The sequence below is a fragment of the Colossoma macropomum genome, unplaced genomic scaffold, assembly GCF_904425465.1.
Source record: "Colossoma macropomum unplaced genomic scaffold, Colossoma_macropomum, whole genome shotgun sequence".
NCBI lineage: Eukaryota > Metazoa > Chordata > Actinopteri > Characiformes > Serrasalmidae > Colossoma > Colossoma macropomum.
The window spans coordinates 23,101,615-23,221,137 of NW_023494789.1; the positions used below are offsets into that span (position 1 = coordinate 23,101,615).

The 119,523-nt window shown below is 38.0% G+C and overlaps 4 protein-coding genes across 8 annotated transcripts; all 4 read right to left on the bottom strand.

The window, feature by feature from the left end:
• Window positions 1–10,501: 10,501 nt before the first annotated feature.
• LOC118808131 lies at window positions 10,502–25,769 on the bottom strand. The gene is made up of 6 exons (XM_036570586.1): window positions 25,661–25,769; window positions 21,893–21,962; window positions 21,068–21,391; window positions 16,765–17,070; window positions 13,822–13,938; window positions 10,502–11,685 (listed from the first exon to the last, which is right to left on the bottom strand). Exons 2-6 carry the CDS (start codon window positions 21,957–21,959, stop codon window positions 11,624–11,626), a joined length of 876 nt encoding a protein of 291 aa, XP_036426479.1. The 5' UTR covers window positions 21,960–21,962; window positions 25,661–25,769; the 3' UTR covers window positions 10,502–11,623.
• An 8,321-nt stretch (window positions 25,770–34,090) lies between these two features.
• On the bottom strand, window positions 34,091–92,110 carry LOC118808132. 3 transcript variants are annotated; one of them, XR_005007263.1, is made up of 10 exons: window positions 91,814–92,110; window positions 91,536–91,667; window positions 77,928–77,994; window positions 76,731–77,048; window positions 68,658–68,963; window positions 67,590–67,706; window positions 66,001–66,033; window positions 64,025–64,099; window positions 63,612–63,800; window positions 34,091–34,246 (listed from the first exon to the last, which is right to left on the bottom strand). XR_005007263.1 is itself a non-coding variant. In XM_036570588.1 (9 exons), exons 3-9 carry the CDS (start codon window positions 77,989–77,991, stop codon window positions 63,757–63,759), a joined length of 957 nt encoding a protein of 318 aa, XP_036426481.1. In that variant the 5' UTR covers window positions 77,992–77,994; window positions 91,536–91,667; window positions 91,814–92,110; the 3' UTR covers window positions 63,193–63,756. The 3 variants fall into 3 exon arrangements, 2 of the variants coding, with proteins under 2 accessions (XP_036426481.1, XP_036426482.1); XM_036570588.1 differs by lacking the exon at window positions 34,091–34,246 and having other exon boundaries at window positions 63,193–63,800; XM_036570589.1 differs by lacking the exons at window positions 34,091–34,246; window positions 66,001–66,033 and having other exon boundaries at window positions 63,193–63,800; window positions 91,814–92,098.
• LOC118807457 lies at window positions 37,155–55,791 on the bottom strand. Its single transcript, XM_036569470.1, has 3 exons — window positions 55,524–55,791; window positions 38,790–39,086; window positions 37,155–37,743 (listed from the first exon to the last, which is right to left on the bottom strand). The coding sequence occupies exons 1-3, from the start codon at window positions 55,789–55,791 to the stop codon at window positions 37,550–37,552; spliced, it is 759 nt and encodes a 252-aa protein (XP_036425363.1). The 3' UTR covers window positions 37,155–37,549.
• Window positions 92,111–95,215: 3,105 nt separating the features above from the next.
• Window positions 95,216–116,184, bottom strand: zgc:174863 (uncharacterized protein LOC100136852 homolog). 3 transcript variants are annotated; one of them, XM_036570591.1, is made up of 8 exons: window positions 115,921–116,184; window positions 106,892–106,964; window positions 106,176–106,499; window positions 104,481–104,786; window positions 103,184–103,321; window positions 99,190–99,222; window positions 98,529–98,576; window positions 95,216–97,816 (listed from the first exon to the last, which is right to left on the bottom strand). In XM_036570591.1, exons 2-8 carry the CDS (start codon window positions 106,956–106,958, stop codon window positions 97,764–97,766), a joined length of 969 nt encoding a protein of 322 aa, XP_036426484.1. In that variant the 5' UTR covers window positions 106,959–106,964; window positions 115,921–116,184; the 3' UTR covers window positions 95,216–97,763. The 3 variants fall into 3 exon arrangements, with proteins under 3 accessions (XP_036426484.1, XP_036426483.1, XP_036426485.1); XM_036570590.1 differs by having other exon boundaries at window positions 106,176–106,502; XM_036570592.1 differs by lacking the exon at window positions 99,190–99,222 and having other exon boundaries at window positions 106,176–106,502.
• Window positions 116,185–119,523: the final 3,339 nt, after the last annotated feature.

The following is a 119,523-nucleotide window of genomic DNA, read 5'->3' on the forward strand; positions in this document are numbered from 1 at the left end:
CATCATTGGATGCCAGGTTTCCACCGAGTCATGTTTTCAAGCCCTAGATTGTACAGGTACCTTAGTTACTGTATTTAAGATTAAATGATAACATGATGTGCCCCCTGGATGATTGTTTGCATCCCTTTTACAGCTGAAGATGGCAGTTCTTGGCCAAGCTCTTGAAAAATAATGCAATTAAGAAGCTACATGAGTGATGCTTCAACTCAAGAGCTTTTTTTACCTTTTTTTTAAGGAGCGATTAGCTATTTTTTTTTGTTTAAATCATTTCAAAATTAACTAAAATTACGAAAAGAATGTGAAGTATAACAGTTTTGATGTTATGTCATATTGTAGAGATACCTACTGAAGTTAGCAGGCTAACCTGCTAGCCTCCAGCTGTTCTGTCCTAGGACAGGAGGAAATAGTGAGTCACTGGCATCGAGTCTGTCATCAGTCAGCAAGAAAACACAAAGAAGTGACAAATTGACACAAAACAAGAGTTAGCATTGGCGCTGCTTTTCACCACTGGAGCTCTTATTAAATAAAGGGATGAAGTTGCTGAACTTGCAACATTTCTTCTAGACCGGTAAAAACAGGGAAAGCAGGGAAAGGAGCAAAGAGGGAGGAGAAGTGGAATATGAATCCGACAGGTTGCATCATCTTACAAATTGCTCCTGTAATCACACCAGCGATATAAAACTGCTAACTATGTAAGAGATAAGCAGACATTTCTTAGATATCTCTGACATGTCTGTACAACTAGGACAGTTAAGGCTAAATTTCTATGTATTTGCTTTGTAAGTAAGATAGTATTGTCAATAAACCACCATACACTCACAAAGAGAAACAAGAATGAATGTGATTTTCAACCCTGACCATTCATAAAGATCTTGCTGCATTCTGGTCAGTGGTTGGCACCTCTTCATGTTATCTGACATCGGTTAGAACAGAAAGCTTTGTACAGAGACCAAAAATTTGTGCAAGTGTAAAAATTCACTTGAACTTGTTTATATTGTAGCGACTTGCTACTGGCTGTCACTGGTTCCAAGCGGCTCGGAAAGCGTGGCCATGTGAGCAGCCATGCGTGGGGGCTCATGGTAGGTGTGCACTCTCTTAGAAAGAGAGTGCACTCTCTTTAGTGTGTCTAAATGTCACTGTGGTATTGTAAATATGTGTGATGTGTTATTTGTGTTGTTTTGTGTTCTGTGTTGGGGTTCAGGTTTCATTTGTGTTTTGTGCTGGGTGTTGGTCTTCCGTCAGGGTGAAGCCTGTGGCTGGTGGCGACCTCCTCCACAAGGTCAGTGCTCTGTATGTGTCTTTTTGCCCTCGTGTTTAATGAAGAACACTTCTTGTGGTGGAAATCATGGCCTCTCCTGTGTCTTACTCACCGATGATGCTACAATATGCATTATAGCACCGCTCTGCTATGGACACTATACAGTCTTACAATACTCTGATCCACTACAGCCACTTTTAGACAATACACAGCAGATGTGATAACAACCCCAGAACCAGACCCTGCATTTAATCTGGTCAGCCAATGAGAATCTTCTCATTTGAACACAGAATCACACAGAAATCAAGCCTTTCTTCACAGATGGGGAAATTCTAAGTTTAAACACACTACAAAAGCTGAATTAAACCATTTTTTTGCCCCACTCTTTCAAAGAACACAAATAAGTACATTAAACAGAGAAATAAAAGAGTAAAGTAGGTCTTTAAGGCCAGAACACATCGACCCTATGAACACCAACACATTCTAATATTGGAAGTTGTTGTAGAATGCGCTATTTATGCTTGTAGCACTGCTGTTCTTGCCGTAATTTCATTTTCACTCGAGTGTACTGACCATAGCAAACAGCACAAAGCTGTAACTTAAAACAATAACTTGAATAACTTGACCACTATAAATGGTGACAAACGACACTTCTGTTCCCCAACTGGATATTTCAGCCACAATCTGGAAACACAGTGGTCATGTGAAAACTAAATTGGACAGGGGTCAGAACATTCTAGAACAGTGTGAATGGAAGACAACATTCCTGAACAGTATGAATAGGGAGAAAACATTCCGAAATAGTGTGAAAAGGAGAACATTTTAGAATAGTGTGAATGGAAGGAACATTCTAGAGCAGTCAGAATGATTGAAAGCATCCTAGAAAAACAGGATGCTTTCAGTGGAGAACATTTTAGGACAATGTGGATAGAGGAGAACAGTCTGGAACATTTAGGAGAACATTCTATAAGACAGTTAAAAAGCATGTAGCACTTACTGAGCTGCATGAATATATATTTTTTATCAATTCAACCTTGTTGAGTGAAAATAAGTTAACACACTTAAATATGGCATTTTTCTAAAAATCGTAGTGCACAATTTTGGTTTATTTGCATGTTTTTAAACACATTTTTGATATATTGGAAATATAATTTGTGTCCTGATCCAATTTCCAATTTTAATATGCATTAATGTGTTTTTGTAGAGTATTTGTTATTTAGAAAATCAACAGAAACGGATTTTGACTGGGGTGCTGAAGCTTTTGGACACGACTGCATGTCTGCAAGTTGTTGACGTCAACTGTGCAGACTTGAATTAAGACTCTGGTGCTTAGGGCCAAATTTTGGACACGTTCAGTTTGTTAGAAAGGTTACAATCTCAAAGCTTCATTTATTCTATCGTGCTTTGCAGCAGTGGTGATGGGTTAAAAAACTATCGTAAAACAGTGTCTCACACATCAGGCAGTGTATTCACAAACATTTCCTGTAATAACTTTCTATGAGGGAGCTTTTAGAGGTGGACGTCTGGTTCCTATCACCACCACTGTGACCACTTGATTCAGTAAGTTTCTCTAGAACAGAACCTTTCACACCAAACCACACTGAATAACCCTGTTTACATCTTAACCACTTAATTATGCAAGAACTTTGCAAATTCAGTGAAATTACCCTTGAAGTGATTTACATTTCGGCTGGGTATAAAGCGTATAGTATTTTTGCTTGAAAGAAGACTTTAAAACAAATTAATAAAGAGTGAAAAATGAAGACAAAAATAAACTGAGCTGCTTTAAGATCAGCTCTGCAGCTCTAGTGGAGAGCAGCGCCCTCTGCTGATGAGCTGAAAAACACAAGGTAAGGCACCACAGCAGTTTGATTTATTTCATTTCAAACTGCTACATTTATTTTTTGCACAAACTAAATGTGTAAGTTATGTACAGACAAAAGGCCAGTTGTTTTTAACATTATCCCAAACGGCTTCGCACTCCCTAGTGTGCTAGCTATGAAAGTTTAGAAATTCTAGCCTCTACAGCCAAATAGAGCATCATTTGTTGAATATGGATGTTGCTGAATCCTAAATGACTTTTTTTTTAGCTATATTTGGCACTGTTGAGCTGCAGGATCCAGTATTTAAATTTCTACGTACTGCACTATGTAGGGAGCAGGGAGCCATTTGAGATTCAGCCCCAGCATGAGAAGAGGGGTGCTGCTGGATTGGTGCTAAATAAGAGTCAGTGTGGTAATTTATGACCAAAAAGTGCTTATGAAGGGAAAGTTTTGCATTAAACAGTGCTGTGTTTTCATATGTTCATTGTTATATGACAAAAAGTTAAAAAAGTAATGAAATGACCACAACATACATCAAGGGGTGATCGAACGTCCTTCTCATTCAGAGGTCCATTGTTGCTTGGCAGTGATACAATACTCTAAAGGAACAACATTTCTTGGTGGAATACTTATGTAAAAACTTTATTTTCTGAAAAATCACTAAAATCAATCATATTGGCCACCATTTTATAAAAGCAATAAGCCACTTGAGGCAGTGCGTTACTGTGATTTTTTCATGGGGAAGGTAGTTTTACTCCGCTTCGCGTCGTACCTAAGAACACCCTTCCCCCGTGATAAAACACTGACAAATTTTTGACAAATGGGAGAAGCGCAAATATCAGCACAACAAAACTGAAATATATTTTATGAACAAGACACCTGTAGAATGTTTTTGATGAATCTGTGTACAAAAAGTAAAAAAAGAAAAAAAGAGCTGTGAATGTATAAGGGGGGATATTATATGCAGTTTTGATTGTTTACTTTGGGGGTCTTAGCTGTAACAGCATGTTAAACTGCTTCTAAACACTGTCTTATTAGATATACCAAGCGGAGATTAAAATAATATAAGAGTGAATTCTGTACAGCTCACTAATCACAAACACTTATGATACAGAAAACAACGTTTATGGTACAGAAAGAGTCTTCAGGGTGAATCCGGAGAAATATCTGCCTGACTTGTGTCAAAATTCACAGATGAGGTTGAGATGAGGCCTGTTTAACTACATAAAAAATCAGTGTTACATTTCATCCCATGCTAGTTTTTGCCTCACTCTCCCCTACTTAGCTAAAGAACAGTAAAGTCATTGAATTATAGTAGTGGGTTTATCACCTGCCCATTGACTTCTATTATAAGTGTGTTTACAATCAACATGTTTTCTGTTCTTCAAATGCTAGAGGGCGCTCCCAAACGAGTCTAAAATGTATGGGTTAAGATGGAGCATTTGAGCAAAATCATAGTTTAGAAACATTAAAACATGTTTAATGTAAAAGAATACAATCATTTCCTGAACACAGAATAGCATAAAACATTTTAACACTGCTGTTATATTTTTAAGAGCTTTTAAACTCGAGTTATAGGAGTTTAATATAGCACCCTACATACATTTGAGGTCAGTGAGCACAAACAGTCAATAAGCTGCTCTGCTCGCCAACCAATCAGCACTCAGTAGCAGAAATGTTTGCCCAAAACCTGTTTGCTGTAGAAAAAAGAAAGCATACAGGTGTGTTTTAGTAAAATAAATCTTTTTACAGTCTAAAATTAAAGGAAAGTTCTGGGCAAGGGATTAGAAACTATTTTAATTTTTCATTTTTAGCTTTTGAGCCATTCCCCCCGTGGGCACCATCTGCTGTAGTGCAGCCATGTTTTTGATATAACAGGGAAATAGGAAAAGGCCAGACTGTTCATAAACCAGCTCTTAAATCTGTTAGCTCTAGCATCAGCTCAACTAATGTTAAACTGTTAGCTCCAGCATTAGCTCATCTAATGTGAAACTTTTAGCTCTAATATTAGCTGATTTAACCCACAGTGAAGCAGTCGTGTTTATAAATGTACTGTACATAAATAAATGTACAGCTCTTAATGATACAGCTATTCTAATACTAAAAATTATTCTCAATGTTCACCATTCAGAAAGTAAACAGTAAACACGTCTCCTCCTGAGGTAGCACATTGTGAATTTTGAACACCTGGGATTCTAACTTGATCAAACAGTACCATGATAATGCCAAAAACAGTGGTAATTTGCCACTTATATCCCGATAGGAACTTTTCATATCGTTTCATACCTAATTATCTAGTAACAGTCTGTAAGTGGTGCTGAAGCAGACATACCTGATGTGCAGCTGCTGCAGAGAAACAGCAGGACGAGTGTGTGCTGGAGAGAAAACACCATCTCTACTTCTTCTTGTCTGGTTGTTCAACATAAAGTTATGGTAAATTTAGCTTTATTCAGAATTCTGTCAGATATAACTCTGTAATACAGCAACGTACTCCTGCAAATTTGTTTGCTGATCTGTGAATTCAGATGCCTAAAACAAGTGAGTTTATGATTATACAGAGGCAGGCAAACGTCTGAGCAGTCCTGGTTAAAATCTCTGTTACTGTGTATCGCTAAGCCAGTAAAAGACCCATTCTTCCTTGCGAAAGGCCTCTAGTTCTGTGAGATTTTTGGGCCATCTTGCTTGCGCTTGTTGTGGAAAAAGAAAATACATGCAGCTTTGCCCCAAACTCAACATTAAAATAAAATTCAAAACACCAGGACTGGCAGGAAAAGGAACAATTTCTTTTATTGAAGATTAAGGCTCTCTAGCATACAAGCGTTAATCTTGAGTTAGGCCAATTTTTGCACACCATTTGCACTCCAGTTGTCATGGTCACCTTGACCACCCTTTCCAAACTTTAGATTGAGATGAAAAAACACAATTAGAAACATTATTCACGTCATTACTAACATAATTTTTTCTTATCAAAAATTCTTCCCTTATTACAAGCCAAGAAGTAATGTATTTTTTTTTTTTAATGATTGCAGGCTGAGGCCACACTCAGGCCTTGGCCTTTGAGCTTTATTTCCTTATCTATTATTTTACATTTCTGTGTTTTTCAATTACATTTCTGCAACATGTGTGCTTCTTTTGCTTTTCAATTACATTTTTAATGTTTTATGGTACAAACAGAATCTACACCCCCTGTTCTGTATTCAAGGTCACTCACACATACACACAGCTAAAGCCATGCAGCACAATGAGTAGTGATGATTCACTTCATCTATCACTTAAACAAACTTTGAAAATTTTTGTACATTATCAATAAATTTCCTTAATGTTGCCACAGATTTTCAGTGATGTTTAGGTCGGAGGACCATGGAAAAACTTTGATGTACCTCTCGATGTAGTCCTTTGTTTTTTTTGAGGTGTGATTAGGATCATTATCCTGTTGCTTCCAGAATTTGCTGGTATTTAATTGGATCCGTTCTTCCCTTTACCAGTGAAATGGCTGCAGCATAAGCCTGATCAATTCACACCTGTGCTTCAGAGTTGGGGAGTCTTTTCATGAAAATCTTTTTTTCTCCAAACATACCTTTACTCATGAGGCTAAACTTTAACTTAATTTTTTAACTTAAACAGTTAAAATTTAAATTACTTAAACAGTTAAATTTTAACTTCATCAGTCAACAGGACTTGCTGAGATGAGGCTTGTTGAGATGTTCCTTTGCAAACTTCTGGCTAAATTTTGTGGTGAGGATGCAGGGAAGGTTTTCTTCTGATGACTCTCCAATGAAGATTATATTTGTGCAGGTGTTGCTGCACAGTAGAACAGTGCACCACCACTCCAGAGTCTGCTCAATCTTTCTGAAGGTCTTTTGCAGTCAGGCAGAGGATTTGATTTTCCTTTCTAGCAATCCTACGAGCAGCTCTCTAAAGTTTTCTTGTTTTTCCACACCTCAACTTCGTTCCTGTTAACAACCATTTTTAAATTACATTATGAACTGAGGAAACAGCTACCTGGAACTCTTTGCTATCTTCTTGCTGTCTTCTCCTGCCTTGTTGGCATCAATTACTTTAATTTTCAGAGAGCTGGGCAGCTGCTTAGAAGAGCCCATGGCTGCTGATTGTTGGTTTGAGGTTTGAGGAGTCAGACTGTTTATAAAGCTCTGAAATTTGCATCACCTGATCTTTCCTAATGCTGATTGAGAACGAGCCTCAGCCTTAACAAGCTCATTAAGATCTGAGACCTTGGTAAAAGTTATGAGAGCTCAAATCTCTTGGGCTGCCCAAACTTTTGCATGCTACTGTATATGTAAAATACTGTTCTAAAGCAAATAAAAAACCTACTATTAGTCAGCTACATGGTGCAAAAGCTTTTTTTTTTTATAAGTGACTAACAGACACAAATATAGTTGCGAACATTTTCACAGATCAGGTGAGTTGATTTAAGCCTGCTTTAATTTCTCTACAAGATCAGTTTCTTGTTATATGGAAACAGAGCTGTAAAAGATACAGCTGAACTATGTTTGTGAAAGTTTTCACAAATCCAGTAATGTTTAAAACAATTGAATATATGTGGTTATTGGCAGTGTGCATATCTGAAATAGAGCCAAAACCTCCTAATTTCAGCCTTTTAGTGCAAAATCTTGTCAATAAATGACTGACAGACAAAAACACTGCTGTGGAACATTTCATAAATCATATAAGTTAAAGCTGCATTATATTCATTCATATTATGATATTATATACATCATAATATTTTTGTTAAACCTGAAAGAAGTCTCATTACTGAGTGAGGAGAATAAAAACAGGCTAAAATATGGTGAGTGTGTGCTGCTGCAAGTCATCCTGTAAAGCCTGAAATAATCATTTAAAACTCAGAGACATTGAGTTTTTCACACCATGTCGTACGTCTTTACGTATTAATGTCACACACAGACTTAAAAAGAAAGTCTGGCTCGATGTTTAGGTTTCAAATGATCTCAAAATCAACATTATACTGATGAAGATGTGATGACAATGGTAGATCATTCACTCACATCCTCAGATGGCCTGATGATTCATCCACTTGGGGAAGGGGGCGAAGCATAACTTATGCTGCAGAATGTTCTTCATGTTGCATGCAATTACACAATTCCATCAGAGAGGTCTCAAAATCCTCAAAACTTAGACTTTTTTTTTGAATGATTGACATATAAAAGCAGGGCTGTAAAACATTACACAAATCAGCCTAGTTAATCTAAATCTCTGGGTCAGACTTTCTGTTTCAGGGGGATAGAGCTGTATGGAGCAGTCAGATATACTGAGCTCCTCTTAAACAAATCAGTTTTCATAGATTTTGATGTCATCCCTGCTGAAAACAACAGTATGAATTCCATGCTGGTCTATGCTGGTTTCATCCTGGTCTGGTTTTGGTTTAGCTAATCACCCAGAATGGTCATACTGGCTGACCAGCATCCCAGCATCCAATAAAAATATATGTTGGTTCTTCTAGCAGGGATTTGTATCGATAGTAATCTTCCAAAGCAAAAACAGCGGCTGTATTTCACTTACATTCACTGGGTAAGGAACTTCAGAAGTTATATATTTCAGAAAATAAATCCCTGCTGGAGAATAACCTCATCTGAAGCAGGACTCACAGAATGCACTGTTATTTGCAGCTGTACTTTACTGCATTACAGTTACAGATCTATGAATCCCCAACAATAGATACATTTACTGTGTTTTCTTACCTTTTTCTGCTTCCCTTTCTTTTCTTTTCTTCTTCTTCTTTTTGCAAACCAGTCCTTTACTTACTGGACTGGAAGTCAATCCCCTAAAAGAATCGATTCCTTGAGTACATGCATTGGAGAGTTGACTCAAAGCTTTGAACTCAATTCCACACAGTGATGAGAAAGAGAGAGATTCTGCTGCCGGTGTTGGACTGACAGCTGTCAATCACAGCACTGTGTAAAAGTCAGAGACCCCCTTCATTTATTTAATTTCCAGTCCAAACAGCCATTAAGGACTAAAGGACTAAAAAAACACAGAAAACATAATTAACAGAAGATGACACAGAGTCCTCAACAGCTAAATATAATACCAGATGTTTCATTGTTTAGTGTGTTCACTGATGGAAAAATAGTGGAAAATCTGAAATAATAAGTTTTCTTTGTCTCACAGAACCCTACATGTATCCCTCCACCCAAAATCTTCTTAAAACTGCCATAGAATAATGTCTCAGACATCAGGCAGTGAATTCATAACCATTTCATGTAATAACTTTCTGTGAGGGAGCTTTTAGAGGTGGACGTCTGGTTCCTATCACCACCACTGTGAACAATTCTGACTCGATAAGTTTCTCTAGAACGGAGTGTTTCACACTAAACAACTAAACAAAAATAATAACATGATAAAGTTTGAGATGACCTCTTTCATACTTTACGCCGTTATGGTTATTGTTTTCACACTCGCTTCATAAGCAATTAATATATTCATACATTAACAAAGGTTCCAGCAAAAAAGCTGTTAAAGTCATCAATATATCTGACTATTCAGATTTTTTAAAAAAGGAGCAAATTTCATCCACTTGTTATTAAGGTACAACAGGGGGCAGCAAAGAACACATTTAGACACTAATGACCGTTCTGCCCTTTAAACCTCACCCTGCTGAAAAAAATTCATAGAAATCATTAAAAGGTTCTGCTGGTTCCTAATGATATTTAGTGTTTTCCTCATGGGTTGATATCACAGGATGAAGGATTCTGATGGTTTGACAGGAGTTTTGGACTGATTCCAGATGCCTCTGATGGTTTCTTAATGTGATCTAAAGGCCTCCTACAGGCAGTGTTGGGCTGTAACGGAATATAAGTATTGGGAAAACATATCCAGAATACATAACTTAAGTGTATGTATTCAGTCCAAGTTACATTTGTAAAGGCAGTTTTCAGATCACAGTTACTTTTTACAGTTTTAGGAGAATACTTTTAGAATACTTACTCACTAAATGTAAAAAATGTTCACCATCTTTAAAAGAAACACCATCCATGCTATTTAATAACCATTTTAGAATGAGCAAACAGCACATAGCAAACATGCTTGTTAGACGAACTCTAAAGAGTTAATTTACGTCTACAGAGTCAATGGACGGCTTCTTTACAAACTGAGTAGACTGATAAATCAATGTGCTGATCAGTTATTAATCTCAGTGTTACTGAACTCTGCTAAAGCCTGAGTAGACTGAAAAATCAGTGTGATAATCAGTTATTAATTGCAGAGTTACTGAGGGCTGATCAAACTAATAATCTCCTCAGTGTTGAATGTGTTTGCAGGTAATAAGTTTAATATGGGTGTTGTGTTGTCCTGACTGGGGGTTTCTGGAGCAGCAGTGGACTAAAGCAGACGATGAGATGTTAACAATTTTCAGAACTTCATTTAAATGATGGCAGATTTTTCATGAAACAGAATAATTACATAAAGAAAACTGACAAAGAAATTCTAAATGTATTCAGAATATCTTACTTTTCATGTCTTTAGGACAGTGTAGTCAGTATTCAGCCATCACCGTTAATCCCTTAATCCTAATGATCTTCATTCTTTTCTTTCCTTCATGTGTTTCTGCGTGATAACACAAAATTCTTTGGTGTGTCATCATTTTAATGACCGAATGTCAATATGCTGCGTATTATTCACTGGAACTTTCCTTCAGAGGTTTTAATTTCACTTTGGTTGAGAGCCTTCGCAAACACCACAACCTGAATCAACAGCACAGGAGGTCATAACCTCTCTTCACATCACATCAGATCTCATGTAAGACACACAGAGACTTATAACAGGCAAAACAAAGGGGTACATGTAGGAGTCTAAATAGTCCTAGGATGAGTTAAAGGTGTGAGTAGTGTGCTGTGAGTGGGCAGAGCCTCGGAAAATTCATCCAGCTGAATCCCCCTCCCTCACCCCTGCCCTCAGGAATTGGATTGGGTCTGGGAGCAGAAACTGGAGAGTCAGCTGCAGTAGTAGTTGCCACCCCAGGCAAGGCAACAAGAGGAGCCACCACTGGAGAGCAGCATTGACAAGGTATCTTGGTGAGCCTCCTTTGGCGTGGTAGCTCAGGGTGGCATGATGGGGGCAGGCGTCAACAGGCATGTGTGGTGCGGGGTGAGTGGATGGAGCCAGGGAGAGCCCAAGTGTAGTTTCCCCAGAGGGGGAGACGACATCATAGAAGTTCAGTCTTAGGAACTAGCAGTGTTTCATCCAGTTCCTACATTTCTCTCTCTCTCTTTCTCTTTCTCCTAGATCTGTAGTGTAGTGTTGATTGCCACAAATAATAATTTAAATGCACTTCAATGTACTTAGCAAAATAATGGAAGCTGGTCTATAATACAGACTATCATTTGGTTTATAACAGAAGCCAATGGGAATTTGCTTCAGCACCTGCACTGTGACTTCTATTATAAGTATGTTTAGTATCAACATAGAAATGCATAAATTATTATCCATGGAAATTAAGTGTATCCTACAGACGCAAAAGAGAGAAATTAAGCTGGAAAAATGTTGAAATTCTCCTTTAACGATGTCCTCAAGACTGTGGTGAATTTAACATCTTCGTTTCAGCTTCTCTGTTGTGCTCCAGTGTACTGCCTGCAGAGAAAAACAAACAAAAACACTTTGGTTAACATCAAGAACCCCTCTTAACATCATCATGGAGCAATAAAGAAATCTAAAGAACAGAAAGGTTGAGGATAAAACATACTGATATTAAATGGGACACAGCTTTTGCACGAGTCATAGTTTTTATTAACCAGCTGTTTTTGCCGTACACTGTACAAAAGGACAGTTTTTTGCCCCCAAGGAAAGCTAGCCCTGCCTTCACAATAAGAGTCTCTATCAGAATAACTCCTTGAAAAAAGGCTGAAAAATAATAGTATTTTTCAAACTACCATAAAAAAAACATTTCTCGAACACGCTAAAATATCATCTTGATAGTGAATACAGGAACAGAACCATCAGATGAAGCATGTGAGAATCTGTGCAGGCGAAGGCCTGTTTCAGTGGTACTCTGAACAGCTTAACAGGAGTCTGAAGAATACCTGCTTCATTAGCATCCGCATCAGCCTGAGCATTATCTTCTTAGGCGCATACAGGAAAACACCATAAAGAAAAGAATACTTAGTTTCATTTTCATTTTCAGGAGAATTTTACATGTCTGTGAATCACCATTAAAATGCACTTTGGTGTTAAATGTGAATCAGGTCATTGAAACTTTCCAGTGGAAGCAGACATGTTTTCACTTTCAGTCCCATCTACAAAGCTGGAAAGTCCAGACGGAAAGAGGTTGGACCTTGATCAGCGGAAGGGAAGAGAGTTGACAAAGGACAGACAATGGCAGTGTCATTTGGCATGCCTCCTTCATGTCACACGCACACAGTTGTAAGCAGTTTATGCACCCTGGTCAAATTCCATGTTGTTGCTGATGTTGTAAGTGAAAAGAAGCAGAAGCACAAAGAAGCATAACACATTCTCTACAGAGAACTTAGGCATGGCATTTTTATGCACATTTTAGTGTATTTATTTGCTGAGTTAAATGTATATATATTTAAAAAATTAAAATGTACCATAACATTTGCACAGGGCACTTTGTTTCATTTTTCCAATAATGTTAAATTCAGCAAATAAACAGTAATTGAGCATTAAAATGTGCAGAAGTGTGTTCTCTGTAGAGGATGTGTGGGGCATGCACTTGTCCCCTGGGCCCTGATGATGGCTGTGAGAGCTGGCGGGAAGGCAGGGCCCAAACACTGAGCCCAGATAAAACTCAAAGGTGCACTAGTCCCCAGCGTTGCAGCAGCCATTTTAACTTTACTTTCCACTCCAAACATAACAAAAGCACTGCTGTGTTTGATCCAGTCTCACCAGCACAACACACACTAACACACCACTGCGATGTCAGTGTCACTGCAGTGCTGAGAATGACCCACTACCCAAATAATACCAGCTTTGTGGGGGTCTTGTGTGGGACCTGACCATTGAAGAACAGGGTAACATAGTATGCAGAGAAACAGATGGACTACAGTCTGTAACTGTAGAACTACAAAATGAAACTATATGGTCAGTGGAGCTGATAAAATGAACAATGAGTATTCATACAAGGAGGTGGTTTTAGTGAAGAGGCCAGTTAGTGTGAGAAACATACTTAGAATAGGTTCAGTAGAAGGGCTCCTGACTTCTGTCTTTAAAATAAGTGCACAAAACTGGTGTAAAATTACAGCCCAACTACTAAAATTAAAAATCAGTACGGAAGTCTGACCAATATGGACATTAGCAGCAAGATGATACTGAGACAAAATTCCAATAATCAATAATATTGGCTAAAAATAATTTAATGTAGTCAAATATTAAACAGACTGCAGCAGGTGTAGTTAAACAGTGTTTTTCTTGCTGATAAACTGCTTCAACTTAAAACCCAAACTGAATTCACAGTTTTTTCAAGATATAACAACCAATTATAATGTTTGTGTGCTTTTATGTACCAAAACAGACCATTTTCCAGCATCTCTTTATCCCTTAGATTTAAACAGGCTGTTTTTGTTACTGTGGCTTGAAGACTGATATATGTAAATCAGTGTGTGTGGGCGGGGCTAAACTGCTGTAGGCTGAATAGGTGGATATATAAAGGTGTTGATTTTTAGTGACATCAAAGAAACAATTAATTAATTATAATTATTATAATAAAAGATTGTGTGACAGTCATTCTTTCTGGGTGCTGCTGATACTTACGCTGAACGTGTCTTCTGTGGCACAGGAAGGCTGTTATAAGTCCCAGGATGATGAGGCCAATGACTAACACACTAATAGTAACAGTTCCTAGCTCAGAGCCTGAATGACTTTGAGAAGCTGAAAAAAAATAAAAATAAATAAAAGCCAATTTAATTCTGAGTCAGCATTAAAGAGTGATCTTCTTTAGACACTGTGCAAAAACTTCAATCAATAATGTGTCTTCAGCAACAATTTTAGGTGGAGTGGAATACAAACATGAGTGTTTGGTATTTAAAGCTGCCAAAAAATCAAGTTAACCCAACATTCCCCCTCATCATAAACACAGTCAACAAACCAGAACTTGTTTAGAGGCTGTTAGTAATGTGAGCTTGTAATTAGTATTGCGCAAACAGCATGACCAAATCATGACACACTCACCTCAAACTGTGTCGAATTGTTAAAGCGGCACTCCAGCCAAAATTAAAAATCCTTCATTGGTTACGAATATCAGTGTTATTAGAGTTATAGTAAAACAAAACTATTACTAAAATGAAAACTATCAGAGAAAAATGTGCTCATTCACTGCTATAAAAATAAAAACATCAGTTTTTTAAAACATGAAAACTAAATCAAAACTGTTCACTGAAAAAACGAACTAAAATGAAAGTGCATGTAAACATGTTTATTAGATTACTGACAAAATCCGATTTTCTGCTTTTATCAGATTATTGAGTGTATGTAAACACACTCAATGAGAGAGATGTGTATTATGCACTGTTTTACACGCTGCCTTGCTCTTTTATGCAGCCTTCAGGCAGAAGCCGGATGAAGCATGTATGAAGAGAAATCCCACAACAGGATTAACAGCATAAAGTAATACGTTCACTAAATCATATATATAAACAATATAAAATGATAACAGTAAAACAGTTAAAAGGAATGAAGTCATTCTAAAGATCACGTGAACAACACATAGATTCTAGTAGCTCACAGAGATGGCGGAGCCTAATGACCATGACTAACCTGTTATTTCAGCAGAGAATAATGTATTTGAGAACAGACTGTGATATTGGATGTTGGTTCGCCTTGACGGAACTGTATGGGTGGGAGTGGGCCAAAACTTTTTGGTTGCGGGCGGGAGCGGGACAAATAATTTCAACGGGAGCAGGACTGAAAATAGTTCAGCGCAGACCTCTAGCATAAACAATAAGCAGCCTTTTTTAAGTTTGATTTTGCTAACAGCACCACGTTTGCTAGTTAACTGTAAGAATTTTTGCCTGTACATATCAAAACAATAGCTTGCCAGCACAGCTGGGGTCTGATCAGTGCAGCACTTGGTAAGTTTTTCATCGTTTTGTTATGTTATCTATGTTTAACAAGCAATCACTTTGGCTAATTTTAGCTAGCCAGTTAGCTATCACTAGCTGCTACTGAAGCGCAGCTCAGTGCAGCCTTCAGAAAGTGCAGCAGTGTGAAGCCCCAAGAAAATAAACTCACTCTTTACAGGGTACAAGGAAATTAAGATTCACAACACAGTAAAACACCAACACAACCATAAGACCTCACAAACAGACACGCAAATACAAGGACTATGTATACACAAGACCTGGGGGGTAAGCTAAGCTAACTCAATAAGCCAGGCTTATTTCAATAAGCTCGGCTAATCCCCATCAATTTGGGTTCCACAACAGAAGCTAATTTTAAGCCCTGCTCAGTTATAATGATAACTTATGGTTTTGGACAAACTTCCTCCGTTGAGGCTTAGCGTAGCCTGATCAGATCCACTGGACAAGCCTTGTGACGTCATAGGCTCACCGGGTTAAAACAATATTCTAAAACAACATTACACCTCTATACACTGCTGCACACAGAGTGTACTATATTAGTACTAATATTTTATTATGAACATACTGAGCAGCCTAATAGGAAATTAGGGATATATTAACTTTTTTTAATTAGCTTACAATTAAAAAACAAATACAAATGAGTATATGCTAATAAATGAATATGGAGAAGATATAAAAAGTCTTTAACTGCATAAAGGTGATTTAAATCAGAGGTTTATTCGGTGTAAAGATATTACAGACCCCTGAAATATTAGTTACTATTGACTGCATAAATGTAACTGTAATGCTTGTGTGTGTATTTTCTGGCCTACTGTGAGGAGTTAGCACAGTTTTTTTGTGTACACTCAAAACCTGAACTTGATCACGTAATTAGATTTAACCAAATGCAGCAGATCATATGCATGGTGGAGCTTTGAGGGGCACATATTTTAAAACAATTGCATTTTTATTAACAAGAGGAAAACATAAAGAAAAAACCATTTTTGTTTGTGACTTTGTTCAGCCTGTTATGCAAAAAAGGAGCTTATTAAAATGACTCTGATTTATTCTTTCCCAATTTTTTCTTAATTTCCAGCTCCAACTTTCTCATTTTCAGTAACATTTTAATTTCTCTTAAGCAGAATTTTTTTCATGTGAACATCTGCTTCCTCTTGCTGGTCCTGGATGGATTATCAGAGGATATTTAGAGCTGCTGAACATTACAGGTTCTCTGTGGAATATCTTCACAATCATGCAGTTTTTTGATAATTACATCATTTACGAATGTGAGTGTGTTTCTCCAGGAGGATCAGGAGAGTCAGGACATTCCCACTATTGGAAGATTTTTCCTTTTTACTGGGGAGCATTATCTCTGAAGATGTCTGTATGATGTTTCTGAAACAATGGGGCGCCTCCATTTCCGATCCAGTGCTGCTCCTTTTCTGGAGTCAGACCCACTACAGAAGCCCCCCCATCCTACCAGAGGTGTAACATGTATATGTAATATAGTCCCAATACCTACATTTAAAGCCTGTGGGCAGAGCCTGAAGAGGTAAAAACAAATCAACTCACACCACCATTTCATTTTCAAACCTCACGTAACAATTCCTGCTAGACCTTCCTGAAAGAAATAAGTTACCTGTAAACTTCAGATGGGACGTGGTCTCTCCTTCTTGGATGAATTTGCTGTTGAGAACGACACACCTGAAGGGCGCCCAGCTTGAGTCGATGCTGGTGAAGGTCAGATTGCTGGACAGATGTACCAGTTTGTCCTCTCTCTCTGTGATCTTCAGTGTGGCGCTCTTTGTCCAGTTGGTGTTGGTGCTGTCAAACCAGTGAATGGCTCCTGCTGGATAGCCACCACTAGCGTTGCAGTAAAGGTCAGCAGGGCCGCCCTCTTCAATCTTTTCTGGCCATGTGCTGATGAACGGTGGGTTGTACTTGGCTAAACAGAGGAAATACATGCAGTTTTAAGCGAGTTCTGTTAAAAGACTGTGTAGCCCTTGAATTGGTATTAAATAGTGGTTCTCAGTCACGGTCCTGCATGTGGTTTTGTTCTTCCTGCTCTTATACACCCAGTTCTCCTCAAGAACTGCTTAATTTAATCTTTACTTGCAGGAATGTTGAAGGAAGGGGAGCGTTAGTCTAGGACCAGGATTGAGAACCACTGTCATAGAACTTTTACATTATTACATTTAATGTAGAAATCTGTTCACCCTCATATGTTTTTTAAAATAAGATAATGCTCCTCGTATGATGTTAGCACCAAGCTAACAGGGTTAGCTCAGCGTTGTGTGGGAATTTGATGTCAGTTCTAGTTTAAATAAAGACATTTCAAGCTCGTAACATGTAAGTAATACATTCTTTACTTTGAACATCTTGAGTTTGAAGTTTGTCTTTTATTGTTGGTGTGTTAGCCAGTTAACTTTCTGCTAACTTACTCAGCCTACTGTAGCGATGGCAGAATATGTCCAGTTACAGAAAATATAAAGGGTATGGGCAGGTGGATCGATCCAAATATCGATAGTATCGATACCCACGTTGGTATTGTAATCAGATCGATACCAAATTTTGCAGTATCACACACCACTGATAAAGGGTAAACCAGTTAAAAAGTGTCACAGCGATGTTCAACTAGCAATTCATTTTATGTCCATAAAATCCAACCAGATTTTAAGGATTTTATGGATTTTAACAATAACAGCTTTTCAGGTGGTGATTATGAAGCCAAATTTGCCAAAACATTAAATAACAACACATCCGTTTCCCAACCAGAACTTTCAGGCACTGTGGATATGTTACTTGTAGAGCTGGTCCAAAAATATGAAAAATTGAGTATTCGTTCATTATGTTAGTGTTTATTTCCTTATTTAGAAGTTTAGAAGTATTTGGAAGTTTCCTCAACAGAATTCTCAATCACACTTGTGGATTAATGACAGTTTTCAGAGTTAGCAGTTTATTTATTACTGTTTTAAATAATATATTCTATCATAAAACCTGGAAAAAATGGCAGTAACTTAAAGCAACACTATGTAGGATATGGAGATTTAGAGACCTTATTGGTGGAAATATGTAACTGCACACAACGTGTGGAAGAACTTTTTGTAACGTTGGTTGTGCTTCAGACCCACTCAAGCGGATGAATCTGACTTTTGCGAGTGCTGAAAGAAAATTCGAAGAGAACTCAGTCTAAACTTGGTGAAAGACACATCTTCGGAGGAAGTGAGTGAATTATCTACTATTGTCATCACATCTGCATTAGTATCATTTTGATTTTGACATCTATGATTTGAGACCTAAACATCGAGCCAGACCTTCTTTTTGCGTCTGTGCGCATGACGTTAGTACATAAAAACTCCTGCCTAATCCGTCCTGGGACCTCTGACTTGTAAATGATGATTTCAGGCAACTTGCAGCGGCGCACGCTCAGCATATTTTACTGTGGTCTTTTCTCCATACTCTGTAATACTACATAGTGCTGCTTTAACTGTGGACGTGATTTTAGGCTATAAAAGTCACATCATACCCAGGTAACATTAGCTAAAGTCTGAGCTCAGCCACGCCCCTACGATTTTCCCTTCTTTTCTTCCAAAGAATCAAGTAAGATAAAAATAGTAAAAGATATTAAAAGATTTAAATATATTAAAAAACATTTGTTTGGCTGTAGTTTTGACTGTCCTTGCGAAGAAGCTGAGCATCCTCAGTTACTTGTTTAGCGACTACAGAGTTAGTTAGCAGGCTAACTAATCAGTTTAGCTCGTCCCTATAAGATATGAATAGCTGTAATTCCATATGAATTTAGTAATTCAAATAACTCACTTAATCATCAATTAATATGCTTGACTATTGAAGTTATTTCACTCACAACAGATCTGAACCTCTAGCCCTGTGTTAGCAATAGCATATCACTGTTGTCGGAAGAAAACCTTGTATCTCCAAAATGGTAACTGTACAGGAGAACGAAAAAACATCTTTTACTTTTAATGAAAGTCAATACAAACAGACCATTTGGCCATTTCTTTTAGTCCATTCATCATGAAATTTACACACAATGTAAAGGCAACATTATTTTCGAATTATGTCAAAAACTAAAACAACAACAAAAATGGAGATATAAGGTTTTCTTTAGACAACAGCGATATGTAGTTGTCTCCATTCAGCTTAAGAGGAAAACATGTCACTAAACAGAGAATTTAAAAGATTTACATCTTGAGCTTCTGTATCAGTGCTGCTGTCTAGGTGAGCAGAAATCCAGTACGACTCATTTGTCTGAAGTAACATTACAACATCTGTCTCTCAGCATCTTTAAGGCCTCCAGAGTAAAACGGGACACATAAAAGGTATAAAACTGTTTTTCACAAATCAAAAACTGCAATATTTTGATTAAAAACAAACGTATTAACTTGTTTGAACTCAATAAGAAGTATTCAAAGACTGTAAAATGCTATTCAGGCCAGTCCTAGTTATTTATCATGTAGGACTAATGTAATTTTTGCCATACCAACATTTTTCCCCCGAACGTTGGCAGATTTACAAGGTGTCAAAATGCCCCAAACGAACCAGCAGGCTTTGTCCAGTGTGGTAGTTTAGAGGCGTTTGTGTATCTGGCGTTGGTGTATAACAGTCTTGAAGTTTAATAGCAGACTAAAGCCCCACTGGAGCTGGATTAGTTTATCTGGGGAGATGCTGTAATTTGAGTGAACGCCAACAGAATCTGTGATTCTGTGATTATAATCCAGTATGAATCTGCCATGTCTGTAGGTTTTACAGGCCTGTTAACTAATAATTTGGGAGCAACATTAGCTCTCACAGTAATAGCAGTCCTGTTCAAACTGACATCAGAGTCATGTAATGAAACCAGGTATAAAAATGTAAAACAGTGCTTTCATTTTTTAAAATTTTCTGCAACCTGAAGATGAGGCTAACTGCTGAAGTGAGGCTTTTAAATCCTTCATGACAAGGCTACTGAAATCCACAGCATTTTTGGTGATGGTGCTTCCAACTGGGCTATTTGGGGTAATTTTGGGAAATCACACAGATCTTTCATCCTGTACAATTCAGTCAAATCACGTACAGATTACAACCTCCTCTGGTAAAACTAATGCAGCTCATACATGACTTTCATGCTTCACTTCAAGAAGCATTAGGTCGCTTGTAGCCTGTACGCAGCATTATTTGTATTTTGCCTACTACTACTTGCTAATTTATCTTAAGACATCTGTAATGTTTATGTCCACTTTGCATGAAATAAAAATATAAAAGACAGAGATTGGAGCAGATACTCGATTTACACACTGCCTTCACTAAAGAAAAGACACAAATTTAACACACTGTTAGCTAAGCCCTCCAAAGCGAACAATCAGAGAGCTCCATATCCTCATATACGCTCAAATAAATAAGCTTATTTACAGATTCATCAGAAACACACTCCAGATGTAAATAAAATATATTTCACTTTTATGATATGATGATATTTGCTGTTCTATTTTGTGGCCAAAAATAAATGTGTCAGTGTTTGAGTGTCGTTTGAGCTAAACTTATCTATTTTGATAAACATATTTATATGTATTTTGGTTGGAAAGCTTGTCCAGTTCAGACAATTTAGAGTTAAAATTAAAGTAAATTAATTATGTTTGCATTGATTGACCAGATGCTTGTGGCAAATGTTACAGTTCGTCCCTCTGGCGAGGGTTAACTGTTTGTTTGTCTGCTAATGCAGATGATCAGAAGAAATCAGTAAAAAATAAATTTTATAAGAGTTGTAGAGACTGCTTAAACTGTATAACACATTACGTTATTTGTATAAATGATTCATCTTCCTCAAATATTTTTCAAATGATCTAACAAAAAACAGCAAGATTTATATGATGACGCATTTTTCACTTATTGTATCATCCTGAGCACTCGTTCATAAAAAGATGTTAAACATGACCGACTCTCACCTGTAACGCTGATCCTGAATGTTCCGTCTTCTATTATGCCACGATTGTTTACAACAGTGTAATCATACAGACCTTCATCAGAGACAGCAGTGCTACTGAGCAGTAAAGATGGATCATTTTTAGAAAGAAGTTTAAATCGATTATCTCCGTCTACTGTATTATTCTTAAACCAGAACAGTGGTTCTGTCTCTCCTCTCTTAGTTACAGCCCCTGCAGAAATAATAATTTTCTGATCTGCTCCAAAGTTCCTCTTGAAAGAGCAGGAGATGTTTGTGGTCTGCCCAACAACTCCAACTGCAGGCTGGCATTCCATACTGATCAGCACTGTTTAAACACATTAAACAAAAGCACAAACATGGTTAAATGTGCCATGACAACAAAATCAAGAACAATGAACCTCTCATGAAGAGTTATCATCATAACGAATTATGTTCTGGACATCAGCATGGACACTGAGGGCCAGATGGGCGTTAGGCGCCAGTTTTTTAGGCTCAAATGGATTCATTCAGCCAGTCTGATGTTTCAGACATTGTTTTATGATAGTTTTAAAAAGATTTTGACCTAAAATGTATTTTTAAATCCATTCATGGTGGAGGGATACATGCCCAGCATTTTGAGGCAAAATAATCCCCAAAGATTATTTGAGATTCTCTCACACACTGAATTATACATAGATTTTGAAACGTTCTGAAATTCTATTTAATCTCAGATGCAGTGTGAGTGTATTTTGTGCTGTGCCATCTAATGTTTGTACATCTGACCCTGTAAGAGCTCATTTCAGTGAGCTTTAGCAATCAGAGTAAATACTGGGATCTTCTGACTCACCACTCTGCTGAGTGTTTCCCAGAAAGAAAGACATCAGAATGATCAGCAGAACAGCCTCCACAGCCATGATCTGAAGAGAAGAGACAGAAATAACAATAATAGGCATTTTAATACTTTAGTGTGACCACCGTTCATCAGAAACTACACCACAAACCACAGAAAAGCACCGCAGATCTTGGAGGATCTTCAGTAGAAGGTGATGGGAAGTGATGTGGAGACATAATACAGAGAAATTCACTTAAAAGAAAACAAATTTAGTGTCTCCATCAGATCAAAACATAGGTCCAGCTGTTCTTTACATTCATGATGAACAGAAACAGTCCAGAATTACTTGGTAGTAAATCTCATTATCTTGACTTGTATCACAAATTTAGCTTACTTTCTCCTCCTGCTTTTCCTGAAAAATTACCATAGCTGATATATGAGGTTTGGTTCCAACAGGCAAGCTTTATTTCTAACATGACATAGGACAAGTCACTAATGTTATGTTTCATAATTACTGTACATTTTCATTAACATCATAACTGTAGTTTGGACAAACTGGTTCCTAAAAATTCTCATAATTCCTGAAGGTTAATAAAAATTGCTCTGACTGGACTGTTTTCTGTGCTTAGTCTTATATATATGTTTACAGACATGAAAAACAGTCTGTGATAATACCTGCTCTGACAATTTTAACATCTAAACATATCATTTTCTCTGTGATGATTGCACCAACCTCAGCAGTCAGTCTTGACTCCAAATGGGTCGGTCTTAGCTCCGAATGGTCCAGTCTTTGCTCCAAATAGGTTGTCTCAGCTTTGAATGGGTCTGTCTTAACTGCAAATGGGTCGGTCTTTCCCCTCACGACAATTTGTGTTGAAATTAAACTCTGTGCTTATGTCAATGCTATGAAATGTTTATGCAATGGAAACAATGAAATTTTGGCCCAAATGTGGCCCACAACTGCAGTTCTGTTATGGTTCACATTTGGCCTTGATGTATGCCGTTGACTCAGGGTGAGCCTCAACTCAGCCACAGGTCCACCAAATATGGGCCAAATCCAGGCCAAATAAATTTACCATATGCTCACATTACTGGGCCATGTCTGGGCTAAATCTGGGTAAACTCAGCTTCACCTTAAATGGGCCAGATGTGTGACAGAGCAGGGCCATACCGTACACTTACCCTGCATCGGCCATGTTATGGGCTAGACAAAATTACCATGTTATGGGCTGTATGTCAGGCACCCCAGCCAGCATTTCAATGTTTATTTATGGTTGAGTCAATGTTGTGAATCAAGGTTAAATCACCTTTTAATTTTGGTTCGTTTTTCAAAAGTGAATTAACATAAGTGGACACAGCTGAACAATCAACAGTCTACTGTAGTTTTAAGAACATGATGCACATTATCATGTATTAAGCCAGTATGTACTGTATTACTTTGTAAAACTCACCGATTCTTAAAGCTCACCTGTATGCATACATGAATTTCAATGACAACACAAGAAATCATTTGGAAACAACAACTTTAATTGTCTTACAAAAAAATATAGAACTTACACGGACAAAATGAGTGGAATAGCAAGTATATAGGTAATAGTTACCATATACCAATAAACAGTTAAAGAAAAATACAAAATAAAAGTTGAGTGTGTGGTACACCATTGTGCTTGATTATATGCATACACTCATAGGCCACTTTATGTACAGCTACACTGTATTTAAACTCACTGTCCATTTTATCAGCTCCACTTATCATTCAGGAAAACTTTGTACTTCTACAGTTACAGACTGTAGTCCTTCTGTTTCTCAGCATACTTTCTTACCCTGTTCTTCAATGGTCAGGACCCCCACAGAGCAGGTTTGGATAGTGGTGATGTCAGTGATGGTGACATGGTAATTTGTGTGGTGTTGCACAGAGTAACACCGTAGTGTTACTTGAGTCTTTAAACGCTTAAGTGTTTTTGCTGGACTGAGAATAAATTTCCAGCCAACAGTGTCCTATAGGCACGGATGAAGGACTAGAAAATATCTAAAAAACTGGGCAGCAACAGATGAGCTTACATCTCTAACTTTACCTCTAAAAAGACTAACAAGGTAGGTATGTAATTGGGCACTGCTGTGTCTGATCCAGTTGTACCAATACAACCCTCAATAACATACCACTACCATGTCAATATCACTGCAGTGCTGAGAAGGAAGCCACTTCCAAAATGATACCTATCCTGTGGTCCTGATCACTGTTGAAGGAGTAAACAAATTATGCAGAGAAACAGATAACAGACTACAATCTCTAATACGTTGTCTGCAGACACGTGATTCTGATCACACGTAAAATCCCGAAGGAGGGCAGGAGGTGAAAAGCAGAATGGATAAGATGCAGGCCAGCCCACACTGTGCTAGTTTATACGATATTACAAGAGACCATATGTTAAACATGATCCTTTTGTTATGAAGTGAGCGACTTTTAAACTGAACTGAAAATCTTGCCTTTATCGAGGCAGTAGATAAGCAACTACCTCCTCCAAACATCCTTCTACTTAAGAAAGCAAATGAAAGCATTCAAAACCCTTGAGGCATACAAACTTTTTGTTAGTGGTTGGGTCCACAACTCCAGTACCAAGGTGCTTCAAAATGACTGTCATTTGGTCTTCTTTTATTGTCCTGTGGATTACCCAAGCAACAAACATTCAATGCCGCAGAACTTCGCGACATTAATGTCTGGCCCACACAACACATGCCACAACCCAAGTGTAGCCCTGCTCATGACATTTGGCCCACATTCGGCCCACACAACACTTGCCAGTGCCTAACTGAACCATATGTGCCGAAAGTGGTACAGATTAGACCCAAATGTGCCTGCTATCTGGGATAAAATGTCGGTCCATAACTTCATTAAACTCAGCACAGAACAGCACACAGAAAAGGGAAAGACACCATTCTCAGGCCAGGCTGGCTCTCACTGTCAGCCTGGATCTTCTAAAAATGTAATATATATTAATATAAGCGAATATCGGCCTCTCTGACATTCATTGGTCCAAGAAACAGACAGCTCAGACCTCCATCTATAAATTAACTGATTGTACTTCATTTTTATCTGAAAAAGCAAATCTGCACAGATCAGCTTTGGGTTCAGTCGACATAAAAGAGCAAAGCACTGGTAGAATGAATCATTTCAATATTCACACAAATGCACATCCACTTTCAGACATTTAACATGAAATCTTAATGGGAAAGAATTACATTAGGCTGTGGATCAAACTCGGATCTAAACCATTCACTACTCTACATTTTAGATGATTTAAAAATCAAATGGACATCGTGATCTGTTCCCGCGTTTATGGAGCCCCGGAGAGGACGGAGGTAAAAAAATTATTAATTCGCGCGAACGTTTTGCAGTTCGTACGCACGTTTTCTTTTATTTGTGGTCACGATTTCTTAAATCGTTCCCTCGTTTTCTTTTAAACGTGCGCACGTTTTCTTTACTTCGTGGGTACGTTTTTTTCTTCGTGATCACAATTTTCTCATTCGTTCTCTCGTTTCATTTTTAACTGAACGCACGTTGTTTACTTTTTTAATTCGTGCACAAAATCAGTGTAGTACAGGTCGTGTTCGTGTGCAGAAGTGAATGGGTTGCATCTGGAGGTTTCCCACCCTGCAGTAATACTATAAACTCATAAAGCAGGACTCTCAGAATGCGCCCTTATCCGCAGCTGTACTTTACTGCATTACAGAGTGACAGAACTCTGAGTCCCCATCAGCAGATAACTTTACTGCTTTTCTTACCTTTTTCTGCTTCCTTTTCCTCCTCTTTCTCTTCTTTTCGTGGTTTTTCTTGCGGTTCTTCTGGCGAACCAGTTGCTGGGTCTATTTCCGCTGCTTACTGGACCGTAAGGCTGGGAGTCGATCACAGAAAAGAATCGATTCCTCGATTCCATGCATTCGGGAATACGGTCTTGTCAGCCACCATGGGGAGTCGACTCGAAGCTTTGTGCGTCCGAATCGGAGGGCGGTTGTCTTTTTATTTTTTAAAAAACATACACGCTTCAACAGTTTTTTTTTTTATTATTTTTATTTTAAAGAGGGCTGGATTATTTCAAAATAATGTTGGCCTTTTACCTCAGAATTTACAAAACAGCCATTAAAACCATAAGATATTCCATACATACATACATGGGTATATTTAGCTCTGTGATTTTCCAAAAAAATGTTTCCACAATAAACAATACTTTTCATCAATGTTATGAACAGTAACTGAGACACTGAGGTTACCAGAACATTTTCACATACTGAACATGCCAAAATAAGCGAATAACTGTCAGTATGGGCAGCTGCTACAGAAGCTGTGTCAATGTTATATTTGAACTTTATAGTCATTTTAAGCTGCATAGATTCTATGTAAATCTCAAAGAATCTGCAGACACACCTCTAAAGTTCAGTCTTAGAAGTAACCCAAACACATTCAGTGATGTTGAGATCTGGACTCTGGGGGTGGTCAGTCCATTGTTCAGCTTCTTTGTTTGATGTGTCTCCTTTTCTCAGTGAGGTTCTTCTTGACAGCTACACATCCTTTCATACCCATAGTGCTGAGTTGTCTTCTCACAGTGGAAGGATGGACAGAAACACTGTGGACGTTTTCAGATCTGAAGCAGCTTGATTTTCCCCTCCCTCTCAGAGATGAAAGCTATAAGTGCTGTTAAGACGATGGGGGCAGTTTAGGTGTCTACCAGGTCTTCCAGGTGGTTGTTATGAGTCTCATTTTCTTTGTAGCTTTTAATCAGTTTTTGACCTTCAGTTTTATATCTTTTTTTAACTTTCTTCCTTATGTAGGTCGACTGTCTTATACTGGAAAAAAAAGGTATTTTGTCAAATGAAATGATCTTAAATCTAGTCAATATATATCCTTTTTTCATTTTGAGATTGCTGTCTGTTTATTCTAAGCTTATTTGACTCATTTCAAGACATGTTGTCTTGTAATTTTGTCAAATGAAATTCTCTCACTAGGGCGGCACGGTGGTGCAGTGGGTAGCGCTGTCGCCTCACAGCAAGAATGGCCTGGGTTCAATTCCCGGCCGGGCGACCAGGGTCATTTCTGTGTAGAGTTTGCATGTTCTCCCCATGTCTGCGTGGGTTTCCTCCCACAGTCCAAAGACATGCAGTTAGGCCAATTGGACGTGCTAAAATTGCCCCTAGGTGTGAGTGTGTGTGTGAATGTGTATGTCTGTCTGCCCTGCGATGGACTGGCGACCTGTCCAGGGTGTATCCTGCCTTTCGCCCAATGACAGCTGGTTTAGGCTCCAGCACCCCACTGTGACCCAGAAGGATAAGTGGTTTAGAAGATGTATGTATGAAATTCTCTCACTGTGTTGGTAGATAATGTTTGGTTCAAGCATGTTTCTTACAACAAGCAACATTACTTACAACCTTACAACCTGCCAACGATTAGACTTAAAACAAGTAAAAATGTCTAGAAATAAGTTAAATAATATTTTTTATTTAAAACAATCTCAAAATGAGAAGTATTAGATAAATTGACTAGATTTATAATTACTTTGTTGCCATTTATATCTACTCTTCTTAGAAATATCTTCTGAAAAATGAATAATTTGTATTAAATGTCCATTTTAACTTGAAATTAAATAAACAAAGGGTGATTAGTGTCTTTTGCACAGTGCTGTATACACACACACACACACACACACACACACACACACACACACACACGCACCCAATATAGTCAAATATTTGCATCTCTCATAAAAGGGTTTTCATCAAATCTGTGATTCTTTAGAATTTAGATTCTTCAGCAGTTACACTCCACCGATTTTTCAAAATTCTTTCATAACTTCAGAGTGGTTTGGTGTCAAATGGTTCAGATTTCTTTACAGTGGTGGTGATAGAAACCAGGGGTCGCCATGACTACAACACAAATATAGACATTTTATTTACTGAAATGGCTGTATTTGTTAAAAAAACACAGCACACAAGAAGTTTCATATAAAGTGTATTTATTTCACATTAAACTGTTACAGTAATTTTGTACCATAGATCTGTAAATAAAACACAAAACGTAAGAAACTCCAAGAAAACAATTACAATATTAACAATGATTAGAAACAATGTCTTAGAAAAATAAAATACAGTCAGGTTCTCTTTAAAACACAAGGCAGAACCTTTAAAGTAGTTCATTAAAGGGCCCATACCCTACATTTCCCTGCTTTTTATTTCTTCTCCCTGAGGTCCACCTATTATGATTGTGAGGTTTTATGCACCAAAACAGTCATCATTCTTTTTTCAACTTCTATGAATCCCGTTAGAATTAAACAGGCTCTCTTCCACGATATGGACCCTGTAAAGTGTGGGTGTTTTCTCTCTATACTGGCTAAATAACAGCACTGGTAGGTTTTGGTGTTACAGATTCAGTGTCATTACTGCGTACCAGAAGAGACAGTTTACTATAAATGCAGTGGATAAATCTAGCAAGCACAACAGTTTGGTTTTGATGTAGTACTGACAACCACAAGAGCTTCGTTTGTGTTTCAGTTTAGTGCTTAACTACCATCTTCTGGACTCTGGTGCAAAGAAAGTTAATAAAAGGCCCATTTTCTAGACCCAGATTAAGTCTAGAGAAATTCCAATGGTAAATCTCTTTTGACACTGAAGTTTAGTCCAAGATTAGATTTAATCCTCTAAAAGGAAACCACGACTTAATGTTTAAATTCCACATGTTTAATTTTTTTGCATAATTAAGTGGTTGAGATGTGAACATTGTGAGTCATTCAGAGTGGTTTGTTGTGAGATGCTCCTTTCTAGAGAATAGGAGGTGGTGACAGGAACCACGCTTCCACCTCTAAAAGCTCTCACAGACAGTTATTACATGAAATGGTTATGAATTCACTGCCTGATGTCTGAGACATTGATTTACGTCAATTTTGAGAAGATTTTTTGGCCTAAAATGTATTATTTAAAATCCATTCATGGTGGAGGGATACATGTAGGGTGCTGTGAGGCAAAATAGTCCCCAAAGAAACTTATTATTTCAGATTTTCCACTATTTTCCCATCATCAACATTCCATATAAAACTCAGAAGACATGTGTAGGTTCACTGGTGGTTTTGGATAGTAAATAAAATTTTTATATTTGTGTTGTAGTCATGGTGACCTCTGGTTCCTATCACCACCACTGTAACCATTTCACACCAAACCACTCTACCACTCTGAACTACTCAGAAAATATGTTCGTTTTGTGAAATTGCCTTTTAAGCCTAGGCTAAAAAATGCTTCCTGGAGTGCAGTTAATGTTCTTTGGTTCTTAAAAGCACTTTAAATTTGAAGTGAGCTATAAGGAAAGGTGCTACATAAACGATGCAGGAGTGTATTAGTTGGGTTGGATTATATAGCTTATACACACAGTTTAATTTCTAAAAGAGTAATTTTTCAGATTACACTGTAGTCCACGTAGTGGAAAAAGTCCCCACACTCTAAGCAGAAACAGAAAAAAAATGTTTGAGTTGACCCCTTTTCCCACTTTAAGCGATTATGTTTATTGTTTTCACACTCGCTTCATAAGCTATATATATATATTCACACATTTATAAAGGCTCCAGTGAAAAGCAGCTGACAAGATTAAATTATATATCAATATACTATTCAGATTCACAGAAAGCACCAGATTTGTTTAAACCGTTCCTCCCTTTAAACCTCAGTTATTGACAAAAATATGTGCACTTCTGCAAAGACAGGTAAATTTCTTTACTCCCCTCCATCTGTTTCCATGTGATAACACAAAATTCTTTGATGTGTCATCATTTTAATGACTGAATATCAAATCGCTGCCCAATTATTCAGTGGGACTTTCCATCTCAGGCTTCAGTAAAGTTTTAATTTCACTTTGGTTAAGAGTTTAAAGCACATTAGAGCAGACTTTCGCAAAAACACCACAGCCTGAATCAACAGTGTAGGAGGTCATAATCTCACTTCACATCACATTCCAGCCCTCAGACGCTGACAAGTGTCACGCCTCGGGCGGATTTGGACTACGTTTCCCAGAAGGACCTGGGAAATCACGTGGATGAGCAACTTCTCTTGGACTCGGAGTCCAGAGCGGACTCCATTGCCCATAATCCCTTGGGTGATCACATGACTCATGACAATCGTTCACGCACCTGTCAGCGTTCACAATCACCTGAATATTGACTATGAACACCTGTGTTGTGAATCATATGACTCTCAGAGAATAGTATATCAGCCCGGGCTTTAGTTAGGGTATTTGCGAGGTGTTGCTTCTCCGGAACTTACTGAGCGTTTTCTGATCTGTTTATGAGTGCTTGTTTTTCGACCCACGTTTGTTATATTGACCTTGATTTTTGCCTACTCCTTTTGTACCTCTGCTGATTCTGTATTGGATTTGTGTTTTGACCTTTCTGCCTGCCTTTTTGACAACGATTTCGACTTTCCCCTTGGTTTTTGTCTGCCCTGTGTTATGATCACTTCGGTGATCTTCTGCTGCCTTTTGATCAAGACACACGCTTGTTTTTCTACCACGCTTTTGTCACCTGATAATAAAACACTGTTGGCACTTTTCATCCGCAAGCGTCTGAATTCTGTTGCTGCGTCACAGCAAGACTAATTCTGCTTCTTTAGTTTTAACACTGGAGCTACAAGGCTAATGTCGCTAACAAACACAAAGCTATTTTGTTTGAGAGAAAAATAACCATGTTTAGATAGATGGATTTTTTTTAACTCCTGTTTTCGATACTTCTAATATTTCTCATTTTGAGATTGCTGTACGTTTCGCTTATTTCTAGACATTTTTACTTGTTTTCAGTGATTATATCAAGTGAAATTATCATATCATACCATATTATCATTATCATATCATACCATATTATAAGTATAAACCAATCTTGAAATGAGAAATATCATATAAATTGATTAGATTTAAGATTGTCATTGTCATTTTTTGCTGTCTGTATCTACTCTCCTCGGAAATATCTCCAGAAAAATGAATAATTTGTACATAATGGCCGTTTTGATTGGAAATTAAATAAACAAAAGGTGATCAGTGACTTTTGCACAGTGCTGTATATACACACACAGCACGGTCAAACGTTTGCACCTCTCATAAAAGGGTTTTCATCAAATCTTTGAAACACATATGGAATTATACAGTGAGTAAAACGTGTTAAACAAATCCAAACTTCTGTTTTAGACTCTTCAGTAACCCACAGTTAAACTGTTCTACACTAGATATAAATTCAAACCTTTAGATCTTTGGTACATTTTTGTTTACCATTGGACACGACTGAGGCGATTTTCAAAACCAGCATTCGCTTTGTTCACAGGAAAAACAAGCTTAGACCCAGATCATACAGGCATGACACACCCAAATCTCTACTGTAAACACATCCCAAAAACATCTCTCAACCCGCTCAAACTGCAGCCAGCTCTGCGTTAAGTACACACTTAGAAATGATGGTTCTTCAAGGGTTCTTTAGTAATGAAAATGGTTCTATATAGAACCATGAACTGTTAAAGAACTCTTTGCCTGATTAAAGTGTTCCTTATGGAGGACCAGATTTGCCAAAATGGAAAAATAAATAAAATAAAAAAAAAAGACTTAGTGAATTAATATATGAAGTACAATTGCAAAGAATAATGATAAATCTAAAAATAAATAAATATACATAACAATTAATATATTAATAAATAAAATCTTATATAAATTAATATGTCTGCATTTATTTATGTCTATTTAGTAATTTTCCCTTCTCACTATTTTTTGTATTTATATATTTTTTTGTTATTTATGTTTCTTTATTAACATTTTTTTCAGTTTTTCTATTTATTTATTTCCATAACTATTAATTTCTATATTTATTTATTTCTCTATTTATTTATTTCTGTATTTCCTTGTCCTTATGCTAATAAAGGGGCTGTCAGTCAACGATGTCACAGCGTTTTAATGTTCCTATTGATTGATCGATGTCAGATTCTGTAGATAAGATTGTACATGTCTTGCTCTCTCAGCGGTAACTAAGGACAAGACAGTACAATAATGACTTCTTACAGGCAGCAGACAGCCAGAGATCTGAGACTCCCAGCTGATCTTCCTGTGGAGGCTGTGGGGACAGTTTGCTTAATTTAGCTGCCTCTCCTGATACAGAGGTCGACCTGTAGTGGTCAGAACTTTAGAGGAGGTGGTTCATCATCTTTCTCTGCAAAATTCAGATCACACCCAGACATTTGGATGCCCTTCTCACATACTGCCTGTGGAAGCCATCGAAGGTTATTTATCGTTAAGTTTGTCTGTCCGTGCAGTTCTTTATGGAGGTGGTGAAAGAACAGTTTAATCAGCTTTTCTCCTCCTGGGCTTGATTGCTAAGCCTGAACGTGAAAAACACGCCCCCTCATTATCATATGAACGACGAAATACAGAAATAAATAAATGAATTAATGAAAAAATAAATAAATAAATGAATTAATGAAAAAAAATAAATGAATACATGGGTAAAGAGAACAGTTATTAAAAATATAGATATGGAAAAAATATATAAAAATGGCATAAATAAAACAAAATAAATAATACAGAAATAAATAAATTGAGGAATATATAACGGCAGAAAATGGAAATATGTGTATCATTACAATCACAATAAGCAATATTTACTTTATTTAGTTTTTATTTATTGATTAATTTACTGAGCCGTTTATTTTTACATTTTTATTTATTTTTCATTTTGGCAAATCTGGTCCTCCATAGTTCCTTGCACTAATGCTCAGATTGATGGAGAACGTGCTGCATATGGTTCAACACAGGACCGTTTTAAAGCTTGACATTGAAATAACAAGAACCATTTTTGCTGCTATATAGAACCAACTACAACACATTCTACATCAATCTGAAGAACCCTTTCACAGTGCAAAGAACCTTGAGTGTTCATGTTTCTATACAGAACCATTTTCTTCACTACAGAACCCTTGAAGAATCATCATTTTAGGCGTGTAGATGTAGTTCAGGACACAGAATGACTTACTGGGAATTGAAAAAAACATGAACAAAACACTAAACTAAAGAATCTAAATTTGGACAGCAAACATGTCTTGGCTGAGCGAGTACATCTGACCCCCTTTTGGAGAAAAATGTACATACAATATATTTCCTCATATTAAAAATATATGTGCTGAATAAATTGAAGTGAGCCATTTTTTACATTTATATGCCAATATATGCACATCTGTTTCAATTTATAGAAGTATAAGCTCACATTTGGATGGGATATATGTATTGGTGTCAGTTATTAATATTACATATATGTCAAACATATGCTATATGAACAAAAGTATTAGGACACACCTCAGGCGTTTCACTCGGTCTCATTGCCACAGGTGTATAAAATCAAGCACCTAGCTGTCTGCCCTTACAGACATTTATGAAAGAATGGGTCGTTCTAAAAAGCCCTGGCAGTCTGGCAGTCTGGGTTTGGCGAATGCTAGGAGAATGTTACCTGCCTGACTGCACTGTGCCAACAACAAGTTTGGTAGAGGAGGGATAATGCTATGGGGCTGTTTTTCAGGGGTTGGGCTCGACCCCTTAGTTCCAGTGAAGGGAAATCTTAATGCTTCAGCAGACCAAGACATTTTGGACAATTGTATGCTTCCAACTTTGTGGGAACAGTTTGGGGAAGAACCTTTTCTGTTCCAGCATGACTGTCCCAGTGCACAAAGTAAGGCCCATGAAGGCATGGCTGGGTGAGTTTGGTGTGGAAGAACTTGATTGGCCCTCACAGAGCCCTGACCTCAACCTCATCGAACCCCTTTGGGATGAACTAGAAAGGAGGTTGTGGGCCAGGCCCTTTTGTCCAACATCAGTGTCTGACCTCACAAATGCTCTTCTGGATGAACAGGCAAAAATTCCCACAGACACTCTCCAAAATCTGAGAGTGGAAGCTGTTATAGCTGCAAAGGGGGGACCAACCCCATATTAATGCCTATGGATTTAGAATGAGAGTCATAAAGGCTCCTGTAGGTGTAATGTGTAGGTGTCCCAATACTTTTGTCCATGTAGTGTATTTTTCCTCTGCAGTGGCAGGGGAGATGAGCTGTTCCTTTAAAGAAAGATATGGTTAATGCAGAAGTGAGGAAGTGATTTTAAGAAAGCAGAAGTTCAATCTCGGGAAAAAAGAATGGAACTAGAAGTGTTTTATCAGCAAAAAAAAACAAAAAAAAACCTTTACCACTTGACTGCCCAGTGTTAGAATGTTAGAATACTCTCTCTTCAGTGTAGTTAGCAAAATAACAGAAAGCTGGTTTATAATAGAGAAAACTGTAACTTGGTTTGTAACAGAAGCCAATGAGAATTTTCTTCAGCACCTGAACAGTGACTTCTATTATAAGTATGTTTAGAATCAACACAGAAGTAGATAAAAGTGTATCCTAGGGGGTTTTAGATAGCATGCTTTGTTTTGGGCCTTTGGCAGGCCACCCTCATCCCATACACATGTCGTCATGTGCAAAAGTTTGAAAACCCCTGGCCAAATTCCATGCTGTTGTTGATTTTCTTAGTGAAAATAGGTTAAAACATCCTCTACAGAGAACTTACGAACTCACAAGGACTTGAATGTGGCATTTTCTGCTAATTTTAGTGCACAATGTCTATTCATTTGCTGAGTTTAACATAAAATAACATATTTAAAAATGCTATAGCCTTTTCCCAGAACCCCCCACCCAAAAATGTTGCTGTAGAGGATGTTTTCACTTATTTACACTGAGAAAATCAACAACATGAGAAATAGAAACTAGCACAAATGCACTGTCAGAAAAAAGTGCACTACATTACTTTCCAAAGGAAAAAGTGCATATTCATTCCTTTTTATAACCTTTTCATATAAAAAATAAAATAAAAAAGCTTGGAGTCCAGAGAGAACTTTGAAACACTTTAAAAAACTATTTGTTTCCCTTTTTATGTTCCTTAGCTCCGTAACTCCACGTTTTTGGGCACAAAACCTTTCTGGGTGCCGTTTGTACCCAAATTAGTACATTTTATTACCTTATTTCCAGTGTCATTGAAGTGAAACATCACTACCACTAAAGCTATGTGAGTGCTGACAGTGTCCCTTCTTGGAGAATCACCAGCCTGCTAAACATGAGTGAGCGATCCATTAGGCTCTTTACATCTGAACATATATCTAAAATAAAAGAGCACTTTGAGAGAAAAGCACATATACAGTTGTATGCAAGTTTAGGAGCCCCTGGTCAAATTCCATGTTTCTGGTGATTTTCTAAGTGAAAATATATAAATAAGTTAACACCTCTTTTACAGAGAATACACCACTGCACATTTAGCTAAAGATGAACATTTAACATTTAATTTCATTGAAAAAAAATAGTCTTGGCTACATTTTGGCACTTATATAGCACTTTAGAACTTTTGTTTTTTTTAGCAATAAATAGAAATTGTGCACTAAAATTTACAGAATATTGCCAATTTAAGTTTAACGAGGATGTGTTCACTTAATTTCACTTCAAATCAACAACTTTTACATACAACTGTAAGTGTGTCCTGTCAGGCTCTGTCTCTTACTGTAAAAGAGGATGAGAATGTGCTTTATCATCATGCAAACTGAGAACTAATCACTGCTGATGCATCAAGAAGGCAAATTATTCTTCTTAATGACATAACCGAGTAGCCTCGGCAGCCCCACTTCAGTCTATCATTTCCTCTAGAAAGAGGACAGAGTTGGTTTTGTGCTGGTTTCGGTTCTTTCAGTGGTGCTACAGAGGTAGTTCATGTAATTAGAAGGCCATAATAAAGCCATCTATAATTTAACTTGGAACAAAGCACGACCAACAGGGTAGAAAATGACAGTGTCTGGTACTTTCAGAGTGGTTCTGTATTTACATTCAAAAGCCCACAAACCCACTCACTAAACCACACCAGCTCACAATCACAGCTAAAGAACAGCACTGAGACGGTTTACTCCTGGGAGAAGAACACAGAGCATCAGGAACAACAGAGGAGAAGAAACTGGTTATAAATGAAGATATTAATCAGAAATTCTGAAGAATTTTAGAAACCAGAAAATCCACCGAGCCCAAAAACAGTTACAGAAACCAAAATAAAATAATTATAAGGAACATACTCAGAATAGGTTGAGCGGAAGGTCTTCGGGCTTCTGTTATTAAAATAAAAAATTGGTGTGAAATTACAGCCCAACCACTAAAATTGAAAATCATCACTCAAGCCTGATCGATATGGAAAACATCAGCAATACGATACTGAGATAAAATACCAATAATCGATAATATCAGCTAAAAATAATTGAATGTGGTCAAATATTAAACAAACTGCAGCAGTTATAGTTAAACAGTGCTTTACTGACTGATAAACAGCTTCAACAAAAAATCTAAAAATCTATAATATAAAATCTAACTTTAAAGGTCCCATAACTTGGAAACCCAAACTGAATTCACAGTTTTTTCAAAACAGTACATTGACATATAGTCACTTACTCAGCCTATAGCAGTTTAGCCCCACCCTTTTACACTGAAGTTATTAGAAATGTTTCAGCAGGACTGCTTTATATATGAGGCAGCCATTCAGAACAGAGCTCATTTACATATATCAGTCTTAAAGGCACAGTAACAAAAACAGCCTGGTGAACTGTAATGTTATATGTGGACCTCAGATGAAAAAATATAAAATACAAATTGGATTTAACCTTATTATAGAAAGAAAGAAATCTCCTACAAATAAACATGCTGACAAAAATGTCAAAACAATACATGAAAACAATATTTATGTGTGCTTTTCTGGAAATGCAGACAAATCCATAGATTTCATCAGCCAAACAATGGATCAGTTGGGCTTTAATTAACACAGTAATAAAATACAGAATCAGGCGTAAAGCTGGAAAAACAACCTGAATTAAATTTTCCTTACACACTGGGAGACCAGAGCTCTGAGAACTGCAACTAAAAAAGCTTTTCAGCATCCACCACCAAGCACAAAGCCAACATGTCTGCTTGCTACATTAATATCTTTCAAAGAGCTCATATCTTACATCTTTTAACGCCCCTAAAGTCAACTTAAAATGTTTCTGTGCTTTTATGTACCAAAAAACAGATGATGCCCTAATTGTAATTAAAGCCCAGCAGTGAGGTTGCTGAACTTTTCCCTTCTCTGTTATCACTGAACACAGGCCGGGTCACCTACAGAGCACTGCTAGTAGCCTGTTAATTAAGTAATGTTTTATTTTTTTTTTTGAGGGTTGTCCCATTGCGTAGGGCAAGATTTCAACCACTACCCCTTGGAAGTGAGTTAGGGTGACAGTCGAAAACAAGGGGTAAAAAGAAGAAATGGGATTGGGCCAAAATGTCCATTTTGAAAGTGTTTACATGCTATATCAAAAAACTCCATGGCAACAGCCTTTTAACGCATCATATCCAAAACGTCGGCAAGTGCCTGCATTTGTACAGCCCTGTCTCTGGTTTATATCTGAATCATCTTTGTAACTCCAGATGTTCAATAGCAGCTGAGTGTGACAGAGCGTCCTCTGGGAACGCTTTGAAGGTTTCTTGCTTTTGCAAGAACCGTGGGAAAGTGAGCCAAGCTGTACGATTTCTGTGCTGCAGTATTGCGACACTTCAGCTTGGCTAGTCTGTCTCGCACAGTAACTACTTCCCTATTTGAGGCATTCGTGGAGAACATCGTGTGACAGTCATTCTTTCTGGGTGCTGCTGATACTTAGGCGGTCTTCTGCGGTACAGGAGGGCGAATAGGAGTCCCACGATGATGAGGCCAATGACTAACAGGCCAGCAGTAATGCTGCCCCACTTAGTGCCTGAATGATCTGAATGACCTTTATCGCCTGAAAAAAGAAAAAATGAATAACCAACTTAATTCTGTGCCAGAGTTAGAGAGTGATCTTCTTTAGACACTGTGCAACAACCTTGATCAATAACGTGTCTTCAGCAGCAGGTTTAGATGGAGTGGAATACAAACATGAGTGTTTGGTATTTAAAGCAGCCAAAAATCAAATTTACCCAAAATTCCCCCTCATCATACACACAGTCAACAAACCAGAACTTGTTTAGAGGCTAATGCAGCTGTACGTAATGCCAGCTTGTAATTACTATTGCACAAACAGCATGGCTACATTATCACACACTCGCCTCTAACTGTGTCGAATTGTTAAAGGGGCACTCCAGCCAAAATTAAAAATCTAACCCCTGCTTTATCAGTTTTGAACATCAGCTTTATTAGAGTTAACTAAAATTATTGCAAAAACGATTTAAAAGCTATAATGTCTACTGTAAAACAAACGAAAACAAAAGTTTTAGTTCTTACATTGCGTGGACCATTTCTGTATTCTCAGAAAGCAAAGCTTAAGCATCATCATAAAACAAAAAACTAAATCAAAAACTGAAACTAATCCTAAAAAAACTAAACTAAAACTATCACATTTCAGAAAATAAAAGCGAAACAAAAACTATTAATACAACCATAAGACTTACTGAGACTAAACTGAAATCAAAACCAAAATTATGTAAAAACTGAATGCATTTTTTTATGGTTTGAGGCACCTTGTTTTCAATTGCTTTCAATGGGAGAGGCGAATGTAGATATTGTGGTATAAACTGAGTCCGTTCTACAGTTTCTCATTAGGTTGAATGAATAACTGGTTCTAAATGTAGATATTGTGATATAAACTAAGTCTGTTCTACAGTTTCTCATTAGGTTGAATGAATAACTGGCTCTAAATGTAGATATTGTGGTATAAACTGAGTCCGTTCTACAGTTTCTCATTAGGTTGAATGAATAACTGGCTCTAAATGTAGATATTGTGATATAAACTAAGTCTGTTCTACAGTTTCTCATTAGGTTGAATGAACAACTGGCTCTGAATGTAAGTACCTGTAAACTTGAGGTGGAATGTGCTCTCTTCTTGGATGAATTTGCTGTTGAGAACAACACACTTGAAAGGCGCCCGGCTCAGGCTGATGCTGGTGAAGGTCAGTTTGCTGGACAGATGTACCAGTTTGTCCTCTCTCTGTGATCTCCAGTGTGGCGTTCTTCGTCCAGTTGGTGTCTGTGCTGTCAAACCAGTGAATGGCTCCTGCTGGATAGCCACCACTATGCAGTTAAGTTCAGCAGGGCCGCCCTCTTCAATCTTTTCTGGCCATGAGCTGATGGATGGTGGGTTGTACTTGGCTAAACAGAGAAAATACATGCAGTTTTAAGTGAGTCCTGTCAAAAGCATTTTAATTGGTGTAGTGGTTCTTAGTCATGTTCCTGCATGTTATAGTGTTTTCCCTGCTCTTATACACCCAGTTCTACTCAAGAACTGGTTAATTTAATCTTTACTTGCAGGAACATAGAACGAAAGGTAGTGTTAGTGCAGGACCAGGTTTGAGAACCACTCACATAGAACCTTTACATTATTACATTTCAAAAGGTTGCACATCTCATTTGCTTAAAGGGGCATTCAACTGTAAAACTAGCATATAATCCACTTTATCCCTGTGCCCCATCATGCTTTAAGTGGCTTATGAGCAGAACTTCCTGTGAAGCATAAACGGACTATATACACCATATGGCCAAAAGTTTGTGGACAAAAGCTCGCGCTCCTCCAATGTTTCTTCCACAATCAAGAGTATTAAAAAGGAGTTTGTCCTCCTTTGCTGCAGTGACAGCCTCTACTCTTCTGGGAAGGCTTTATACTAGATGTTGGAACTGAGGATCTGATTGAGCATTAGTGAGGTCAGGTACTGATATATACATGTTGGGACCACACGGGGGCACCAACCACCTCGTGTATGCCTTTATTTATTGTGATGGGGCTCAGCCGGAAGGAGGAGACCAACGGCGGGAAAACAGGGTTTTGGTTGGAACCGGAAGCGCTGGACCCGCGTCTTTCTCTCTCTCTCTCTATCTCTCTCTCTCTCTCTCTTATGCTCTTGTTCCCCTTTGTGGACTCCTATTACATGTATTTTGGATTTTTGTCGGAGCACCAATTCCATTGACTGATAAAACCTGAACGCTATCATGGCTTGAGCTGGTCGACCACGGGCTCAAGGCTTGGGCTGGCTGGCACCAACCCCTTTCCAGGTAACTCAGAGACTCGGCAGCAGGTGAGTTGGCCTTCAGTGGGGGTTTTGAACTAGACTTAGGCATACACTTTTGCTTAGGCTCATGCTTCATGCTAAATCGCAACATGTAGAGACAGTGTGCCTTGGTTACAGTTAGGACTAGAATATGTAAATTAGACCCTAGACAATTTGCCATTTCTTTCGGCATCATGTTTAGCAGTCTGAAGACTCTCCACAAGAGGGTGCTATTAGCACTCAAGTATTTTTGTGGGTATTACTGAAAGCCATTGATGCCATTACCCAGCATGCATAGTTTTTAAACTGGAGGCTACTGTGCCATGGTAGGATGTGATTTAGGCTTGTTTACAAAAAAACGGGTTCTCCTACAGCACCATCTGAAGGAACCCTTTTTTAAACTTTATTCTTAAGTGAGACGTAAAGGATTCCATTCACTCAAACTGGCAGGAATTCAGCATAAACACATAAAGCTGACACTCTAACCCTGCAGATCACAAGACGCTTTACTTGCTGAGTCAAATGAAAACAGAAAGTGACTCTGAGGGTCCATGTGAGAAACAACAGAGGGCACTGTGTACTCTACTAACAGCCTGCATTAAAGCCTCTAAGGATTGCATTGCTGTGAGGATTTGGTTGCATTTGGATGATCAGTGGATCACTCCAACTTATCCAGAAATTATTGGATAGCTCCATCACTCCAATATCACTAGTTATTTGTCATATGAAGTAGTATTCTATTGCTTAGCACTGCAATCTTTATACCATACCTAGCAAGCGTTACACAAATTCGACATACCCTATTGGGCTAATAAATCCAGTCTTTTCCTAGTCAAATTTTCTGTCTATCTATCTATCTATCTATCTATCTATCTATCTATCTATCTATGTTATATAAAAACAAGCAAGTTAAATAATTTATATTCTTAGTTTTTAAATTTCAAGCAGCCTCACTGGACTATAACTCACTAACTCACTCCTCATGTTTAGCAGTCTGAAGTCTCCCCACAAGAGGGTGCTATTAAAATCATGTTTCCAAAAAGTTGGGATGCTATGCAAAATGTAAATAAAAATAGAATGCAATGATAAGCAAATCATTTAAACCCATTATTTAATTGAAAATAGTATACAGACAAAGTTGTGTAATGGTAAAAAAAAACACCTGGTGGTTAATTGGTAACAGGCCAGTAACATGATTGGGTGTAAAAAGAGCATCTCAGAGAGGCTGAGTCTTTCAGAAGTAAAGATGGGGAGAGTTCACCACCCTGTGAAAGACTGTGCAGGCAAAGAGTGCAACAATTCAAGAATAATTTTTCTCAACATAAAACAGCAAAGAACTTGGGGATTTCATCATCTATGGTACATATCATTAAAAAGATTCAGAGAAATCTTTGTATTCAAGGGAAAAAATACAATACTGGCTGGCTGCATTACAAACAAACAGACGTGATGGAAATCACTACATGGGCTCAGGAACCATTGTTTGTGAACACAGTTTGTTGCTGCATCCACAAATGCAAATTGAAGCTCTACTTATTTCTACCACATAGAAACAGAATCAAGAAATGCTGCCACTTTCTCTGGGCCCGAACTTGTTTAAGATGGACTGAGGTGACAAAACAAACTTTGAAACTCTTTTTGGAAATCATGGATGCCGCGTCCACCCAGCTTGTTATCAGTACATAGTTCAAAAGCCAGCATCCATGATGGTTTGAGGGTGTATTAGTACGCATGGCATCGCTGGCTTGCCCATCTGTGAAGAAACCATTAATGCTGAATGATATATACAGGTTTTGGCAACATAAGCTGCCATCCAGACAACGTCTTTTTAAGGAAAGACCTTGATTATTTCAGCAAGACAATACCAAACCTCATTCTGCATGTATTACAAAAGCATGGCTCTATAGTAAGAGTTCGGGTGCTAAAATGGCCTGCCTGCAGTCCAGACCTGTCACCACTGAAAACATTTGGCACAGAAATATGGCAAAGGAGACCCTGAACTGTTGAGCAGCTGAAATCCTATTTCAAGCAATGTGAAAACATTTCACTTTCAAAACTACAGCAGTGTCTTCTCAGTTCTTAAACTGAGTTGTCAAAAGAAGAGGTGATAAACAGGCCCCTGTCCCAACTTTTTTGGAATGTGTAGCAGGCATCAGGTTCAAAATGGGCATATGTTTTCAAAATAAATAAAACTTTTCAGTTTCAACCATTGTTGCCTTTGCACTATTTGCAATTAAATAAAGGGTTTACCTGATTTGCACGTCACTGCATTCTGTTTTATTTACATTTTGCACAATGTCCCAACTTTTTTGGAAATAGGGTCATTTGTGGGTAGTATTGAAAGCTGTCAGCTTGATGGCAATACCCAGCATGCACTGCACATCATTCAACCACTGGGAATACATCCTACTGCTAACATAGCCACTGATGTAGCGGCTAATAAACAAGAGATATATCCAGCTTTTAGGCAGTCTGGCTTCCTTCTTTATCAGCCAGCTAGCAGCCCAAAACAAACAGCTGCCCTTAAGTATCCGCTATCCCTTTTTTTTCTTTAATTCCTCTGACCTTCAAGATCAATCATCAGAAATGGCCTCAGGAGGGGAGGATGCCTAGTTTTTAAACCAGAACATTTTACTCTAGAGACCACTCTAGGATGTGATTAGGCTTGTTTACAACAGATGACATTTTGGCTGTAATGCCCTTTAAGGATCTACCTATTGAAAATTTCCTTAGGAATAAAAGTGGCACTGCCTGAAGGATCCCTTTAACCCTAAACCCTTAAGTGAGATATACAGTATTTCTCTGACTCAAACTAATTCAGCGTGAACACACAAAGCTGACACTCTGACTGTACAAATCACGAGAAGCTTCAACCACTGAGTCAAATGAAAACAGAAAGTAACTATGAGGGTCTGAGTGAGGAACAGAGAACACTGTGTTCTCTAACAGCCTGCACTAAAGCCACTAAAGATCACAAAGTACACAAATGCTTCCCGTCTTTCCAAATCAACTTGTGCATGTGCTTCTGAGCACCAACAGGCCTTCCTGTTCAGATATCTGAAGCCATGTTATTATTCTGTGGTTGACATTATACTCAAATTTGGAACTCCAGGTCGAAGCTAGTTTCCAAAGTCAAAGTCAGCTTTAGTGTCAGTGTAGTTTTTCCAGAACACGGCGCTACATTTCAACACAGAACAGCAGCAGACAGACAATAAGTGCAAAAATACAAAACAAACTACACTCTTAAAAAGAATTTTTTTAAAATTTCTAAAAAAAACAAGGATTCTTTAGTAAAGATGATGGTTTTATATAGAACAAAGAATTGCATAATTAAATTGTTCTTTTCATCATTAAATGGTTCTTCTGATTGATGGAGGATGTGCTGTAGATGGTTCTACATTGAATCTTTTTGGAAAAGGTTCTATATAGCACCAAAAAGGGTTCTGCTATTGTAAAAATGTCAAGCTTGTAGCAATAGAAGGACCCTTTTTGGCACAACAGACCAGCTGTCGATCCACAGCAGGACTGATAATAAAAAAAAAGTTAAAATCCATGAATTTAGTATGAATTTAGCCATTCATATGTAGATACTGATTACGGTTATGTGTTTAATTTCAGTTTGTTTTGATGGTGGCAATATTTGTACTGCTTTGTGATCGACTGACTTTGGAGCTTTGTATTTTAGACCAAAAAATCCCTGAAAAGAGAACAACAAAGATGCACAATCTTTAGCTTCTATGCTGCTAAATGCTGAACATTCTAAGAAGTTCCACTGCAGTACTCAGTACGTAACTTGTGTAATGTTTTTATGCAACTGTCAATACTTTTACTTGAGTACTGATTTAGGCTCCTCTACCCACCTCTAAACCTGATCATGCACAGTGCCAGTGTTTCTTCTGAAGCTGCTTCAGTAGCTGCAGCCTCAGATAGCAGTATTTGTTAGTCAACATCTCTGAAGAACATCAGCCTGTTTTCATACCCAGTTCATTTTCTAAAGACCCACCACAGTTTGATTTAAATGTGAAAGGTTGAAAGGTTGACAGTTACATGTGTGATAAAAACTGCATATTTACATGAAGTTTTAATCAGTAATATAATAGTATAGGAACTATATTTCATTCCTCACTAAACATGTCTGTGGTGAGAAGGAACGACGAAGTTGACTTTGAGCTTGAGTTTCCAATACCGATACTGATTGGGTACTAAGCCTTAAAGCTGAACTATGTAAGTGTTGGGGATTTGGAGGCCTCTCTGGTGGAAATGTGCAACTACACACAAAGTATGGAAGAACATTCTGTAGCATGGGTTGTGTTTCCGCCTCCTTCCCCAAGAGGATGAATCTGACAATTAAAAGAACCCTTAAATGACTCTTTCAGGCTTTTCAGAACAACTCACAGCACCAAGCCAGCAAAAGTTATAAGTAATACAAAAGTTACAAAATACAAACACGGTCACATTTAAGATGGACACGGTGAAGTTCTCTAAGACTCTGTTTGTCTCTAAATGGCCTTTGAAAAGATCTTTGGGGGTGAAACTGCTGTCTTTATACAAGTAGGTCAACGTGTGTTGTGTGTCCAGCCATCTATACATGTACACTCCATCCTGCAGCGTTTTCAGAGGGGTGCAGTGGATAGTAATGTTCTCACCAACATGTGCAGATAAACACTTCTTTGCCTAATAAAGCAGAGAAAGAAGATTTAACATTTAGCCCATATTACACACCATATTATACACAGTGGCATCAGCAAGGAACAGGCATCATGATGAAGCACAGCAGAAAACCTCAGTACTAACATAGTTTAAGACCACTGCAGTCCACTGGCTCGATAAGATCAGCATCTCGCTGACTGTATGCCCCCACACCCTACATGCACCCCTACATGCCCCCAGTTTTTTAGGTTGGAGGTTCTGGATTTTTCAAAAATCTGTATGTGCCTTGAACAATGACGTCAAGCAAAATGATTTGCTTTTTTTCCTAAGTTTTTTTTATACTATACTACAGTGAGGTGACAATATATACATTATATACATACATTTAACTGATACATCAGATTGCTGACACAGATCATCACTCTGCTCTCTCCTTCTGGACGAACTTTATGGAAATGTATTGAGCGGCGACCAATCAGATTGTTGATATGTGGTGCGGTAACTGATTGTGCCACAGCCACACCGGAACATGCACTAAGCAGGACATAATATAGTTGATTAAAATGTCATTACACTGTAAAAAATGATGTAAACTTACAGTATTTATTTTACAGTAAAATACTGGTTTGTTATTTTATAGGATCATACTGTAAAAGGTTACAGTGGTGCATTGATTTACATTAACATTCCAGACAATGCAACTTACAGTAATTACTGTACTTTTACAGTAAAGATTTACTCTGCTATCTGTCATTAAACTGTTAGCACAAGCTTTTGCTCATCTAATGTTAACCTGTTAGCTCTAGCGTTAATTCATCTAAGGTTATGGTGTTAGGTCTGACATTAATTAATCCGTGTTTAAACCTTTAGATCTAGCATTATTTAATCTAATGCTAGGGCATCTTCAGACGTCCACCTCTAAAAGCTCCATTAGGAAGGTTATTACATGACATGGTTATGAATACATTGCCTCATGACTGAGACATTGTTTTAAGATAGTTTTGAGAAGATTTTGGCCTTAAACTCCATTTGTGGTAAAGGGATACATGCTGAGGCAAAATAGTCCTCAAAGAAATTTTATTATCTCAGATTTTCTACTATCTACATTCCATAATATACGCAGAAGACGTGTAGGTTCACTGGTAGTTTTGGATAGTAAATAAAATGGCTATATTTGTGTTGTAGTCATGGCGACCCCTGGTTCCTATCATCACCACTGTAAAGAAATCTGAACCATTTCACACCAAACCACTCTGAATCACTCTGTTTACATTTCATGCACTGAATTTAGCAGGGATTTAGAAAAATTGTGGAATTCCACTTCAAGTGTGGGCTAAAATTACAGAGTAATGTTATTTGTTTATTTAAAACATCTTGAATTTGCAGGATTGTATGATTTGGGATCAAAGGTGCTACATAAATAATGCATTTTTCTGTAATTTGTATCTGTAAAGTAGTGCTTTTTCAGATTACAAGTCAGAAAATAAAGAATAACATGATAAAGTTTGAGGTGACCCTTTTCATACTTTAAGCTGTTATGGTTACTGTTTTCACACTCGCTTCATAGGCAATTAAAATATCTATACATTAACAAAGGTTCCAGCAAAAAAGCTGTTAAAGTCATCAATATATCTGACTATTCAAATTCAGATTAAGTTACAACAGGGGGCAGCAAAGAACACATTTAGACACTAATGACCGTTCTGCCCTTTAAACCTCACCCTGCTGAAAAAATTCATAGAAATAATTAAAAGGTTCTGCTGGTTCCTAATGATATTTAGTGTTTTCCTCATGGGTTGATATCACAGTGTGAAGGATTCTGATGGTTTAACAGGAGTTTTGGACTGATTCCAGATGCCTCTGATGGTTTCTTAATGTGATCTAAAGGCCTCCTACAGGCAGTTTTGGGCTGTAACGGAATATAAGTATTGGGAAAACATATCCAGAATACATAACTTAAGTGTATGTATTCAGTCCAAGTTACATTTGTAAATGTAGTTTTTAGATCACAGTTACTTTTTACAGTTTTAGGAGAAAACTTTTAGAATACTTACTCACTAAATGTAAAAAATATTTGCAATCTTTAAAAGAAACACCATCCATGCTATTTATTAACCATTTTAGAATGAGCAAACAGCACATAGCAAACATGCTTGTTAGACGAACTCTAAAGAGTTAATTTACGTCTAAAAAGTCCATTGGTGGCTTCTTTACAAACTGAGTAGACTGATAAATCAATGTGCTGATCAGTTATTAATCTCAGTGTTACTAAGCTCTGCTAAAGACTGAGTAGACTGATAAATCAATGTGATGATCAGTTATTAATCTCAGTGTTACTGAGGGCTGATCGAACTAATAATCCCCTCAGTGTTGAATGTGTTTGCGGGTAATAAGTTTAATATGGGCGTTGTGCTGTCCTGATTGGGGGATTCTGGAGCAGCAGTGGACTAATGCAGACGGTGAGAGAGAAAAATGTTAACAATTTTCAGAACTTCTTTTAAATGACAGGCAGATTTTTCATGAAACAGAATAAAAACATAAACAAAACAGTAACAGCAAACAGTATAACTAAATAAAAAACGATTTCCAATGTGTCTTTCCAAAATGTATTCTAAATGTATTCAGAATGTCTTACTTTTCATGTATTTAGGACAGTGTAGTCAGTATTCAGCCATCACCATTAATCCTAATGGTCTTTTTTTCAGCAGGGCAGTTACAGAGAAACATATTTGCAATCTTGTAACACATTCTTTTCTTTCCTTCATGTGTTTCTGCGTGATAACACTAAATTTTTTGGTGTGTCGTCATTTTAATGACCGAATGTCAATATGCTGCGTATTATTTACTGGAGCTTTCCTTCTGAGGCCTCAGTTAAGTTTTAATTCCACTTTGGTTGAGAGCTTTCGCAAACACCACAACCTGAATCAACAGCACAGGAGGTCATAACCTCTCTTCACGTCACATCAGATCTCATGTAAGACACAGAGATTTATAACAGGCAAAACAAAGAGGTATACGTAGGAGTCTAAATAGTCCTAGGATGAGTTATAAGTGTCAGTAGTGTGCTGTGAGTGGGCGGAGCCAGGAAAAATGCAAGTAGTGTTTCTCTGCAACATGACAGAACCACCCGGCTCAAAGGTGCAGTGTGTAAGATTTAGTGGCATTTAGTGTTGCAGACTTCATCCAGCTGAATCCCCCTCCCTCACCCCTTCCCTCAGGAACTAGATCGGGCCTGGGAGCAGGAACTGGGGAGTCAGCTGCAGTAGTAGTTGCCACCCCAGGCAAGGCAGCAAGAGGAGCCACCACTGGAGAGCAGCATTGACAAGGTATCTTGGTGAGCCTCCTTTGGCGTGGTAGCTCAGGGTGGCATGATGAAGGCAGGCATCAACAGGCATATGTAGTGAGGTGTGAATGGCTGGAGCCAGGGAGAGCCCAAGTGTAGTTTCCCCAGAGGGGGAGACGACATCACAGAAGTTCAGTCTTAGGAACTAGCAGTGTTTCATCCAGTTCCTACATTTCTTTCTCTCTCTTTCTCTTTCTCCTGGATTTGTGATGTAGTGTTGATTGCCACAAATAATAATTTAAATGCACTTCAATGTACTTAGCAAAATAACAGAAGCTGGTCTATAATACAGACTATCATTTGGTTTATAACAGATAATGGGAATTTGCTTCAGCACCTGCAGTGTGACTTCTATTATAAATATGTTTAGTTTCATCACAGAAATGCATGAATTATTATCCATGGAAATTGAGTGTACCCTACAGACGCAAAAGAGAGTAAGCTAGAAAAAATGTTGAAATTCTCCTTTAACGATGTCCTCAAGACGGTGGTGAATTTAACATCTTCGTTTCAGCTTCTCTGTTGTGCTCCAGTGTACTGCCTGCAGAGAAAAACACTTTGGTTAACATCAAGAACCCCTCTTAACATCATCATGGAGCAATAAAGAAATCTAAAGAACAGAAAGGCTGAGGATAAAACATACTGATATTAAATGGGACACAGCTTTTGCACGAGTCATAGTTTTTATTAACCAGCTGTTTTTGCCGTACACTGTACAAAAGGACAGTTTTTTGCCCCCAAGGAAAGCTAGCCCTGCCTTCACAATAAGAGTCTCTATCAGAATAACTCCTTGAAAAAAGGCTGAAAAATAATAGTATTTTTCAAACTACCGTAAAAAAAACATTTCTCAAACACACTAAAATATCATCTTGATAGTGAATACAGGAACAGAACCATCAGATGAAGCATGTGAGAATCTGTGCAGGCGAAGGCCTGTTTCAGTGGTGCTCTGAACAGCTTAACAGGAGTCTGAAGAATACCTGCTTCATTAGCATCCGCATCAGCCTGAGCATTATCTTCTTAGGCGCATACAGGAAAACACCATAAAGAAAAGAATACTTAGTTTCATTTTCATTTTCAGGAGAATTTTACATGTCTGTGAATCACCATTAAAATGCACTTTGGTGTTAAATGTGAATCAAGTCACTGAAACTTTCCAGTGGAAGCAGACATGTTTTCACTTTCAGTCCCATCTACAAAGCTGGAAAGTCCAGATGGAAAGAGGACGGGCATTGGTCAGAGGAAAGGAAGAGAGTTAACAAAGGACAGACAATGGCAGTTTCTCAATAGAGCGCTTTCATTTGGCATGCTGCCTTGTTGTTGCTGATGTCGTGAGTGAAAAGTAGCAGAAGCACAAAGAAGCATAACACATTCTCTACAGAGAACTTTGGCATTTTTTTGCACATTTTAGTGTACTTATTTGCTGAGTTAAATGTATTTATATATATTAAAAATAAAAATGTGCCATAACATTTGCACAGGGCACTTTATTTTATTTTTTCCCCAATAATGTTAAATTCAGCAAATAAACAGTAATTGAGCATTAAAATGTGCAGAAGTGTGTTCTCTGCAGAGGATGGGTGTGGCATGCACTCGTCCCCTGGGCCCCGATGATGGCCTTGAGAGCTGGCAGGAAGGCTAGTCCCCAGCACCCCCTCTTAGGCATTGCCTCTGGTCCTGCAGCGAGGCCACTTTAATTCGCCTCCCGGGTGATCCCAGTGGACAAGTGTCCAGATGGCTTCTTTGTCTGCAGTGGAGACTCCCTTGGCGGGTCCACGTCCAGCTCCCGGGTTTCGGCACTATTGTAGCACTGTCTGTGCTACCCCGGGCTCAGGAAGGACGCTGGAGGCAGGGTTGAGAGTTGCAGCAGCCATTTTAACTTTATGTTCCACTCCAAAAACAACAAAAGTACTGCTGTGTCTGATCCAGTCTCACCAGCACAACACACACTAACACACCACCACAACGTCAGTGTCACTGCAGTGCTGAGAATGACCCACCATCCTAATAATACCTGCACTGTGGGGGTCCAGAAACAGATGGACTACAGTCTGTAACTGTAGAACTACAAAATGAAACCATGTGGTCAGTGGATCTGTTAAAATGAACAATGAGAAATACAAGGAGGTGATTTTAGTGAAGAGGCCAGTTAGTGTGAGGAACACATTCAGAATAGGTTCAGCAGAAGGGTTCCTGACTTCTATCTTTAAAATAAGTGCACAAAACTGGTGTGAAATTACAGCCCAACTACTAAAATTAAAAATCAGCACTGAAGCCTGACTGATATGGAAATTAGCAGCAATACGATACTGAGATAAAATTCCAATAACCGATAATATCAGCTAAAAATTATTTAATGTAGTCAAATATTAAACAGACTGCAGTAGTTTTAGTTAAACAGTGCTTTACTGGCTGATAAACAGCTTCGACTTTTAAGATTTTAAACAACATAAAACAAAAGTAATGTTAAAATATAACTTTAAAGGACCCATAACTTAAAACCCAAACTGAATTTACAGTTTTTTCAAGACGTCACAAAAGAAATACAATTATATATAGTCACTTATTCAGGCTACAGCAGTTTAGCCTGACCCATTCACACTGAAGTTATAAGAAGTGTTTCAGCACGACTGCTTTACATACTATAACATGAGTTATAACTGTTTTTGGTACATAAAACCACACATACTTTATAAATGGACCAACAAGAAAAATGTAGCGTATGGGAAGCAGCTAATCTAAAGTTTCAGGCAAAAAAATATATCAAATTGTCTACACGTGATTATATTGACAAAAAAACTTACAATACAATATTTATCTGTGCTTTTTGTAGAAATTTTTCACTGGAAAGATTTTACAGCCAACGATTAGTCGGGCCTTATAATAGTAATACAGCAAAAAACAAAGTACAGAATCAGACATAAAGCTGGGAAAACAACACGCTTTGAATTTTCCTTAAATGCTGGGAGAGCAGAGCTCTGAGAACTGTAACTAAAAAAGCTTTTCAGATGTACAAAGCCAAAAACTGGCACAAAGTGAGCACATTAATCTTTTTCAGAGGGCTCATATCTTACTATTTTTAACCTCCCTGAAGTCCACTTTTATGACCCAAAAAACAGACCATTTTCCCACGCCTCTTTATTCCCTTAATCTGGCTGTTTTTGTTGCTGTGGCTTTAAAACTGACATATGTATATGAGTGTGAGTGGGTGTGGCTAAACTGCTTTTGGTTGAATAGGTAGATATATGTATCACAGAAATAATTGATTAATTCATAATGAGAAGAAAAACATCGTGTGACAGTCATTCTGTCTGAGTGCTGCTGATACTTACGCTAAACGTGTCTTCTGCGATACAGGAGGGCTATTAAGAGTCCCAGGATGATGAGGCCAAAGACGAACACAATAACAGTAACGATGCCCCACTTAAAGCCTGGACCGGCTGAAAAAAGAAAAAAAAAATAGCCAACTTAATTCTGAGCCAGCGTTAAAGAGTGATCTTCTTTAGACACTGTGCAACAACCTCGATCAATAACGTGTCTTCAACAGCAGGTTTAGGTGGAATGGAATATAAACATGAGTGTTTGGTATTTAAAGCAGCCAAAAATCAAATATACCCAACATTCCACCTCATCATAAACACAGTCAACAAACCAGAACTGTTTTAGAGGCTAATGCGGCTGTTACTAATGTGAGCTTGTGATTTGTACAATTGTACAAAAATAAAAACATCAGAAAACTAAAACAAAACTATCCACTGCAAAAATAAATAAAATGAAATGGAATCACTTAGTAAGGCGGCACGGTGGCGCAGTGGGTAGTGCTGTCGCCTCACAGCAAGAATGGCCTGGGTTCGATTCCCGGCCGGGTGACCAGGGTCGTTTCTGTGTGGAGTTTGCCTGTTCTCCCCATGTCTGCGTGGGTTTCCTCCGGGTACTCCGGTTTCCTCCCACAGTCCAAAAACATGCAGTCAGGCTGATTGGACATGCTAAATTGCCCCTAGGTGTGAGTGTGTGTGTGGATGTATATGTCTGTTTGTCTGCCCTGCGATGGACTGGCGACCTGTCCAGGGTGTATCCTGCCTTCCGCCCGATGACAGCTGGGATAGGCTCCAGCACCCCACTGCGACCCAGAAGGATAAGCGGTTTAGATGATGGATGGAATCACTTAGTTTACTTATAGTTATTTTAGTGTGTAAATAAGAGTATAGAAGTGTGTTACTTTTCAGAAAAAAAAACACAACACAACTTTAACTATTTGTCAAGTCAAGTCATAGTTTATTTATATAGTCATTATCACAAAGCAGCTTTACAGAAAAATCCGGGTCCGAGCCCCCATGAGCGTCGCCAATGGGGACAGTGGCAAGGAAAAACTCCCTAAGCGCAAGAGGAAGAAACCTTGAGAGGAACCAGGACTCAAAAAGGGTACCCACCCTCCTCTGATCCACACCAGATAGCAAACAGTGTTAGTATAAAATATTAGAATACAAAACGTGGAAAAAAGAGGTGGAGCAATGATTAATTAGATCGTTTAAGTTTATACAGCAGCAGCATCATCATCAGAAGGGTCAGTTCATGCAGGTCAGGTTTGCACAGCTTTGTATAGCGTGAAGCTCCATGGTGGTCAAAATGGTCCAGATCAGCCAACGGAGATGGAGCTCTGGTGACTCTAGCAGCTCTGGTGGCTCCCATGTGGCGACTTAGGCAAAGATGATTCCACAATTTTGGGACTACATAGAAAAATGCTCGACCACCTGCTGTGGTTTTTCTAATTCTAGGAACTGTCAGTAAGCTGTTGTTTTGTGAGCGGAGCGTACATTTGGGTTCGTATGACTGAATTAATTCACTAAGATACTGCTGAGCCAGGCCATTTAACGATTTAAATGTTGAGAGAAGGATCTTATAAATTTAACAGGTTTGTCACATCTGCTGCCAGTTCCCCTCCATGTCAGCAGAGGTCTCACTCTCCTCAGTGCGGAGACCATTCTGTGGACTATTTAAGAGACATGTTGGCCCAATCCCATTTCACCCCTCGCCCCAATCACTTAGCCCTTAGCCCTCCGTTTTGCATGTTCACGTCTAGGGGTAGGGTGTCCTGATTGTTGTTGAGATAGAGGGGTAGGGCAAAGCATCATGGCTACATGGCCCAAACTGAGGTTTTTCAGAATCACACTCCAAACAGTGTTATGAGAAAAGAACAGCAAGATGGCTGCGCAAGCGAACAAAGAAAAACACAAATGTGACAATTTTCTCTATTAAAATTACAATAACTTTTGTATTATCTTTAGTTTAATGTCATTTCAGTATATTATGGTCCTTTTTTTCATAACAAGCATAAAAATCGCTAATAGTACGCCAATGTCTTGGTAGCTAGCTACCTAAATTTCCCATTCCATCTTAAATAGTCCAGCAGTACTGATGCCTGAAGCAGCAGAATGTAACTGCTGCTCCACTTAAGGTGGAACGGGAAAATTCAAACAAGAAGCTGCTGAATAGCTGACTTCAGCTTCATCTCACCAAAAAATTTGTGGTGGACAATGATAAACAACTATTGCACCCCTCCCTCTTTGAAGGCATTTGATGTCCTAAATGTAACTAAAGCCCAGCAGTGAGGTTACTGAACCCTCCTCTGCTATCATTGCAGACTGGCAAGGTCACCTACAGAGCAGCGGTAGTAGCCTGTTAATGAAATAATGCTCTTCTTTATTTGAGGGTTGTCCCATTTTGGAAGGGAAGATTTCAACCACTACCCCTTGTAACTCAAGGGGAAGGAGACACTCGAAAACAAGGGGTAGGGGTAAAAGTAAGAAATGGGATTCGGCCATTAGACCTAGTGCCAGAGGCAGCAAAACAACCCCAAAACATCTTTGAACCTCCACCATATTTGACTGTAGGTACTGTGTTCTTTTCTTTGTAGGCCTCATTCCATTTTCGGTAAACAGTAGAATGATGTGTTTTACCAAAAAGCTCTATCTTGGTCTCATCTGTCCACAAGACGTTTTCCCAGAAGGATTTTGGCTTACTCACGTACATTTTGGCAAACTGTAGTCTAGCTTTTTAATGTCTCTGTGTCAGCAGTGGGGTCCTCCTGGGTCTCCTGCCATAGCGTTTCATTTCATTCAAATGTTGACGGATAGTTTGTGCTGACACTGATGCACCCTGGCCTGCAGGACAGCTTGAATTTCTTTGGAACTTGATTGGGGCTGCTTATCCACCATCCGGACTATCCTGCGTTGCAACCTTTCATCAATTTTTCTCTTACATCCACGTCCAGGGAGATTAGCTACAGTGCCATGGGTTGTAAACTTCTTGATTATGTTGCGCACCGTGGACAAAGGAACATCAAGATCTCTAGAGATGGACTTGTAACCTTGAGATTGTTGATATTTTTCCACAATTTTGGTTCTCTTCTCCTCTTTCTGTTCTCCGTGCTTTGTGTGGCACACACAGACACACAATGCAAAGACTGAGTCGACTTCTCTCTTTTTTTATCTGGTTTCAGGTGTGATTTTTATATTGCCCACACCTGTTACTTGCCACAGGTTAGTTTGGACGAGCATCGCATGCTTGAAACAAAGTTATTTACCCACAATTTTGAAAAGGTGCCAATAATTTTATCTGACCCATTTTTGGAGTTTTGCATGAAATGATCTTTTTTTTTGTGTGTGTTATTCCAATACACACAAAGGAAATAAACATGTGTATAACAAAACATGTGTAATTGCAATAATTTTCTGGGAGAGATACTAAAAATTTCAGGGGTGCCAACACTTTCGGCCAAGACTGTATTCTTTAATCTCTAATATTTTATTGCGTTTATAAAGTTGAGTATTATGTCCAAGTATTAAATAAGTATTATTTGTATTAAGTACTGTTCACTTGCCTAAAACAAACTAAAGAACTATATTTTTCAGGTTTTTTGGCCGCTTTAGTGTGAAAAGACAGACTTTGGTTAGATAACGTCTGAATAAACACCTTTAGAATCAGGGATATGCTTTTCCTGTTTCCTTATCATATCATAATCTGAGCTAACTAACCCTGTAAGGAGACGTTGGGTCAGCCTGAATTTTGATGTGTTAACATCCTGTTTAGGATGAAATTTAGTTGATCCTACATCTGTACCCCTATACTGAAATGCTTTATCAATAATCTACTCCTACTTCCAAGTTCCGCCCACAAACATAACTGTCCTAAGCTTTACAGAATGCTGGTAAAAAATCCCATTCAACCGAAAGAGAAACTGTAGAACAGACTCAGTTTATATTACAGTACCTACATTTAGAGTCAGTTATTCATTCAACCTAATGAGAAACTGTAGAACAGACTCAGTTTATATTATAATACCTACATTTAGAGTCAGTTATTCATTCAACCTAATGAGAAACTGTAGAACAGACTCAGTTTAAATCACAACAGCTTGTCCAATCTCACAACAATATCTACATTTGTGGGCCGAGCCTGGAGAGGTTAAATCAAATTAACACACCCCCAGATCATCTTCACACCTCACATAACTTTCCTGCTAAAACTTCCTGAAAGAAATCAAACAGTTACCTCTAATATTCAGATGGGACGTGGTCTCTCCTTCTTGGACGAATTTGCTGTTGAGAACGACACACCTGAAAGACTCCCAGCTCAAGTCGATCTTAGCGAAGGTCAGTTTGCTGGACAGATGTACCAGTTTGTCCTCTCTCTCTCTGATCTCTAGTGTGGCGCTCTTCGTCCAGTTGGTGTTGGTGCTGTCAAACCAGTGAATGGCTCCTGCCGGATAGCCACCACTAGCGTTGCAGTAAAGGTCAGCAGGGCCGCCATCTTCAATCATTTCTGGCCATGAGCTGATGGACGGTGGGTTGTACTTGGCTAAACAGGGAAAAAATATGTGCAGTTTTAAGTGAGTCCTGTTAAAAGGCTGTGTAGCACTTGAACTGGTACAGAATAGCGGTTGCCAATAATGGTCCTGCATGTTTTTGCATTCTTCCTGCTCTTAAACAAATGGTTCTCCTCAAGAAGTGGTTAATTTAATATTTAATGGCAGGAATGTTGAAGGAGGGAGAGCATGAGTCCAGGACCAGGTTTGTACTCAGCCTACTGTATTGCTGGCAGAATATATTCAGTTACAGAGAATATAAAGTGTAAACCAGTTAAAAACAGTCTGCTAGCGTCAGTGTTGTACAACTATCAAAGCCCTACTGGAGTAGTTTATATTAGTTTAGCTGTAATTTGAGTGAACACCAACAAAATCTGTTATTTTAATCCAGTATGAATCTACCATGTCCAGTTTTTACAGGCCTACTAAGTAATAAATTGGGAGTGAAATTAGCTCCCTCAGTAATAGTGTTCAAACTGACATCATAGTCATGTAATGAAACCAGGTATAAAAATGTAAAACAGTGCTTTCATTTTTTTTTTTTTCTGCAACCTGAAGACGAGGCTAACTGCTAAACTGTTAAATCCTTCATGACAAGGCTACTGAAATCCACAGCATTTTTGGTGATGACAAAATTATAAGGAAAAAGAAAATTTAAATATCTCAAAGGCAACGTGATTTCTGTTTTGTTGGGAGTTGTTGTTTGCAAGTGTGACGCCTCCGTATAATACAGATGTGAATGTCTGTGCGATGACGCTTCGAACTGGGTTTTTGGAGTAACTTGGGGAAATTACACAGATCCCTCACCCTGTACAAATCAGTCAAATCATGTACAGATTACAACCTTGCACAGTAAAACTAATCCAGCTCATACAGGACTTTTCATGCTTTATTTCAATAAGCGTCAGCTCGCTTGTTGCCCGTATGCAGCATTATTTGTATTTTGACTGCTAAACAGCTTCATAATTAGTTTAGTTTAATTGTGTTTGTGAATGTTACAGTTTGCCCCTCTGGTGAAGGTTAACTGTTTGTTCACAAATGCAGATTATCAGAAGAAATAGAAAAAATATATTTTAGAAGAGATGTGTAGACTTTTTGAACTGTATACCACATTATAATATTTCTATAAATGATTCATCCTCCTCAAATATTTGTCAAATTATCTAACAAAAAAGTAAGATTTATATGGGGCATATTTTGTACTTATATTTTCACCCCAAGCATTTCTGATGTTATATAAGACCAACTCTCACCTGTAACGCTGATCCTGAATGTCCCATCTTCTGCAATACCATAACTGGTCACTACAGTGTAGTCACATTGGCCTTCATCAGAGACAGCAGTATCAGTGAGCAGTAAAGATGGATCATTTCTAGATGGAGGTTTAATTCGACCATCTCCTTTCACTGAACCATTCATGAACAAGAACCATGGTTCTGTCTCTCCTCTCTTAGTTACAGACACTGCAATAATAATAATAATTTCACTTGCTCCAAAAGTCTTCTTGAAAGAGCAGGAGATCTCTGTGGTCTGCTTAACGACTCCAACTGCCGGCTGACATTCCACACTGATCATCCCTGTTTAAACACGTTAAACAAAAGCACAAACACTGTTAAATGTTTCATGATGACAATATCAAGAAGAATGAAGCTTTCATAAAGAGTTATCATCATAACGAATTATGTTCTGGACATCAGCATGGACACTAAGGGCCAGATGGGCATTAGGTGTCAGTTTCAAATGGACACATTCAGCCAGTCTGATGTCTGAGACATAGTTTTATGATAGTTTTAAAAAGATTTTGACCTAAAATGTATTTTTAAATCCATTCATAGTGGAGGGATACATGCCCAGCATTTTGAGGCAAAATAGTCCCCAAAGAAAACATATTTTTCCTTTCAAACACTGAATTATGCATTAGCGGAACAGCGCTGTCTCATGTTCGTACATCTGGCCTTGTAAAAGCCCATTTCAGTGAGCTTTAGCAATCAGAGTAAATACTGGGATCTTCTGACTCACTGGTCTGAGTGTTTCCCAGAGAGAAAGACATCAGAGTGAGCAGAAGAACAACCTCCACAGCCATGATCTGTAGAAGAGAGAAGAGACAGAAATAACAATAATGGGCATTTTAATACTTCAGTGTGACCACCGTTCATCAGAAAACTACACCAGAAACCACAGAGAAGCACCACAGATCTTGGAGGATCTTCATTAGAAGGTAATGGGAAGTGATGTAAAGACATAATACAGAGAAATTCCCTTAAAGGAAACAAACGTAGTGTCCCCATCAGATCAAAACGTAGGTCCAGCTGTTCTTTACATTCATGATGAACAGAAACAGTCCAGAATTACTCGGTAGTAAATCTCATCACTTACAAATTACACTACCGATGTATTACTTTTTCTCCTCCTGCTTTTCCTGAAAAATTACCATAGCTGACATATGAGGTTTGGTTCCAACAGGCAAGCTTTATTTCTAACATGACATAGGACAAGTCACTAATGTAATGTTTTTATAATTACTGTAAATTTTCATTAATTTCATAACTGTAGTTTGGACAAACTGGTTCCTAAAAATTCTCATAATTCCTAAAGATTAATAAAAATTGCTCTGACTGGACTGTTCTGTGTCTTCTATATATATATTTACAAACATGACAAACAGTCTGTGACAATACCTGCTCTGTCAATTTTAACATCTAAACATATCATTTTATCTGTGATGACTGCACCAACCTCATCAATCAGTCTATAAAACAAAACACAGGCAGGAAGATAAAATGAACCTTCGTACAAATAACTTGGTCCTCATACTGATCAGTCTTAGCTACAAATGGGTCGGTCTTAACTCCACATGGGTCGGTCTTGGCTCTTTACGACAATTCGTGTTTGACTTGTTTTAGCCTCAGTGCTTATGTCAATGCTATGAAATGTTTATCTGTAATATCGTAGTGTAGGCTGCTCTCAGGAGAAACTCAGAGAAACTCATCAAATGTCGGTCCATTACTTTATTAAACTCAGCACAGAGCAGCACACAGAAAATGGAAAACACTGTTCTCAGGCCATGCTGGCTCTCACTGTCAGCCTGGATCTCCTGAAAATAAAGAGTCCCCAGAATGAAAAGGCTAAATTAAAGCTACAGAACAGAATAACTAAACTAAACTCAGGCGTGACCTGACGTCACAACATAAATAGTTTTCTGTACATCATCATGCCAGAAATTGCAGTAATTTCTGATTTAAAAATGAGTCGTGTCTGATCTTTTCCCTCTTTAATGTGATCTTACAGCCAGTAAAATTAAACACCCGTCTGGGTGAGAGGTAAGGTGGCACCATGAAGAAAAAGTGTTATGATGTCCTGAGCCTTTTGAGGCTAAGTTATTAATTTAATGAAATTTCTGATGAATACATGAGAATATAAGCGAATATCGGCATCTCTGACATTCATTGGTCCAAGAAACAGACAGCTCAGACCTCCATCTATAAATTAACTGACTGTACCTCATTTTTATCTGAAAAAGCAAATCTGCACAGATCAGCTTTGGGTTCAGTCAACATAAAAGAGCAAAGTGTCACACTTTTCAGGAGACTCACTTTCAGTTTCTCAAAGAAATCTGCAGACACACCTCCAAAGTTCAGTCTTAGAAGTTGGTTGATCATTTTCTGAAGTAATCAAACACATTTAGTGATCCTGAGGTCTGGACTCTGGGGTGGTCAGTCCATTGATCAGCTTCTTTGTTTGATATGTCTGTCTCCTTTTCTCAGTGATGCTTCTTGACAGCTACACATCCTTTCAGACCCATAGCGCTGAGTTGTCTTCTCACAGTGGAAGGATGGACAGAAACACCTGTGGGTGTTTTCAGATCTGAAGCAGCTTGATTTTCTCCTCTCTCTCAAAGATAGAAGCTTCAAGTGCTGTTTATCTGATGGGGACAGTGTCTACCAGGTCTTCCAGGTGGTTGTTATGAGTCTCATTTTCTCTGTAGCTTTCCGTTTTTGACTTTCAGTTTAATAACTTATCTTCTTTTAACTTTCTTCCTTATGCAGGTCGACTGCCTTACACTGGAAAAAATGGGTTTTTTTTGTCAAATGAAATAATCTTAAATCTAAATATATATTTCTAATTTTGTACATTTATTCTTATTTAACTCATTTCTAGACATGTTGTCTTGTGATTTTGTCAAATGAAATTCTCTCACTATGTTGGTAGATAATGTTTGTTTCAAGTAAAACAAGTAAAAATGTCTAGAAATAAGTTAAATAATCTTCTATTAAGTTTAAAACAATCTCAAAAAGAGAAATATTAAATTGACTAGATTTATAATTACTTTGTTGCCATTTATATCTACTCTCCTCAGAAATATCTTCTGAAAAATGAATAATTTGTATTAAATGTCCATTTTAACTGGAAATTAAATAAAAAAGGGCGATTAGTGTCTTTTGCACAGTGCTGTATACACATACACACACACACACACACACACACACACACACAGTCCAGTCAAATATTTGCACCTCTCATAAAAGGGTTATCATATCTGTGATTCTTTAGAATTTAGATTCTTCAGTAACCCACAGCAGTTAAACACCGATTTTTCTAAAATCCTTCATAATCCAGTGTGTGAGATGTAAACAAATGAAATGGTTCAGATTTCTTTACAGTAGTGCTGATAGGAACCAGGGGTCGCCATGACTACAACACAAATATAGACATTTTATTTACTGAAATGGCTGTATTTGTTAAAAAAACACAGCACACAAGAAGTTTCATATAAAGTGTATTTATTTCACATTAAACTGTTACAGTAATTTTGTACCATAGATCTGTAAATGAAATACAGCAAAGGCCAAAATGTAAGAAACTCCAAGAAAACAATTACAATATTAACAATGATTAGAAACAATGTCTTAGAAAAATAAAATACAGTCAGGTTCTCTTTAAAACACAAGGCAGAACCTTTAAAGTAGTTCATTAAAGGGCCCATACCCTACATTTCCCTGCTTTTTATTTCTTCTCCCTGAGGTCCACCTATTATGATTGTGAGGTTTTATGCACCAGTCATCATTCTTTTTTCAACTTCTATTTATCCGTTAGAATTAAACAGGCTCTCTCCCACGATATGGACCCTGTAAAGTGTGGGTGTTTTCTCTCTATACTGGCTAAATAACAGCACTGGTAGATTTTGGTGTTACAGATTCAGTGTCATTACTGCGTACCAGAAGAGACAGTTTACTATAAATGCAGTGGATAAATCTAGCAAGCACAACAGTTTGATTTTGATGTAGTACTGACAACCACAAGAGCTTCGTCTGTGTTTCAGTTTAGTGCTTAACTACCATCTTCTTCTTAATAAAACACCTGTTTTCTAGACCCAGATTAAGCCTAGAGAATTTCCAATGGTAAATCTCTTTTGACACTGAAGTTTAGTCCAAGATTAGACTTAATCCTCTGAAAGGAAACCACGACTTAATGTTTAAATTCCACATGTTTAATTTTTTTGCATAATTAAGTGGTTGAGATGTGAACATTTTGAGTCATTCAGAGTGGTTTGTTGTGAAATGCTCCTTTCTAGAGAATAGGAGGTGGTGACAGGAACCAGGCTTCCACCTCTAAAAGCTCTCACAGACAGTTATTACATGAAATGGTTATGAATACACTGCCTGATGTCTGAGACATTGATTTACGTCAATTTTGAGAAGATTTTTTGGCCTAAAATGTATTATTTAAAATCCATTCATGGTGGAGGGATACATGTAGGGTGCTGTGAGGCAAAACAATCCCCAAAGAAACTTTATTTAAATTAATTAATTAAATTATTTCAGATTTTCCACTATTTTCCCATCATTAGCATTCCATATAAATTCAGAAGACGTGTAGGTTCACTGGTGGTTTTGGATAGTAAATAAAATGTCTATATTTGTGTTGTAGTCATGGTGACCTCTGGGTCCTATCACCACCACTGTAACCATTTCACACCAAACCACTCTGAATCACTCTGTTTACACTTCAAAACACTGAACTACTCAGAAAATATGAACATTTTGTGAAATTGCCTTTTAAGCCTAGGCTAAAAAATGCTTCCTGGAGTGCAGTTAATGTTCTTTGGTTCTTAAAAGCACTTTAAATTTGAAGTGAGCTATAAGGAAAGGTGCTACATAAACGATGCAGGAGTGTATTAGTTGGGTTGGATTATATAGCTTATACACACAGTTTAATTTCTAAAAGAGTAATTTTTCAGATTACATTGTAGTCCACGTAGTGGAACAAGTCCCAACTCTCTAAGCAGAAACAGAAAAAAAAATATAAAAAATAACAATATAAAGTTTGAGTCTTTTCCCCCTTTTCCCACTTTAAGCGATTATGTTTATTGTTTTCACACTCACTTCATAAGCTATATATATTCACAGATTTATAAATGCTCCAGTGAAAAGCAGCTGACAAGATTAAAGTATATATCAAAATACTATTCAGATTCACAGAAAGCATCAGATTTGTTTTAAAAAAGAAGTGTTATTAAACTGCAGCAGGGGGCAGCAGCGAGCAAGAAGTCTCAGGCACTAATCACCGTTCCTCCCTTTAAACCTCAGTTATTGACAAAAATATGTGCACTTCTGCAAAGACAGGTAAATTTTTTTACTCCCCTCCATCTGTTTCCATGTGATAACACAAAATTCTTTAGTGTGTCATCATTTTCATGACTGAATATCAAAGCGCTGCCCAATTATTCAGTGGGACTTTCCATCTCAGGCGTCAGTAAAGTTTTAATTTCACTTTGGTTAAGAACTTAAAGCACATTAGAGCAGACTTTCACAAACACCACAGCCTGAATCAACAGCGTAGGAGGTCATAATCTCACTTCACATCACATTCCAGCCCTCAGACGCTGACAAGACTAATTCTGCTTCTTTAGTTTTAACACTGGAGCTACAAGGCTAATGTCGCTAACAAACACAAAGCTATTTTGTCTGAGAGAAAAATAACCATGTTTAGATAGATGGATTTTTTTTAACTCCTGTTTTCGATACTTCTAATATTTCTCATTTTGAGATTGCTGTACATTTCACTTATTTCTAGACAATTTAACTTGTTTTCAGTGATTTTATTTTTTCAATCATATTTCTTACAACAAGCATTATAAAGGCACGGCTGGGTGAGTTTGGTGTGGAAGAACTTGACTGGCCCCCACAGAGCCCTGACCTCAACCCCATCGAACCCCTTTGGGATGAACTAGAACGGAGTTCGTGGGCCAGGCCCTCTCGTCCAACATCAGTGTCTGACCTCACAAATGCTATTCTGGGCGAATAACCAACAGACACTCTCCAAAATCTAGTAGAAAGCTTCCCAGAAGAGTGGAAGCTGTTATAGCTGCAAAGGGGGGAACAACTCCATATTAATGCCTATGGATTTAGAATGGGAGTCATAAAGGCTCCTGTAGGTGTAATGTGTAGGTGTCTCAATACTTTTGTCCATGTAGTGTATTTTTCCTCTGCAGTGGCAGGGGAGATGAGCTGTTCCTTTAAAGAAAGATATGGTTAATGCAGAAGTGAGGAAGTGATTTTAAGAAAGCAGAAGTTCAATCTCGGGAAAAAAGAATGGAACTAGAAGTGTTTTATCAGCAAAAAAAAAACAAAAAAAAAAAATCAAACTTTACCACTTGACTGCCCAGTGTTAGAATGTTAGAATACTCTCTCTTCAGTGTAGTTAGCAAAATAACAGAAAGCTGGTTTATAATAGAGAAAACTGTAACTTGGTTTATAACAGAAGCCAATGGGAACCTGAACAGTGACTTCTATTATAAGTATGTTTAGAATCAACACAGAAGTAGATAAAAGTGTATCCTACAGACACAAGAGAAAAAGAGATTAAGTTGGAAGAATGCAGGAATTCTCTTTTAATGATGTCCTCGGTACGATGCTGAATTTATGTCTTCATTTCAGCGTCTCCGTTTGGCTTCAGTGGATTGTCTGCAACAAAAACAACAAAGAAAATAGGTTAAACTTTAAGGACCCCCTCATCACTGGCATGGACAGGTGAAGAAATATAAAGACCAGAAAGGCCCAGGTTAGAAGATATCATCTTAATGGCAAGTACAGGAACAGAACCATCAGACGAAGTATGTGAGAACCTGTGCAGATAAAAGCCTGTAAAAACAGCTCTCTAAACAGTTTAACAGGAGCATGAAGAATACCTGCTTCATCAGCATCAGTATCAGCATCAGCCTCAGCATCAGCCTCAGCCTGTCTGGTATGTCCAGGAAAACCCCCTAAAGAAAAGAACATTTCGTTTCTTTTTTATTTTAAGGAAAACTTTCCATGTTAAATGCATAAATCATGACGAAAACACATGCGGGTGTTAAATTTGAACCAGGTCATTGAAACTTTCCAGTGGAAGCAAAAATGTGTTCACTTTCACTTCTATCTATGAAGCTGGAAAGTCCAGAGGGAAAGTGAAGGGGTGTCTGTCAGAGGAAGAGGAAAGAGTAAACAAAGGACAGAGAAAGGGGGTTTTAGATAGCGTGCTTTGTTTTGGCACTTTGGCAGGCCACCCTCATCCCATACACATGTCGTCATGTGTAAAAGTTTGAAAACCCCTGGCCAAATTCCATGCTGTTGTTGATTTTCTTAGTGAAACTAGGTTAAAACATCCTCGACAGAGAACTTACAAACTCACAAGGACTTAAATGTGGCATTTTCTGCTAATTTTAGTGCACAATGTCTATTAATTTGCTGAGTTTAACAAAAAAAAAACACATTTTTAAAAATGCCATAGCTTTTTCCCAGAACCCCCCTAGAAATGTTGCTGTAGAGGATGTTTTCACTTATTTACACTGAGAAAATCAACAACATGAGAAATAGAAACTAGCACACATACACTGTCAGAAAAATGTGGACTTTTCCCCCTCAAACAATGTAAATGTACTCTCAAAATAAGTATTTTAGATCTTTAACAGTACACTACATTACTTTCCAAAGGAAAAAGTGCATATTCATTCCTTTTTATAACCTTTTCATATAAAAAATAAAATAAAAAAGCTTGGAGTCCAGAGAGAACTTTGAAACACTTTAAAAAACTATTTGTTTCCCTTTTTATGTTCCTTAACTCCACGTTTTTGGGCACAAAACCTTTCTGGGTGCCGTTTGTACCCAAATAAGTACATTTTATTACCTTATTTCCAGTGTCATTGAAGTGAAACATCACTAGCACCAAAAGCTATGTGAGTGCTGACAGCGTCCCTTGCTGGAGAATCACCAGCCTGCTAAACATGAGCGAGCGATCCATTAGGCTCTTTACATCTGAACATATATCTAAAATAAAAGAGCACTTTGAGAGAAAAGCACATATACAGTTGTATGCAAGTTTAGGAGCCCCTGGTCAAATTCCATGTTTCTGGTGATTTTCTAAGTGAAAATATATAAAAAAGTTAACACCTCTTTTACAGAGAATACACCACTGCACATTTAGCTAAAGATGAACATTTAACATTTAATTTCATTGAAAAAAAATAGTCTTGGCTACATTTTGGCACTTATATAGCACTTTAGAACTTTTGTTTTTTTGGCAAATAAATAGAAATTGTGCACTAAAATTTACAGAATATTGCCAATTTAAGTTTAACGAGGATGTGTTCACTTAATTTCACTTCAAATCAACAACTTTTACATACAACTGTAAGTGTGTCCTGTCAGGCTCTGTCTCTTACTGTAAAAGAGGATGAGCAGAATGTGCTTTATCATCATGCAAACTAATCACTGCTGATGCAACAAGAAGGCAAATTAGGATGGATTTCTTCTTAATAACATAACAGCCCCATTTCAGTCCATCATTTCCTCTAGAAAGTGGACAGAGTTGGTTTTGTGCTGGTTTCGGTTCTTTCAGTGGTGCTACAGAGGTAATGAAAGTCAGTAAGAAAGTTCATGTAATTAGAAGGCCATAATAAAGCCATCTACAATTTAACTTGGACCAAAGGACGACCAACAGGGTAGAAAATGACAGTGGGTTTACTCCTGGGAGAAGAACACAGAGCATCAGGAACAACAGAGGAGAAGAAACTGGTTTTAAATGAAGATATTAATCAGAAATTCTGAAGAATTTTAGAAACCAGAAAAACCACAGAGCCCAAAACCAGTTACAGAAACCAAAATAAAATATTTATAAGGAACATATTTAGAATAGGTTGAGCGGAAGGTCTTCGGGCTTCTGTTATTAAAATAAAAAATTGGTGTGAAATTACAGCCCAACCACTAAAATTGTGAAAATCAGCACTGAAGCCTGATCAATATGGAAAATATCAGCAACACAATACTGAGATAAAATACCAATAATCGATAATATTAGCTAAAAATAATTGAATGTGGTCAAATATTAAACAAACTGCAGCAGTTATAGTTAAACAGTGCTTTACTGACTGATAAACAGCTTCAACTTTTAAGGTTTTAAACAATATTAAACAAAAAATCTAAAACAGCACATTGACATATAGTCACTTACTCAGCCTATAGCAGTTTAGCCCCACCCTTTTACACTGAAGTTATTAGAAATGTTTTAGCAGAACTGCTTTATATATAAGGTAGCCAATCAGAACAGAGCTCATTTACATATATCAGTCTTAAAGGCACAGTAACAAAAACAGCCTGGTGAACTGTAATGTTATATGTGGACCTCAGATGAAAAAATATAAAATACAAATTGGATTTAACCTTATTATAGAAAGAAAGAAATCTCCTACAAATAAACATGCTGACAAAAATGTCAAAACAATACATGAAAACAATATTTATGTGTACTTTTTCTGGAAATGCAGACAAATCCATAGATTTCATCAGCCAAACAATGGATCAGTCAGGCTTTAATTAACAGAGTAATAAAGTACAGAATCAGGTGTAAAGCTGGAAAAAACAACCTGAGTTAAGTTTTCCTTACACACTGGGAGACCAGAGCTCTGAGAACTGTAATTAAAAAAGCTTTTCAGCATCCACCACCAAGCACAAAGCCAACATGTCTGCTCGCTACATTAATATCTTTCAAAAGGCTCATATCTTCAAGTCCACCTACAATGTTTCTGTGCTTTTATGTACCAAAAAACAGATGATGCCCTAATTGTAATTAAAGCCCAGCAGCGAGGTTGCTGAAATTTTCCCCTCTCTGCTATCACTGAAGACGGGCCGGGTCGCCTACAGAGCACTGCTAGTAGCCTGTTAATTAAGTAATGTTTTTTTTTTTTAAAGTTGAGGGTTGTCCCGTAGGGCAAGATTTCAACCACTACCCCTTGGAACTGAGTTAGGGTGACACTCGAAAACAAGGGGTAAAAAGAAGAAATGGGATTGGGCCAAAATGTCCATTTTGAAAGTGTTTACATGCTACATCAAAAAACACTGCAACAGCCTTTTAATGCGTCATATCCAAAACATCTACAAGCACCTGCATTAGCACAGCCCTGTCTCCGGTTTATATCTGAATCATCTCTGTAATTCCAGATGTCCAACAGCAGCTGAGTGTGACAGAGCGTCCTCTGGGAACGCTTTGAAGGTTTCTTGCTTTTGCAAGAACCGTGGCAAAGTGAGCCAAGCTGTACAACGTGTATGATTTCAGTCATTCTGGTCAGAATGAGGGCAAAAGTACAGCACTTTCTGTGTGCAGTATTGCGACACCTCAGCTTGGCTAGTCTGTCTCGCACAGTAACTACTTCCCTATTTGAGGCTTACGCAGAGAACATCGTGTGACAGTCATTCTTTCTGGGTGCTGCTGATACTTACGCTGAATGTGTCTTCTGCGGTACAGGAGGGCTAACAGGAGTCCCACGATGATGAGGCCAATGACTAACAAGCCAGCAGTAATACTGCCCCACTTAGTGCCTGAATGACCTTCACCACCTGAAAAAAGAAAAAATGAATAACCAACTTAATTCTGTTCCAGAGTTAGAGAGTGATCTTCTTTAGACACTGTGCAACAACCTTGATCAATAATGTGTCTTCAGCAGCAGGTTTATGTGGAGTGGAATACAAACATTGCTATCACTAGCTGCTGCTGAGCAGCAGGAAGAAGCACAGCCTTCAAAAAATGCAGCAGTGTGAACTAGCAAGAAAAATCTTGCTTTTTTACAAGGTACAAGGAAAATAAGGTTCACACAAAAGCACCACAGTAAAACAGCAACACAAAACAAGAGCACAAGACTACACATACACAAGACCTGGAGGTTAAGGGTGAAGCTAAGACACAAAAGGAGACAGATCAGGTCTGGGAAATCATGATTGTTATCTCTAAAACAGATCAAGAACATAGCATAACTAAAAACAAGAGTGGCGGCTATCTTGAAGTCTTAACTGTGCAGTTTGATTAGACTGAAAAAGTAGAACTAAAGATTTTGGTTTGATAACATCTGAATAAACACCTTTAGAGTCAGAGACATGCTTTACCTGTTTCCTTATCATATCATAATCCTTGCTAGCTAACACTGTAAGTAGGGTTGTTGAGTCAGCCTGAATTTTGATATGCTGAGTTCACATCCTGTTTAGGATAAAATTTGACAGATCCTACATCAGTACCCCTTCTTTCACACCTACTGTTAAGCTTTACAGAATGACTGTTCTACAGTTTCTCATTAGATTGAATGAATAACTGGCTCTAAATGTAGGTATTGTGATATAAACTGAGTCTGTTCTACAGCTTCTCATTAGGTTGAATGAATAACTGACTCTAAATGTAGGTATTGTGATATAAACTAATATGAAGAGGTAAAGTCAACTCACTCAGCACCACCTTTTTATCTTCACACTTCATATTACATTCCTGCTAGAACTTCCAGAAAGAAATCAAACAGTTACCTGTGAACTTCAGAGGGAACGTGCTCTCCCATTCTTGGACGAATTTGCTGTTGAGAACAACACACCTGAAGGGCTCCGAGCTCGAGTCAATGCTGCTGAAGATCAGTTTGCTGGACAGATGTACCAGTTTGTCCTCTCTCTCTGTGATCTTCAGTGTGGCGTTCTTCGTCCAGTTGGTGTTTTTGCTGCCAAACCAGTGAATGGCTCCTGCTGGATAGCCACCACTAGCATTGCAGTTAAGTTCAGCAGGGCCGCCCTCTTCAATCTTTTCTGGCCATGAGCTGATGGATGGTGGGTTGTACTTGGCTAAACAGAGAAAAGACATGCGGTTTTGAGTGAGTCCTGTTAAAAGGCTGTGTAGCATTTCAACTGCTGTAGTGGTTCTCAGTCATGGTCCTCCATGTTTTAGCGTTTTCCCTGCTCTTATACACCCAGTTCTACTCAAGAACTTGTTAATTTAATCTTTACTTGCAGGAACGTTGAACGAAAGGTAGTGTTAGTCTAGGACCAAGTTTGAGAAACACTGACATAGAACCTTTACATTATTACATTTCAAAAGGTTGAATATCCCATTTGCTTAAAGGGGCATTCGACTGTGAAACTAGCATATAATCCACCTTATCCCTGTGCCCCATCACGCTTTAAGTGGCTTATGAGCAGAACTTCCTGTGAAGCATAAACATACTATATACACTATATGGCCAAAAGTTCGTGTACAAAAGTTCAAGCTCATCCAAAGCTTGATGCCAACACCCAGCATGCCTAGTTTTTAAACTGGAGGCTACTCTGTCATGGTAGGATGTGATTTAGGCTTGTTTACAACAGATGTAAAAAAAAACTCGTTCTCCTACAGCACCATCTGAAGGAACCCTTTTTTTCGACTTTATTCTCAAGTGAGATGTAAAGGATTCCATTCATTCAAACTAGCAGGAATTCAGTATAAACATACAAAGCTGATAGTCTGACCCTGCAAATCACAAGATGCTTTAATTGCTGAGTCAAATGAAAACAGAAAGTGACTCTGAGGTCCCATGTGACACTGTGTACTCTACTAACAGCTCGCACTAAAGCCTCTAAGGATTGCATTGCTGTGAGGATTTGGTTGCATTCAGTTGCAAGAGCATTAAGTAAGGTCAGGTACTGATGTCGGATGATTAGTGAATCACTCCAACTCATCCAAAAAGTATTGGAGGGAGCTCCATCACTCCACTAGCACTACTTATTTGTTGTATGAAGTAGTGAAGTATTCTATTGCTTAGCATTGCAACCTTCATAATTTTGAATCATTTTTGTGTTTTTGTCCAACAATGTTTCTCACTTCTCACTACCATACCCAGCATGCATTACCCAAATTCGACATACCTTATTGGTCTAATAGTCTTTTCCTAGTCAAATTTTATATATATATATATATATATATATATATATATACATGTAAAATGAAAACACGCAAGTTAAATCATTTATATTCATAGTTGAAGCAGCTCATGGCCCTGGATTATAACTAACTTGCTCCTCATGTTTACCAGTCTGACGTCTCTCCACAAGGGGGTGTTATTAAAATCCCGTTTCCAAAAATGTTGGGATGCTGTGCAAAATGTAAAAAATAGAATGCAATGATTAGCAAATCATTTAAACCCATTATTTAAATGAAAATAGTAGACAGACAACATAACAAATGCTGAAAATAAGAAATTTTGTTGTTTTTTTGAAAAAAATATGCCCATTTTAAATTTGATGCCAGCAACATGTTTCACACAAGTTGGGACAGGGGCAATAAAAGACTGGTAAAGTAGCATATTAGTAAAAAAACACTTGGTGGTTAATTGACAACAGGCCAATAACATGACTGGGAGTAAAAAAAGCATCTCAGAGAGGCCGAGTCTTTCAGAAGTAAAGGTGGGCAGGGTTCACCACTTTGTGAAAGACTGCGCAGGCAAAGAGTGCAACATTTCAAGAATAATTTTTCTCAACGTAAAACAGCAAAGAACTTGGGATTTAATCATCTATGGTACATAATAAAATTAAAAGATTCAGAGAAATCTTTGTATGCAAGGGACAAAAATACAATACTGGCTGGCTGTGATGTTTGAGTCCTAAGGCAGCACTGCATTACAAACAGACGTGATGGAAATGACTGCATGGTCTCAGGAACACTTTTGAAAACCACTGTCTGTGAACACTGTGTGTCGCTGCATCCACAAATGCAAATTGAAGCTCTACTCGTTTCTACCATATAGAAACAGGATCAAGAAATGCTGCCGCTTCTGGGCCCAAGCTTTGAAAACTTTGAAACTCTTTTTGGAAATCATGGATGCCGCGTCCACCCAGCTTGTTATCAGTACATAGTTCAAAAGCCAGCATCCATGATGGTTTGAGGGTGCATTAGTACACATGACATCGCTGGCTTGCACATCTGTGAAGAAACCATTAATGCTGAATGATATATACAGGTTTTGGCAACATAAGCTGCCATCCAGGCAACGTCTTTTTAAGGGAAGGCCTTGATTATTTCAGCAAGACAAAACCAAACCTCATTCTGCATGTATTACAAAAGCATGGTTCTATAGTAAGAGTCCAGGTGCTAAAATGGCCTGCCTGCAGTCCAGACCTGTCACCCACTGAAAACATTTGGTGCAGAAACACGGCAAAGTAGACCCTGAACTGTTGAGCAGCTGAAATCCTATTTCAAGCAATGTGAAAATATTTCACTTTCAAAACTACAGCAGTGTCTCCTCAGTTCTTAAACGCTTACAGAGTGTTGTTAAAAGAAGAGGTGATAAACAGGCCCCTGTTCCAACTTTTTTGGAATGTGTAGCTGGTATCAAGTTCAAAATGGGCATATGTTTTCAAAATAAATAAAACTTTTCAGTTTCAACCATTGTTGCCTTTGTACTATTTGCAATTAAATAAAGGGTTTACCTGATTTGCACATCACTGCATCCTGCTTTATCTACATTTTGCACAGCGTCCCAACTTTTTTGGAAACAGGGTTGTTTGTGGGTATTATTGAAAGCTGTCAGCTTGATGGCAATACCCAGCATGCACTGCACATCATTCAACCACTGGGAATACATCCTACTGCTAACATAGCCACTGATGTAGCGACTAATAAACAAGAGATATATTCAGCTTTTAGGCTGTAACATTAGAAGTCTGGCTTCTTTCTTTATCAGCCAGCTAGTGGCCCAAAAACAAACAGCTGCCCTTAAGTATCCGCTCAACTCTTTTTTTTTTAATTCCTCTGACCTTCGAGATCAATCATCAGAAATGGCCTCAGAAGGGGAGGATGCCTACTTTTTAAACCAGAACATTTTACTCTAGAGACCACTCTAGGATGTGATTAGGCTTGTTTACCACAGATGACATTTTGGCTGGAATGCCCCTTAAAGGATCTACCTATTGAAAATTTCCTTAGGAATAAAAGTGGTTCTCCTACAGAACCGACCGAAGGAATCCTTTAACCCTTAAGTGAGATATACAGGATTCCTTTCACTCAAACTAGCAGGAATTCATCGTAAATACACAAAGCTGACACTCTGACTGTATGAATCATGAGAAATTTCAAACCACTGAGTTAAATTAAAACAGAAAGTAACTCTGAGGGTCTGTGTGAGGAACAGAGAACACTGTGTTCTCTAACAGCCTGAACTAAAGCCACTAAAGATCACAAAGTACACAAGTATTTTCTGTCTTTCCAAATCAACTTGTGCATGTGTTTCAGAGCACCAACAGGACTCCCTGTTCAATAGCCTTATTCTCCTCAGATATCTGAAGTCATGATGTTATTCTGCAGTTGACATTATACTCAAAATTGGACCTCCAGGTCAAAGCTAGTTTCCGAAGTCAAAGTCAGCTTTAGTGTCATTTCTTCTCACAAATGTAGTTTTTCCAAGACACAGCACTACATCTCAACACAGAACAGCAGCAAACAGAAAATAAATGCCAAAAAATATAAACAAACCACACTCTTAAAAAGATGATGGTTTTATATAGAACCAAGAATTGCATGATTGAATGGTTCTTTTCATCATTAAATGGTTCTTCTGATTGACGGAGAATGTGCTGTAGATGGTTCTACATTGAATCTTTTTGGAAAAAGTTCTATATAGCACCAAAAATGGTTCTGCTATCGTAACAATGTCAAGCTTGTAGCAATAGAAGGACCCTTTTTGGTGCAACAGACCAGCTGTTGGTCCACATCAGGACTGATAATAAAAAAGGGACTGTGCATATTAAGCAAGAGATGCTAACGTTTCACAAAAGTAAAGTGGCTGAGCGAAGAAGGTAGTGCAGCAGATGATAGTGAACGGTAAGACTGAGGTCAGGGGTGGCACCACACCTCCAAAAGTGGTGGGGCAAAACATATTGTTTAAAAAATAAATAAATTAATAAAAAATTTAAAAAAGAAGTTGGCAGAGTGATAAAATGTAATTAGGCCACTGACTGGATAATAACTAGTTACATTTACCCAAGTACATGTACTTAATTAAAATACTGATGGATTCTTACTCTCGAGTAAAAATCCATGAATTTAGTACGAATTTAGACATTCATATTTAGATACTAATTACATTTTTTGTGTTTAATTTCAATTTGTTTTGATGGTGGTAATATTTGTACAGCTGTGTGACTGGTTACATCTCTGACTTTGGAGCTTTGTATTTTAGACCAGAAAACAGAAGAACAGAGCTGCACAATCTTCAGCTTCTATGCTGATAAATGCTGAAAGTTCCACTGCAGTACTCAGTACTTAAGTAGATTTTCCACATGTTACTTTTGAGGAAGTTATTTTGAGGAAGGTACTTTTACTTGCGTAATGTTTTTATGCAAGTATCAATACTTTTACTTGAGTACTGATTTAGGCTCCTCTACCCACCTCTGAACCTGATCATGAACAGTGTCAGTGTTTGTTTTGATGCTGCTTCAGTAGCTGCAGCCTCAGATAGCAGTATTTGTTAGTCAACATCTCTGAAGAACATCAGGCTGTTTTCATTCCCAGTTCATTTTCTAAAGACCCACCACAGTTTGATTTAAATGTGATATGTTATCTCTTTTATTTGGTTCAGATAATAGACTGCAAGGGCTAAAGTGGACTAAATTACATGTGTGTTTTTGTTTATTGATCAGAAGTTTTGTAGGGATGTAAGCACTCTGTCACTCTCACATTCACCACCATGAAAACAGAGAAATAGAAAATAGAGATGCTTATCATCTTTGTGTATACCAATGCAAATTTAACCGATCAGGTGACAGATGCTTGGCCAAAAATTTGCTCCACGATCCATAATCAAACGCATATTATTATTTTATTGCTTGCTTTTCGTTATTTACAGCAGCTCACAGTGCAGAAACATTATGAACGTTTGTAAAGAGTGAAATGTTGAAGCAGCAGATTGTGCAACAGTGCAACAAAAACATGCTCTGGTGCTGAATTCTGAACTAGCGCAGTTCAGTTGTTTGCTACAGATCTGAATTTGGACGGAGTCGCATGTCAAAACCGAACCAAAGAAAAAGTTGGGCAGGTCCGCACCAACCAAGACAGGTCTGAAAGCTCCTCCCAGCCGAAATAGAGACTCTGATTGGCTCTGCCGCTCAGTTTTAAACTGCATTTTCATGCTGGTCAGCGCTTCATGCAGTTCTAAACTCAAAAAGTAGTGGGGTGTCGGCTAGTACTTTAAAAAGCGGTGGGTCAAATGTCTGCTTGCCAACATGGAAATGAGAATGTTTAAATCAGGTAGATCCGTTCAGCAGTTTGCCTGCCTGTAGGAAGAAACTGTTTATGAGTCAGGCGGACTTGGCCTTCTGGGGACAAATGGACTGTAGTGGCCCACTACTCAGGAGCTCAGGAGGCGTGGCAATGTGAGCAGCCACACACGGAGGCTCACGGTAGGTGCGCACACTCCTAAAAAGGATTGTTTATGTTGCTTAAGCTTAAGTTGTGTATACATGTTATTTGTGTTGTTTCGTGTCAGGATGTGAATTTAGTTCAGGTGTTTTTGTGTTGGGGGTTGATCACTGTAAGGGTGAAGCCTGTAGGTAATGTCCCCCATGGCTTCAGGCTTCTGTGTGTGCCTTTCTGCCCTGGTGTTTAATAAAGAGGACTTCTTGTGGTGGAGTCATGGCCTCCCCTGTGTCCATAAAGAAGGCTGCTAAGACCTGGAGTTCCTAATATGGTGCATGACACTGACTGCAGAATGACAACACGACTTCAGAGAAGGGGTCTGCGTTACATCTTGCAGCTCAGGGCTATTTTTCTGTATGATGCGCAGGAGTAGGACAACACACACATGTACAGAAATTAATGAACAGCCTCAACATGTTTACAATCACTTAATGATTACCACATATAAATAACATCTAACAGCAAAATAATAAAATTTAATCAACTGACAGTAAATCAACAATGAAACAACCAATGACATGAATGACATGCAAATTTGCATTCTTTTAGACTACAGAGATAGTGGAGCCTTCAGACAGACAGACAGACACAGCTGTGTAAAGAGCTCTTAAGAATACAGATATATACAGAAATGCATCGGCTACCACTCTCAGATCTTTAGACTCTGTACTCCACTCTGCTTTAAGACTCATTACTGGTGACCCTACACTACTCATCACTGTGTACTGTATGAAAAGGTGGGCTGGTCATCTCTGGTTGTGCATCAGCTTCTTTTTATCTATAAAGCTCTTACTGACCGTAGGCCATCGTACATCACAGAAATGCTCAGTGTAAATAATGTAGTTTATCAGACTTGTTCCAGTGATTGGATCAGCCTTCAGGTGCCGAGAGCTTTTACTGAATTTGGAAAATCTGCTTTTAGCTGCAGCACCCATGAGCTGGATTTCACTAATCTCTAAACTATTTTAAACTTAGTCTCTAACCACCTCCACTCAGCACGACACTGTTTAACTTGATTCTAGTTAACTTTTAATATTATAATATTAAACTTTTACTTTTTAGTTACTGCTGAGTTATTGTTTTACATTTCTATTATTTTATTTATTTTATTAACTATGTTTTTATTATTTTATCCCTTTTGGATTTGTCATTTATTAATTGAATTATTAAAGTTATTTTATTTTTGAAATTTTAATTGTTTGTTCTGAATTGATTAATTATTTTTATTTTTAAATGTACTATTATTACTATTATTATTATTATTAGTAGTAGTAGTAGTAGTAGTAGTAGTAGTATTTGATATGTTTTGATAATCTAATGTTTTCTTGGCTACATTGAAATGAGGGCCACCCTCAGTGTACTCTGAGTTTAAATAAAGGTTGATTGACTGATAATCGTCATTCACCTCAGAGTGATTTTGATGATCCAACATTAAAAAAAAAGGTTTAACGTTTTTGTTGCTAAATGATTCTGTGACACTTTTAATATAAAAACACCTGCAGTGTCCACAGAGGAAGATGTCTTCACTGTACCCTAAAAACACATCTGGTTCCAGAATGGTCATCTTCTCATATTCCCACAGCATCGTTATCTGTAAATTTTCTGAAGTACAGCCTCCACATAGCCTGGGGTTAGTTCAGAACACTGAGCTGAGAGCCCCGAAGTACACAGTCATTTAGAGAACTCCATATAATATCCCCCAATATACATTTACAACAGGTTATTTTAGAGAAGTTTATATACAGATTCATCAGAAATGAACTACAGGTGTTATAAAATACATTTCAGTTTTATCGTGCTGATGTTTGTTCTACAATGTGGTCAGTTTGAGCCTCTTTACACTAATTAGTTATTTTGATGCAGTTATTTTATGTATATTAGGTTTGAAAGCTTGTTTGGATAAAACAACATAGCATTATAATGAGTAAATTGCATTTGCATTGCATTTGTTCAACTTTCAGCTGAATTGTTCACAAATGTAGGTGCTTGAATTTTCTTTTTAAATTCTGTAGCAGAGATGTGAAGGTGGCTTTTATACAAATTGTTAGTTTTGCTCAAATATTTCTAAAATTGTTTAGCAAAAAATGAAATGAGTTAGATTGTGCCCCGCCCTTCCCTAATGTGTGTTTAAAAAAATATTTCTGACACTAAACAAGGTCAGCTCTTACCTGTAACGCTGATCCTGAATGTTTCTTCTTTAATGCCATTAATGGTTACAACAGTGTAATCATATTGGCCTTCATCAGAGACAGCAGTGTGAGCGAGCAGTAAAGATGGATCATTTATAGAAGGAAGTTTAAATCGATCATCTCCGTAAACTGTATTATTCTTAAACCAGAACAGTGGTTCTGTTTCTCCTCTCTTAGTTACAGACCCTGCAATAATAATAATTTGACTTGCTCCAAAAGTCTTCTTGAAAGAGCAGGAGATCTCTGTGTTCTGCCCAACAACTCCAACTGCAGGCTGGCATTCCACACTGATCATCTCTGTTTAAACACATTAAACAAAAGCACGAACACAGTTAAATGTGCCATGATTACAAAATTGAAAACAATAAACCAGTCATGAAGAGTTATCACCTTAAAAAAATATGTTCTGGACATCAGCGTGGACACTGTTGGCTCCAGTTTCAGGCACAAATGGATGCAATCAGCATAAATGCTCAGCCATGTACATGTAAATGCATCTGATTAAAAGTGCAGCCGATTTTTTGAATTTATTGTATATAATGATGACAGACATAATCACACCTCTAAGTGCTACTTCCTCTGTTAAAGAGGAATTTCATTGAATTTTCAAAATTTATCCATAACTCAGTGTGTGAGGTGTAAACAGAATGATTCAGAGTGTTTTGGTGTGAACTGGTTGATTTTAGAGACTTGGATTTCTTTACAGTGGTGGTGCCTGATGTCTGGGATATTGTTTTATATTTGTTTCGAGAAAAATTAAGATAAAGATAAATTGTTGACCTAAAACACACTCCATTCATAGTGATGAGATACATGCAGTGCAGTGTGAGGCAAAATAGCTTATTATTTCAGATTTTCCACTATTTTCCCATCATCAACATTCCACATAAAACTCAGAAGACACGTGTAGGTTCACTGGTGTTTTTGGATAGTAAATAAAATGTCTATTTTGTGTTGTAGTCATGGCAACCCCTGGTTCCTATCACCACCACTGTAAAGACATCTGAACCATTTCACACCAAACCACTCACACACTGAAATATGCAGAAATTTTGAATTTAATGCATTAAATTCCATTTAATGCTGCGTCGTCTAATGTTCGTACATCTGGCCTTGTAAGAGCTCATTACAGTGAGCTTTAGCAATCAGAGTAAATACTGTGATCTTCTGACTCACCACTCTGAGTGTTTCTCAGAGAGACAGACATCAGAGTGAGCAGCAGAACAGCCTCCACAGCCATGATCTGTAGAAGATAGAAGAGACAGAAATAACAATAATGGGCATTTTAATATCTCAGAGTGACCACCAATCATCAGAAACTACACCAGAAACCACAGAAAATCACTGCAGATCTTGGAGGATCTTTGTTAGAAGGTGATGGGAAGTGATGTGGAGACGTAATACAGAACTCTATCAGATCAAAATGTCATAGTTTTTTTTTTTTGTTTCTTTTTTGTTTTGTTCTTTCTTACACCATTTGAAAACTCCAGCAGTTCTGTATGTTATGCAACAACTTCATGATAAATGGACCAACAGAAAAAGTATAAGTTTACTTGGAATTAAATCTTTAACTTTTTCTCCTCCTCTGAAAACTTACTACTGCTGATACATGAGGTTTGGTTCCAACAGGCAAGCTATATTTATATCATGAAAAAGGACAAGTCAGCCATGTCACATTACATAGTCATTGGAAATAATTTCCCTAAAATCTAAGTTACTTCACAATAGTAGGTTTTACTTGGAAATGTGGTAACATGAAATTAGAGCACAAAAATCCCATAATTACAATATTTAAGAGAAATGTTTTCTGTGCTTAGTCTTCTCAATGAAGTACAAAAACTACAAACATGACAGATGGTTCATGATAAAACCTGCTCTGTCTGTTTTTCCTTATCAAGACAATTTATTAAAATATCTAAAGTTAACCTTTTATCTGTGATGACTGCACCAACCTCATTGATCAGTTTGAAATCAAATTCACAAATTATTTTGGATTATAAAGAACTTAAATCAGAATAAATAACTTTTTTCAGTATGTATCATCTGTCATGTCTGTATGAATGGAACAGGTTGCATTAAAGTGCACTCTAAACATTACTGTAATTATACAGTAAAAACTGACAATAAGACTTTCTTAAATCAGAGTATGTTACTGTGTTCTGCTCTGAATTCTGGGAACTGATGTCCATTCTTACCAGTTTACTCCATAATTTACAAAGTTAACTATCATAGAATTCCTAACTAAAATGATATTCACAGAAATTAATATGATTTGGTCTAATGTTGATTATACATCTAGTTTTTGTTTACTTTCTATACTCTTTAGCTGTAAAGACATGTCGAGTATTACTGTAGATACACAGGAGCAGACTGTGTGTTAACAAGACCTACAATTTTAATGTTGTCAAATTATAATAACATTACAGTAAAATCCCTTATAGCTATATTTTTGAACATATTAATACATGTGCCATATATGTGAGGTTTCAAAATATATGTGCTGAACATATTTAAAAGTGCCATTTTAGCTATTTAAACAGTATATGCACATACAGTTGTACGAAAAAGTCAAATAACATGTTTTGTTGATTTAGTAAGTGAAAATAGGTTAAACTTAGCTTTAATAACTTAAATGCAACATTCGTTTGCAAATTTTAGTGCACAATTTTTATGTATTAAACTTCTATTTAGTTTAACATACTGGAAAAAAATTAACATAATATATGCCATAATGTCAGCAAAGAAACAGTACTTGTGCATTCAAATTTGCAGAAGTGTGCCTCTGTAGAGGACATGAAACTTACTTACACTTACACTTGTGTTAACCCCTTACATGACAATGGGCCCACAGATAGGCCCAAACCTTTATTACACTGTTCTATGAACTAAAAATAGTTCAACCAGTTTGCACTGAAGTCCCTGTAGTTACTGAATAATAAGCCGTAGTGTGTAATAGGACTGGGACTTTAAGGGGTTAATTTACTTACAAATCAACAAAAAACAAGGAATTTGACTGAAACTTTAATGATTGACTGCATGTTAAATAAATAAACAAATAAATAAATGTATTTCTACAATGTTTACTTCCAGAGATATATAAAACAAACCAATATTTAAATGATATAGATATTTAATTTATTTACTCTGAATGTCATTAATTCAAGTCCTTCAAGTTCTCTTATTTAGGTCACTCTTTCAGTTTCTGAAGGGAAAGTAGGATAAAAGGTCAAGAGTTCAGACTCTTGGGCAATATTAAGAGAAGCTGGACACAGTTTGCGACAGTCTCAGCAGGTCAGTGTCCATCATACAACCAAGTCTGAACATCAGGAAGAATCATAAACAGAAAGGTCACAGACAAACATACCTAAAGTTTACAATACGCCTGCCAATTATTCTATACTGGGATAAAATAAATAACTCCTAATCCCAGGAATGTTTCCTGGCCCTGTTTCAGTACTGTTTTCAACATGCCCTCACAAACATCAGCTTACTGCGGTTAGCCTCAGTGCGCTAATCAGCTAAGCATACAAACCTTGTAATGCAGCATGTTTTCTTAGAAACCTGAACATAATCACCTCTAAAAGCCTTATGGGAACAATTGCTTCATTGCTTTGTCTGGCTGTAATCTGATTTAGAACCGTGCTGTAGTGCCTTTATTTTTGTTGTTAACCATGTAGCCTTTAGCTTGCAAACTAGTAAGTTAGTAGAGTAATTAAGTTGCATCAGCAGTCATGTATAACAGATAAAGTAGCTTGCAACAGTTTGAATACAGCAAATTGAATGTTATAGTTTTGAAATATCAAGTATTTTATTTTTTATTGTTCATTGGCAGCTTTGTATGTCATTTCTGGGGTATCTGAAAAGGGAAACGCATTAGTTCACAGTGATTTCTAAGTACGTTCTGCTGCCGAAGTTGACATGTGTTAACTCGATCCCTCCGAGGGCTCGTCTAGTGGCATAGAAGAACCTCTTTTGTGTCTATAAATAACCTTTTAATGGAAGAATCCAGATCCACACATACACTCACCAAGCACTTTATTAGTAGCATCTGTACACCTGCTCATTCATGTAATTATCTAATCAGCCAATCATGTGGCAGCATTACAGTGCAAAAAATCATGTTGATACGAGCAGCAGGTTCAGGTACTGTTCACATCAACCATCAGAATGAGAAAAAACGTGATCTCAGTCATTTTGACTGGCATGATTGTTGGTGCCAGATGGGCCGGTTTGAGTGTTTCTGTAACTGCTGATCCCCTGAGATTTTCACACGCAGAGTCTCTAGAGTTACTCAGAATGGAGCAATAAAGAACAAACTTCTAGTGAGCAGCAGTTTTGTGGATGGAAACGCCTTGTTGATGAGAGAGGTCAGCAGAGAATGGCCAGACTTGTTCGAGCTGAGAGAAAGGCTATGCCTACTCAGATAACCACTCTGTACAGTTGTGTTGAGCAGAAAAGCATCTCCGAATGCACAACATATCCAACCTTGAGGTGGATGGGCTACAACAGCAGAAGACCACGTCGGGTTCCACTTCTGTCAGCCAAGAACAGAAAGCTGAAGCTGCAGTGGGCACAGGCCCACCAACACTGGATATTTGAAGACTGGAGAAACATAGCCTCGTCTGATGAAGGCATACAGATGGTAGGGTCAGAATTTGGCACCAACAGCATGAATCCATGGACCCAACCTGTCTTGTGTCAACAGTCCAGGCTGGTAGAGGTGGTGTAATGGGGTGGGAAATTTCTTGGCACACTTTGGATTTGTTAACACCCATCATCTCTTGAATGCCACAGCCTGTTTGAGTGTTGGTCTGGTTGCTGACCATGTGCATCTCTTCATAGCTACAATTTACCATCTTCTAATGGCTTCATCCAGCATGATAATGTACCACGCCACAAAGCAAAAGTCTCTCAAACTGGTTTCATGAACATGACAATGAGTTAATTGTTCTTCAGCGACCTTTCCAGTCACCGAATCCGAATCCAATAGAACACCTTTGGGAAATTGGGGGATGAGAGATTCCCAGCATGAAAACACAGCTGAACTGCATGATGCAATCGTCAACATCGAGCACAATCTCAAAAGAATGTTTCCCATATCCTGTAGAATTCAGGTCATGAAGAACTGAGGCTGTTTTGAGAGCAAAGGGAGGCCCTACCCAGTATTAGTGTAGTGCTCCTAATAAAGTATTCAGTGAGGCAAATATTTCCATATTTGTTTGAGATACATGTAAATATTAAAAACTGACACTAATACAAATTACTGGCATGTTTCTTAAAAATAAGCTAAAATGAATATCTAACGTAAAGCACATACGCAGTAATATTTGGACTTAACCAAGTATGTAAGCTGCATAGTTTTATTTTTACACTGCTTTGGAACAAAAAAAGGATTCTTTAATGACACTTCTTTTTTTATTTAAAAATATTGGCACCCCCATGTTTATTATTTGGTGAAACTTCCCTGGAGAGAACAACAGCACTGCACTAACAGCCCTTTTCAACACACACCACAGGTTTTCAGTTGGGTTCAAATATGGAGGCTAAGATGACCATCGCAAAACTCTGATTTTGTGTTCCCACGACTCTTTCTGTGTACACTGTGATGCAAGCTTGGGGTCATTATCTTGCTGAAAGGATCGCCCATGGCCAAGTTTCAAACTCCTGGCAAAGGCAGAGAGATTTGGGGCTGAAATCTCCTGGTATTTAGTGGCATTCATTATGCCACTGATTCTCATAAGAGCCCTGAAAACTTAAAATCATGCGAACTTATTGTTACTTTTCAGTGATCTATATTCAGGGCTGGGATGTAACAGAAGACTGGATTGGATTGGAAATACATATTCAGAATACAGATATTAAGTATCCATATTTAGTCCAACTCATTTTGTAAAGGCAGCATTCAGAACACAGTTACTTTTGACATTTTTAGGAGAACACTTTTAGAACATTCACCCACTAAATAAAAAATAAATCTTCAAAAGAATTACCATCAATGCTTGTTTATTAAATATTTTAAAATCAGTACACGGCATAAAGCGAACATGCTCAGATGAATTCTGAAGAGGACCTCAATTAACAGCTTCTTATTAATCTCACTGTTATTGAGCTCTGCTAAAGCCTGAGTAGATGGATAAATCAGTGTGATCAGTTATTAATCTCAGTGTTACAGAGCTCTGCTAAACCCTGAGTAGACTGATAAATCAATGTGATCAGTAATTAATCTCAGTGTTACTGAGCTCTGCTAAAGCCTGAATAGATGGATAAATCAGTGTGATCAGTTATTAACCTCAGTGTTACTGAGCTCTGCTAAAGCCTGAGTAGACTGATAAATCAGTGTGATCAGTTATTAATCTCAGTGTTACTGAGCTCTGCTAAAGCTTGAGTACACTGATAAATCAATGTGAAGAGTTAGTTATTAATCTCAGTGTTAAATGCCTTTGAGAGATAATCAAACTAATAATCTCCTTAATAGTGGACGTGTCTGTGATTTATAAGTTTAGCATCGGTGTTGTACTGGACTCCTGCTCGGGGGACTGTGGGAGCAGTAGTGGACTGAAGCAGGCATTTGTTATCTTGAGATCACAACTTAATTAGATTGTGACCTCAAGATAATAAAGTTGCTAATTTTCTGGATTGTTATTTTGAGATCACAGGTTAATTATCTTGTGATGTTAAGATAACAATCCAGAAAATTATAGCAACAACTCATGGCCTCTCCAGACCTCCGTACTCTTCCTTGTGTGACGTACTGGCACCAATTAAACAGCTCCATTATGTTAAATAGACTGTTTTGTACAGTAGTGCATAAATGTTTTATGTAAGAGTAAAATTAGCTGTTTCTGACTCTAATAGCTTAATGCATGTTTTTCATTAATACATCATTGTCATTGTTATGAGCACCAAGTTCCTTGTTGTTCACCCAGCGGAGAACTCTTGAATTAGTCATGTTTACTTAATAAATAATATTTTACTTAATATAATGTCAACCAAATACTGTATTCTGTTACTGTTCTGGCTGCTACCTCAGTGACTGCTATGCTCATATATGCTAGGCTAAGGTATGTTCGATCTTGCTTTGCACAACTCTACATATTCTCAGTATCGTGTACTGTCTGTGTCCTATTTTGTATTTACTGAAAGTCTTTCATATTTACTGCACTATATTGCACTATGTACATTGCATTGTTTTGTATCTGTGTTCTTGTGTTGCATCATGGTCCTAGAGGAATGTTGTTTCATTACACTGTGTACTTGTATAAAGCTGAAATTACAGTAAAGCCTTTTAAACTTGAAATCATTCTGTTAACATTCAAGGCTCCAGGCTGAGCTGATAAACTTGAACACAAAACACCATCATGGTGAGAATAACAACACTCACATTTAACATGAGACCCTGCTCTGACACTAAAATAAATAACTTTCTGTGTACGCTATAATGCAAGCTTGGGGTCATTATCTTGCTGAAAGGACCGCCCATGGCCAAGTTTCAGCCTCCTGGCAGAGGCAGAGAGATTTGGCGCTGAAACCTCGTGGTATTTAGTGGCATTCATTATGCCATTGATTCTCACGAGAGCCCTGGGAACTTAAAATCATGCAAATTTATTGTTACTTAACAGGCTCAACTTTATATACATATACATATTTAGAATAAGAAATTAAGTATCCATATTCAGTCCAACTCATTTTGTAAAGGCAGCATTCAGAACACAGTTACTTTCGACATTTTTGGGAGAATACTTTTAGAACATTCACCCATTAAATAAAAAATAAATCTTCAAAAGAATTACCATGAATGCCTGTTTATTAAATATTTTAAAATCAGTACACCATGTAAAAAAAGGCTTCTTTATAAACACTAAAGGTCCTGCTAAAGCCTGAGTAGACGGATAAATCAATGTGATGATCAGTTATTAATCTCAGTGTTACTGAGCTCTGCTAAAGCCTGAGTAGACGGATAAATCAATGTGATGATCAGTTATTAATCTCAGTGTTACTGAGCTCTGCTAAAGCCTGAGTACACAGATAAATCAATGTGATGATCAGTTATTAATCTCAGTGTTACTGAGCTCTGCTAAAGCCTGAGTAGACTGATAAATCAATGTGATCAGTAATTAATCTCAGTGTTACTGAGCTCTGCTAAAGCTTGAGTAGACTGATAAATCAATGTGAAGAGTTAGTTGTTAATCTCAGTGTTAAATGCCTTTGAGAGATAATCAAACTAATAATCTGCTTAGTAGTGGACGTGTTTGTGGTTTAACATCGGCGTTGTACTGGACTCCTGCTCGGAGGATTGTGGGAGCAGTAGTGCACTGAAGCAGGCGATGACCAAGAAAAGACAAATGTTAAGAATTTCAGAACTTAATTCAAATGATGAACAAATCTTGCATTAAACATATTAAAAGAAGAATTACATGAAGAAAATTGCCAACCAGTGACAGCGAGGAACTTTTAAGTAATAACGTTTTACCAAAATATATTCCAAATGTGTTCTGAAAAAGAACATTACGAAATATATATTAAGGACAGAGCATTCAGTATTCAGCATCACACCTTTTTCTGAGTATTTTGCCCCACCCTGTACTCACGTCTGCAGTGAGTAAGGTCGCTCAAACAGCTCAGTCAGTATAAATGGTTTCCACTGAGCTGGCAGTGCTCTGCTTTTACATGCTCTGCCTACTCTTGAATTAGTCACGTTAACCTGATTCAAACACTCTTCTACGTAAAGTCCGGAGAGGCCCTGAGGTAGTTATAATTTTCTGGATTATTATCTTGAGATCATGAGTTAATTATCTTGTGACCTTATGATAACAAAGTTATCTTGAGTGAATGAGGTATTATCTTGTGATCAAGATAACAAAGCTGACCCTGCTCTGACACTAAAATAACATTTTACATTTTACAAAGAGAATTATGTTCATAAATTAGAAAAATAAGAATTAATTAACAAACGAAACTTTTTTTTGGGCACTTCAGCCTGTAGGACTGATCCAGATTATCTGATCTTAACTAGATCTACTTCATTAACTCAGGATTATATTAGAAATAGTTTAACTAGAATTGTATTAGTAATTTTAATAAATTAGTAAACCAAAAAATTAAGTTAGTGTAATTATTATTTGGACTGGATGATTTGTGGAAAATATCTAATTGTGGTTTTTCTGACTAATATTGCGTCTGTGATTTAAATTGCAATTATTTTTTGTAAATGTAGGTTTGTTTTTTTGCAACAAAGACTAGAACATCCACTTTTCCTGGCTTGAGGCTTGACCCCTGAACGTAGTGCGCCAGACAGCCAGTAAGTTGTGGTTGTGATGTCACAACACATTAGGGGGTTTGGTTGACTCTGATTGGTCTAACTCATCTACAGGCTCTTTATTATTAGGTTAAATTTCCCCTTTTAAAACTAAAGACAAGATTTTTGTTAATGTAGGCAATGATTGTAAAATAAACTGCAATTTGAAAACTGCACTCTCTCAAATTGCGATTTCAGTATTGAATCGCTTAATCTTTCAGCGCTAGTTGTTATGTTTTAGTGAGGCAGCAGCTATCAGGCACTTTTCATCATATGCAAGTTGCTTTTCTTCACCAAACGTGATGATGGTGTGCAAGATTTTATGACACTTTGCAAAGTTCAGCTGCTGTATTTTAAGACAGAGGAATGCCTTCATTTAAGGAACTCTTGCTAAAGGCTTGTGGTCACGGAGGTGGCGTCTGACAGCGGTTTTTGAAATCCCCCAAGATTACCCAGCGACACTATGCAGTTCTGAAACTGTCATGTTTGGGTTCCTCTCCGCCTCCTCACAGTGCGGGGGTGGGGGGCAGTGTGCTCATGCATCCTCCACCTGGCAAAATTTCAAATGTTTCAAGCTGTTCAGACTTTATTAACGTCATAACTGCGCTTAACAATATTTTGGCTTAACTATTTGCTGAGCAGCTCCACATTCTTTTGTCTCCGAGTTGATAGATCTCGTGTTTTTCCCACTAATGATTAACCCAGGGATTTTGTTCATGTGTGACCTCATATTTATATCTCAGGGAAACAGGAAATGGCCATCAACTACAATGGAGCTCTTTCAGGTTATGAGCGAGAAGAAGAAATATTTTCTTTCCCCAAAGATGCACATTTTTTGGTTTGATTTAATATATTCTTTAGGGGTGCCAACAGTTTTTCTCCATATGTTTTTGCAAGAAATATAACTATAAACAACATTCTTGTAGGAATGATTCTATCAAATAATTACTAAGCATATTCTCCAAACATTATTGTTTTTGCCCAGTTTCTTAAAGGGTGCCAATAATTCTGGAATTGACTGTATCTTTTTAAAACAACACATATGTTGCACATATAATAAGGCATACACTTTTAAACTTTTAATAAGAGCAAATATATGTACATATACTTTTCTTCCATTATAGGAACGATATTAGTGAATTAGATCTGTGAGTCTGAAGCGCTTTTACAAAATCTAAGGCTTTTACCTAGAACCACATGTCTAAGAACCATTCAGGAACCTTAATTTAAAGTGTGTAAGGTTACCTAATCAGGGAACATCTAAAGTTAACTTAGATTTATACGGGCCCCCACAAACTCTGAAAATAATCCTGTCACCAGCCCATTTTTTGCTTACTTCCAGTTTTTAAAGACTTACTGACCTAAACAGTAATCTGCTCAGACCGCAGGTGGTATAGAATGTGCAGGTACAGTGATTTATGTGAAATTCTTTTGTCGTGCTGTACACAGACAAAACATGCCTCACATGAGAAACAAACCAAAACATCACAGTGTCTCTCACTATAACTATAATCTCACTTTCACTGTAATCAGATCACTGTTTGGTCTGATGGCAGACACAAATGTTAAAACTGGCACATCTGGAATGTAATTTCCTTAAAAATGCATTGACAAAGACACATTTACTCCTCAGTCTAACCACACCGATGATACTACATCATTAGAGACTTTTATTCTGTCAATCCATTTCTCCTCGAGTATGTTTTTATGTGCCTTTAACTAAGTGAGAGATTGTAGAACTGTCAAATAAAGTAAAAACAAGAAATTAGTCTAATCAAACCTGGATAAACTGCTGAATTCAACATTATAAATGTGGAATGTAAATAGTTATGAACACTCCTAGGCACTTCTGTTAACCAAAATTGGAAAAACATTAAGATTTTAATGGTCTTAACAAACGATAAAGCAACTTAATATGAAAGAGCTTTTTTCGTTAATTTCTTTGAATGTTGAAGTTTTTGTGTAAATGTGCAGACAGTCTTTTACTGAAAGAAGAGTCAGTGTTGATCCACTCAGCACTGATGACTTCGAACAGCTGAAAAACATTGCAGAGCTAGTTTGTGTTTAATTCTTTACAGGGTTTAAATCTGGACTCTGACCAGCCAAAACCATCAGTAAAAGACATATTTTGGTCAATGGCCCATTTTTGCCCTGGAGTATAATGTATATGTTCTATAGTGAATGTATACAGTTTGGATCACATGTGTCAGGCTCCAGTCCTCGCAGGCTAAAACTCTGAAGACTTCAGCTCACTGCCTCATTAAACATACCTGATTCAGTTCATCAGCTAATTAGCAAGGCCTTAATGAACTGACTTTAGAGCGTTAGATGAGAGTAAATGCTAATCTCCACACTCTGGCCTGGAAGGTTCCCAGTTTGACACGCCTGTCTCAGATGTTCACACCTGTGCTTGTTTATCTAATGTGGATTTACTGAATAACTCTAAATACAGCAGCAAAAACTGCTACTGCAAATCCACACATAGCAGAGGCCTCATTTAGAAAGACAGTTACAGCACAAAAGATTAGTCCATCTGTGTAAATGCTCTGTGAAGCTGTTTATGTGGAAAATAAAAGTCTATTTGTTTGAACAAAGTCTATCTTTAACAAAAGAAGCCCACTGTGATTGTCCTGTGTTTCTTGCTCTCGCCTGGAGGATGTCCAGTACTAACAGTTACTGTCCAGTACCAGATTTATCTAATCAACACTTTATTAAATTAAATCAGATAACGGAACTGAACAAAGCCATGTGATGTCCGGAGTGCAGAGAGAAGTCAGGAACCAAACCTCTGTTCTACTAATCTACACATTCATAGCTTTACAGAACACAACACGTTCTGACTACTGACTACTGTGTATATTCTAGTGTTATACAGTCCAGATAAATAGTTTTAAACCGCTTTCATGGCTGCCTAAGACATCTGTACAGTACTGTATATATGAGAAAGGCCTTTTTGATAAAAAAGCACCTTTATGACCCTCCATCTAAACCTGTATTCACATCATAACAGACAGATACTATTAATAACAGACATTTCCGGCTCTGTTCTTTCACGTCAGAGTGTTTGTGGTTCATAAGCACTTCCTCTTCCCTAAAGTCCTGTACTTAACCCCTTCAGGTTCATAAGCATTCATGTTCCTCATATGTGCTCAATGTTACCAATTTGATCACAATTTGTTATTCACTGTATTATTTAATCATTTAGTTGATCTTTAACATTTGACAGTTGTTCTCTGTTTTGGCTGCCTAATTTTCATTTCAGTTAGGTTTAAGCTGATCATTTTTATTTTTTATTCCTTTTTAAAACTTCTCTTATTTGATTGTATTATTGTAGTTGATGATCAGCTTTGATATGTATTTTTTTCTAATGCTTGTGTGGTGTTAAGGGAAACTCCACTGAGTTTTCAAATTTTCTGCATAATTAAATGGTTAAGACGTAAACAGAGTCATTCAGAATGGTTTGGTGTGAAATGCTCCGTTCTATAGAAACTTACTGAATCAGAAATGTTCACAATGGTGGTGACAGGAACCAGACGTCCACCTCTAAAAGGACTCTCACAGAAAGTTGTTACATGAAATAGTTCTCCATTCATGGTGGAGGGATACATGCAGAATGCTGTGAGGCAAAATAGTCCCCAAAGAAAAGGTATTATTTCAGATTTTTCACTATTTTTCCATCATCAACATTCCATATAAAACTCGGAAGATATGTGTAGGTTCACTGGTGGTTTTGGATAGTAAATAAATTGTCTATATTTGTGTTGTAGTCATGGCGACCCCTGGTTCCTATCACCACCACTGTAAAGAAATCTGAACCAAAATCTGTGGAATCCCTCTTTTATCCGGCTCAGCTGGGTTGCAAATGAGACACGCCCAGTGCACTTTTAACACAGGCTGGTTTGGTTTGGTTAATCATTACATTCAGTCTTAAGGTCATATGAGATCACTGATCACTTACGTAAACAGTACAAAAACAAACACCTGTTTATGGATAAAATGGTTAAAATTATGTAATTAAACATATTTAAATGTATAGCCTGCTGTTAGATCCCTGCTAGAAAAAACATCAAAGACCAGCATGGCTGGTCACCAGCAAAACCCGCATATGTTGTGTTTTAATGCTGGCATGCTGGTCACCCCTGCATGACCATGCTGGGTTGACCAACCTGCAGCAAAAAGTACATGAGAAACCATTAGAGTACTGTACCAACAGAGTACACAGAACTGACCCAGGACTTTGTGGACTGGTGTCTGAGGAACCTTCTGATCACCTCCTGATCTATACGTCAAAGGTCACCTCCCTCCACCAGTGAACATCCAGAGAACAAACACTGACAGAGTGGACTCTTATAAGTATCTGGGTTGTCCTCTCAAGAATAGAGTGGACTGGTCAGATAACATTAGTGTTTTTATAGGAAAGGCCAGAGCAGACTCCACCTGCTTAGGAGACTGAGGTTGTTTGGAATGCAGGGGTTCAATGGTTTTTAAAAGAGACCACTAGTTTCCAGTAGAACATCTTTAGATCCCATTAGGAAACCATCAGATGCTTTTTCAATCAGCCAGTGGTGACCTGATAAACCAGATGCTTTACTTTGTCATATCAACCCATTAAACAAGCCAGAATACATTACAAAACCATCAGGAACCAATGGAAACATTTTGGTTTCTATGTTTTTTTTTCAGCAGGTCAGCTATACCAGAACCAGACCAGCACTCCACACTTAAAAAAGATGGTTCTTCAAGGTTTCTTTAGTAAAGAAAATGGTTCTATATAGAACCATGAAAACTCAAAGAACCCTTTGCATGATTGAAGATTCTGTGCATGGTGAAATGGTTCTTCACATTGATGGAGAATGTGCTGTGTATGGCTCTATATAGCACCAAAAAGGATTCTAATATTGTTATATTGTTACGATGTCAGGCTTGTTATAATAGAAGAACCCCTTTTGGTGCTATATAGAACAATTATCAGAAAGGTTCTATACAGAACCATATATGGCACATTCTCCATCAATCTGAAGAACCATTTCACCATACACAGAACCATTTAATCACACAAAGCATTCTTTGAGTGTTCATGGTTATTATAGATGGAACACTTGCTGATCTGTCCTAGCTTTTTAAGCAGGGATGACCAAAACATTTCATCATTTTAGACCAATCAGAAGAAGCTCTGTGGCATTTTGTCTTCCTCATATACCGTGCAGCTGTTTGATATGAATTGGGTCAGTATTACCACACAGTTCTGCTTTCTGCATTGTTGCATCCACAAAATGGCACACATTAAAGCTTATTGTCAAACTCATCACGGCTGGGAAACAGAAGTGTTTAGCATCTCAGACACAGTAGGGTTATGATATCACACTGTAAACCCTTTACAACCTTTACATTACAGCCTTTAGGCAACATCTGCTCCAAATGTAGACAATTACATGAAAAGCCAACTGCACTCCTGCCCTCAGGCGACCTCAAGAAAGAAAACGTCTCACCTGAGTTATCTGAAGGAGCAGACTGCTCTTCCAGTCTCTCACAGTCACTTCTTTACGTGTTCTGTTTTCTCTCCCAGTTTAATGTCTGTGGAGTAAATCTGCATTCACGTCCTCTTACGACTTCCCGGCATACTGAGCACATGAGGAAAAAAACTTTTATAAGAAAATTTTGACACTGCAGCGCACATATAGTGCTGGGGTCTAAGTGACTAATGACAGTAAATTGCCAAATCGCGCGCGCGAAAACGCTCATAAAATGAATTAAAGTCCGTACTTACAGAGAGGCGCGAGCTGATCCTCTGCGCGCGACGCCAGTGAGCGCGTGAAAGCAACACGAAAACCCCCGTAGCTCGCGCTGCTTTCACTTTCACTCGGGCTCCAGCGGCTGCTGTGCCTCAGCTCCTGACGTTTACTGAACCCTTCACGCTTTGGCCGCGTTAACATCAGCAGCACGGCGCACGTGGCGACGAGGACACCGAGGTTCGGTTTAGAAGGGTTTTTCCACTTTTCTCCGCTGAGATTAAAAGCAGAAATGGCTTCGTTATGATAACGCAGTCCACTCAGGGCGCAGACACAGTGTCACAGGCCTACCCAACCAAACGGGGACAGAGGGTTTGGGTCCGCTGTCCGTGTATCTTTTGGTCATTCGGTTTTCATTAAAAACAATATTAAAAAACAGGAAATGGGCCGATTCTCGTTTTTGGTTCTGTTACTGTCAGTGGGAAAATCAAGAAATAGCTTCGCTTCACAGTTTCAAACACGAATCATAAAATCAAATAACAAGACAATGAGACCGGAATAAAGGCTCGTATTTTATTTACCCATTATTATTGCGAAGCCCCCGTCAAATGTTGGCAGTTCCGTTTTTCCCTATATAATTTCTTTCACATATAGTTTATGCACGTCAAATCTACAAACACCTACGCAAAAAGTAACACAGCCGACCAGCACACCAGGTCCACAGGCCTGATTTCTGTGGTTTCTGAGCTTCCATACCTGCTGTTTCTTCATGTTTCCACTGACAATAACAGAACCAGAAACGAGACTCGACCCATTTGCCGTTTTTCAATACTGTTTTTTAAAATGAAAATCAAATGAACAGAAGGTACTCGGACCTGGACCTACACTGACCATTCCGCCTCTCTGCATTTCTGGGATGATGAAAGTTGATTCTTGTCCAGTGAGCGCTGTTACTGTATTACGGCCAATCATAATCTGCCAAACTCCTCTTATTTTCAGGTGTTCAGGTATGCAGCACACATGCTATAAGCACACAGGATTATGGAGGAATTTTGAAAAATTGGTTAGAGTTCCCCTTTAAGCAGCCATGAGCCATGTCTGCTCACCCAGCAAGAGAAAATGAGAATTCTGCTTTGTCTGTTTTTAACTTAGTTACATCAGTATACAAGCAGCTCCAGGGGAATTCTGGCAATGAAGTGAGCAAGTTTTACACTTACATAACTTTCAAATAACACTAAATACCAGTTCACAGTCCCGGAAATAACCTTGTAAGAGGAAACTGCTTAAAAACAGTGATTTAATATCATAACTATCAACACAATAATCATAATAACCTGATGTGTGATCCCGATGTTTTGTGCTGCAAATGATTTCAAATTAGGTTAAATGTCTAAATGGGCCTAATAAAGCTAATTGTTTGTACAATAAACAAAATAATCTTACACTCACAGTGCTGTGAAACATGCAGTCTTATCAGAGAGAGAAAGGTTAATGGCCTTGTGATGAGATCCTTTCACTGCTAATGTTTTGTTTGCTTTGCAGTGTCTGGCTGTACCAGAACACTTATCTGCCTACCGCATACCAACGTTTAACTAGATAACCCTTCTTGAAGCAAGGAAAACAGCTAGAAATAGGTTGGATCTTATCATATTCTAATAGCAGGCTCATAATCAGAAACATCAGATATGTTGATTACACTCTTAAAAAAGACTGTTCTTCTAGGGTTCTATCTAGAACCTTTTATGTAGCACCAAAAAGGGTTCTGTTATTGTTACAATGCCAAGCTTGTAACAACAGAAACCCCTTTCAAAAAGGTTCTATATAGAACCATCTACAGCATTCTCCATCAATCTCAAGGACCCTTTCATGATGCAAAGAACCCTGTAATCATGCAACAGGTTCTTTAAGTGTTCATGGTATATACACTCTTAAAAAGATGCTTCTTCAAGGGTTCTTTAATAAAGGAAATGGTTCTATATAGAACCATGAACACTCATAGAACCCTTTGTATGATTAAAGGGCTCTTTGCATCATGAAAATGTTCTTCAGATCGATGGAGAATGTGCTGTAGTTGGTTCTATATAGAACCTTTTTGAAAATGGTTCGATGTAGCACCAAAAGGGGTTCTGTTATTGTTACAATGTCAAGCTTGTAACAATAGAAGCCCTTTTCAAAAAGGTTCTATATAGAACCATCTACAGCATTCTCCATCAATCTCAAAAACCCTTTTATGATGCAAAGAACCCTGCAAACATGCAACAGGTTCTTTAAGTGTTCATGGTATATACACTCTTAACAAGATGCTTCTTCAAGGGTTCTTTAATAAAGGAAATGGTTCTATGTAGAACCATGAACACTCAAAGAACCCATTGTATGATTAAAGCGCTCTTTCGTCATGAAAATGTTCTTCAGACTGACGGAGATGTGCTGTAGTTGGTTCTATATGGAACCTTTTTGAAATAGGTTCTATGTAGCACCAAACAGGGTTCTGTTTTTGTTACGATGTCAAGCTTGCCACAATAGACAAACCCTTTTGGGTGCTATTTAGAATCCTTTTCAAAAAGGTTCTATATAGAACCATCTACAGCACATTTTCCATCAATCTGAAGAACGCTTTTATGATGCAGAGAACCCTGTAATCATGCAAAGTGTTCTTTGAGTGTTCATGGTATATACACAAAAGATGGTTCTTCAAGTTTTCTTTAGTAAAGGACATGGTTCTACATAGAACTATGAACAATTAAAGAACACTTTGTATGATTAAAGGGCTCTTTGCATCATGAAAAGTTTCTTCAGATTGATGGAGAATGTGCTGTAGATGGTTCTATATAGAACCTTTTTGAAAAGGGCTCTAAATATGCCCAAAAAGGTTCTGCTATTGTTACCATATCAAGCTTGCCACAATAGAAGAACCCTTTTGGGTGCTATTTAGAACCCTTTTCAACAATGTTTTATGTATGAGCCTGAAGAACACTTCATGATGCAAAGAATCGTGTAAACATGCAGATGGTTCTTTGAGTGTTCGTGGTTCTATATAGAACCATTTCCTTTACTAAAGAACCCTAGAAGAACCATCATTTTTCAGAGTGTAGATTTAATGGTTTCACTTGCAAACAAAAGTTTATTGACAAAAAAAGCACTGAACTGCCGTGTCGTCTTTCGTCTGGTTTATTGGTTCAACAGGTTTGTGCCAAAGCCAGGTGGAAAAACACCTTAAGATCACGTCTGCTTGAGGCTTTTGGTTTCATTATGACTGGTGTGACCTTTTGCCCACATTCTCAGAGGTGGTTATATATTTACTTATGGTTGTGATCTAATACAAACACAATGGAGCTGGATATCTCTGTATTTTCCCACCTGTAGTCTGCCCTGCTTCCTGCATTGGGGCTGATCAGGCAGCAGAAACGAAAGTAAATGAGAACAAAGGCCAGAACAATAACCTCAGTTTCCCAAAACTGATTTATTTTCTGTGTTTTTACACAATCATAGGAACAGTTTACACAAAGAGTAGATATATTACAGTTCATAATATTTACAATATGATCATTCAGTAAAAATGCCACACAGCGTCTCTCGCCCTCTCTACTCTACATACTGGCTTCCAATGTACCAAAACGTTCCAGACAGTACTGGTCAGTAAAAGTGCTATGCATGTTCCCCAAGACTGCTTGGTAATTTTATGTTCCTTCCTCATAAAACTGTTGGAAATATTACCCTCAACAGATTTTGTTGCTTTAACACAATAATAATAATAATAATCTTATAATAGGGTACATTTTGGCACCTACAGTGCTAAAAGCTGCGGCTTTACCGTTATTGTCTTCCTGTGATAAGAAAAAATTACAGAAACCATTAAAAGGTTCTGCTAGTTCTTGGTGGAGTCTGATAGTCATTAATGATGTTCTGTGTTCTCCTGAGGGGTTGAAATAACAGTGTGGAGGATTCTGAGAGTTTTACAGCTGTTCTGATTCCAGATGTTTCCTAATAGGATCCAAAGGTGTTCCACAGGAAAGTAGAGGCCTCTAATGCTAACCATTAAACAAATTCCCAATAGAAAGCAAAGTATTTTTTCCACAGGGCAGCTGGTTTTGGATCAATACTTTGGCAAAAAAAAAATGTACTTTTGGAAGACATTCCTCTGGCACTGAAGCTATGAGGCTAATGTAGCTAATCACTAACACACTAATTAGCATTGTGCATTAGCATGCCTGATTGATAAAACCAGTAGCAGCCGCCTCAGTTTAGTCCACGTTTATAGATAACATGGATTTATACAGTCTCAGAAACCCTATAATCAAGCCTATTAGAGATACTGAACAGCTCCACACGTTTTGAGGCGTGTGATGGTTAGCACAATGCTAATTATGCATGCAGAAGTTTCCATTAGCTGCCTCATAGCACCAGTGCTAAAACTAAAGAAGCAAACTTCAGACACAAAACATGTCTTGGCTGGTCTATATTTAATCACCTCGATTACATTACATTTGGGGTAAAGAGGGAAAACTGGGTACATTTTTATTGGGGAAGATTTAGCAAAGTGCACTGAAGCAGTGCAGCCATAGAGGTTCTACTATTCTTGCGCTAATATCTAAAAGGGCTCCCAACGTATAGTACCTGATAAAGAATTAGCCGCAGCTGCGTCAGCTAAATATGTAGCACGATTCCTATGTATCATACAAGCCCGACCAAAAATACTCTAGTTTTCAAACCAAGCACACCCAACCTACTAAATGCACACTAGCATTATAAAACATAGTGTAGAACATAGTGAAGTCAATCAACAGAGAAGAGCACACAATAATTGAATTTAACTGAATAACTTAATTTTCAAATTTACAGTGAGATTTTGGAATTTTTCAGTGCCAGATGCACTTAGTTTTTAATGGACAGGGTTTAAGCCTAGTCTAGTCATGGTTTTACACAGCATTTTGAATGAAGATTCTCCACCAGAAGGAAAACCGTGGTCCATAGACTTAATCCCTGTCCGGGAAAAACTACCCTTAAAGTAACAGTCACAAAGTGAAAATATTGATAAAAGTAACCAGAAGATCTGCTATGTTTGTTATTGATGTGCGATAGCAGAAGTTACAAGATAAAATCATAATGACAAAATCACAGAAAGCTTTAGATGCTTTTTTTTGTTTAAGGAAAGATTTTAGATTTTCTCACCAGCTAATATCTTCCTCAACTCTCTCACTATATAAGTGCTGTTTTGATTTTACTAAACTTATTAAACTCAGCCGTCTGCCTTAAGTTTTGAGCGAACTGAACCTCTAATAGTTCTGATTATTATTTTATATTTAAGTTAAATGAAATCACAATTTTAAGCCAGTTTAAAACACACTTTAAGTTGAAACGCCCTTACAAAAAAGTCACATATTTCACGTGAGCTGTAAAAACCACAAAACCGTGATCACGTGTTGTCACACACAGAAAAACATAATCACATGAAAAAAGTGAAAAAACCCTAATCACACGCTTGTCAAAACTTACGTTACTACATAATTTTCACATGCAATCCTTTTTTTTTTTGCACAGTTTCAGTGTTAATGTTTTGTCATGTTTTAACATATGATCACGTTTTTGCATGTGTGGTGGTTAAATATGAAAATGACGTGGTTTTTCTGTAAGGGACACCAAAACATCACTCCACACTATTTGTTTCACTATCATTCTCACAGGCTGGACGATGTTACTGACAGGAATTTTCCATATTGTGGCTCCAGTGGAGTTTTACATTTGCTTTGATTGAAACAGCTTTTCTACCAACATCAGGACAAACTGCAGCGGGCCACAGTCTCACACATCACACTCCAATCCACAAATGTCAGAGAAAGACATTTGGTGAGGAATGAGTGAGGAAGTGATTTTTTTTTTTTTTAAAGAAGAAGAAGCTCAGTCCTAGGAATACAGAATGAAAACAGCAGTGTCTCATTAGTGCGCTAATTTTCTTGCAAATGTAGCCGACTGCAAATCGCGTTTGAAAATTCATGTTTTCATCTCGGTAACTTCTTTGGTCGGCTTCTCCTCCACGGTCAGGGCTAAAAAATAAAACAACAATCAGACTGTTAGATATGATGGACAGTAATAACTGTGGAGTGATTTTAATCCAGTACGAATCTGCATTGTGTAGTTTTTACAGTGTGACCATAATAAATGTGGAGTGACTTTAATCCAGTATGAATCTGCAGCGTGTAGTTTTACAGTCTGATGGTAATAATTGTGGAGTGACTTTAATCCAGTATGAATCTGCAGTGTGCAGTTTTACAGGCTGACAGTAATAATTGTGGAGTGACTTTAATCCAGTATGAATCTGCAGTGTGTAGTTTTACAGGCTGACAGTAATAATTGTGGAGTGACTTTAATCCAGTATGAATCTGCAGCGTGTAGTTTTACAGTCTGATGGTAATAATTGTGGAGTGATTTTAATCCAGTATGAATCTGCAGCGTGTGTAGTTTTTACAGTCTGACAATAATAATTGTGGAGTGACTTGTGAAGTAGTGTGTTGCTGAAATCATCAGTCACTACAGATAGATAGCCACGGCTTAGCAGGAGAGCGATGTAAGGTCAGGGTTGGGTTAAAGTGAGTAAACACTAACCCAACCCTGACCTCAAAACAATACCCTATTTTGTTAGTAGAATAACATAAAATCGCGTGTTACGGGAGTGTTATCAGATGGTGCTTGTTAGAACCTGTTCAGGCAAAAGCCTGTTAGAGCAGCTCTTTGAACAACTGGCAACATGAAAAATACCTCTCGTCACATCCTCGGCAGCACCCGACTCCACGTCACGAAAATCACCTAAAATAAAACAAAACAAAGGTCAATATTTATATATATATATATATATATATATATATATATATATATATATATATATATATATATATATATATATATATTCACTATATGGACAAAATAACTTAGAATATGTGATCAGATTATTTAAACATTTCAAAGGAAACAGAAATCCTTTGACTTTCAGTTCCACCCAAGAGACAATAATGTCCGGAGGAAAAGTGGACAAGGCATCAGTCAGAGGATAAGACGAGAGTAAATAAAGGACAGGAAAAGTGCGCTGTGAGATAGTACGCTGTTTCTTTTGGCACTCCTCTCTCATCCCACACACACGAAAACAAACACCCCTTTAACCCAGTGGAACTGCATAAACCCGACTACATAATAGCACTTTAATTCTCTTCCATTCTTCAAGATATTTTGCTTTTGGGAGAAAATTATAAACAAAATGATAGCTCAACAATGACGAGTTATTTTAGTGGAGAGATGTTGTTTTACATGAAGATATTAATTTTATCAGAGCAGAAAATCAGAAGAATGTTAGAAACCAGGAAACCACGGGGCCCAGCACCAAAGTTACAGATACTGAAATACAACATATATTTAATGAACATACTCAGAATAGGTACAGTAGAAGGTCTTCGGGCTGCTGTCATTAATAAAAATAAAAATAATATTAATCACAATCAAACTGTTAGACTATGAATACATCTACACATCATTACAGTATACATGTATAGCCTTAACTACAGCTAGAAACCTGCTTCTTCACAGTCTATAGCTACAGTACTGTGCAAATTATACAGCTATTTTTGGAGGCCGAAGGTGTTTTTTTTTTTTATTATGTTAAGGGAAAACAATAACATTAGAAATATAAATATAGAAAAATACTAATACAATAAACAGTGCTTTCATGTCTGCCCCTGTGTTAGCTTAACACATTTTCAAACAAGAGCCTTTTAAAATTTTAAAGAAGTTCCACATGATGTAAAGGTTCTATACTAATTTAAAAAAAAAATTCTGAAACTTTACATTTGAGCCAAGAACCATTTAGAAACCTTTATTTTCAAGAGCGCAATCAAACCTCCATTATAGAAAGTCAGGTGGATCAAACCCTCATTAAGTTAAATCAGTTTAATCAATCCTTCATTAAGTCAGTTTGATTAATTCCTCATTAAGTTAAATTAGTTTAATCAATCCGTTGTTAAGCTAAATCAGTCAATCCATCCTTCATTAAGCTAAATCAGTTTAATCATCCTTAATTAAGCTAAATCAGTTTAATCAATTCTTCATTAAACTAAATCAGTTTAATCAATCCTTTATTAAGCTAAATCAGTTTAATCAATCCTTCATTAAGCTACATCAGTTTAATTAATCCTTCATTAAGTTAGTTTAATTAATCCCTCATTTAGTTAAATCAGTTTAATCAACGCTTCATTAAGGAAATCGGTTTAATCAATCCTTTATTAAGTTATATTAGTTTAATCAATCGTCCATTGGGGAATCAATTGGATCAATCCTTCATTAAGCTAAATCAGTTTAATCAATCCTCCTTTAAGGAAATCGGGTGGATCAGTCCTTGATTACATTAAATCAGTTTAATCAATCCTTTATTAAGTTATATCAATTTATTTCGATGCTTCATTAAGAAAATCGGTTTCATCAATCCTTCATTAAGTTACATTAGTTTAATCAATTCTTCATTCAGGAAATCAGTTTAATCAATCCTTTGTTAAGTTAAATCAGGTTTGCTGCTGGCGAAATTGAACAAACCCTTGAAAAGGCTGGAGCTGCAGTGAGGAGCAGAGGAACCTGTGTTTATTTGTATTTATTCTAAAGTTTATTTCTTATTTATTCTAAACAGGTTCAAACGTTTGTCTGACAACTTTAGCACAGAACTGTAGAGCATGTTTTTATTAGATTTTTCATTTTGTGTTTTTTTTTTTTACTTTAGTTTAGTTTCAGTTAGTCTTAAGTTTTGCTTTTATGTTCTTAAAAGTAATAGTTTTACTTTTCACTTAGTTTAGTTTTAGTTTTAGTATTTTAAGCATTATGATGAACATGGTGAGCACAGCAGTCGACCGAGCTCAGCTCAGCTTCCTGTTTCCTCGAACACAGAAGAGTTCCTCTTCTAAACACTCTTTCACACTGAAAAAACTAACACTACAGTTTTTTTTCAGAAATTTCATTTCAGTTTTGCAGTGGACATTATGGTAGGTTTAGTTCATGTTTTTGAAATTGCTGTTTTTATTTTTATTAAAGTTAACAAACACATTCTTTCACTGCTAGTTTTCGTTTTAGTGATTGTTTTAGTTCACTATAATAACCCTGATGAGAAAACACAGCTATCTTCTAAGGTATTGATCTAAAAAAACCCTTTGAGGCACTTTCAATAGTGCTCCAGTGTTCACACACATCATTTTTCAGTCAATACACCTTATTTGTAAATGATGTAGCAATATAATCTCAGTGAGGTATGATGTCCATATTTTGCAGCCTCTGTGTGGAGGTTACTTGATAACTTTGTAAACAGAAAGGCTGAGCTGCATTAGTTCGCTGAACACTCTGGCTCCTAATCTGTGCTTTCCCACACATGTGGGCCAACTGTCGGCCTGTCAACAATGAAAATTACTCTCTCTTTTTTGGAGATTAAAAACAAATGTGGAACGGATCATTTAAATCATTGTAAATGTGTACTGAGTTACGTGGCCTCATAGTTTTTCACTCACAAAGTCTCAAAACTCGGTGAAAGCGCGGCCTGACATTAGCACTGTATTTTAATATGAATCATTTCCAGAAGTTCCCTAACCCTAACCCTAGTTCAAACAAACACCCTCTTCAGATTCATAACTGCACGTTGTTGGTGGCTTCATGATGACAGTGGCAGGAGCTTCTGGAGGAAAAACTCTCTAGCCAGACAGATTAATGCAGATTTATGTGCTGGCTCAGCCACAAGAATCCAGCTTAGAGTGAGAATCACTTTTGGTTTTGGAGCTTTGCAGTGGCTCTCAGTGCCTCAAACAAACAATGTCCCTTTCAGGGGCCGGTTGTGCCAGCAGTACATTACTAAACCAAAACGAGTTGCACCACACAAGCTAGTTTTAACACTGAGCTGCACCTCAGCAGGCGTAAGTGTTGGGAAACCAACAGAAACCACACAGAAAGCATTTTTTTCAGTAATTAAGCTAAAAAAACACTAAATGATATATGTGGAGATTTTGCCCACACAGCTCTAGTCAGTGGTTTTAACTCGGAGCATTCAGACCCACAGCTTAGCCCTTTAAAAAAGCTGCATGAGGAATTAAATAATGAAAGAAATAACAGACATAGTTTTATTAGGTTCAACATTGTTTTCTTCTGTACTGGATAGCAATTACGAAAACAAGATAATTGTGATTAAATGAATATTGTGCCTCTCATTTTTTATGTTTTATAAATCCAGCGCCTCCCTTTCCTTTACAGCAGTGTTCTTTCGCCCCCTCCCTAAAAGCCCAAACTCATCTGATTTATTTTGGTCTAATTTATTTTTATTTATTATTTTTATGTATGTTTGGTAGTTATAAGTAGGTTGTGGAAGCGCAGTAGAACATGACTGAACTTATTAATTTTTCTTATTATTTGTATATTATTTATTTAAATAAATATTTATGTATTATGGATTTTACTTCTTTAAATTTTTAATTAGTTTTTCTGTTGAATTATATTTAAAATTCAAGGAAATCCAGTTAAAAAGACTATTTTTTAAACTTCAGTAAATGAATGATGTTTCCAAAGTCAGTGAGTAACCGTGTTAATTAGTCGTGATCTCAATATTGAACAAAATAATTGTGATTATGTTTTTTGCCATAATCGAGCAGCCCTACTAAATATTTTTTCTATTAAAAACAAGTCAGCGCACGCTGCTGTTGCAACGCCTCAGCAGGGAGTTTACAGATCAGTTCGTTGAGTTACAGTGACGTACACAGTAGTTAGTTGTTACTTGTTTTTTTAGACAAAGATTTAAAACCAAATTTAATAAAATGACAGTCCGAAACTAACCTGTGTTAACTAATGACTTTGTAAAGACTCACAAAATGAAGTATAAACTTACACAAGACTGAAACAACCCAGTCACGGAAAGCTTCTGTGATTATAGGCTTGGAGTTTACGATATGATACAATATGTTATCGTTATCTTGATAAATACTGTAACGATACTCTTTGGTGAGTGTATGATGGTAAGATCAACGCTTCTACAACACTGTACACCTGCATGGATCATAAAGTAAATAGTATAGACCAGTTATAGGGAGTCTGTTAACAATCACTCCAAGAACAATCTGTGTATAGTAACTGCATCGACTATATAGTAACAAGTAGCAGCCGCCCATTGTGACAACATTTTATTGTATTTGATTTAGTTTTACCATTTTTTTTTCTTCTCCTGTTCAGTTACAAAAGTTTGGAGCCTTTTTTAAAATGTAGCCCTGCTGTTTTGGTGTGTTTTGGTGCACCGTTCCCACTTCTTCAAAAACTAAATACCACAACAGCTTTGAGTATATTTTTGCTATTGACCACTCCAAATACAGGCACGACCGAATCTCTCTGTGCTGAATAACGCAGATACTTACGGTGGCTGCATCTTCCGCGTAACAGGAGCACCAGCAGGAGTCCGACTATGAGAGACCCGATGACAACAATCGGAGCGACATATTTCGTCTCCATTTTGAACTCACTGTCATTGCCTGAAAATGTGTCTGATTTGCCACCTGGAAAGAAAAAACTAAAATTAATACAAAAAATAATAATGAATAAATCTTGGCATTAATTATTTAACCATTTATTGTATTAATACATTACATTTCAGAAATGCTACATTTCTCCAAGTATAAATGGCTTAGATAATGCGTATGTGTGAACATTTCTCCAAGCTGCAATACTTTGCAATAATTCATATTGATGCAACATCACAGAGCAGCTCATTTTTATTTGCCCTACAGCAAGAAAAGGGGTTGAAACAGATTCAACGTCATGGCTGTAGTTTTCACTAGTTATTCTGTCCACAGTACGTGTAGCAGAGGAAATAAACACAGACATTTAATTAAAATAGGTGGGAAAGCCTACACTCTTGAGAAAAGTCTGTGTTGAAAAAGCAAACTAATAAATGCTGGTTTAAAATGCTAAAGGACTTAGGCTCTGCATAAAGCTGTAAATTACAAAACAACCAAGGGTTTGATTTTCCTGTTCTCTTATCAGACTGTAAACTGAGCTCCCTGCCCCATCACCAGGTTGCATAATTACACATACACTTTTAGTAACAGAGCAGCAAAGACAACAAAAGATCTACTCTGACAAGAACTTTGGTATCTGATAAAAAGGTGGTGTTGCGAAAGAACCGAAGTCTTAAGAGTTCTGATCTAAGAGCAGATTCTTCCTTCATTTATGGTGAACAAAATCTGATCAGTGATTCACTCTCATACATGGGCTGTAATGACTGGAAAGAATTTTAAAAAGCGCTCTATAATGTTCATATGATCCACACAGTCATTCTGACAGACTGTAATACATTACAGAAAGTGTAGGGGGCGATACGGCTTCTATTGTTTCATCTAAAAAGCGCTCTATAATGTTCATATGATCCACACGGTCATTCTGACAGACTGTAATACACTACAGGAAGTGGCGATATGGTTCCATGGAACCATAAAAGAAGAAATTGTTTATTTATTTTTTGTTCATTTATCAGAATTTTACTGCTGTTTGTTCTTAGTTTAGTTTTGCAGATGTTTAATTGAAAAAAGTGATTGTACCACAAAAATACCAATCACAGTGATGCATGTCGTGTTTCGTGAAAATGTCTTCAAACATCATGATGTTATATTTTTTGACACACTTACTGGATACATAATGTTCAGGAAGAGTAATTACCTTTTATATTGGGTTGAAACGTTTCCTCTCCTTCTTGGACGAATTTGCTGTTGAGAACGACACACCTGAAAGGCGCCCAGCTCGAGTCAATGCTGGTGTAGGTCAGTTTGCTGGACAGATGTACCAGTTTGTCCTCTCTCTCTGTGATCTTCAGTGTGGCGCTCGTCGTCCAGTTGGTGTTGGTGCTGTCAAACCAGTGAATGGCTCCTGCTGGATAGCCGCCACTAGCGTTGCAGTAAAGGTCAGCAGGGCCACCATCTTCGATCTCTTTTCGCCATGAGCTCATGGTGGGTTTACTGTATTTAGCTAAACAGAGAGATATTATATTTAGATTATATTACTATATATTAAGATCTGCCTGACGATACATTAAAAACAGTTTAATGTAAAACGGTTAAAGACTGGCCTGTATTATTTTGGCCAAAATTATTAACCTTGATTGCATCATTGATTCATCAAAACACCCACAGAAACTCATCTGAAATATCTGACACAATGACTGTTAGCAAAGATGTTTACAAGCTGCTTCACGCAAGTCTGAGTTGAGTGTCGAGTCTCTGTGGTGCGTGTCCGAGTCGAATTCTGAGACTCTGAGGTGCAAGTGGAGTCGAGAGTCAGATAAGGGCAAGTCCAAGTCAAGCCTTGAGTCACTGAGGTGCGAGTTTTGTCCGAGTTGAGTCGAGAGTCAGATAAGGGTGAGTCCAAGTCGAGTCTTGAGTCTCTGAGGAGCAAGTCTGAGTCCAGTCGAGAGTCAGACAAGGGTGAGTCCAAGTCGAGTCTTGAGTCTCTGAGGTGCGAGTCTGAGTCAAGTCGAGAGTCACTTAAGGGCGAGTCCAAGTCCAAGTCGAGTCTTGAGTCTCTGAGGAGCAAGTCTGAGTCAAGTATCAAGCCTCTGAGGTGCGAGTCCGAGTCAAGTCGAAGGTCAGTTAAGGTGAGTCAGAGTCGAGTCAAAAGTCAGATAAGGGCAAGTCAGAGTCGCAAGTCAGTTACAGGGAAAGTCTGATTCGAGAGTCAGTAAAAGGTGATTCAGTTGAGTTGAGAATCAGTTAAGGGCGAGTCCAAGTCAAGAGTCAGTGATAGGAGAGTCTGAGTCGAGTTGAAAGTCAGCTAAGGGTGAGTCTGAGTCAAGAGACAGTTAAAAGTGAGTCCAAGCTGAGTAGAGAGTCAGTTAAGGGTGAGTCTGAGTCAAGAGACAGTTAAAAGTGAGTCCAAGCTGAGTAGAGAGTCAGTTAAGGGTGAGTCCAAGTCAAGCTGTGAGTCAGTAAGAGCGAGACAGAGACACAGATGAGTTAAAGGTAAGACCGAGTCATGAGTCAGTTAAGGCCAAGTCTGAGTCAAATCTCTGGTTCGTGGCAAACAATGAAAGCTTTTGTATTTTTTAAAGGGCTCATTTGCATATCACAGCCATCTGCGATATCAAACGGCAACATCACTATTAACAAACACTGTACTGTAAAAACACTGTGTAGTGACAGACCTCACAGACACAAAGGCGTGACTCAGACTGGCAGGACTTCAACATTAAAAAGAATGCAGATATTCTGACTTTGTAAATCACAAAAGGATTCAGTTGTCGAGTCAAATAAAAAAACAGCAAGTGACTCTGAGCATGAATGCTGAACAGCCCTCGACCCTTACTGACGTGTCCCAAATAAACAAGAGATGAAATAAAAGGCCAACAAGGCCAACTCTCACCTGTAACGCTGATCCTGAATGTTCCATCTTCTATTATGCCACGATTGGTTACAATAGTGTAATCATACAGACCTTCATCAGAGACAGCAGTGCTACTGAGCAGTAAAGATGGATCATTTTTAGAAAGAAGTTTAAATCGATCATCTCCGTCTACTGTATTATTCTTAAACCAGAACAGTGGTTCTGTCTCTCCTCTCTTAGTTACAGCCCCTGCAGAAATAATAATTTTCTGATCTGCGCCAAAATTCATCTTGAAAGAGCAGGAGATCTTTGTGATCTGCCCAACGACTCCAACTGCAGGCTGGCATTCCAGACTGATCAGTGCTGCCGAATGAGAAGAAAACATGTTAAACAGAACTGCACCAAGAGTAAAATTCCAAGAACAATGAACCTGTCATGAACTGAATAGTGCTTAGTGTCACAACAAAGAATGATGTCCCATCAACCTAGACCTTTCACATATTCACTTAAGCAACAGAACCTACGAGGGACTGTGTGATCATCACAGATGTTATGCTGCTTTTATGCACAGTAATAAAAAAAAAAACGCAAAGGAGCCTGGAACATTGTTTCAAATTTGTGTGTTTAATATTTGCAGTTTCTTCTGCCAAAAAAGTAGTTCCAGCAGCTTGGAGTTAAGTGAGCATCCGAACTGACTGTTGAATAAAATGACAATATTCTGGGTGCTGTTACTTTTTTCCAGTCAACTTACTTACCAGCAAATGCTCCAAAATGTACAGATGAAAGCATCACAGTGAGGAACAGGAGAACAGCTGAAGCCATGTTTCCCTAAAGGAGAAGTTGAGAACTGGGCATTAGGCCAACATGATCTCCACATGTAACTCAGACACTACAATTAAAACCCCTCAAGGTAATATTCTAGACCAGGGGTGCCCAGTCCTGGTCCTGGTCCTTCAGATCTACCACCCTGGAGAGTTCAGATCCAACACACCTGGCTCTATTATTCAGATGCTTCTGAAGGCCTTCATTTCCTGGATTAGGATTATGGTTGGAGCTCAGCTCTGCAGGGTGGTAGATCTCCAGGAACAGGATTGGGCACTCCTGTTATAGACACTGCTGGAGTTATTTTTAGAAGTCAAGTTCAAACAGGCCCTTTTCACATTTTCCATTTTTTTCCCCACTGGAAGTACTTGCTGCCAGGTTTGTCTGCTTTCGTTAAAACAATAATAGTAACGCCGATGGCCGAGTCCAAGAACAAAAGTTGCAGCGTACTCTTACACTAAAGTTACACTGAAGGCAGTATGCACTTTAAAATTGGTGCTGTTCCCAGCCACTTTCAGTGGAACAGTTTTCATTTTGCCGGCAAGAAAACACCATCCCAGATGCCTCCCACCCAGCTCCTGCCCTGTTCCTCTGTCTAACCTCTTCCGAAGCATCCCAGCGCGCGCCACCCTCCTCACACTGTATATATTTCAGCATTACACTGTATTATTACCCCACATGTGTTCTTTAACATTGTATTATTTCTGCACATAGTACAACACTAAAAATACAATATCACAATACTTCAAGACATTTTCATGATACACAATAATGTTCATTCACTGGAGTCGGCGGTTGGTAGAACACATCTCCACCTAACATGTCTAATCTTGCTTTCTGTTTATGGTTATTTTCACCTATCCATTGTTTTATCACTCTGTATACGTTAGCTGACATCCGATAGCTGTGAGGGAACAATAACCTTTATTCAGCTTGGACTACCGTGTTGTTGTGTGTTTGGTGTTCAACAATTCTGGACACATCCTCACATTTCAATCTTGCCAAGAATGTCACCATTCAACAGTGAGCTTAAGTAACACCAGTATTTCTGAGGTTAATAATCATCCGAATGGCAATAGGGGAACTTGTTTCACTCAAACTCAAAGTGCTGTGTGCCAATTTCACAGTGTTGTGAGGCACGACATGTTGCACCAGCTCCAAACACGGCTTAGTACTAGAACTCTATTATAAAGTCACCCTGACGGACTGTTTCATCTTTAAGTCATTTCTCGCTTAAATGTCATGTCAAGGGCAATGAGGGAGTTAAGAACATTCAGTTCTGTTCCAGTATGCATTTCTTCCCTTTTACGGTATGCTTCTTTTCTTTTTTTTGGGGGGGGTGGGGGGTTCTGTGAAAAGGGAAATAACCCACACAAACAGCTGCAAATATTCAAATACCCAGAGAAAAAGGAATACAAAAGAGACACAGAGAAAAAGACAAAAAAAAACACAGTTAAGTCATTGTCCAGCATTAAATTTCAGAATTAATTTTCACCAAATGACACGTTTTTCTCATGGCCTTATACAAGAGAAATGGCAGCATGTGGGAATTATCCACACTGTTCAACAGAACCAGTGGACAGACAGATCGGCAAAGGACAGAACCACCACTGTATACGTAGTCAATCAGCCAAAACATGTTTGGTCTCCCAATTTTGCTTCTTTTATTTCGACTGGAGCTCAGAGGCTCAAACACTAGAAGTCAATAGTCATCCAAAATATTTTCCTGTAAATACAACCCCAACAGTTCTCTCAAACCGCATCCAGTATGACTTACCGCAAGCTATTTACATGAGCAAACCTTTGTCGTGCAGCCGCCGGCCTCATAGCTCCTGCATATTTAATCAACGTCACAAAATTACATGAATGAGAAGCTGAAATTAATAATGTTATAGCACCAGCTATTCAAACTGCAGCCTAATACGGTCAACTATCAAACACTAAAACGTCGCATTCGAATTTTCCTGCTCCGCCTGCTGCACCATTTAAGGTGGAATGGGAAAATTCGAACAAGAAGCTGGTGAATGAAAAGCTGACTTCAACCTCATAAAAAAATCAAACATTGAGAGACATTTTACAAGTAACTATTCTACATTTTCAGAAATGTTTCCTGCCAGAGATGTGAGAAAAGCTGCTATAGCTGAGCTCAAGCTGAAATCCTACACTAGGACATCAGCACATACTGAGACATATTTAGAGCCAAGAAGGTAAGAAGGTGATTTTTGCTGCAAGGACATAATGGCTCTTCTTAACATTGGGCTTGCTGACCCCTGCCCTAAAATGACATGGAGATTATGTTTTAATAAGGTTTGGCCACAAATCAATATGCTAAGGCCATGAATTCAGTTTCTCATGGTCATGTGGCGTCAACATATTCATTCATGGCCAAGCCTTATTAAAAATAAACACAAGGGCTGCGTTCAAAAGCATATACTACTATACTATACCTTCTACACTAATAAATGGACTTCTAATGGTGGTGTACTAATTTTGACATCCTATTTAGTATTCTTACTCACATACTTCTGCACTAAACCTAACTGCATTTTTTCCCCCAAGAAAATAGTTCTGGCTTTCTTGACGCTCATTATGTGATCCCATGATTCCTTACAGTTTTGTTTAGCTTAAATATACACAAGACGTTTGTTTTCCAGTACTCAAGTGTTTGTTTTTGTAGCTGGTTTTGTGGAGTTTTGATGGGTCTGGAGGCTGCTATGTGTCGGGGGGTGGGGGGTTGAATGGGCCGCTCTAATACAGTGATGCAGATTTCAAAGGCTAGACGATTGCACCAGGTCTTTCATCAGGGTCCTGGCAGGAACATCACAACAACTTGCGCACACAGGAGGACGAGATATGTGATCGAAGCGGGCGGATGCCCAACCAAGCCCGCACACCACACTGAACAAAGCCAGCTTGTGTAGGGTATGCAGCGAGGTCTCACAAAGTCAGTTGAAATGGCAGGAGTGTTAGCTGTGTTAGCAATAAGAGAGTTAAGAACATTCGGTTCATTTCTCTTGTGCGTTTCTTCTCGGGGGCCGGGGGCCGGGGGCAGGGACGGGGACGGGGGAGGGGAGTCTGTGAAGGAAGTAACCCACGCCAACAGCTGTAAATATCCAAATACCCAGAGGAAGAAAGAAATACAGAAGGTACACAGAGGAAAACAGGACAAAAGTACAGTTAAGTCGTTGTCCTGCATTGAATTTCAGAATCAATTTTTTTTTTTTACCAGATGACACGTTTTTCTCATGGCCTTATACAAGAGAGACAGATCCATAAAGAACAGCATGTAGGAATAGTCCACTTTTCAACAGAACCAGTGGATAGACAGATCGACAAAGGACGGAACAACCACTGTATATGTATATGCAGTCCATCAGCCAAAACATGTTTGGTGTCCTAATTTTGCTTCTTTAGTTTTGGCACTGGAGCTACAAGGCTTAAACACTGGAAGCCACTGAATAGTCACCCAAAATATTTTCCTGTAAATACATCCCACAACACGCATCCAGTATGACTTACTGTGAGCTATTAACACAAGCAAAACCTCAATGCGCAGCCGTCAGCCTCATAGCTCCAGTTCTAAACTAAATAAGCAAAATTTGGACAGCAAATGTGTCTTCTGATCGATTATATCTCATGTAAGTTAAAAATTTGTGTAAATCTGTTTTTTTTTTGCCCAGTCATTGCTTTAAATCTTGGCCAATAACATCACTCACAGTTGTAAATTCCACAGTATGAGGAGGGATTAATTTCTGCGAGAAGAGTTTTATCATGTCCTCAAGAAACCTCTGACAGCTGGGATCAATAATCAACTGACTACATCAATTATTCACCATAAGGTTTATGTCAATTTTTGTAATGAACAACAGACAACAGTTGTTTTTCCAGGCAGAAGCAACCACTATGCAACACAATTTAATAAGATGGCAGAAAGAAAAATGTCTTGGGTGTGTCATGCACAATGACTCAAAGGTCAAAATACACGATAGATAATCTAGAACCACAAAGAATGAAGTTCATCCATGGGTCATAAGTACAGCCCACAGTGCAGTCTGATAGACATGTTTAAAAGAGAGATACTGAAAATATTATGAAAGCCCATTCCTGCCTTTTAAAATAAAACCACCCAATTATTATTTTTTCATTATTAAGTGAATTTTTTATGCCATTATTTTGAGATACTATCTAAATATTTTGAGATGCTTTCACATAATTTATTTATTTACTTATATGTAAACCTTAAAAGCATCTCAAAATAAAGAGAAGTTTGCTAAAAATAACAAGAACATTTCTCAAATTAATGAGATAGTATCTCAAAATAATGAGATAGTATCTCAAAATAATGACTCAGCATCTCAAAATAATTGCTTAGTATTAATAACAATGGCATAGCAATTCACTTAATAATGGAAAAATAATAATTAGGAGCTGTTTTTTTTATTTAGGTATCAGGAATGGTCTTCCATAAAATCATTCATTTAATCAGTATTAATGGCAACCAGTTATATTTGATATATGATGTGAAAGCCATTAATAAGTAATGCTAGCTAGCGAACACAAAGTATTACAGAGTTGTACTAATATGGGTGGGGTTGATTGGCTCGTTGATTTTGGAGTTGGTTATGTTAAAGCTAGCGTGGTTAAACGTTTTCTAGACTCTAAGCTTTGAGACACTTGATGATGTGAGTCAGTCAACATATTCATTTCAAGATTTAACTATTATTTTGGTATAACAAGACAATGTTTAATTCACAGAACGTTTATAATGAATTGTGATGTTTAAATATAAGCAAATGAGAGAAAAAAATCATTTTATATTGATAAAGTTGTCCAGTTTTCTCTATTATTGTTCTTGATAACACATATGAAGCGCTCCTATCGTTTCACAGATTCAAAAATATAATTTGTTTGTCAGTGAATGTTTATATATGTTTATATTTGGTGGTTTGGTTTAGATTAAAAGCTCTGATTCTTTCTATTTTTTCTTCAAAACTATATCTTTTTAACATTGTGCCAATGTCATGTTGAACAGACAGACAAATATTTTCTGGAATCATCTGTCTGTCTGTCCAGATTTCATTTTTCCCCAGTCTCTTCTACACCTGCAATTTGAGCTACCAAACTGATAACTGAGGACATCCTATAGCTTCTATAGCAATACTAAAACACAAAAGCAGACAACACTATTAAAAGGAATTATGTTGTATATTTTCTTACTTTCTTACTTTTCATACTTTGGTATTGTTTTCTTTCTATTGCGAGTGAAATTCTCTGCCTGTTCCACATGTTGTGAAAAATAGTTTAGCGAAATATCTCAATAATGATCAATGAGAATTTAGAGGAAAGATCTACACATTCATAAACCAACAATGGATCATAGTGCAATAAATACTGCTGAAGGTTTCATTTATAACATATACTCGCAGCATGCTCTTCATTTCTCATCTGACTGCGCATAAGAACATTTTTTATTGCACAACTGGTGAACTTTGTAACCTGGCCAATCAGACTCATATTGCTGATCACATACCAGACTTATCTGACACATATGCCTCCAAGTAAACAGCCAAGGCTATCAGAAATGAAGTAGTTATCACTGCTATATACTGAAGCATCAGTGTAGACGAAGACGCGTACAACACTGCATGTATGGGCAAATGCTCTTTTACTTCTTAACAGGCATCCCAACAGAGGCAGCCCAGCAAAGTACCCAGCCCAGCACTACCTCAAAACAAAACATGTGAAGGGGTAAGGGCTGGGCATTTTCCTGCCTCTGTTGAAGTGCCTATTAAAAAAATATAAGAGTATTCACCTGTACCTGCAACGTTTGCGTCTCCTTCTGGGCCGATGCTACACTGGTGTCAGAAGCTGAATAAGGCCGCCGAGCTGGAATAAGTAGAGCAGCCTTTCAATCAATGAGATATTAGACATAGCCAGGAGGAAGGGAGCACTAAGCGCTACGTCTGCCCCCTCCTGGAAAGGTCCTGGAGAGGCAGAGGCTAAAGGGATAGCGGATAAGTGTACTGGCAGCAGAGCACAATGATTCAGCAGGCATACCTGCTGTTTGCGAAGTCTGTGCAGAAAGATTTGGCACTATAACACTTTCTGCCTCCATGGCGGCAGCAGCAGCATGTTCAGGGATGGCAGAACTCATTATTGGCATAAAGACGCCAGGCAAGCAACACAGTGCTACATGGCGAAGGAGCTCAAGGAGGAGGTGTCATGCCAAACAGCACTTGAGCGAGTGGCGACGGAGCGACTGGTGTGCTGGTGGTGCAGAAAAAGGGGTCAATGCACCAGTCAATGCCGTGAACCTGAGCCAGAGGGGAAATCAGAGCTACGTTTCCCAGTGAGGGGTGGGCAGACCCTGGAGACAACAATACCCAGCATCAATTCCACAGCCAGGACCATGGCTGCCTCCATGGACTTTGGGATAAATGCAGCATAGATGGTAAACAGCTCACTGCTCTCATTAGCTGTACATTAAGAGCAGCACACCTGCCAATTAGGAAGCAACAACCGTCCAACTCAAGTCTGTTAACCGGCAGTCGAGTCGACACATGAGGGTGTAAGCAGCTGCCAGTCATGGTAGGGGTCTCAGCGGAGTGCACAAGTTCTGGCTCTTGCCTATACAAGAGGCGTGCACACTCGATTTGGATTTCCTCACGATTTGGATTTGCTCAACCTCAGGAAGGGAATGCCGGGCTGGAGACTGGACGAGTGAAGCTGTTTACGGAAGCTAACGCAGAGTCAAGGCAGAGAGGCTGGGCTCCATTGGCAGCGTGGCGTTTGTTTCCTATGGGAGAAGCCACCGACTCTGGAGTAGCTGAACAAACAGTGTCAGAGCAGTACAGAGTTCTGTCTCACACCTATACAGGACGTGTGCATACTCAATTTGGATTTCCTCAAGGCAGCCAGGCCGCACTCGACCTCAAGAAGGAAATACTGGGCTTAGATACAGGACAAGTGATGCTGGTTATGGTGGCCACCACGGACACGACCACGAGCAAGGACTGGAGGCACCTGTTGCTGAGGAGTGGGCACCCTGCAGCACACTGCGGCCAGAACGGTGGGGGCTGTGTAGCGCCCATGCCACACTGCCATGGGTAGCTTAGGGGATGTGGCCCAGTTCAAAAGAACATCCGTGCAGTGAAACACCACATACACACTAGTGAACACACACACTAGGGGGCAGTGAGCACACTTGCCTGGAGCAGTGGGCAGAACCCTATCCACAGCACCCAGGGAGCAGTTGGGGGTTAGGTGCCTTGCTCAAGGGGACCTCAGTCACACACTGTCAGCTCAGGGGATTGAACCGGCGACCTTCCGGTCGCAAGGCAGGTTAGCCCAAGACTGCCCACATAGAAGACTGTAATGTTGTAAGAACATATTGAGGAACATGGAGAAGCAAATATTTCACAATTAATCACTTGAACAGTCAAAAACTACTGTACCCTCTTCAATTTCCAAACTAGAATGTGAACACAGTGCTTGTAAGTTTGGAAAACATACCAGAATATTAGCATGCTAAAATATTTGTTTCCTTTCCCATCTCCTCCCAAACATGTGGTCAGCATACATTAGCATTCTCCAAGGCTCCCTTTACTCCAAATGTAGTTGATCAGCCAATGCAATGTGGTGTCTAAAGTCTGCTTCTTCAGTTTTAGCTACTATAAATGATTTTGGGTGACACAGACTTCCACCGCCGGTTAGCAACATTAGCGTCGCAGCTCCAGTGCTAAAACTGACGAAGGAAAACGCCCCTGTTCGAAAAACGAGCATGGCTGGTCACCAGCAAATCCAGCATATGTTGTGTTTGGATGCTGGTATGTTGGCCAACCATCATGACGTGGCTGGGTGACCAGCTAAACCAGCACCAGAAGAGCACTAGACCAGCATAAACCAGCTTAGACTAGCACAGAATGCATGCGAGTTCAGACATGTGAGTCGATCAGTGATCGACGACATGGAGTAGGAGAGGGAAGTACATTTGCGTAGGCTAAATTTGTTTTTTGGTTTTTTTGTTGGTGAAGAGTTCCTTCTCTGCTGAAAAAGGCCATTAGAAACCACTAGGATTAAAACCTAATAATATTTTGCTATCTAAAGTCAATTTGCTTAATGGATTCCAATAAGGATTCCACTTGTTACCTGTAAAACACCTTTAGATCCAATTAGAAAGCCATCAGATGCATTAAGAATCAGCCATTGGGCTCCATGTTTAACCACCATTATATTGTGATATCAACCCATTAAAAAAGCCAAAACACATTACAAAACCATCAAGAACCAACAGACACACTTAATGGCTTCTATGTTGTTTTTTTTTTCAGTTTCAGAGTTTAAATAAGAAAAATATAACTTTGCTATATAGACTCATCTACAGCACATTCTATATCAATCTGAAGAACCCTTTCACGGTGCAAAAACCCTTTATCCATGCGAAGGCTTCTTTGAGTGTTCATGGTTCTATATAGAACCGTTTTCTTACTAAAGAACCTTTATGACCTTTTGAAGAGTGTACTTTAGACTGCATTGGCTTTACAGAAGACTGAGAATGCTTTAGTGATTAAGATCAGCAGTTTCCTGATTTTCTGTTGTTGTCTACAAGTTGTAGAGGAGGCTAAAGTTGACTTCTTATTTGAATTTTCCGTTCCACCTTAAATAGCGCGGCGGTTACAGTCTCGCGCCTAGTGTAACTGCTGCACTATTTAAGGTGGAACGGAAATTTCGAATAATAAGCTGGCAAACGAGCCGACTTCAGCTCGTAGGCTGTTTTTGCTGTAACGTTACGTGCTGTTTCATACGGCGCGTGCTGGCAGCGCCTTCTAGAATGGCCGAGCTGGCCGAGTTTAAAAATAACACACACAGCGAGAAAAGCAAGAAGTCCAAACACGATTTAAGAAGCGAAAAGAGACGTCTGGCAACAACAGAGACTAAAATGATATAAAATATGAGTACTTACAGATACAAGCTCTTCAAGGAAAGCAGAGAGCGTGTAGCAGCTGCTGTAGGCAGGCAGGTCTGAAATGCTTTCGCTTTCAATATAGTCTCATCAACAGCGACAACGAAAAAGCACTTCCTTGATCAGATTTCTGGACTTCCCCGTCTGCTCGGGACATTTAGTTTGACTTTTTTATTCTCCATTTGCGTGGTTGGTGTGATATGTACGAAAAGAACAGTCATGATTCATTTTTACATGACCACCAACCTCTCTTTATTGCTCAGAATTAATTAGTTACTGTGCCTTTAAGATATGCAAATGAGCGCTGATTGGCTGTGCTTCAGTTAATAAGCAGCCCGGGCTGAAACACCAGAAAAAACTGCCACTTAGTAACGTCTTCTGGTTTGTCAGACAGAGGGCGCTCCCGAACGAGTCCAAAATAAATTAGTTATGAAGAGTTTGAGCAAAATGATACACAAATACTCAAATAACATGTTTAATATTGAAGAATGCATTTATTTCCTGAACACATACAGCTTAAAGCATATAAACTGCTGTTATTTGAGCGTTTTTGGACTATAGGAGTTTATAATGCCGCCTCTTTTACGTTCATGACCAATCAACACTCAGTGGTAGTAATGCTAAGCAGTTAGCACTCAGTAGCAGTAATGCTAACCAATCAGCGGTCAGTACCAGTAATGTTAACCAATCAGCACTCAGTAGCAATAATGCTAACCAATCAGCGGTCAGTACCAGTAATGTTAACCAGTCAGCACTCAGTGGCAGTAATGCTAAGCAGTTAGCACTCGGTAGCAGTAATGCTAACCAATCAGCACTCAGTAGCAGTAATGCTAACCAATCAGCACTCAGTACCAGTAATGTTAACCAATCAGCACTCAGTAGCAGTAATGCTAACCAATCAGCACTCGGTAGCAGTAATTCAAACGTCCTGCTGCTCAAAACTCATTTGCTGGAAAGGAAATAGCTATACAGGTAAGTTTTCTTTGCGGTTTTAGGGAAATACTTTCGTCTACTTTCTAAAATTAAAGGAAGGTCCTGGGCAAATGGTTAGAAACTATTTAAATTTTTTGTCTGTAACCATTTTTAGCAAAAGAAAGTGTGCTTACTTTTCAAGTTATTGTTTTGTTCTTTGTTCTTTGCTCTGAGGCATTTCTGAGATAACGTTCAGAGTGAAACTGAAATTACAGCAAAAACCATAATGCTAACCTACAAGCAAAAAGAGAGCAGACATGAGATTGTAGCTTCATAATGACTCATAGTGAAAAAGCTCAGCTGTTAGCATTGAAATCTGAGCCCATAAAATGCAACCAGATGAAGAACAGCTTGATGTTAACATAGCTAGCTATCATGGCGAACAAGGAGCATTATTGAAGCGTTGGTTAAAAAAAAATTACATTCGACATTGCTGTGTAATGGCACTGCTTTATGGGTCTCTGCCTGTACCTTTCAGTGTTAAACATCACAAACACTCACTTTAACTGGTTTACATGTTATTTTCTCTTACAACTGGATTCTGCCCTCACAGGCTGAGCAGGTCAAAAGAAAGCTAACCAGCTAACAGGTTAAAGCCACAATAATAAAAGACAGACTCCAAATTCAAGCCTTTAAATAAAGTGTCACTTAAAAACTGAGAAACACAAAGAAAAGAATGATACATGCCTGTTATGGGCTGAAAATGTCCATATTTAAACTAGAGCAAAATAAAAATTCCATATAGAGCTGAGCTAACCCCATCAGCTGGTTTAAAAACAGATTTCTACATTAGACGTTGCTGTGTAAAGGTTCTAATTTATGGTTCTCTATATCTGAGTTTCAGTGTAAACACAAACAGTTTAAATAAAATTACTTTATTAGTGTGAGTAATCGTTGTAGGCTGTAAATAAGATCCTCTGACTAAAGCGTTTCTCTCACACAGGTTCAGGTTTCACAGATCGATTAAACTACAAACATCAGCAAACAAGTATTTCAGCATCCCAACAATAAAGATTATGTATGTTTTATATTTATTCCCACATTTATGTCATGTTAAGATGTTAACATAAACATAAACATTCAGTGTATTGTCTGTTTACACTTTGCCAGAAGTTCTGTCCATAAGTCACTTATCATCATGGGGCGCAGGAATAAGGTGGATAACCTCAATATGAATGGATGGAGCTAAGGTACAGAAGGTTAAATAGGTGGGTATATCTAAATGTGGTGGGTTTTATGATGTCACAAATGGGCACATTTTGCAACTTAGTTTCTATATATGGACTGGGGAGTGAAAAGTACATTTTGAAACTTTTATCAGGCTTCACATACTACATCAAACTCTTTGATTAAAAAAAAAGAAATAGTTGAGGTGAAAATGTGGTTTTCCATGATATCAGCCCTTTAAAGAGCCCATACTGAGAAAAAGTATGGGTCACCGTTCCCACCAAGATTATACGACCTAATCAGGATCCACTATCCACTTTAGTGACATTTGTCAAGTCATATCAGGTAATTTTTTTTAATATAGTGCTTTTTACAACGGGCATTGTAACAAAGCAGCTTTATTCATAGAAAATCCGGGTCCGAGTCCCATTGAGTGCTGCAAAGGGCGACAGTGGCAAGAAAAATCTCCCTCAGAGCAAGGAAGGAAGAAACCTCGAGAGGAACCAACCCTCAAAAGAGGAATTCATCCTCTGCAGGAAGTGTGTTTATGTTCTAAATCATCAATTTTCACTTGACTATTTTCCCACTTTTTAGCATAGATGTCATCAACAGGCTGAAAATTCTTCGCAGGGGTGGGGGTGGGGGGGCTATGATTGGCGCCATCAGCACACTGAAAATTCTTAACGCAGGCCACCATCAGCAGGCTGAAAATTCCCCACAAGGGGGCGCAGTCAAATTAGTTTTTGATGTTTCATAAGGACAGCACTTCGAATAAATAGCTACGTTTACATTTTTAATGCTTCTTAAAGTTTTTGATGTAATAATCAAATAATTAATGGCCAAAAAATTAAAAATTAATTTAATTAAAAAATAATCCTCAGGTCACCATGTATTGTTCAAGAAAATCGTTTTGGCTTTCTCAACACTCATTATGTGATCCCATGAGTCCTCATGGTTTTGTTTAGCCTAAATATACACAAAATAGTATTTCACAACATTCAAACATTTATTTTTGCAGATGGTTTGTGGAGATATGACAAGGTCTGGAGACTGTTCTGTGTCAGGGCTCAGGGCTAAGGGCTGATTGTGGGTTGAGTGGGCTGCTCTTTGACAGCAGTGTAGATTACAAAGGTATAAGTGGGCATAACATGGTTGAAGCTGACAGGTGTGGGCACGCACAGCAATAGCTCTTGAAGCCAGCTCCTGGTATTGCGCAGACAGGCGGCCATGATCTGTGGATGAAACAGGTGGGTGCCCAATCAAGCCCATACACCACACTTAATGATGGTAGTTTGTGTGGGGTGTTTGGTGGGATCTTATTAAAAGTCAATTAAAATTAGAAGTCAGTTAAAAATCCAGAAATGTTGACTTGCACATAACATCTAGTTTCTAATTCCAGATTTTGTAATTAATAGTCATTGACTGTTGATGTAGTTAACTGGCTGGAGAGTGTCATACTTACCA

Excerpts from the sequence above, each read along its gene's own strand:
- LOC118808131 (XM_036570586.1), bottom strand. The coding sequence starts at position 21,959 with ATGGCTGTGGAGGCTGTTCTGCTGATCATTCTGATGTCTTTCTTTCTG. Across the intron at positions 21,392-21,892 it reads GGGAAACACTCAGCAGAGTG|TGCTGATCAGTATGGAATGC; the intron begins GTGAGTCAGAAG and ends GTGTTTAAACAG. Across the intron at positions 13,939-16,764 it reads GTCCCATCTGAAGTTTACAG|CTTCTCAAAGTCATTCAGGC; the intron begins GTAACTTATTTC and ends ATTTTTTTTCAG.
- LOC118807457 (XM_036569470.1), bottom strand. The coding sequence starts at position 55,791 with ATGATTGAAGATGGCGGCCCTGCTGACCTTTACTGCAACGCTAGTGGT. Across the intron at positions 39,087-55,523 it reads GTCCCATCTGAATATTAGAG|CCAAGTACAACCCACCATCC; the intron begins GTAACTGTTTGA and ends TTCTCTGTTTAG. Across the intron at positions 37,744-38,789 it reads ATTCCACCTCAAGTTTACAG|GCGATAAAGGTCATTCAGAT; the intron begins GTACTTACATTC and ends TTCTTTTTTCAG.
- LOC118808132 (XM_036570588.1), bottom strand. The coding sequence starts at position 77,991 with ATGGCTGTGGAGGCTGTTCTGCTGCTCACTCTGATGTCTGTCTCTCTG. Across the intron at positions 67,707-68,657 it reads GTTCCCTCTGAAGTTCACAG|GTGGTGAAGGTCATTCAGGC; the intron begins GTAACTGTTTGA and ends TTCTTTTTTCAG. Across the intron at positions 64,100-66,000 it reads TTCCGCTCAACCTATTCTAA|GGGGTTTTCCTGGACATACC; the intron begins ATATGTTCCTTA and ends TCTTTTCTTTAG.
- zgc:174863 (XM_036570590.1), bottom strand. The coding sequence starts at position 106,958 with ATGGCTTCAGCTGTTCTCCTGTTCCTCACTGTGATGCTTTCATCTGTA. Across the intron at positions 104,787-106,175 it reads ATTCAGGATCAGCGTTACAG|CTAAATACAGTAAACCCACC; the intron begins GTGAGAGTTGGC and ends CTCTCTGTTTAG. Across the intron at positions 103,322-104,480 it reads GTTTCAACCCAATATAAAAG|GTGGCAAATCAGACACATTT; the intron begins GTAATTACTCTT and ends TTTTCTTTCCAG.